Source organism: Molossus molossus, unplaced genomic scaffold (assembly GCF_014108415.1).
Source record: "Molossus molossus isolate mMolMol1 unplaced genomic scaffold, mMolMol1.p scaffold_m16_p_10, whole genome shotgun sequence".
NCBI lineage: Eukaryota > Metazoa > Chordata > Mammalia > Chiroptera > Molossidae > Molossus > Molossus molossus.
The window spans coordinates 21258173-21387689 of NW_023425345.1; the positions used below are offsets into that span (position 1 = coordinate 21258173).

General features: G+C 47.7%; 8 protein-coding genes and 2 non-coding genes across 15 annotated transcripts; 7 read left to right on the forward strand and 3 right to left on the reverse strand.

Annotated features, from left to right (window-relative positions):
- Window positions 1-6369: 6369 nt before the first annotated feature.
- Window positions 6370-11458, forward strand: LRRC23 (leucine rich repeat containing 23). Its single transcript, XM_036252600.1, has 6 exons — window positions 6370-6543; window positions 6633-6742; window positions 7630-7883; window positions 8682-8812; window positions 9467-9603; window positions 11157-11458. Exons 1-6 carry the CDS (start codon window positions 6418-6420, stop codon window positions 11428-11430), a joined length of 1032 nt encoding a protein of 343 aa, XP_036108493.1. The 5' UTR covers window positions 6370-6417; the 3' UTR covers window positions 11431-11458.
- A 1011-nt stretch (window positions 11459-12469) lies between these two features.
- Window positions 12470-20825, forward strand: ENO2 (enolase 2). The gene is made up of 12 exons (XM_036251423.1): window positions 12470-12823; window positions 13906-14005; window positions 14799-14894; window positions 15046-15104; window positions 15410-15479; window positions 15920-16053; window positions 16279-16501; window positions 17655-17852; window positions 18825-19026; window positions 19294-19402; window positions 19559-19617; window positions 19911-20825. Exons 2-12 carry the CDS (start codon window positions 13921-13923, stop codon window positions 19978-19980), a joined length of 1305 nt encoding a protein of 434 aa, XP_036107316.1. The 5' UTR covers window positions 12470-12823; window positions 13906-13920; the 3' UTR covers window positions 19981-20825.
- A 3912-nt stretch (window positions 20826-24737) lies between these two features.
- ATN1 (atrophin 1) lies at window positions 24738-38187 on the forward strand. Of its 2 annotated transcripts, none has more exons than XM_036252538.1 (10): window positions 24738-25151; window positions 30398-30590; window positions 30738-30875; window positions 31021-31134; window positions 32076-34087; window positions 34314-34536; window positions 35116-35812; window positions 36788-36931; window positions 37269-37449; window positions 37629-38187. In XM_036252538.1, the coding sequence occupies exons 2-10, from the start codon at window positions 30564-30566 to the stop codon at window positions 37660-37662; spliced, it is 3570 nt and encodes a 1189-aa protein (XP_036108431.1). In that variant the 5' UTR covers window positions 24738-25151; window positions 30398-30563; the 3' UTR covers window positions 37663-38187. The 2 variants fall into 2 exon arrangements, with proteins under 2 accessions (XP_036108431.1, XP_036108433.1); XM_036252540.1 differs by having other exon boundaries at window positions 25036-25151; window positions 32079-34087; window positions 37629-38186.
- An 892-nt stretch (window positions 38188-39079) lies between these two features.
- On the forward strand, window positions 39080-39142 carry LOC118624843. The gene has a single exon (XR_004958507.1). It is a non-coding gene; the product is annotated as a U7 small nuclear RNA (small nuclear RNA).
- Window positions 39092-41527, forward strand: CUNH12orf57 (chromosome unknown C12orf57 homolog). 2 transcript variants are annotated; one of them, XM_036251337.1, is made up of 4 exons: window positions 39092-39193; window positions 39335-39477; window positions 39772-39948; window positions 41335-41527. In XM_036251337.1, the coding sequence occupies exons 2-4, from the start codon at window positions 39426-39428 to the stop codon at window positions 41484-41486; spliced, it is 381 nt and encodes a 126-aa protein (XP_036107230.1). In that variant the 5' UTR covers window positions 39092-39193; window positions 39335-39425; the 3' UTR covers window positions 41487-41527. The 2 variants fall into 2 exon arrangements, with proteins under 2 accessions (XP_036107230.1, XP_036107231.1); XM_036251338.1 differs by having other exon boundaries at window positions 39092-39189.
- Window positions 41528-41906: 379 nt separating this feature from the next.
- On the forward strand, window positions 41907-57069 carry PTPN6 (protein tyrosine phosphatase non-receptor type 6). Of its 2 annotated transcripts, none has more exons than XM_036251335.1 (15): window positions 41907-42232; window positions 47762-47884; window positions 48105-48299; window positions 50686-50875; window positions 51034-51150; window positions 51257-51370; window positions 51528-51624; window positions 52017-52096; window positions 52293-52442; window positions 53484-53615; window positions 53738-53892; window positions 55773-55840; window positions 55946-56097; window positions 56196-56287; window positions 56574-57069. In XM_036251335.1, the coding sequence occupies exons 1-15, from the start codon at window positions 42219-42221 to the stop codon at window positions 56686-56688; spliced, it is 1794 nt and encodes a 597-aa protein (XP_036107228.1). In that variant the 5' UTR covers window positions 41907-42218; the 3' UTR covers window positions 56689-57069. The 2 variants fall into 2 exon arrangements, with proteins under 2 accessions (XP_036107228.1, XP_036107229.1); XM_036251336.1 differs by lacking the exon at window positions 41907-42232 and adding an exon at window positions 47475-47673.
- Window positions 57070-62011: 4942 nt separating this feature from the next.
- Window positions 62012-66998, reverse strand: PHB2 (prohibitin 2). Its single transcript, XM_036252955.1, has 10 exons — window positions 66665-66998; window positions 66426-66510; window positions 66064-66143; window positions 64980-65164; window positions 64537-64666; window positions 64339-64442; window positions 63838-63915; window positions 63388-63464; window positions 62550-62555; window positions 62012-62353 (listed from the first exon to the last, which is right to left on the reverse strand). The coding sequence occupies exons 1-10, from the start codon at window positions 66789-66791 to the stop codon at window positions 62326-62328; spliced, it is 900 nt and encodes a 299-aa protein (XP_036108848.1). The 5' UTR covers window positions 66792-66998; the 3' UTR covers window positions 62012-62325.
- On the reverse strand, window positions 64009-64271 carry LOC118624908. Its single transcript, XR_004958561.1, has one exon. It is a non-coding gene; the product is annotated as a small nucleolar RNA U89 (small nucleolar RNA).
- A 43-nt stretch (window positions 66999-67041) lies between the features above and the next one.
- EMG1 (EMG1 N1-specific pseudouridine methyltransferase) lies at window positions 67042-74509 on the forward strand. Of its 2 annotated transcripts, XM_036251614.1 has the most exons (6): window positions 67044-67354; window positions 72686-72787; window positions 72899-73040; window positions 73363-73421; window positions 73499-73648; window positions 74240-74509. In XM_036251614.1, exons 1-6 carry the CDS (start codon window positions 67178-67180, stop codon window positions 74351-74353), a joined length of 744 nt encoding a protein of 247 aa, XP_036107507.1. In that variant the 5' UTR covers window positions 67044-67177; the 3' UTR covers window positions 74354-74509. The 2 variants fall into 2 exon arrangements, with proteins under 2 accessions (XP_036107508.1, XP_036107507.1); XM_036251615.1 differs by lacking the exon at window positions 73499-73648 and having other exon boundaries at window positions 67042-67354; window positions 74240-74466.
- A 279-nt stretch (window positions 74510-74788) lies between these two features.
- On the reverse strand, window positions 74789-120433 carry LPCAT3 (lysophosphatidylcholine acyltransferase 3). Of its 2 annotated transcripts, none has more exons than XR_004958304.1 (13): window positions 120167-120433; window positions 81670-81777; window positions 81053-81159; window positions 80152-80245; window positions 79948-79985; window positions 79351-79529; window positions 77697-77805; window positions 76895-76981; window positions 76639-76805; window positions 75863-76010; window positions 75626-75784; window positions 75382-75533; window positions 74789-75141 (listed from the first exon to the last, which is right to left on the reverse strand). XR_004958304.1 is itself a non-coding variant. In XM_036251613.1 (13 exons), exons 1-12 carry the CDS (start codon window positions 120315-120317, stop codon window positions 75397-75399), a joined length of 1464 nt encoding a protein of 487 aa, XP_036107506.1. In that variant the 5' UTR covers window positions 120318-120432; the 3' UTR covers window positions 74789-75141; window positions 75382-75396. The 2 variants fall into 2 exon arrangements, 1 of the variants encoding a protein (XP_036107506.1); XM_036251613.1 differs by having other exon boundaries at window positions 75382-75513; window positions 120167-120432.
- Window positions 120434-129517: the final 9084 nt, after the last annotated feature.

The window sequence follows — 129517 nt, forward strand, 5'->3', positions numbered from 1 at the left end:
ATAGATCAATGAAAAATATAGCTCAGAAAACTGTATATAAATAATAATAAAGATGGCATTTCAAATCAATAGGGGAAGGATGGGATTAATTAACAAATGGTGTTGAGAAAATCAGCTCCCTTTCTGGCAAAATGTTAAATCCTTACCTCACACTATACATAAAAATTATTTGAGATAAATTTAAGACTAAAAACCATACAATGAAATATTGTTCAGCAATTAAGAGATGAAGTACTGATATGGGCTACAATGTGGATGAACCCTGAAAACATGCCAAGTGAAAGAAATCAGTCATAAAGGACCACATGTTGTATGATTTCATTTATATAAAGTATAAAAAATAGGCAAATCTATAGAGACAGAAAGGGGACTAGTGGTTGCCAGAGGCAGGAGTGGAAGGGGGATTGGGATATGATGGCTAAGGGGTAGAGGGCTTCTTTTTAGGGTAATGAATATGTGCTAAATTTAATTACGATTACGGTGATGGTTGCACAATGCTGAACGTACTAAAAGCCATTGAATTGTACGTTTTAAATGGGTGAATTTTATGGTATGTTAGTTATATGTTAATAAAGCTTTTTAAAAATAGTTCTGTTAGGGAGAAAAAAGGGAAGAATGAGAATCAGATAGGCAAGTGGCAGTTTCTTTCTTCTTCTTCTTTTTTTTATTAATCCTCACCTGAGGACACTTTTGCATTTATTTTTAGATAGAACAGGAGGGAGGAAGGGAGGAAAAGAGAGAGGGAAACATCCACGTGAGAGAGACACATCGAGTGGTTGCCACCCACACGACCCCAACCGGGACCATGGACAAACTGCAACCAAGGTTCATGTCCTTAGCGGGAATCGAACCCGTGACTCTGGTCTACGGGCCAACACTCTAAACCCTGAGCCAAACCAGTCGGGACAGGCAAGCGGCAGTTTCTGCCACAATTAATGTCCAAATCAAAAAGAGCTACAAGCCCTGGCCGGTTTGGCTCAGCGGTTAGAGCGTCAGCCTGCGGTCCAGAGAGACCCGGGTTCGGTTCCCACTAAGGTGCACGTACCTTGGTGGCAGTTTGTCCCCGGCCCTGGTTGGGTTGTGCGGGTGGCGGCCACTCGATATGTCTCTTTCATGTCGATGTTTCTCTCTCTCTCTCTTCCTCTCTCTCCCTCCCACTCTTCTGAACAAAAAATGGAAAAATGTCCTTGGGTAAGGATAAAAAATGTCCTCGATTAAGGATTAAAAAAAAAACAAACCTACAAATCAATTAAAAAAATTAATGACATAGCAGGAACATGTAAAAGGATATGACAAGGCAATATGTAAAATAAATACAAACAAACACAAATACACGGACAAACAAAAAGAAACAATCTCCCCAACAGTAAAAAATACATATTAAAATAATGACATACCGCCCTGGCCAGTTTGGCTCAGCGGTTAGATCGTGGGCCCGCGGACCAGAATGTCCCGGGCTGGGTTCCTGCTAAGGGCATGTACCTCGGTTGCAGTTTATACCCAGCCCCAGCTGGGGTCATGTGAGTGGCAACCAGTTGATGTGTCTCCCTCATATTGATGTTTCTCTCTCTCTTCCCCTCTCTCTCCCTCCTGCTCTGAGATAAATGCAAAAAAAAATGTCATCGGGTGAGGATAAAATAATAATAATAATAATGACATATCGCCCTGGCTGGTTTGGCTCAGCAGTTAGAGTGTCAGCCCATAGACCAGAGAGACTCGGTTTGGTTCCCACTAAGGGCACATACCTTGGTTGCAGTTTGTCCCCGGCCCTGGTTGGGGTTGTGTGAGTGGCAGCCAGTCTACGCGTCTCTCTCATGTTGATGTTTCTCTCTCTCTTCCTCCCTCTCTCCCTTCTTCTCTATCTGAAGATACATGCAGAAATGTCCTTGGGTGAGGATAAAAAATAAAAATAAAACAAAACAATGACATACCTATTTTTCAACCTGTTATGATTGGCAAAGTTAATTACACACCCTCTGAACCAGAAATTGCACCTTCTAAGACTATCTCACAGAGACATGTTACTCAGTGTGGTCTGTGGACAAGCAGCACTGGCATCACTTGCTGGGTTCGAATCTACATTTTAATCTGAACTTCAGGCAATTCCTATGCACACTACAATTAGAAAAGTACTGCCCTGGCCGGTTTGGCTCAGCGGTTAGAGCGTCGGCCTGTGGTCCGGAGAGACCCGGGTTCAGTTCACGCTAAGGACATGTACTTCAGTTGCAGTTTGTCCCCAGCCCTGGTTGGTCGTGCGGGTGGCAGCCACTCGATGTGTCCCTTCACATCGATGTTTCTCTCTCTCTCTCTCTCCCTCCCACTCTATCTGTACAAAAAATGGAAAAATATCCTCGGGTGAGGATTAAAAAAAAAAAGAAAGAAAAAAGAAAAGTACTGCTACAGAGTACTTATGCAGAAGAGTAAGGACATGTCTATGAGGATTTTTGTTGCAACACTGTTTATAATGTGGACAATTTTTAAAGTTAATATCCATCAATAGGAAACAGTTTAATAATTACCATATATACACATAATGGACATAATGAACAGTATATATGATTGATACCACTTTTGTTTCCTTTTAAAATTTTTCTCCTCACCTGAGGATATTTTTCCATTTATCTTCAAATAGAGTGGGAGGGAGGAAGGGAAAGGGGGAGGGAGAGAGAAACATTGATGTAAGAGTCATCGACCAGCTGCCTCCCACCTGACCCCAACCAGGGCCAGGGACGAACTGAAACCTAGGTACGTACCCTTGACTGGAATCAAACCCATGACTCATTGGTCCATGGGCCGACGCTCTAATCACTGAGCAAAACCGGCCAGGGCACACTTCTGTTTCTTAAAAATGTTTATTAATAAATTAACTCTTAAAAAATGAGAGTGGTACTGAGGGAGGTTATGGACTTTTTTTTTTTTTTTTAATCCTTACTCGAGGACATTTTTCTGTTTTTTGTTCAGGTAGAGTGGGAGGGAGAAAGAGGAACAGAGAGAGAGAGAGAAACATTGACATGAAATCGACACATAGAGTGGCTGCCACCTGCACGACCAACCAGGGCCGGGGACAAACTGCAACCAAGGTACGTGCCCTTAGCGGTAACCGAACCCGGGACTCTCAGGACCGCAGGCTGACGTTAAAACCGCTGAGCCAAACCGGCCAGGGCAGTCATGGACTTTTATGTTCTCCTTCTACACTTCTCTATTATTTGATTTTCATTTTAATTAAGCATTACTTTTAAAATCAAAGAAGGTTCGCCCTGGCCGGTTTGTCCCCAACCCTGGTTGGTTGTGCAGGTGGCAGCCACTTGATGTGTCCCTTTCACATCGACATTTTTCTCTCTCTCCCCCTCCCACTCTATCTGAACAATAAAATGAAAAATGTCCTCGAATGAGGATAAATAAATAAAAATAAAATCAAAGAAGGTTCTATTTAGGCCAGCTACTAGGGGAAGGACGCCATCAAGGAGCATAAAGTATCTAGTTCTCATTACACAGTGCAGATTTAGCTCTTGTCAACGAAACTCGAAATAACACCTCCAGTGGTGCCTCACAGTTTACAGGATAAAATCTTCATTCCTTAGTGTGCTCCAGCTCTGTTTGCTGTTCCTACTTCACCCCTAAGTGCACCTACTGTTCCAGCCAGCATAACTACCTGCTTTCTTTGCACAACCATTGAGCTTTTTTTTTTCCTATCCTTACCCGAGGACATTTTTTCGTTTTTGTTCAGATAGAGTGGGAGGGAGAGAGAGGAAGAGAGAAAGAGAGAGAGAAACATCGACGTAAAAGGGACACATCGAGTGGTTGCCACCCGCACGACCCAACCAGGGCCGAGGACAAACTGCAACCGAGGTACATGCCCTTAGCAGGAACCAAACCCGGGTCTCCCTGGACCGCAGGCCAACACTCTAACCACTGAGCCAAACCAGCCAGGGCACCACTGAGCTCTTTATACATATGTACTATAAAATTATCCCCTGGTGCCTGACCGGTGTGGCTCAGTGGTTGAGCATTGACTCATGCACCAAGAAAATTGCCAGTTTGATTCCCGCTCAGGACACATGCCCAGGTTGTGGCCCAGTGGGGGGCATGCAGGAGGTGGTTCTCTCTCAGAGATTTCTCTCTCTATATATATATAAAATTAATAAAGAAAAAAATTAAAAACAAACAAACAAAAAACAGATTTGTCTGTTAACTATATTGCCCAAACTGGACAGGGTAGGAGGTAGTATTTCCTGATTTCTAGCCCACCACATCTTTCATTAGACCACTTTATAATGTATAATTTCACAATTAATCACATAATATTGTATCTTGTTGCCTAATTATTTTATTTATATTAGATTCCACAAGATTTGTAATCTCCTTTCCTTGGGCAGGAATTGTGTTATAAATATTAACCTCCTCTCCTGGCCGGTCTTGCTCAGTGGTTAGACGCCAAGGGCATGTACCTCGGTTGCAGTTTGTCCCTGGCCCTGGTTGGGGTCGTGTGGGTGGCAACCACTCTCTCACATAGATGTTTCTCTCTCTCTCTTCCTCCCTCTCTCCTTCTCGCTAATAAAAAGAAAAAGAAAAAGAAAAATTAACCTCCTTGGGTCTTTCCTCTTCTTTCAAGTATCTATCTCACAGGACTGGTGCGGAGATTAAATATCACTTGTAAAAGCATCTCACACAATGTCTGGCAGAAAATATTTGTTGCATCTCAACCTCTCTCCTTTCATCTCCTTCAGTAAGTCACACAGACCTGAATGGCTGGGTTTGGCTGTATCAGTTCTGGTTGATTATTTATGTAACAATAGTGTCTGAGGAGTATTTTAGTGGGCACATGTTGGATTTTCTCCCCAAAAGGTTTGCATCAAACCAGTTCAGAATGGGGAGGAGTGAAATGCCCCCAAATTGGGTTTAGCAGTCTGTACAGCTCTTTAGAGTAGATTAGTCTCGTGCTCAATCCCTGGCCGTTGGTATAAAGTTAAGCCTATTTTACAGAAGAGAAAGTGGAGTCTTAGGTAAGTTGCCAGTAAACTGCGGACCTGTCAGGACTTCAACTCAGGTCTTAAGATACCTTGGTCCTGGCTTCTTCCACTCCACTACCTGAAAATAAGGGATGGACGCGACCCTAGGGGGGAGGTGGGGAGCGGGAACAAAAACACTTACCTTGGTATTTTTGCCCCTCTGCTCCCGCCTTTTGCTTCCGCGGATGAGTTTTTTTGAATTCACAGTACCTCGCACTGAGGAGGTCCGGTCCCTTTAAGGTCTCAGGTGACGTAATGGGCAGCCCCGCCTCCTCTCCCTACCTTGGCAGTTCTAAGCCCCGCCCGCTGCTTTACGCCCTCAGCCAATTAACGCCCATCATCCGGGTTCCTGGGTTTGAGACAGTGGGTTCGTAACCTGTCAGCTACTGACCCTGCTCTTCTCTCAACGGATATCAACTGCGCACGTCCAGAGCCCCGCCTCTCCGTTGCCATAACAATAGTACACAACGTTTCCTTTCCTTTCCCCCCTCTTCCAAAACAATCTTTCACTCTCGGGGCCAAGACCCTCTCCAGAATTGCTTGTAATTGGGCAGAACCAGAGGCTGCGCCCTTCTGGAAGGAGGATTGGGTGGGAGGACTGGAGTCTGTGTCAGGCTGGTGTCCCCGAGGGGACAGGGAAATGGGGCTAAGCAGGGTGGGAGAGTTAGAAGGAATGAGTGGAGCAGGAGTTAGGGATGAAGGAGAAGGGGTCGGGAAGGGAGACTAGAAGAGGAGGTAGCTTTTTTTTTTAAGGTGGATATAGCTTAATTTATTTTTTTTATTTTTATTTTTTTTTATCCTCACCCGAGGATATTTTTCCATTTTTTGTACAGATAGAGCGGGAGGGAGAGAGAGGAAGGGAGAGAGAGAGAGAAACATCGACGTGAAGGGACACATCGAGTGGCTGCCACCTGCACGACCAACCAGGGCCGGGGACAAACTGCAACCGAAGTACGTGCCCTTAGCGGGAACCGAACCCGGGTCTCTCCAGACCGCAGGCCGACGCTCTAACCGCTGAGCCAAACTAGCCAGGGCGATATAGCTTAATTTAAAATGGAGGTGGGAAGAACTGGGAGAGGGGAGTCCAGGAGGCAGGGAGACCGAGCTGTTGGAGGAGAGTTGGAACCACTGTGAAGGGCAGAGAAGGTCTCAGGGGTCTGAAAAGGCATCCTGAAAAGAGAGGGGTCCTTGGTGGGAAATATGAAGAGGAGGTTAGGAGTCAAAATGAGATGGTCAAAGGGATGAGGATAGAAGCATATTTGGGAAGAGCTCAGGGTGATGGGAGGAGTGATACCTCCCCATCAATGGAGGTGAGGGAGCTGAGGGGTGGCAGACACAGAGGAGACCTTCTTTCTCAGGAGGAGGACCCAGCTTAATCAGACACCAGAGCCCTCAACAGGGAAGAAAGATGTCGGATGAAGAGGATCTGGAAGATTTTGAGCCAGACCAAGATGATCTGGAAAGAGAAGATGATGAGAAGGAGACAGAGGAGTGGGACGAAGACAGGAAAGAGGAGGAAGACTTCTTAGAGGAAGTGAGAGCATGGAAACGGAAACGGAGAGGTCCTAGGGCTAAGGATGGGTTGGTCTGGAAAGGGATGCTTGACTCCGCTTTCTCCTGCAGTGGATGCCCACACCCCTCATGGAGGACATGATGAAGGAAGGGCTTTCTTTGCTCTGTAAGACTGGCAATGGATTGGCCCATGCTTATGTCAAGCTGGAGGTTAAAGAGAGGTGCGTTTATGGGGGGGGGGGGCAGAAGAAGACAGGTTTGTAGGACCCAATCTCCTTTCTCACCCTCATTCCTGAGTGTTTTGGCTGAGAGTTTGAATCTCTCATCCTGGGCCAGTGGAAGGGAAGGATGGAATTTACTTTTCAGGAGCCCTGAGACTCTGCATCAGGGCTGGCCCGGGGATTGGGAACTGTGAGAGGGTATGTGGGGAGTCCTTCAGAGTTTAAGTTCTTAGCCCTTCACAGACACAATGGCCTTGCTCACTACCTTCTCTTCCTCTCACCCCTCCAATATGTCACCCATTCTCCCCATTATAAGGCAGCTCCATGTTGCCCTCTGCTTGAGCACCTCTGCCAATTCTTGCTGGATTCTTCTTTTTTGTTGTTGTTGTTGTTGTTCAGATATAGTGGGAGGGAGAGAAAGGAAGAGAGAGAGAGAGAGACAGCGACGTGAAAGGGACACATCAAGTGGCTGCCACCCACATGACCCAACCAGGGCTGGGGACAAACTGCAACCAAGGTACATGCCCTTAGCGGGAACCAAACCCCAGTCTCTCTGGACTGCAGGCCGATGCTCTAACCGCTGAGCCAAACCGGCCAGGGCTCTTCTTCTTTTTTTTAATCCTCATTTTTCCATTTGTCTTCAGATAGAGCGGGAGGGAAGAAGGGAAAGAGAGAGAGAGAGAGAGAGAGAGAGAGAGAGAGAGATCGATTGGTTGTCACCCGCACGGCCCCAACCAGGACCTGGGATGAACCACAATCGAGGTACATGCCTTTGGCCGGAACCGAACCCGGTTCTCTTTAGTCCGCGGGCCAACGCTCTAACTGCTGAGCCAAACCAGCCAGGGCATGGATTGTCAACCTTAACTGTGGCCTCTACTATCTCCTAGAGAGCTGACAGACATCTACTTGCTACGTTCCTACATCCATCTGCGCTATGTGGATGTTTCTGAGAACCATCTGACAGACTTGTCCCCACTCAATTACCTCACCCACCTGCTCTGGCTCAAGGCTGATGGCAACCGGCTGCGGAGTGCCCAGCTGAATGAACTGCCCTACCTGCAGGTTGCCAGTTTTGCCTATAACCAGATCACTGACACTGAGGGCATCTCTCATCCTCGACTGGGCACCCTGAATCTCAAAGGTGGGTCTTAGGATGGGTTACACAGATTTTTTTCCTTCTTGGCCTGGGGCCAACAGAAGTGGGCAGTGTGGTCCTTGGCTGTGCCACACAGCAATTTGCATTCACTCATTCATTCAGACACATTATGATTCATTATGGCACTTCTATGTACTGGAGATAAAACAAAGTAAGTACCTATTCTCATGTAGCTTACAATCTAGATGGGGAAGACAGATAATAAACACAATAAGTAAATTCATACAGTTAGTTAAAAGGAGATGTATGCTATGGAAAAAACATATCAGGGTAAAAGGAATGGGGGGGGGGTGGGCACAAGTGGCAATTTCAAACAGGTTGGTTAGGACAAGCATCACTAAAAAGCTGACATTGGAGCCCTGGTCAGGTGGCTCAGTTGGTTGGAGTGTTGTCCTGTGTACCAAAATGTTGAAGGTTTGATTCCCAGTCAGGGCATGTACCTAGGTTGCAGGTTCGATCACTGGTCGGGGCAAGTATGAGAGGCAACTGATGGGTGTTTCTCTCATTGATGTTTCTTTCTCTTTCTCCCTTCCTCTTTCTCTAAAGTCAAGGAAGGAGAGGAAGTTAGCCATGTGGATTGCTGGGTGGATAAGTCCTTCAGGCCCTGGACCACCAGACCACTTGCTCCAGGGCCCTTGAGATGTTAAGTCTGGACCTGTCTCTTCCCATATCCACCTGGCATTAGAGGGAGAGAAAAATGCAGAGGCTTCCAAAATTCAGGCTCTGCTGCTGAACATTTTTGAGTGGCCCTTTGAGTTCTTGATATACCCTCCTGCTCCTCAGGGAACAACATCCACATGGTGACAGGTCTGGACCCCCAAAAGCTAATCAGTCTGCACACACTGGAGCTTCGAGGGAACCAACTGGAAAGCACACTGGGAATCAACCTTCCTAAGCTGAAGAACCTCTTCCTGGTAGCTCACTGGGTCAGAAGGTGGTTGGTGCAGGGAAGAGGACATTGTTGTGGGGGCCAGGATGTCTGACTTCTAATGGTCTCAGCTACTAACTTTATCAACATAATGATAAATGGTATCATTTATTGAGCCCTTACTTGATGCCAGATGCTGTGATGATGCAAAGTTAAAGCAGACAAGGTGCTAACCACCTAGCAGGGCTGATAATACACAATGGGTGGATATACAGAAACAGTGTGCTTTGACACAGGTAGCAGCATTATGTGCCATAAGTGAGGTACAGACATCAGGCTAACGAGGCCACTTAAAAGTTCAGTCATTTAGACTCTCAAGTGTCCTCATTCCAGGATGGTGCTGAAGTCATTTCTCCTCAGAAGAGGGCTTTTAGACCTGGGAGTGAGTTGAAGTATTGCCTTTTTAATCAGAGGTGGCTTTGGTGGGATGAGCAGTCAGTAGGGTGTTACTGCTGACCTTTCTCTGGACTGACAGCTTCTCCTGGATTTCTTTACTCTCGTTACTGATCTCTACCCCCCTCTACTTTTGTGCACCCCTCCCTATCTACCTTTTAGATTTCCTCTGTTGCTGCATCTTTCTCTGACTTATCTTCCTTCCCTATCCCCTCTCCCGGTGTATCTACTGTATCCTGGAGTCTAGGCCCAGAACATGTTGAAGAAAGTGGAAGGCTTAGAGAACCTAACAAATCTCACTACCCTGCATCTTCGAGACAACCAGATAGAAACTCTGAGTGGCTTCTCTGAGAAAATGAAATCATTGCAGTACATCAACCTGAGGTATGCACCCCTCCAGGTCCCACCTTGCTCCTACTCCTGACCAGGAGCAGCTTTTGACCCTGTCTTCTTTGGCCCATCCCCCAATCATACCCTACTCCCAGATTTTCACCTCATCCTCCATCCTGATCCTTATCCCTCCTCTCCTTCCTTCTGCATTCACTCCTAATTCCAACACTGAGATCTTTATAGCCTGAGACCCCCAAATCCTTATGTATTCAATACAGTTATTGAGAATGTGCTATGTGCCAGGCCTTGTGCAGTGTTTCAGGAACATCTAAAGGAATCAGATATGGTCCCTGTTCTCAAGGGACTCAGTTCATCTCTAACTCTATTTTTTTGGCTCTATCCCATATAAGTTTCCATTTTGCTTCTCCATCTTCTGGGCCCCAATTTCCCTTGCCATTTCCTGCCCCTCTTATCCTAGTCCCACCTATAAGGCCCCTTTACTTATATAAAATACAAGATACGCTCAGATTTGAGCAGAGGAGAATATTTGAAAGAAAATCTCTAGATAGAAAAGGGGATCGGGGATTTTCTTTCAGCAACTCTTGTCTAATGGAGGATTTTATGTATGTTTCATTAAGCAAAGATGTAAGGAAACTGCCTCCTTCAACAACAAGGCCTCCTTAGTCAAGACTGGCAATGGAAACAGAATCTCCAAGTAGGGAGATGAGGTTGCACCTTGAACCCCAATTCCATCCCTAGTTCATGGAGCAATGTCTTGCTAGTTAGCTCTGACACATTGGTCTGGTAGGGTGGATGGGGCTTCTGTTTTCCAGTTAACAATCTAGGCAGGGAGAGTGGATCCTTCTCAGTGGCTGTGCACTGGGAAGGTTTGGTAGTAAGTGTAGTTGAGATGCATTGTCTTCATGTCTAGGAGGGACCTCTGGGGCCAAAGTAGCTAAATCTGCAATGCACAGGACAGTCCAGCACAAAGTGCATGTAGTGCTCTTGGTGAGAGAAACGGCGTGAGGTTTAACACCTCCGCTGAGATAAAGTGGAAACATTTAAACCTGACTTTATAAAGACTTGAATCAAGAACATGAAGCTTAGGAGATAAAGCTTGCTCTTCAGGCTGGGAGGGCCCAGCCTATCCCTACCTATAGGTTCCTTCCAGTGGGGAGCACCAACATAGCACCCACCACCTTGAGCTTCAATCTCTGTTCCTCCTCCACTGGCCCAAGTCCTATCTTTTAACCTCTGATTAGGTGTCATTGACACAGAAGTCTGTCCCTGCAAGGGAGATTTCCCCCCTGCTTCCCAACTACAAGACTGGGTTGTGACCTAGCTTTGCTGTTCCAGAAGGATAAATATGACATATTGCAGAATAGAATATGTCACTTAGGGATTCCTTGAAGGGCAGAAGCAGGACAGGAGTAGAGTTGGACAGCAACTCTGCAGCAAAGCTGGTCATGCTTGGCAGGCCAATCCACAGAGGCAGTGTTTCTAAGGAAACCAGAGCCCACGGGAGATTCCCCCAGGGGCCCCAATTCTGGTAGCTGGCCTCCAAAACCTATCATTCCCCAGTGAACCCCTCATGACTGCACCCATAGGGGCAACATGGTAACCAGTCTGCGGGAGCTCACCAAGCTTCGGAACCTGCCCAAGCTTCGAGCCTTGGTGCTGCTGGACAACCCATGTGCAGATGAGAGTGACTACCGCCAGGAGGCCCTGGTGCAGATGGCACACCTGGAACGTCTGGACAAGGAATTCTTTGAGGAGGAGGATCGGGCTGAGGCCACTGAGATTCGTCAGAGGTTGAAGGAGGAGCAGGAGCAGGAGACTGATCCTGATCACGACACAGAACTGGACCAGCCATCGATGTAGCTGCAGTTCTTCTACCCTTCAAGGATAGTAAGGAAGCTGGCAGGGAGGCAGGAAGAGGAGGCAAAGGGCCTGGCACATAGGGGAGAGAGAAGTTGCTATAGGAGGAAGTGGGTGAGGAAGACATTATTCAAGGAGGAACCTTGGAGAGATCAGGGTTAGGAGTCAGGGGGTGTCTCAGGGTGAGAAGAAAGGACCAGCAGGGCTGAGGGGGAGCTAAGAAAAGGCGTAGGAGATACATCAGGAAGCCAGAAGAATAACTGAAAAGAATTGGGGTGGCAGGCAGAGATGGTGTGGAGTGGGCAGCCATGCCTGACCGAGACTGAAGAATCAGCTGGAAAGGCCAGGTCTGGGGCAAGGTGGTGGTGGTGGTAGGAATGTGGTTGGTGGTATATGAGGAATGCAGCTGGGCCTAGGAGAGAAGGCAGGAGAGAGAGATCCTGCACTAAAAATCTGAAGCTAAAAATAATAGGACACAGAGGTGAGGGGAAGAAAGGAGGACAGGGCGAGGCAGAAGGAGACTAAGGAGTGAGCCCAGGGAAGTGTAGCAGCTGGGCTCTTCAGATGGGGGCAGACGCAGCAGCGGGAATGCAGGGGCCCAGAGGGTTTACTCTGTCCTCTTCCTCCAGGGGATCAGACACAGGCCCCAACACCCAAGAAGAGTCCGTTAGCAGGGTCCACCGCGGGCACACCCTCATCCGGAGACAGAGGATGCCTTCTCTTGCCCCTGACCTGGGGATTCAGCACAGCCTGCCCCTCAGACTCTCTATGGGCAGCGGGGTGGGTGGGCCTGCGCTCTAGCAGCGGCATCCTTCAGGCAGGTCTGGTAGGAGCCCAGCCTGGATGGGCCGAGGGGATGCTGGTAGAGTTGGCTGCAGACGGGCTGCGGAGGCGGGCTGGGGTGTTACGAACAGCTCGGTTTTCGAATAAAGAGACATTTTGATACTTTTGCGTCTGACCGGGTTTGGGAGATACCGAGTCTATCACGGGATTCCCTGGCTGTGGCGGGCCTCAGGAATCAGATTACTCCGTGAGGCTGTGCCTGTTACTTTCCAGGGGTTCGGGAGGTGGGCAGAAGCGTGCGTAGGCTCTGGGAAAGGCAGGCTCTGGGTCGCCCCCAGTCCCTCCCCCATCACTTTCCCCCAGCCCTCCCCCATTACACCCCCAACGGCCCCCAATCCACACTCCTACGTGCGCCTCCGCCCGCGGCTCCTGACTCATCGGGGGCTCCGGGTCACATGCGCCCGCCCGGCCCTATCGGCGCCTCCCCCCGCCCGCCCCCCGCCCGCCGCTCGGGAGCCGCAGTCGCCGCCGCCGCCGCCGCCACTCCCGCTCTCTCTGCGCCGCTGCCACTGCCGCCACTGTCACCGCCACAGGCTGAGTCTGCTGCCCCGAGGTGAAGCCCCAGCCCGGCCCCTGCGCCCCTCCGGCCGGTGCCCTGGCCGCCGCGCCCCCGCCTAGCTCCCCTGGCCCGCGCGCATCTCTTCCCCGGGCACTGCGCACCTGCTCAGTCGCCCGCCCCTCCCCGGCACCCTCCTTCCCCGCCTTCCCGACCGGTCCTCTCGGTTTCTGGCTGTCGCCCTCTCCTCTCTTGGGCGCCAACCCTTCTCCACTCTGGCCTGCCCGCTTCGCCTCGGGTTCTGTCGACATTAAGTTCGGGGTCTCCCCCCGGCCCGTGCATTTTCATCCTGGCACGTCCTCTTGGCTTTGCATCTGGGGAGATGTCTTCCCTCACCCTTCCGCAGCATCCCCAGACTTCCTCTGGACTCCCTCTCTCCCACTCCTCCCTCACTTCGCCCCTCTTAGCTGCGCCGGGATTTGTTCAGGGGCAGCTGGAGAACCGGCCCAGCCCTGCCTCTCCCCCCGGGTCCCTCCTCCTCCTCCCTGCCCGCTGCAACCCCCTGGGACTGAGGGCCTTTCCCTGGACCCTCTCCCCAGACTTCTCTACTGTACAACTGTGGGGAGGAGGAGGGGGACCTACATTTGGGAGAGAGGTTGGGACCTTGGCTGGGGACGGGGTAAGTTGAGTGGGACGAGGGCTGTGGAGGAAAGGCTTCAGCTGTCCAGACTACCCATCCTCTTCTTGGCTCCAAGGAGAAAAGCAAGCCTGGCAGCCATTCCTTTCTGAGGAGGTCTAGGGGAACCCCACCAGCCGGCTGCCGAAGCTGCTGAGGGGCCAAGGGAACCACTGCCGGGCCCCTCGACTCTTCACTGCAGTGTCCTCCCACCTCAGTGTTGGATCTGATCTTACCCCACACTGCAGTGACCTCCCCTTCCTCACTGCATTGACCTTCGGTTCCCCAGGAGGGGTGGGGGGGGAGCCCTTCTACAGCCGGTGGTAGCGGCCTGCTCCTCCCCTGCCCCCACCCACTGCGGTAACCTCTTTCCCATCCTGCCTAGCCTCTGGCCCCTCCCACTGATCTCAGGCTCCACCCCTCTAAGCCTCTTACCTTTCTCCTTCCTTCCCTTCCACCCAAGGAGATTCCAGCCATCATGTCGATAGAGAAGATCTGGGCCCGAGAGATCTTAGACTCCCGTGGAAACCCCACGGTGGAAGTAGATCTCTACACTGCCAGAGGTACTGAGCTGGCCTGGACTGGAACACAGCCCCCCACTCCCCAGTGCTGGGTTTGCCCTGGCCTAGGATGGATTCCCAGCAGGGATGGGGTGCTGGGCCAGGCTCATAGGCTGGATTGTGGGGGTTGAATCCTGTTGTCCAGGGAAGCCAGGATAGGCAGGCCTGTGTGTTCTAGTTTAGTGTATGACACATGCCCTGCCTCTGCATGTTTGTATATGCACCTGTGTATGTGCACATGCATGCATAACTTCATTCCTCTGCGTTCCTACTGGTGCATGTGGGACCGCAGTTGGGTGGATAAGGAAGCCCTTGCTTGTGCATCTGCTTTTGTGTGTGTGTGTGTGTGTGTATCAGGGAACAGATGTGTGTGTGTGTGTTAGGGAGCAGTGTATATGTGTGTGTGTGTGTGTGTGTGTCAGGGAGCAGTGTGTGTGTGTGGGTATAATGGAGCAGATTGTGTGTGTGTGTGTGTGTGTGTTAGGGAGCAGTGTATATGTGTGTGTGTGTTTCAGGGAGCAGTGTGTGTGTTTGTGTATTAGGCAGTAGTTGTGTATTAGGGAGCTGTGTGTGTGTGTGTTAGGGAGCAGTGTGTGTGTGTGTGTGTTAGGGAGCAGTGTGTGTGTGTGTGTGTGTATTAGGAGCAGTGTGTATGTATGTGTGTCTGTGTATTAGGGAGCAGTATCAGGAGAGGGCTACATGTGGCAGGCAGGAGTTTAGAGGTGAAGAGCTAAAGGGATCCCTGGTTCTTGTAGTGTCTTTCTCTCTTCCTCCTCACTCCCTGTTCCTCTCCCAGGTCTTTTCAGGGCTGCAGTGCCCAGTGGAGCCTCCACTGGGATCTATGAGGCCCTGGAGCTAAGGGATGGGGACAAACAGCGTTACTTAGGCAAAGGTGAGGTTTTCTCTCTTTTCTAAGCTCTCCCACCCCTCAGCTACTTATATTCCTACCTCACACCAGTCTCTTCCTGCATCCCTTCCCCCATCCTTTTTCCCTTCTGGCTCTTCCTGGCCTGACCCAGCCCGGCCTCTTTGCTTCTTCCCAGGTGTCCTGAAGGCAGTGGACCACATCAACACGACCATTGCGCCAGCCCTCATCAGCTCAGTGAGGCTCACTCTTTGCTGGGGGTGGCAGGACCAGGGGCCTGGAAGGAATCCTGCGTTAGGGGAGGAGGATGAGGAAGGAGAAAGGCCCACCCCTTGGGAATCATTGTTACAAAGGGAAGGGTGGGAAGATGACCTCTTACTGCCCTCTGCTCCCATGGGGGATCAGGTCTCCTGATCCAGACAGGTTGCTGTCACAGGGCCCTCTATGGACCCTGGCCGGATGTGAGTCTGTGTGAAGGGGGGCCCCGTGTCTTAGGGCCCAGCCTCCATTCTGGCCCTGGATGATGGTGGCTCTGCCCGCAGGGTCTCTCTGTGGTGGAGCAGGAGAAGCTGGACAACCTGATGTTGGAGTTGGATGGGACAGAGAACAAATGTAAGCAGCGGCTGGAAGAAAGTGGGGAGGCTGAGGGTGGGGATGTGTGGAGCAGACAGAGAAGTGAAGGGGCCAGCACTGTGGGAGCTTCCTGAGGAAGGACTTCTTTCATCCTACCCCCAAAATCAGAGCAGAAGAAGATGAGTTTAACTGCAGTTGGGGGTGGACCGAGGAAGAACTTTTTTGCAGCATAAAGGGGAGGAAGTTGGCGTGAAATAGTCTGGTTTTGGGCTGTTTAGAAATCTGTGCAGCTCTCTGCCCTTTCCTGTCACCTTCTCCCCAGCTCCCCTGCTATTTCAGGACAGAATGGATGAGATGTTGCAGGAGAAGAGGGAGGAGGGGGGTCTCCTTACTGGCTCCTTTGAGGAGTACAGGTGGAGGCAAGGGCTAGAAGAGGAAGGGGACATTTTTGCTTAGTGCCTTCTTCTATAATCTCCCAGCCAAGTTTGGGGCCAATGCCATCCTGGGTGTGTCCCTGGCTGTGTGTAAGGCAGGGGCAGCCGAGCGGGAATTGCCTCTATATCGCCACATTGCTCAGCTCGCTGGGAACTCAGACCTCATCCTGCCTGTGCCGGTGAGCACCCTGCACCTTGCCTGTACCTCTCCCAGACATGGGGCCGGGGAGCCTGAAACCTTGTGAAGACTGATGGGAGGAAAGGGAACTGGGTCAGCCAAAGAGAAGGGTTGGGGACATGAGATTCAGGGCCTGGGAAACCGGGGGAAGTTTGGGATCTTGGGTGAACACTCCCTGGTGGAGAAAGAAAAACTCTCAGTGACTTTTCTGTCCTGTGGCACCCAGGCCTTCAATGTGATCAATGGTGGCTCTCATGCTGGGAACAAGCTGGCCATGCAGGAGTTTATGATCCTTCCGGTGGGTGCTGAGAGCTTTCGTGATGCCATGCGACTTGGGGCAGAGGTCTACCACACGCTCAAGGGGGTCATCAAGGACAAGTACGGCAAGGATGCCACAAATGTGGGCGATGAAGGCGGCTTTGCCCCCAATATCCTGGAGAACAGTGAAGGTGAGACCAGGAACCCCACTCCCAGCTCTGAGTCTCACTTCGTCCTGGGCCATTTGGAAGGGCCACGTACTTTATCAAGTCCTGAGGAGTATGGGTCCTGAGCTCCTGCTAGCTCCTAAGAGGTGCCAGTTCTTGGAGTGGTTCCGAGAGGGCCTGCCAAATCCCCATGCAGGCCTAGGAGAACAGTCCTCACTTGCCCAGCCAGGTTCCTTAGCGACTATTAGTTCTCACTGGAGCCCCCAGGAACGCTGGGAGGTGGTCTAGGACACCTGTGGGATTCAGTCCGGCCTTTAACTCCATTGGGTTCTCAGTTTGAAGAGATACACCAAACTCCAGGTAATCCATTCCAAATCTATCCCATTCTCACCCCAACTTCTTAGGCCTTGAGAATTTCTAAATTTCCTCTGCCTTGGGAGAAACTGTATAGTGAATAGGAACAATACCAGTAGTGGCTGAGTTAAGGTTTTGAGGCCAAACTCCCTGTATTTGAACCTTGACTTGAAGACTTACTGGCTGGTGATCTTTCATACTTATTTTGTCCGTGCTTCATCATTCCTATCTCTAACATGGGTATAATAACAGTATCTACTTCATAGCATCATTGTGAGGATTAAATGAGATCATATATGTGAAGTGACATAGTTAGCCCTCAATAAATCACAGCTATTTAAAAAAAAAACCACAACAGCCCTGGCCGGTTTGGCTCAGCGGTTAGAGCATTGGCCAGTGGACCAGAGAGTCCCAGGTTTGGTTCTCACTAAGGGCACGGACCTTGGTTGCAGTTTGTCCCCAGCCTCGGTTGGGGTCGTGTGGGTGGCAACCACTCGATGTGTCTCTCTCACATTGATGTTTCTTTCTCTCTCTTCCTCCCTCTCTCCCTCCCGCTCTATCTAAAGATAAATGCAAAAATGTCCTCGGGTGAGGATAAAACAACAACAACAACAAAAACACAATACACTGTTATTAACAAAAGTCCCTTCCTCTGCCTCCCTGGAAGATCCCCTGCTCTTCCCAGACCTGGGATAACCCCAACAAGAACCTTAGCCAGACTTCTCCACAGCAAGTCCTCTGCCACTGCCCTCAATGTCTTCCCTTCCCTCATTTCTCCTTGCCTGCCCTTCCTGCTAATAATCTCACTGTGTTTCTTCCCCAGCCTTGGAGCTGGTGAAAGAAGCCATTGACAAGGCTGGCTACACGGAAAAGATCGTCATTGGCATGGATGTTGCTGCCTCAGAGTTTTATCGTGATGGCAAATATGACTTGGATTTCAAGTCTCCTGCTGACCCTTCCCGATACATCACTGGGGACCAGCTGGGATCCCTCTACCAGGACTTTGTCAGGGACTATCCTGGTGAGAGCAAGGTGGGGTGTGGGAGAGGGGGTAGGGGGAAAGCAGGGGGCTGGCAATGATGTGTTGGGGCAACTCTGGACCTTACGGGATGCTGACTCAGGTGCTAGGTGGAGGTGTTCAAAGAAGAACCTGAAAACCAGGGATGGGTTGAAGAAGTCTGCAGAACCTGGGCTTTGTATGTAGTGTAAATGTGCAGGTACCTGTGATGAACCTGCTCTACCTGCTTCGGATCCTGAGTAAAGTCATGTACCCCAAAGCTGCTGGGATCATGGGGAAGGCTTTGGAAGGAACCAGGATGGTGAGAAGGTTACTGGAACTGGCAGGGAACTAGCACATTTCAGTTTTTTTTATCCTCACCCGAGGACATTTTTCCATTTTTGTTCAGATAGAGCGGGAGGGAGAGAGAGGAAGAGAGAGAGAGAGAAACATCGACGTGAAAAGGACACATCGAGTGGCTGCCACCCACACAACCAACCAGGGCCGGGGACAAACTGCAACCGAGGTACGCGCCCTTAGCGGGAACCGAACCCGGGTCTCTCTGTACTGCAGGCCGATGCTCATTCAGTATTTTTGATGGATAAAATTGTGGATGCTGAATGGAGCTAGAAGTGATGTGTGAATAGAACAGAACGTTGATGAGGAACTGATTTATCCTTCAGGTCTACCAAGAGCTTTCAATATAAATTGTAGAATGAAGGCTTTGGATCAGTAATGAGGAAGGGCTTCCTGGAAGTGAAAATATGAAAATGAAGATAGGTTGTGAGAAAGATTCTGAACCCATGTTTTTTGAAAGGTTTATGAATTAATCAAGGTAAGAATCAGGGCAGACTTATTTGGAGATCAGGGAAGCAAAGATGAGCAGGCTCAGTTAGTCGGAGGATCTGGCTATTTCAGGGGATCAAGGTGAGGGTGGTCCTGCCTCCTGCAGAGCCCCAGGGAGGATCAATAGCCCCTTCACCACTTTCTCTGCAGTGGTCTCCATTGAGGACCCCTTTGACCAGGATGATTGGGCTGCCTGGTCGAAGTTCACAGCCAATGTAGGGATACAGATTGTGGGTGATGACCTGACAGTGACCAACCCAAAGCGTATCGAGCGGGCAGTGGATGAAAAGGCCTGCAACTGTCTGCTGCTCAAGGTCAACCAGATCGGTTCAGTCACTGAAGCTATCCAAGCGTGAGTGCCTCCTGGTTCTTTCCTGCTCAGCCCGTTTCTCAGGACCCCTCTTGCAAGGGCTCTAAGCCTAATTCTGTGCACAGATGCTGAAGAGAGCAGGGAACCTGGAGTCACCTTCATAGCCCTCAGTTCTGCTCCCTCCATCACTAATTCTCTGCTCCCCTCCCAGACAGCTTCACTCCAGAAGTTTCATAACATAGACCAATGTTGGGGCTGGGAAGAGCCCAGTGTGAGGGGTTGGGGGTCAGTGCTGGTGTATGGATACAGGTGCAAGCTGGCCCAGGAGAATGGCTGGGGGGTCATGGTGAGTCATCGCTCAGGAGAGACTGAGGACACCTTCATTGCAGACCTGGTGGTGGGGCTGTGCACAGGCCAGGTGAGTGCAAGGGAGATCGTTGCGCGATTGGTGGGTTCAAGTGGGTCTCCCCTTCCAGGTGTTTGAGGGTGTCAGGGGAATTTCAAGGGAGTGTAAGTTTCCTTTCAAGGAATAAAGGAGCAGCCACTGAGCTGCTTCTCTTTCTGGATGTTTCAGATCAAGACTGGTGCCCCATGCCGTTCTGAGCGTCTGGCTAAGTACAACCAGCTCATGAGGTGAGGAAACCTGGGAATGGGAGCCCAGAGCTCAGGGTTAAAAGCTCTGCTTGCCCACTGTTCCCTCTCCAGAGAACAGTAGATATGCAGAAAAGATCTGGTTTTGAAAGATGGGTTGACTGATGGCCTGATGAATGGATCCCACAGGTCACATGGGAGAGCCAGGGAATGCCCAGGCTTGGGCCAGGACAAGGAGCCTGTGGTGTGAGGGGCTTGAGACTGGGGGCCTCCTGGAAAGAGAAGCAGGACCCTCCTGCTTCCCTAACATTTCCTTTCTGGCTCATCTCTCTCAGAATTGAGGAAGAGCTGGGGGATGAAGCTCGCTTCGCTGGACACAATTTCCGCAATCCCAGTGTGCTGTGATCCCTCTACTTGCCTGGAGACTTGGACCCTCTCCCATCCTTCTGGAACTCCTTTCTGTCCTGCTCTGTGATATTTTCACTCCAGACACCCTGGCTGACCTGCTGCGTTGCTCCTGGGCTTGGCCCACCCCTGCTGTCTCTGCTCTGCCCCTCTGGGTTTCACATTTTTCTCTTCTCCTTCCTTCCTATTCTCTCTCCTCAAAGACTGGCCATAGGACTGAAGATTATAAGGGGGTCCATGGAGGAATGCTGAGAGTCTGTGGCAGGGGCATCAGGGTTGGTTGTTGAGGTGTTTAGGGAGGGGCCATATGTCACTTGTGCTTTGTGCTGGTTCCATGTGTTTTCCATGTTGCATATGAGCCAGGCACTGCATGGTGCTGGGGGCGAGAGGGTGGTGCTGGCTGCTGGTCATGCCTGGCCTAAGGTTTTAGTGTGTTATTTATTTACTTATTTATTTATTTATCATTCATCCTGTTGATTAATTAATCATTTCCCCATAACCCCAGGGCTAAAAACTGGCCGGACTGGAGGGGACTATGTATTTCATATGGCTGTAGATTCCGAGATGGCCTGGGATGGGAAGTCTTGCTGGAATGCAAAGGGGAACGGAAAAGGGCCTTGCTGGCAGTTCCTTTGTGTGTAGCAACCCTTCACTGAAGCCTGGCTGGGGCCAGAGATGGGGCTGTGCACCTGGGGACTCTTCCCTGGAACTCTCTTCCCAGCCCTGCCTTCCCTGTTCTTTCTCCAGCTGCACCAGAGCAGTGTTTCTCTCCCCGCGTGCCATGTTCCCCAGTTGCCACCGCCTCTGTGGCATTGAAATGAACACCACCATTAAAGTCTGAATCACAGTGCATTATTGTGTCTGAGGAGTCTTACTGTAGTCCATGTGAGGGAGAGGAGTACTGCGAAGGAAGCTGGTGAAGCCGGATAGCAGAGCTGGGGCGGGCACAGAAGGAGGAAGACAAATAGAACAAATGTGGCCAAGATGATGACACTGCCTCCCCACCCTGGCCAGGTGAGGTCCACGTTGCCCTGCCTTCTCGGCAGCAAGCTTGGCCCCAGGGACCAGGAGAATTAGGAGTTCTTAATCTGGTGCAAGAATTCCTAAAATTATCAAAAATATTATATGTTCATTTTGGGGGAAAGGCATCCAAAGTGTTTTTGATTCCCACAGGGCCTTGACCAAAGAAGGGATCAGTCTGTGAACTAGAGCAGCTCCCATACTGGGCTTCTCTCAAACAAAATCCTGGCTACTTCTGGGATGGAACAGCACTGCATGGCCATCACTCCCTGCAAGGTGGGGAACCAGGGAGGGAATATTGGTACCAGAGGGTGTAGAAGGGGGTCTGAGGACAAAGTCCTCCAGTAAACTGAAGATTCAGGACCTGAAGTGCTCAACAGGCTCCCCTTCCTCCAGCTGGGTCAGCCTGCAAGTAGGGTGCCAGTGTGTGGCTGGAGACACATACACTACAACTCTTCAGCTCCCGTGGAGCCTCAACATTGGGATGGGAACTCAGGAGTCACACAGCGGAGAAGCCCTATCAGTGCTTTGGATACTAGGGGCTGCGGAGAACTGTGGCCACTAGAGGGAGTCAAGGTTCTACCGACAGGATACTGGAGCCTGGCTAAAGCGGGGTGGGAGGAATTTCAAGGTTGTTCCCTCTGCGGGCCTGCCACCCTGTTTCTACTCTGAGTTCTGGTCCTGGGTTCCCTCTGCCATCCTGTCCCACTCCAGGACAAGAAGAAGATTCCAGTTTTGCATCAGTAGGATCCATATCTCTGCCCTGTCCTTCCTGTGTCACTGACACCTCCTCCATTTTCAGTTCAAAGAATTTCTTGCACCCTCCCCTGTGTCTCTTCATTTGAGTGCGGTCATCTCATCTTGTCCTTTCTCCTGTGTCTCCTGGTGCCTTTTCTGGTTCCCTTGGGGCACACTGTAGTTTTCTTTGTGCCTCTTGGTTTTCTCTGGGGTGCATTATATTCATTTTTCTTTAGTAAGTCCTGGGCTGACCAGGCCTATTCTGGCTGGAGCCACATTTCTTAACCTCTGCCCTTTCCTCCCTCCTTACTAAGGCACCTTCTCTGGCAGCCATCCCCTCACCCTCCACCCAGGTACTGGGTGGATTGAGTTACAGCTAGCTTTGCCTGGGCTTCCCAGGCCCTTTTCTCCACTTTCCCTTTGTGCTGTTGCCTGGAGACCAGTGGGTTGTGGGGGGCTGGGGCCAGAGAGTAAGCTGGGGTGACGGATAGTAGTGGTGGTGGTGGTGTGTGTGTATGTGTGTGTGTGTGTGTGTGATGCTCCCTGAAGCTGAATTGTCAGCCTGGCCCTCAGGTAGGGGAGGAATTGGAGGGGGTAGGCTCTGGCTTTTATTCTGACTCTCCTCATCTTCTGTTTCTACCTATGCCTAAATTTTTCTTTTAGACTCAGATATGCCACCATCCTAATCCATCCCTTAGTGGTTAAAAAAGTGAGGGAGAAGAACTCAGCCTGGAAGGGGCCTCAGCCAGGGCCCTGCAGGAGATTAAACTGAGAAGTGTAGAGAGAGAGAGGAAATGCAATAGGGAGGGGGATGAGGGGGGAGGAGGAGTCTTGGAGCAAAATTGGGAGGTGGGGAGGAGCAGGAGTTATTCTAGGGTACTGGGAAGCTGGGCAGAGCATTGGGGGTGGGGGAGATAGGGAGCTGGCTTGGTCTCTTGAAGGCTCTGAGGGATAAGGAAGGTCAACAAATTCAAGAGACTAAAGAGTGGTGATTCCTTCCTAGGCCAAGGAAGCTTCTTGTTCAAGGTCTCCAGTGCTTTAGAATCTGGTTAGAGCTTTCGGGTATTCCTAGAACTTGGCTGAGCCTGGCCCAAGGAAATGTGAGGCAAAATCTACCAAGTTGCTACAGGGCCCACCTCCTTCCTTCCCAGAAGGCTGATGGAATCCTACCATTCAGGGCCCACGCTTGGCCTCTAGCTGCCCTGGGCTCACACATACCCTACTGCCACCCCAAATCTGGAGAGCTACTGAGGGCTCCGAATCCAGACTCCAGCCCCAGCTCTTCTTGTTTTCCAGCCTGCTTTCCTCCCATTCTCTGGCCTTCCCAATCTCAGCTGCCAAAAACCAACCGATGTCTTGGCGTCCTTTGTCCTGGGAGATGTTGCTGCTTGGTGTGGGGCCAGGGAGCCAGCCTAGAAGAAGACACTGGTGGTGGACTGCGGGGGTTGCTGCTGGCTTCAAGGCTGAAGGCTGGGAATGGCTGGCAGACTGACTGTCAGTGGCTGCCTGGAGAGCAGTGGAGGGAGAAGAAAGAGCCTTTGGCTTGTGATGGGGGTTGTCTCCACATTAGAATGATTGGGATTGGGGAACCAGGGAACCTGGGGATTAGGCTCAAAACTGAGCCCCTTTCCTGGGGCCCAGAGTACTATCAATGATGACTTCAGTGGAGACATCACCAGACAGAGGGTCTGAGGATGGTGTCCCCCTACTATGAATTAATCTCTTCCCTACACTGGAGTTTGCCCTCCCCTATTTCTATCATTTCCTTCTCTTGCTTTCCCTCCTGCATCAGTGACCTTCCCTCTTCCATATTGCCAGCAAAGGCCTTGTTTATCTTACACTTCCTTCCAATTTTCTTTACTCACTCCAGCCCCCTCTACACCACTCCATTCTATCTGCCTTGTCTTGCCAATCAAAATCCTCCAGGGCTCTCTTGTAAACACCCGACCACCAGAACCCAGCCATCGTTTTGTCTTCCACCCTTCTTTCCTACCCAGAACTCCAGCACCACCTAGAGAATGCATCTGGCCCCGCCTCTGTCATCTCTCCTTAAGGTTCCTCAGGCTTTCCTTTCTCCAAGCTAACATCTCTGAACTTGTCTCTCTCATCACCCCAAATTCTTATATTTCCTATTCTTTTCCCAACATCAGTCACCCTGAAACTCTACTCCCTTCCAGAAACTCCATCCTCTAATATGTCTCCATTTTTTCAATTTCTTCCCCTCCTTATAAGCCCAAACTTCCAACCCATTCTCTCTCATAATTGCCTCCCCAACCTGATCCCTATATGTCTGCCACAGAGGCTGTCACCTCAAACTTCTTTCTTCGTGTCACAAACCTCATTGCCCTGAAAGCCCTCATGTAGCTCCATGTTTCCAATCTCACCCCATTACCCCAATCTCTGCCTCATACACACAACCTCCCACCCCACCTCTGCCACAAACCCCTTTGCCCCCAAACTTCTGTTTCGGCCCTATCTACCCTTACAGCCCACAGCCCCTCCCTACCTAGCCCTTTCTGGTGCCAGGGCCCGCGGGCTCCCCACATTCCGCCTTGGCGAACCCCTCCCCGCGCCCTGGGCCCCCTCGGCCTCGGTCTCGGCCAACTCGCACAGCGCCTCCCCTTCTCCGATCCCCCTCCCTCCCCCTCGCAGCTTGCCTGGCGCTCCCTCCCTCGCGTCTCCCTCCCGGCCCCTCTCTCCCAGTTCCTCCGCGCTCCCTCCTTCTCCCTCTTCCTCCCTTCTCCCATCCCCCTCTCCCAACCTCCCTCCCTCCGCCGGCCGCTTTCGTGTGCGAGTCGCCGGACGCGCCGCCCAGCTCGCCCGCAGCCCCGCGTCGGGCCGGGGCCAGGGGCCAGGACCCATTTCTGGGGGATCGCTGGCCTCGGGGAGGGGCTAGGAGGGGGCGAGGGAGACGACCGCCCGGGAAGGGGCGGGGGCCGCGGGCGGAGGCCTCCTAGGGGGCCGGGGTAGCGCGAGTGTGGGCCGCGCGGGTCGTGCGCGGGCGGCGGGCGAGAGGCAGCAGCGCAGAGCGGCGCGGAGGGCCGGCCGGGCCGCGGGGGCGAGCGGCGCGGAGGGCCGGCCGGGCCGCGGGGGCGAGCGGAGCGGTGGGGGCGGCGGCGCGGCCCGGGCATTCCGGGCGGCCGGGGGGGAGGCGGCGGGCCTGGGGAGGGGCTGAGCGGGAGCTGGGATCGGGATTTGCTCCGGGGACCGGCGAGCGATCGGGGCCAGGTGAGGGAGAAAAGGGGGATGGGGGCCGCCCTCCGAGAGGGTCGGGGCCGCCGCCGCCGTCGTCGCGGCGGCGACTGAAGCGGGAAGAGGAGAGGGGGGCGGGGGAGCGGCCGCCGCCGCCCCCCGGAGGCGCCGGAGCCCCGAATTCCGCTCGGAGCCAGCCAGCCGTCCCGAGCTACAACCAGGTAAGATCTGATGTCGCCTGGGCCTCGGGCACGCCCGGGTTCGGGCCCGCGGCTCCCCACCCCCACCCCTCCCAATTCCCCCTCCCGCCGCCGCTGTCTCCATTTGTTATTTTCCCGAACGGGTCCCCCCACTGCGGGCACTGCCTGGCCTGAGGCTGGGGGGGTCGGAGTGGGGCCGGTCTCCGTGGGAGGGAAGGGGGCCAGGGCACTCGGAGGATCGTGTAGGCTGGGGGAGGTGGGAGGGTCTCAGGAGGAGGGCTGATGGGGCAAAAGAGGGTAGCCAGGACCCCGGGACCAAAACAGGAACACCGAGGCGGAGGGCTGGCGTCGGGGAAAACGAAGGATGCCTGTGAGGGGGCTTTGGGGCGAATGCAAAAAGGAATGGAGAGATGGCAGCGAGGTGGGGCATAAGGTCTCCAGGAAAAGCCCCAAAGGCCCAGAACCCAGGTTTCAGAGCCCGGGGTTGGGGATGGCGGGTATGCAAGGGATGTGGGAAATGAGGAAGGGGTGTGGTAGGTAGAAAGAGAGGGACTGCAGCCGATGAAGGAGGAGAATGGAACCTGGGGAAAGGGCCAAGGAGGGGTACACCTTTGAGAAGACCCCGAGGTGTTCCCGGGAAGGCAGTGCCTTTGTGATTCAGTTTTCTTTCCTCTACTTCAGGTCACCTCTGTTTAATTTCAGACATAGTTACTTCTTGGCGAGGAGCACACTGGGGTCCAGTAGTGTGGGTCATCCTAAAACTAATGGAGGGAGGAACACTGAGGGAAGTTAGGGAGAAAGGGTTTCTGGTAGGGTGGAGACAGAGGAGAGAATTGGGCCATCTTGTAGGCACACAAGACAAGTTGTCACCTCCACCTTCAAATCCCTAGAGCATCCTATTGCCCCTCTTGCTGTGGTTTCCTGGGGTGGGGGTGGGGGTCTTCATTACTGTTTGAGTTCAAAGATTTTCCTTTGTGCTTCGGTTTATTTCTACTGGGGTAGGTACTCTTAAGCTCCCTTCCCTGAGGGTGCTATAGGAGAGTAGGAGTTGCTTTGGCAACTGGAGAGAGTGGCTGGCAGTTGGACCCCTGGGATGGACTCTTGAGGGGCAGGTTCTGCCATTTTATTGCCATGGCAATGATCTGGAGGGATGACCAATAGGTGGGGGTTCAGCATGTTGACTGGACCTTAGCCTTTGGCTGTGTCATTGGGACTGTTGTCTGGGTTCTGGAGAATGTTTTTCTACTGTTACTGGTGGACAGGTTTTCCAGGGGGTCCACCCCCTTCCATCTAGCAGTCTGTTGGACACAGGTAGATACTTGACTGTACTGGTGTTTCTCCAAGTCCCTCCCCCTAGGCATGGAAATGCTCTGTTCATTATACCATCTTTTGGTAGTTCTTTCTGACTCTTATTTTTTATGGCCTTTTTGTATATAGAAGTTTTTTTGCGTCTTTGCACTGATGTTCTTCCCTTTTCTTAAGCTTTAAAAAATTTTTTTTAAAATTTATTTTAGAGCGAGAGGAAGGGAGAGGGAGAGAGAGAGAGAAACATCAATGAGAGAAAACATCGATTGGCCACCTCCTGCCTGCCCCCCACTGGTGATTTGGCCCACAACTTGGGTATGTGCCCTGACTGGGAATTGACCTGGCAACCTCTTGGTGCATGGGTCAATGCTCAATCACTGAGCTACACCAGCTGGGCCCATTTTCTTAAGCTTGAGTCTCCCTTCCCCAATCAACCTTTTCCTCTTTTGACACAGTGACCCCTTCCCTCAGCTAATCTTTTTTCTATTTCCCTGACCTTGTAGGAATGGCTGGGCTTTCAATGCCCATCTCAGGTGAGGGTGGCCCAGGGGAGAGGGCTGTGGAACAGCCTGTATAGTAGACATACTCTGGAACCGGAGTCAGGAGACCTGGCTCTAGTCCTGGCTATACTTCTGTGACCTTGGGCAAGTCACTTCTGTTTCTTTAAGCCTTAGTTTCATTGTAAAATGAAGGGGTTATATAGATAAGATGATTTCTGAGGCCCCTCTGACAATCCTGGATTCTCTGAAGGTTTAGGCCAGTCCATTGTTATCTGCTGGTCTGGGCTGCATTGTTATCTAGGAGTCACTTTGGACTGGTTTGTTAGTCTGGCAGATCTGGAATGTTGATGGGGACTGGGCCAATGATCCTGAAATTCACTCTGCAGTCCCTTCCCAGAAAAGCCTTGTGCCTCTGACATCCATTGTAATCTCTTTGACATCCTTCTCATATTTCTCCCTTAATTTCCTTTTCTATTCTTACTTTGAGATTCTTTCTCTATTTCTCACTTTTAACTTCCCCAGTCTGGTCTCTATCATTTTCCTTTTGCACTAAGGCAATGAAGGTGAATGAATGAGTTCAGTGTGTTGCCATATACATAGTAGGTGCTCTATGAATGTTAGTTACATGCCCCTGGTTCAGACACAAATACAACCCTAACTTTTTCTCACCCACTCCCCTCCTTACTCCTGGATTACCTACCCTTTAATGACTACTTTTATTTATTTTTTAATTTTTTTATCCTCACCCGAGGATATTTTTCCACTTTTTGTACAGATAGAGTGAGAGGGAGAGAGAGGAAGGGAGAGAGAGACAGAAACATCGACGTAAAGGGACACATCGAGTGGCTGCCACCCGCACGACCAACCAGGGCCGGGGACAAACTGCAACCGAGGTACGTGCCCTTAGCGGGAACCGAACCCGGGTCTCTCCGGGCCGCAGGCCGACGCTCTAACCACTGAGCCAAACCGGCCAGGGCAATGACTGCTTTTATTCTTCATAGCTACTCATTGCTTATTTGATCAGATTTTAGCTGACTTTATTATTTTATTTTTTAAAAATTATTTTTTCTTTATTGATTTTAGAGAGAATGAAAGGGAGAGGGAGAGAGAGAGAGAGAAACAACGATGAGAGAGGACACTGACTGGCTACTTCCTGCATGCCCCCACTGGGGATCTGGCCCACAACCTGGGCATGTGCCCTGACCAGGAATCGAACCAGTGACCTCCATGGGTTGACGCTCAACCACTGAGCTACACCTGCGGGTGATTTTAGTTGATTTTAAAAGTTGAGGTAGGGGGAGGGACACACTAGGATTGCTCTGGTACATTCCTGCATTTCTCTGACCTTTGGATTCCCTATCTCTAGCTGACTTGGTGAGCAGGTTTGGTGATGGGAAGGAGAGTTGGATACTCTTCTCTAGAGGGGCTGGCAAAGATATACCAGTCACAAAGTCATTGCTGTTATGCTTTTGTTAAGATTGTTTTCCACTTTTTTATTTGGGTTTTATTCTTTGGATTTTTTTGGGTTGACAGTATTTTAAAATCAATCTACATGACAAAAATGTGCTGATAGTTATAGCTGAAAAAACTTGGCTGGTTTACTGGGCAGAGCATCACTTGTATGTTCAGAAGACCTGGGGCTCTGTTTCAGTTATTTTGTTACTCTAAGTAAATTCTTTTTTTTTTTTTTTGGTATGTGCCCCTGGTGGGAACTGAACCTGGGACTCTCTGGTCCGCAGGCCAACGCTCCCACTGCTAAGCCAAACCAGCCAGGGCTGTAAATTCTTATTAAGTTCCCTGGAAAGGTTAGGCTCACCCCTCACTACCTGCCTCAGTATGGTGCAGTGGAGGTGAGTGAGAAATAATTACTTTGTGTTTCTTGGGGGGACATATGATCTAGAATGTGGACATGCCATTTACCTAGCCAGGCTTTCTAGCTCAGACCAAGCAGGTAAGCTTACTCTGTTCCCACTGAGGCCAGCAGCATTTCATCCAAGTGCTACAAAGTTAGTGGTTTTAAAGGTCGAGAACAAGAACAGAACACCCATATATATATATACATGACATTAGCGAGGGATACAAAAAGGAAGAAAACAGTAACAAGGTAACACTTTTGCTCTCAAAAGATCATATGGTCATTAGTATGGAAAGACATGACACTTAGCAAGAAAGACAAACCAGTGCAAATGAAAACAGCTGACTATATAGATATAGATAGGCCGTGAGGTGTGTGTCCCCGTCTAAGCCAAGTGAGAGGATAGGCTCAAATTTGTATTGGGTGCTCACTGATAATCACTGATTTGGTTGGTAAAACAAAAGTCCCGCCTTTTCCTCCAGCCTTTGGGAACCCAAGCACCAGGGAATGGGGGTTCTTTATGAGGCTGTCAAAAATGAAGTTCTGCACTTTGGGGATACCTAGATTTGGTTTTGGGACTGGTAGGGTTGCAGGCCTTTGCATAGTAGAATGGGACATTCTTCTACCCACTCTGATGGAAAAAAGATTCTTTTCATACCTCTGGTACTGATCTACGTCTTCTGAGGACTATCTCACCAATTTCTGATGAGAATATAGCAAAGTATAGAAAAAAGAACCTGGGCTTTGAGGTCAGGGAGAGGTGTGCTTGATTCTGGTGCTGTCAGTGGTTCCTCACTGTATATTCATCATATGAAGTTGGCAAGTCAGAATCACAGTCTTTGAGCCTCAGTTTCCTCACATGTATAATGGAAATAATGAGAACACCTACTTTTCAGAGTTGGTTGTAAATATTAAATTGTGTATATAAGGGCTTGACATAAAGAAGGTGCTCAATAAATAAATAATACTTTAGCTGTTTCTTGATATTCTTTTGTAAGGCTTTGTGTAATTTGTTTTTTTTTTTTTTTTTTTTTTTTATTGTCCTCACCCGAGGACATTTTTCCATTTTTTGTACAGACAGAGTGGGAGGGAGAGAGAGGAAGAGAGAGAGAGGGAAACATCGATGTGAAAGGGACACATCGAGTGGCTGCCACCCGCACGACCAACCAGGGCCGGGGACAAACTGCAACCAAGGTACATGCCCTTAGCGGGAACCGAACCCGGGTCTCTCCGGACCGCAGGCCGATACTCTAACCGCTGAGCCAAACCGGCCAGGGCGGCTTTGTGTAATTTGTGTGTGTACAAATATTTCCTAGGAATCTTGAAGAGTAAAATAATGTCATTTTCTGAATTGCAGTTCATAGATACATCTGAGTTTTTATTACCTTCCCCAGAGATGAAAGAGATGATATTGTAAGCAGAGGCTCCTTCACTGGTAGATACCTGGGACAGCCCATGGGGCAAGCCTCAGATGTATTGTGAAGCCTGTACTTCTGGACTGAAAGGCCTAGGGCTAGGCCACTTGCTCAGCCCCTTGACAAGCACAGGGGTAACCTCCTTAGACTCTATTCTCTGATTTAGAGATTTTGATGGTCTTTTTCTAACAGGATTCACTGAAAACAGATCCTGCAAGTTCCAGGTCCTACACTGGAAACTTGGAGATCCTGCTTCCTGTTTCCCAGGCCACAGCTGTGGGGAACTTGGGGTGAAGCAGAGAAGTTTCTGTATTCAGCTGCCCAGGCAGAGGAGAATGGGGTCTCCACAGCCTGAAGAATGAAGACACGACAGAATAAAGATTCAGTGAGTGACAGATTAAATGAGAGACATGAAAGATTGGGGGCAGGGAAACTAGGGGGAAGGGCCTGAAGAGAAAGAAAAGAAATAAGGCATATCCTAACCTTAGGTGCAGTGTAAAAAAATCTTTTTTTCTTCTTTCTTTTCCATCAGATGTCAATGAGGAGTGGACGGAAGAAAGAGGCCCCAGGGCCCCGGGAGGAACTGAGATCGAGGGGCCGGGCCTCCCCTGGAGGGGTCAGCACGTCCAGCAGTGATGGCAAAGCTGAGAAGTCTAGGCAGACAGCCAAGGTATTCTGTCCTGAGGTCCTCCCATAGGATGCCCAGGCACTGGGGCTGAGGGTACATGTGTGTGTTGTGGGGGAACTTCCTGTCTGGCAGAGGGTAATGGTGGAGGTTTGGGAGGTATAAGACAAGAATTTTCTCTTTCTAACAGAAGGCACGAGTAGAGGAAGCCTCCACCCCAAAGGTCAGCAAACAGGGCCGGAGTGAGGAGATTTCAGAGAGTGAAAGTGAGGAGACCAATGCACCAAAAAAGACCAAAACTGAGGTGGGAGACCCTTGCAACCATCCTGATCCATCTTTTGACTATCCTTTTCCCCACACTTCCTCTCATTTAGGGTTCCTATTTTAATCTTACCTGGGATATAAGAGAAAAGTCATATCCTAGTGCTTATTAAAGTGGCCTTGTCTATAATACATCAGACAGACCTTTAGGGCTTTGGCCAGACCACTAGATGACCAGGCAGGGCCAAAGAGGATTGGAAGAGTGTGGAGTCTAGCCTTTCCTTTTCTATGTCCTGATTTTCAGGAAGGGGTTGGGGAAGAGTCTTAGTGGAAGGAACAGATAAATCATAAGGAAAATGCAGAAGTGGACCTTTTAAGAACCAACGGCTCTTTTTTTTTTTTTCTCCCCTCACCCTAGGACATTTTTCCATTTTTTGTTCAGATAGAGTGGGAGGGAGAGAGAGAGAGAAACATCGATGTGAAAGGGACACATTGAGTGGTTGCCACTTGCACGACCCAACCAGGGCCGGGGACAAATTGCAACTGAGGTACGTGCCCTTAGCGGGAACCGAACCCGGGTCTCTCTGGACAGCAGGCCGATGCTCCAACTGCTGAGCCAAACCAGCCAGGGCGAACCAAGGGTTCTTAAAAGGGTAAAGGAGTTCAGAAGAGTGTGGATATGAGCTGGTAGAAGACAGGATTTTGGGTTCAGCTGTAGATAGGTAGAAGGTGCTTGAGATGGACATTTAAAGAATAGGGTCTTAAAAGGAGGGAAAAAGACTAGCTGCTAGGGAGCAGCTGAGAATGTGGGGAGATGGGTAGAATTCAGAGATGGTTGAGAAGTGGGCTTGAGTAAGAGTATTCATCCATCGTGGTACAATGGTGTGTTGGGAGGGGGAGATGATTTTGTGTAAGGGAGGCCCCAAATGTAGGGGAAGCAAGAAAGGAAAGGAAAAGGGGGAAATGGCTCTCCCTCTTCTGCAGCAGGAGCTCCCTCGGCCACAGTCCCCCTCGGATCTGGACAGTTTAGATGGGCGGAGCCTCAATGATGATGGCAGCAGTGACCCAAGGGATATAGACCAGGATAACCGAAGCACATCCCCCAGCATCTACAGCCCTGGAAGTGTGGAGAATGACTCCGATTCATCCTCTGGCCTGTCTCAGGGCCCAGCCCGCCCCTACCACCCACCTCCACTCTTTCCTCCCTCCCCTCCACCGCCAGACAGCAACCCTCGACAGCCAGAGCCTGGTTTTGAACCCCATCCTTCTGTGACACCCGCTGGATATCATGCTCCTATGGAGCCCCCCACATCTCGGATGTTCCAGGCTCCTCCTGGGGCCCCTCCCCCTCATCAACAGCTTTACCCTGGGGGTGCTGGTGGAGTTTTGTCTGGACCCCCAATGGGTCCCAAGGGGGGAGGAGCTGCCTCTTCAGTGGGAGCCCCTAGTGGGGGTAAGCAGCACCCCCCACCCACCACCCCCATTTCAATATCAAGCTCTGGGGCTGGTGGTGCTCCCTCAACAAAGCCACCTAACACTCCAGTGGGTGGTGGAAACCTACCCTCTGCTCCGCCACCAGCCACCTTCCCCCATGTGACACCAAACCTGCCTCCCCCACCTGCTCTGAGACCCCTTAACAATGCATCAGCCTCTCCTCCTGGCCTGGGGGCCCAGCCACTACCTGGGCATCTGCCCTCTCCCCATGCCATGGGGCAGAGTATGGGTGGACTTCCTCCTGGCCCAGAGAAGGGCCCCACTCTTGCTCCCTCACCCCACTCTCTGCCTCCTGCTTCCTCCTCTTCTGCCCCAGCCCCTCCAATGAGGTATCCTTATTCATCTTCTAGTAGTAGTTCTGCAGCAGCCTCCTCTTCCAGTTCTTCTTCGTCTTCCTCTGCCTCCCAGTACCCAGCTTCCCAGGCATTGCCCAGTTATCCCCACTCTTTCCCTCCCCCCACAAGCCTCTCAGTCTCTAATCAGCCACCCAAGTATACTCAGCCTTCTCTCCCATCCCAGGCTGTGTGGAGTCAGGGTCCCCCCCCACCTCCTCCCTATGGCCGCCTGTTAGCCAACAGCAATGCCCATCCAGGCCCCTTCCCTCCTTCCACTGGAGGCCAATCCACTGCCCATCCACCAGCCCCAGCACATCACCATCATCACCAGCAGCAGCAGCAGCAACAGCAGCAGCAGCAACAGCAGCAGCAGCAGCAGCATCATGGGAGCTCTGGGCCCCCTCCACCTGGGGCATATCCCCACCCTCTGGAGAGCAGTAATTCCCACCACACACACCCTTATGCCATGTCTCCCTCCCTGGGCTCTCTGAGGCCCTACCCACCAGGGCCAGCACACCTGCCCCCACCTCACAGCCAGGTGTCCTATAATCAAGCAGGCCCCAATGGTCCCCCAACCTCTTCCTCTTCTTCCAACTCCTCTTCCTCTTCTCAAGGGTCCTACCCATGTTCACATCCCTCTCCTTCCCAGGGCCCCCAAGGGGCGCCCTACCCCTTCCCACCGGTGCCTTCGGTCACCACCTCCTCAGCTACACTTTCCACAGTCATTGCCACAGTGGCTTCCTCGCCAGCAGGCTACAAAACAGCCTCCCCACCTGGGCCCCCACCGTATGGAAAGAGAGCCCCATCCCCAGGGACCTACAAGACAGCCACCCCACCAGGATACAAGCCGGGGTCACCGCCCACCTTCCGAACGGGGACCCCACCAGGATACCGAGGCGCCTCGCCGCCTGCAGGCCCAGGGACCTTCAAACCAGGCTCGCCCACCGTGGGGCCTGGGCCGCTGCCGCCAGCAGGACCCTCAGGCCTGTCATCCCTGCCACCGCCGCCTGCCGGCCCTGCCTCAGGGCCGCCCCTGAGCGCCACGCAGATCAAACAGGAGCCGGCTGAGGAGTATGAGACCCCCGAGAGCCCAGTGCCCACGGCCCGCAGCCCCTCGCCCCCTCCCAAGGTGGTAGACGTGCCCAGCCACGCCAGCCAGTCGGCCAGGTGAGTGGGGAGCGGGTGGGTCTGGGATGGGGGGCTGGGGGACGGTGCCGCGGTAACCGAGGGAGGTAGTAGGCACCGAGGGAGGAGGGACTTGCATTCTTGCGGTGCTTTTTCAAGTACTGCAGACCCTCGCCCCGCCTTTCCAGCCTGCGAGGGCTGGCTTGGGGCTCGAGTCGTCTCGGGCAGCTCGCAGGGACTGAGCGCGCGCTGCCTCCGCGCCCGGCAGGTTCAACAAACACCTGGACCGCGGCTTTAACTCGTGCGCGCGCAGCGACTTGTACTTCGTGCCGCTGGAGGGCTCCAAGCTGGCCAAGAAGCGGGCCGACCTGGTGGAGAAGGTGCGACGCGAGGCCGAGCAGCGCGCGCGCGAAGAAAAGGAGCGCGAGCGCGAGCGGGAACGCGAGAAAGAGCGCGAGCGCGAGAAGGAGCGCGAGCTGGAACGGAGCGTGGTGAGTGCGTCACCACATGCGCCTCCCGCCTTCTGGTTTTCCCTTTACGCCGTGCGGGGAGGCTCCGGAGGCGGGGTGGTCATTGCGCCACCTCTTGGAGAGGAGGAAGCACTGCAGCCCAGGAAATGGAGATCAAAGGACTCCTGCAAAAGGAATGCTTGGGTTGGGGGAAGGACAGATCAGGTCAGACTACCTGTGGGATGTAAGAAGAGCCACTATTTAGGAGAAAGGGGGTAGGGAAATCCCTGGTAGTCTGAGTTCCAATACGCTGAGGTATTTTGGTATTCAGCTGCTGAGTTAAATGAGCAGCTCTGGACTGGCCACCTTTTAAATTTATTTTTAGAGAAAGGAAGGGAGAGAGAGAAAAACATCAATATGAGAGAAATATCGATTGGTTGCTTCCCACACACGCCCGACCAGGGATCAAATTTGCAACCTGGGTGTGTGCCCTGACTGGGAATCAAACCCACAACCTTTTGGTGTGCTGGACAATGTTCCAGATAACTGAGCCACACCAGCCAGGGCTTGGCCACCTCTTTATAGAACTGTTCTGACTCCTCTTCTTCCTGTACTCCACAGAAGTTGGCTCAGGAGGGCCGTGCTCCAGTGGAGTGCCCATCTCTGGGCCCAGTGCCCCATCGCCCTCCGTTTGAGCCGGGCAGTGCTGTGGCTACAGTGCCCCCCTACCTGGGTCCTGACACTCCAGCCCTGCGCACTCTCAGTGAATATGCCCGACCCCATGTCATGTCTCCTGGCAATCGCAACCATCCATTCTATGTGCCCCTGGGGGCAGTGGACCCTGGGCTTCTGGGTTACAATGTCCCAGCCCTATACAGCAGTGACCCAGCAGCCCGGGAGAGGGAACGGGAAGCCCGAGAAAGAGACCTCCGTGACCGCCTCAAGCCTGGCTTCGAGGTGAAGCCCAGTGAGCTGGAACCCCTACACGGGGTTCCTGGGCCTGGCCTGGATCCCTTCCCCCGACATGGGGGCCTAGCTCTGCAGCCTGGACCACCTGGCCTGCACCCTTTCCCCTTTCATCCGAGCCTGGGGCCCCTGGAGAGAGAACGTCTGGCGCTGGCCGCTGGGCCAGCCCTGCGGCCTGACATGTCCTACGCAGAGCGTCTGGCAGCTGAGAGGCAGCACGCAGAAAGGGTGGCAGCCCTGGGCAACGACCCACTGGCCCGGCTGCAGATGCTCAATGTGACCCCTCATCACCACCAGCACTCTCACATCCACTCTCACCTGCACCTCCACCAGCAGGATGCCATCCATGCAGGTGAGGCTCCTACTTCTTTCCTTGGCCCCCATCAAGTGGTTGGGCTCTTCTATTCATCAAGCCAGCACTTCCCTAGTCTGGAATGAGCTCTCTTGAGTGCTGCCCTGATCTTTGCCTTCCTGTCATCCACCAGCCTGTCACTTCATACCCTAGTCTTGCCACAAAGACTATTCCCCGCCCCCCCCCAACACACACATACTGCTCTTCAGAGTCTAGCATCCCACCCGTGATAGAGGCCAAAGTTGGAAACCTTTGAAAGAGTACCACCTTTCCACTGTTACAGCTCCTTTCCCCCAACCCCTCACATACCCGTTGTCTTGCTCCTCTAGATTCAACTCTGTTGTGGCTTTTTGCCATCTTTTCTTCTCCTAGCTGTAGGCCTTTTATGTTCCTCCCCATCTCTGTGCCTTTTCTTTCTTTCTTTTTTTCTTTCTTTCTTTTTTTTGTGGTATGTGCCCCTAGCGGAAATTGGACCCAGGACTCTCCGGTCTGCAGGCCGATGCTCAACCGCTGAGCCAAAGTGGCCAAACTTTCAAAAAGAGCCTTGTAGCTGTGGTGGTGGGCGTCATATGTGATAAATGAGCTTTACTTACTGTCTCTTCACTATATTTCTCATCACTCAATCTAGCCTTACAATCATGTTATTCCAACGTCCCTTGAGCTTTCTTTTTCTTAACTTCCATTCTCTTCCTGTCTCATTTTCTGAACTTTTGTCTTCTTCCATCTCCTCTAAGCAGTCCACCTCTCTCTTTCCTTTTCCTCAGACTCCTCTGACAACTGTAATTTGTCCTCTGCCATCAGTATGTCCATACTCCAGTAGCGTCTTATGCTGTCCATTGTGCCTCCTTGTTCCACTCTGGATCTCCCTGTGTTTGATTTTCCAGCTCTCTTCCCAGGCTTGGATCCCTTCACCTACATGCATGGTTTTCCCCAAACCTGTTTTCTGGTAACACCTTCCTCTTCTCTACCCTCCAGCCTCTGCCTCGGTGCACCCTCTCATTGACCCCCTGGCCTCAGGGTCTCACCTTACCCGGATACCCTACCCAGCTGGGACCCTCCCCAACCCCCTTCTTCCTCACCCTCTGCACGAGAACGAAGTTCTTCGTCACCAGCTCTTTGGTAAGGTTGGAGGCTGGGAGTGGTGAAGGTCTAATGAGAGAAAGGCAGAAAGGAGGGGTTTGCATAGTGGGATTGGCCTAGTTGGTCTTGGGGAGGGGTGAGGAGGTGCCCAGAAGAGCTGGGAATGGGAGTAGGAGGTCTAGAGCTCTGCCTAAGAGAGGCATAGGTTTTAGTGCCAGGCCAAGAAGTTTGAATTCTAACTCCACCACTGGCATTTTGCAGGACTGGCTATTACCTAACTTTTTTAGTCTCAGTTTCCTTTGTATGTAAAGTGGTTGGCTATCTCTTGGCTCAGAGTAGGTCATCAGTCATGTGCCCCCTGCCCTCCTGCCTACAGCTGCTCCTTACCGGGACCTGCCAGCTTCCCTCTCTGCCCCGATGTCAGCAGCTCACCAGCTGCAGGCCATGCACGCACAGTCTGCTGAGCTGCAGCGCTTGGCGCTGGAGCAGCAGCAGTGGCTGCATGCCCATCACCCGCTGCACAGTGTGCCACTACCTGCCCAGGAGGACTACTACAGGTACTACCAGGCACCCCTAGGCCAGGAGTGAGGAGATGTAAGCCTAGGATGCGGTGTGGGCATGGTATAACTGGGCTCTAGGCTCCTGGGGGAGGGACCCCTTCCTCCATCCCTGAAAGGGGGTCAGGTCAGGTTCAACCTCAGTCTCTCATCTCTGTTCTGCACCCTATCTCTCCTAGTCACCTGAAAAAGGAAAGTGACAAGTCACTGTAAACCTGCAATCAAGAGAGCACCCATGGCCTGAGTGCATCTGGACCTTGGAGGTCTCCCAGCCTGCCACCCAGAGAGAGGAGGGTTGTTGCCCAGTTGCAAGGCCTCAGCAACTGGGCAGAGGGAGGGAGGAAGGGACAGATGGAAGACTGAGGCTCCTGGGGTGTGTAGAGGTGGGAAGGTGGTGGGGGCGGGGGCTGAAAGCGCACAGTATCTTGGACCAGGTCCCTCTTCCTTGTTCCCCTGCTTTCTTCCTCTCCCATGCTCAATCCCTGTGGCCACCACAGCCCCCTCCCGGACCCCATTGGTGTGATTATTTCATCTGTTAGATGTGGCTGTTTTTGCGTAGCATTGTGTGCCGCCCCTGCCCCTCCACAGTCCCGTGTGCGCGCCCCACTCTGCAATGTATGCCCCTTCCCCTCCCTGCCCCACATTAATAATTTATATATATAAATATCTATATGACGCTCTTTAAAAACATCCCAAACAAAACCAACCAAACAAAACATCCTCACTATTCCCAAGGAAGATGGCTGTGAGTCGTTATTTGCGGGATATGGGGGCGGGGGTCTCTGCGCAGACATCCCTTTACTCCTGCTCTTGAACATTTTGTTGGTTCTATACGTGCAACGTCTGTTGTTCTATGGCGTCCGTCTCCGCCCAACCTGCGGCCCTGAGCGCCGAGAGACCTGGAAAGTTGGAAGGGGTGGGCCTTCAGAAGGAATTGGATAGAGGGACCTTGGACCGTTGGAGAGGGTACCTACCACCCGAGCTACTAGTCCCCTTCCCCCAAGGCTGGCAGGCTGAAGACCTGGGACAAGCAGCCTTTGCCAAGGTCAGGTCTAGGAAATACTGACTTTTGAGACATTTGTTCTACTGGCCGGCCACAAGTCTGAATCCTTTCCATAAAATAGTTTGAGACACGGTTATGAAGCACAGGTGCAAGAGCCGTGGTTTCGGATTAAAACGATTAAGTCCCAGGAGTAACTACCCCATGGTTTGAGAAGAGCGTAGAGTAGGTGACGATTCCAAACGCCTAGAAGAGAAGACAAATTAGAGGGCATTACGCTGCAGTGCACATTCCTATACAAGGCCCTTTTAGGAAAGCGAGAGAGCTGTTTTATTTCCAAGCTTTTATTGCTGCAAATCACTTCCTCCGTTCTTAAAAACTAAAGGGTGAGACTGGCTTCCCTCAGCCAATCGGCATCGATCTCATTTGCATAAACTCGTACCAAATGTTTGCAAACTCTAGAAATGAACAATATGAATGAGTTCCTCAGAATACTGTTTTTTTCTCGTGAAAGTTACAGTGTGCTTCGTTGCTTATACAGCGATAGGGATTAGAAAAATCCGCTCTGAGCTCACCCTCACTAATATTGGAGTTCACGGATATTCCATGATCTCTCTAGAACACTTCCTGTAGTGCTTACAGCTCTTTTTGAATTTGTCTAGTAGGTCTTCCGGTTTTTACCGGAAGGCCCTTCCTATTATGCAAGTTGCGCTTAACAATAGATCTACTTAAAACTATGGGTAGGTAGGTATATTGTATTGTTTAGTTTCTTAAAGTCTTATGAGTGTACTTATACATTTTAAAGTTTGAAGAACTCTGTGTTGGTGGGCACTTTCGATTACGCTTGAGAAACTTCCGGCTCAGACTGATGCTGTGTTCTCCCAGTCTTCATCCTAGAGGGCGGGCTCCGGAGACATCCCTTTACTCCTGCTCTTGAACATTTTGTTGGTTCTATACGTGCAACGTCCGTTGTTCTATGGCGTCCGTCTCCGCCCAACCTGCGGCCCTGAGCGCCGAACAGGCCAAGGGTGAGGTGCATAGCGTCCTAGTCACCGGGTGGGCTGCCTGCGGGGGGAGGAGGAGGAGGACGGTGCTGGCGGAGGATAACAGAACGAGAAATGTGCTTGCTTTTCCGGTAAACGGGGAGCGGGTACCATCTTTCTCCCTTCTCTAAGGGGTACCCTGGAGAGAGGGAGTCGGGGCCGTGTTTGGCGGGTTACTAAGGCTTCAGTACCTGTCCTCGTCCCTTTACTGTGGCTGGGCCTGCTGGCCGTGCTCTGATATCTACCCCCGGACCCCACCCTGGGTTGCATCTGCCACAGTGGTTCTGGCCGAGGTGATCCAGGCGTTCTCGGCTCCTGAGAACGCCGTACGCATGGACGAGGCTCGGGACAACGCGTGCAACGACATGGGCAAGATGCTGCAATTCGTGCTGCCCGTGGCTACACAGATTCAGCAGGAGGTTATCAAAGCCTATGGCTTCAGCTGCGATGGGGAAGGTGGGTAGGACGGGGGTGGGGTGGGGTGGGGTGGGTCTGGGTCTGGGAGAAAGGGTGCTGGATCTGTTGGGTCCTTTCTGTTGGGTCCCTGAGCTGTCCTCTCCCTTCTCGCCACACGGAGGCAGCCACAATCTGACTAACAATATTGGCGCTGGGATCCTTGGGTCTTCTCTGAACTGTGCCAGATGAAGTCCTGTTATTTATTTGTTTATTTATTTATTTATGTCCTCACCCAGGACATTTTTGCATTTATTTTCAGATAGAGCGAGGGGAAAGAGGGAGAAACATCCATGTGAGAGAGACACATGAACTGGTTGCCACCCACACGACCCCAACCTGATGGGGACAAACTGCAACAGAGGTATGAGCCCTTAGCGAAAACTGAACCTGGGTCTCTCTAACCGCTGAGCCAAACCGGTCAGGGCTGAAGTCCTGTTTTTTTACCATTAATTATACCATTATTTGTTTTTTTGTTTGTTTTGTTTTGTTAATTCTCACCCGAGGTCATTTCCCATTGATTTTTGGACAGAGTGGAAAGGAGGGGGAGAGAGAGAAACATGAGAGAGACACATCAATTGGCTGCCTGCCCCACCACCCTGACTAGGGCGCGGGGTGGGGGGGTGGGGGAGTGGGGGAGTCAAAATTGCAACCCAGGTACTACCCTTGACAGGGAATCAAACCTGTGACCCTTCAGTCTGCGGGCCAATACTTTAACCACTGACCCAAACCGGCCAGGGCTATTATTCCATTTTAAAATGAGGAAACAGACTCTTGTAGTAAACTAAGAGCTGGACACCCTGGCCAGTTTGGCTCAGCGGTTGAGCATTGACCTGTGGACCACAGAGTCCCGGGTTCGGTTCCTGCTAGGGGCACGTACCGCAAAAAAACTAAGAGCTGGAGGTCACAGCATATCTGGACCTGAACTCAGTTCTGAAAGCTTTTAGTGAGATGTCTGCGTGTCAGCAGGCTTCTGCAGCCCCTCCAAGTTTGAGGGTTGGAAGTTCAGTTTCTTTGATGAGATCATGCTGTTCCCCAAGGGTGTATCCTGATGTAGGCCCATGGCCCACCTGTACTGTAGTTATAGATGTGGGATCTTTTGTGGGTGTTCATACTTTGGATTCCTGTAACTAAGTTGCTAAAACTGTTCCCCTGATATTGAGAAGCACACTGCTTTGGGACATTTCCATTCATTGTATCCCATCTAGTTGTGCCCAGTGTACACCAGGAAGTGGTTGATCTAAACCCCACAGCATAGAAGCCTTGCATGTGCCTTGTTTTGCAGACAGAAGGGAGCAGCCAGTGACTCATGCTCAAGCTGCCCCCTCTCCTTTTCTTGGGCACCTCCATTCCTGGGAATGTGGGTTGATGCTCGGATCCCCCTTGCAGGTGTCCTTAAGTTTGCCCGCTTGGTCAAGTCTTACGAAGCCCAGGATCCCGAGATTGCCAGCCTGTCGGGCAAGCTGAAGGCACTGTTCCTGCCGCCTATGACACTGCCGCCCCACGGGCCTGCTTCAGGTGGCAGCATAGCTGCCTCCTGAGGGTTGGTGTCCCAGAGGATAATAAACATGCCTGTGATTTAGCCTCAGTGTCAATCTTTTGTAACCTGACAACCCCACTTCCTCGCCCCCCAATTCCCTCTGCTATTCCAGTTGCTCATACCCCTGTCCAGATCCTTCCTTTGCTCTTGCTGGGCCCAATCCTGCTACAGGGCAGGGTAGGAGGGTGGACACGCCCCTCAACACTTTGGGTGGTTGGGCCTGCCCTGGCAGCACCTCTGCTGAGGAGTGGGGTTTCCTGGGCTTTTCCTGAGGCCCCTTGGTGGCTGTGGCCCAAGATGTTCCCCCATTGGTGGTTGTTCACTTGGCCAGGGTTACTTCCTGGTTCTTGCCCCACCCACCCTCCTGCTGCCTTGTCAGCTTGAGCTCCAGGTGGAGCTCCAGGTGACTCCTCCCCTCCCGGTGGAAGGAGGCCCTGGACAGGCAGGCAGGCAGGCCCTGGACTCTCCACCAACTGACGGAGAAGTAGGGCTGGAAGGAAAAGCAGGCTGCTGTGGGCGGTTTGAGGCCAGCCCCACCCCACCTGTCCCTTTTATGGGGATCATTAGTACAGGGGCTTGTTCCTGTGGTATCATTGGCCTGGTAGAATCATCGAGGAGGAAGTGGCAGAGTTCAGAGCATTCTTCACCAGGTTTGGGCCACTGCAAAGCTGCATTTTGGGCTCAGCCCCACCCCGTGGCCCTCTGTCTGTGACTCCCCCATCTCTCTGGGGAGATGCTGTCCCGTGGGTAAGTCCCCTGCTCCACTTGGGTGTTACAGTCTCCTGTTAGTTTGGAGGGAGGGGCAAGGTTCATGCTCACTCCTGACAGGTGTGTGACCATCAGTGCAATCTGTCACTGCTCCCTGCTCTGGGTCTGCATCCTGTCCCTATCCTCAAGTTTTGAGGAACTCCAGGCTCATTCATGCTCCTGCTGGAGGGGGGACTCCCTCCCTTCTCTGGCACTTTTCCCTGACAGATGTGTATTTATTCTCGCCATTGCATTTCTCTCTCCATCCTCTGATTCCCTGTTTCTGCTTCTGCTCTCTGCTTAAGTAAGACCTGTCCCCTGGGTAGCCCACATCACCTGAAACATAATGTGTCTGAAAGGCAAACCTGAGAAAGCTTGCCTTCGTTCCACTTTCTTTCACTTCTTTACTTCCCCTCCCCTGCATCCTTCATACAACAGACACATGGTGAGCATCTATTGTGTGCCAGGTACTTTTTAAGGTTCTGGCAATATTGTGGTGGACAGGATGGACATAGTCCCTGCTCTTATGGAGCTTCATTTCAGTGGGAGGCCACAGACTACACAAAGAACCCAATAAATGGGAGAATTTCAGATTCTCAGAAGTGAAAAGAAACAGCTTCATATGCTAGCAGGTGACTGGGGCTGCCGATGGCATCACTAGCAGGAGGGATCAGGGAGGGCTTCCCTGAAGAAGGTACAAGTGAGCTGAGACTTGGATGGTGCAGAAGAGCCAGCCAAACGCCCCTGGGCAGAGGGAATGATGACGGAGAGTCCTTGCTGTGGGAACAGTGACACAGGACAGTGTGCCTGAAGCAGGGTAAACTGGCGGAGAGGAAGGCAGGGCCCAGGCAGGCCTGTTGGGAGTTTGGATCTTATAGTGAAGACCTGCTTGGAGTGTTGGTGAGTTGGTGGATTGATCACCCCTTTCTTTTCCATTTGTGCTGCCTTTCCCAGTGCACACCTTGTAATTGTCAGCCCCACTGATAGGGTTCTTATCTAGTCTTCTTGTCCCTGCACCCTTCCATACTTCTGCCATGATGGTTTCCCTACCTGGTGGTTAGTAAGGCCTCTCCTGGTGCAGAATCCTTCTTTGGTTCCTCAGCCTGGCCTTGTATGACTCTGCAACAGGTCCCAGCCTCAGAGCAGCTTCGCAGCAGCCTCCCTGCTCTGCTCGCCCCCCAACCCCGCTCCAGTGGGTCCTGTGCCTGCCACCTTGGAGTGGCTTCTGCAAGAGCACCCGCCCTCCAGCTTCCACTGTGGGCCTGCCAGCACCCCCACCCCATTGAAGTCTGCTCCACCAGTACCTGTGGTCAATGTGCGGGGAAGATCAACAGGCTTTGGGGTCAAATAGCTTTGGTCTGTCCCCCTTCTCACTCATAAGCTTGTGACCTTGGACAAGTTAATGTCTTTGAGCCTTAGTTTCTGTTTTTAAAATTGGGCTAATAAGTCCTACTGAATAGGGTTGGTATGTGGATTAATTTGTAATGTAAAAGCTGTTAGCACTATTAGTACTGTGAAGCCCATTTGTCAGGTGTGGCTGAGGTGTGAGGCAGTTCAGTAACTTTCTAGAGATTATTTCACCTTGTTTGCTCTTCTAGGCTTCTAGGTGCATCACCACTGATCTCTATCTCTACCTTTATCTCCCTGCTTCCCAAGTGAATAATTTTATCTTCTGAACTCTTAGGCACAGACTTTTGTAACTCTCAGCCTCCTCGAGGCTGTTTTCCTCCCTTAAAAAGGTGGGGAAAATAATCCCTGTATCACGGGGATATGTGAGACCCAGGTGGGCTGCGTGCACAAGTGCTCTGCAGACACCAGGGCGCTTACATCAAGGTAAGGAAGATGCTGGTGTTTACTTCCCTGTTAAAGGGACAGCAGAGACTGTATGTCTTACCTTAGTGTCTGTCTTTTGGCTTGACACCCTTCAGAACACAGTCGTCCCTCGCCACTTCGCGCTTCGCCTTTCGCGGCTTCGCTCTATCACGGTTTTTCAAATACATTCATTAAAAAGTTGATCAAGACAGTGAAAATGATACAGTGCGCGCTCGGTTGTCTGAGTCAATTATACACCCCTGTATTACAATTAAAATTAAAATTGCTGTACGTATGGACTGTAGGCCTGTGTATTCAAGCACCCCAGGATCCTTCAATGCCAGGTGCAACCGCTAGAGTCTCGAATGGATTAACGATAAACGAGGGACGACTGTAACCCCTGCCTCTTCCGTGGGTCAGGAGTAGTTTCTGGGTGCCTAGCTAGGTTCTTCCTACCAAGTGAGTTTATGCCCCAGAAGGAGAATGGTCTGGGGCTGGGGTGCAGCGGGTGTTCAGTGCTGAGGAACTTTGTGTGGGGTTAGGGTGGTGTGTCCATGTGGGTACTTGTACCGGACTAGGTATGTGTGTAGATGGACATGGGTGATGAGGTGCTTGTAGTGGGACTGTGTGCATAGATGGATGATTGTGTGTGTGTGTGTGTGTGAGTGTGTGCATGTCTATATATGACAAACTGGGGGTATATGTGTAGGTCCAGGAGCTGGACTTGTGACCATGTACGTGCATAGGTATTGATGAATTTGTTTGCTGGAGGCATTGTGCTAAGCTTTAAACTTTTGGAGGTGAGCAAAACTGGTAGTGGACCCCCTTTGGTGGTGTGGACCATGCAGCCACTCTCCCTGTCCTTGCTGTGGGAGGGAGTTCATGGTCTTTCAGTGTGACTGTCCAAGACTGAGCAGGAGCCCTGGCCCAGCAGCTCAGTTGGTTAGAGCGTTGTCCCCATACACAAAGATTGTGGGTTCAATCTCCAGTTAGGGCACATAAAAGAAGCAACCAATGAATACATAATTAAGAAATCAATGTTTCTCTCTCTCTAAAAATATCAATTTAAAAAATGTAAAAAAAAGACTGAAGGGGTAGTCAGTGTTAGACCATGTAATAAACATGCCAGTCAAGTTCCCCAGAATACCAGAAAGAGGAGAAAAAAGCCCTTTTTTTGGGAGGGAGCACAGGATTGATGTTTGACATTTCAAACAATTATATAGTAGCTAGCCTAGGAAAAACAGACTTTTGTTGGGCTTTTACACTTTGTTATTTTTTCCTTATTTAAAATATTTTTTTCTTTATTATTATTATTATTTTTTAGAGAGCGAGGAAGAGAGAGACAGAAACATCAATGAGAGAGAACATCAATTGGCCGCCTCCTGCATGCCCCTAAATGGGAATTGGGCCCACAACCTGGGCATGTGCCCTGACCGGAAATCGAACTGGTGACCTCTTGGTGCATGGGTCAGTGCTCAACCACTGAGCCACACCAGCTGGGCTTTCCTTATTTTTTATTGAGGTATGGCACACATAATGTGCATGAATATTAAGCATACAGCCAGATGAACATTAGCACACACCTTTACATACACCACACAGTTAAGATGTAGAGCATTACCAGTACCCCAGAGCTTTCCTGGAAATTGTTATCTCCCAGTCAGATTATTCCTTTTTTTTTTTTATCTTCTCCTGAGGATATTTTTCCATTTGTCTTTAGACAGATTAGGAGGAAGGGAGGGAGAGAGAGAGAGACATTGATGAGAGAGAGACAGTGACTGGCTGCCTCCCACAAGACCCTGACTGGAGCCAGGGACGAACTGCAAACCAAGGTATGTGCCCTTGGCTGCAATCGAACCCGGATCTCACTGGTTTGTGGACCAATGCTCTAACCACTGAGCAAAACTGGCCAGGGCCAAATTATTCTTATAAGGGTAATACATGCCCATGCTACAACTTTCAAAAAGGTATAAGGGAGAAGCCAACGTCCCTCCCAGCCTTCTCCTTCAGCCACCCAGTCTCCCTCTCCAGTGGAAGCCATCAAATGAGTTTCTTGTATATTCTTTGTTGGGCTTCTTTCCTCTCATTTTGGTTGGGTGGTGTTTGTATTTGTATTTGGAATCGCACACAAAGAACATCATAAACTTTTAGTATTTAGGGCCTCTTAAAGTCAACCAGCCCTGAAAATATCAGCCATGGCAGGGACCTTGACTCCAGCCCCCGGGAAACAGGCCCTTGGTCAGAGTCCTGAGCTCTATCTGATTCAGACCAGACCCCCTTGGCAAGATGTGGCTCAAAGATATAGCTCAGGCATAGGGGCCTGGCAACTCTGCCCCCACCTGCTTCCCCAACTCCACCCCCCTATTCTGTTCCGGGCTCCAACTTCATGGTTAGGGCAGGGTGGGGACAAAGGCCTGAGGACGAGAAGTAGAAAAGGTGCAAGTTTGACAGGCTGCATAGGGGTCATTCTGTCCACCCCTCTGCCCAGTGACGCCTCTTCAGACGGGTATGCCAGGGAAGGAGAGGGCACCCCTCCCTTCGTAAGCATCTACAGGTCTTGGCTGTTAGGGACTCTCCCCCTCCCGCTGCAGCCCCAGTGGAAGAAGAGGCTTCCACCCTCTGTTCTTTGAAGCTCGGAAGGCTGGCATGTGGTAGCTGAGATCACTGGCTTTAGAACAAGACAGGCTGGGTTTCATTGTGACACTGCCATTTACTGACTGGATGACCTCAGGCAAGTTCCCTTCACTCCCTGAGCCTCAGGTCCCTTGTCTGTAAAATGGGATAAAGATAGTTCTTGCTTCATAGGGCTATTGTGTGGAGTAAAACAGGCTTGTGAAGGACGTTATAGCACAATGCCCGGCGTATGGTACGATTCCATTAAATGCTAGTGATCACCGTGACCGTTATTATTATTCCTCACCTGAGGATATTTTTCCATTGATTTTTTTTTTTTTTTTAGATAGAGTCAAAGGGAGGGAGGAAGAGAGAGAGAGAGAGAGAGAGAGAGAGAGAGAGAGAGAAACATCAATGTGAGAGAGACACATTAATTGGTTGCCTCCTGCACCACACCAACAGGCGGGATTGAACCCGAAACACTTTGGTCCCAGGGCAGATGCCCTAACTGCTGAGCCATACCAGCCAGGGCACTGTGACCATTACTATTAGCTTGAACCAGGGAAGGCTGTGTGGAAGCAGCTGATGGAGGAGGAAGAGTTGGAGTGTGCTTGTGTGGGTTCATATGTATGAAGCATGATTTCACCTGGAGGGTGCAAGGCACACGTGTCCGTATTTGTGGAATGCCATGCTCCTCAGGCCTTTGATGGCAGACATGTGGGAAATGGGCCCTATCCCCACCCCCACCGTCTCTGCTTCTCTTCCCCCTGCTCTAAAATGAGAAGTACAGTGAGTTCCCCCAAGGGGGCCTCGCCCCTTCCTGTCCCCGCCCTGTCGGCAGCCCTGTGCCATTGGAGTGGCAGCCCCAGAACCAGGACTGCAGGGGTGCTGAGGCCGCCTGGGCGCTGAGGGCCGCGTTTGAGGCTTAGCCCTACTGTTTTCCGCTTGCTAGGACTCCCAGGCACCACCCCGTTCCCTGCACCCCCTTCCTCTTGGGGAGCCCCCAGGATGGTGAGGTAAGGGCCTGGGACCCACGGTAGGCAGGAGGCATGGGTACCCTGGAGCCCGTGCGACCTCTCCTCACCGCCCTCCTGGGCCTCCCAGGTGGTTTCACCGAGACCTCAGTGGGCTGGATGCAGAGACCCTGCTCAAGGGCCGCGGCGTCCACGGGAGTTTCCTGGCTCGGCCCAGTCGCAAGAACCAGGGCGACTTCTCCCTCTCTGTCAGGTAGGTGGCCCTCAACTCGGCCCAGGACCACATTTTGGCAGGTTGTTCCCGGTTCTCTCATGGCAGTGCCAGCTCCCCAGCCCCAGCCCCACATGTCCTCTGTCCCTGTCTGTGTCCACCCCATCCTGCGTGTGCTCCAGACTCAGGACCTCAGCCCATCCTTCACCTATCCCCACCTCTACCCCTGCACCCACTGGCCTCACTGCCTGGTGTCCTGCAGGGTAGGGGATCAGGTGACCCATATTCGGATCCAGAACTCAGGGGATTTCTATGACCTGTATGGAGGGGAGAAGTTTGCGACACTGACGGAGCTAGTGGAGTACTACACGCAGCAGCACGGCGTCCTGCAGGACCGAGATGGCACCATCATCCACCTCAAGTACCCGCTTAACTGCTCTGACCCGACCAGTGAGAGGTGAGGGGCATAACTGTCAGTGTCTGCCCATTCCTGCTCCTTCTCAGGGCTCTGTGGCCCCCTTTCCTCCATGTGACCCTGGGGCTGTCTCCGGGGACTAACCTCCCACCCCTTTCTATCTACCCTTGAGGAAGCAAGAGGTCACCTTGTCCTTCTTCAGGGTCCCTGTCTGCTGGCAACCCAGGCCTTACTGGTGACAGAGAGGCTGCTCCTTGTGGCCAGCTTTGTTGTTAGAAAGTTCTTCTTCCTTCTATGGAACTGAATCTAACTTCCTGTAACCATTCCTTCCTCCAGGACAGGTTACTACAGTGAGAGGTGGCTATTGAGAAGGAGCACAGGGAACATGTCTATGAGGACACTTCCTGCCTCATCTTAGCAAACTAGAGGGAATGGGGCCGGGTAGGGCATCACTGTGTGATGTGGTCACATGTGTAAGGACCTAGTACCTGGGCACAGGGTAATGCTCAAGGCATTTCCCTCTGGCTCCAAAAATGTGGCCCCAGAGCTGGGCTGAACACTCCTCAGTGGTCTCGCCAAAGCCTGGGTGGGAGGTGGTGGCACCTGAACACTCAGCATCACAGGTGGCTCATTTTAGCAGCTGCAGCTCAATGACAGCTCCTGTGAAGGTGAAGGGCAGCTGAAAGACTCTAGGGTTTTTTACCCCCACACTCCTCGGGCCAAGCCAACTTGCCCTCGTACTGTACTTGTGTATTGATTGTTGAAATGATTCTGAACCTTGATTCTGTCAGTTGACAGTGTTTCTGAGATGTATGCCTCCCAACTTGCATCAGTATTTTTGTTCAAGTCACTGACTGAAACTTAGAACTGGATGAGGTGAAGTGAAGGCCCCATGTCCGTCAATATGAAGCCATTGGCCCACGTCCTAGGAGAGGAGCCTGAGCCGACGAGCTTGCCCACGGTTGCCCTCCTTCCTATTTTCTCACCCTGTTCCTACACCCCATCTGCAGTGTGCATGGGGGCTTGTCACCCAGACCCTCAAACTCCTGCCCTCTTTCTGCCCACAGCCACCCTCTGCCTTGCTGGGAGAGAATGGTGTTACCAGACTGTAGAGAAGCAGTAGCTTGGGTACTGAGCTGGGAGAAGGAAGGAGGCACTGAGCAGACACCCTTGGGAGGAGGCTGAGACCTGGGTTCACGGCACTTGGGAGAAGCAGGAGAACAGCAGAGCTGGGGCTGGGGGTGGTCGACCAGGGAAGCTGACTCTAAGAGGCCCTTTTGGTTACCCATGCCTGGATGCTCTGGGCTCACCCCTGACCCTGGAAGTTTGTGTGGGAGGCTCTTTCTCCAAACCTCTGTTCCTGCCTTGACTGTGGCCCCTCCCCCTCCACAGGAATTTGCATTTGTCCCCTTGATGGCTAGCTTTGTGCCTGTGGTCAGCCTGACATTTGCATGGAAACTTCCTCATCCTGGGGCCTGGGGGAAGAGGGTTTGACCCCTCCTCATTGCCCTGGGGCCCTGGCCTATCCCAGAGTAGTGGGATGGGGTGGCCCAGGGGTTCCTGGACAGGCCAGGCGACGTTGAAGGTTTCTGAGCTGTGGTCTTCTCTGGGTTGGAGTGAGATGCCCTCTTTCCCCCCATCCTTGCGGTTGGAAAATGCCACCCCCCCCTAAGGTCCCTGGGCTGAGGAAACCTCACAACCTCACTTCTCACTCTCTCCCCAGAAGGAGTTTTGTGTTTTTTCCATCACGTGGTTTCCTGTGGGGCTGGGCATTGTGGGGCTACAGTTTCCTCCTGGGAAGGGGGTGTGCTTAGGGGAAAGGTCCTAGTTCTGCTTTCTGCACCTTTGAGCCCCTCTGAACCCCAGCCTCCTCTTCAATGGCATCATCCTGGGCACCCCAGAGCCCCCTAAACCACTCTCCCCAGACGGTTGTCTGTCTTCCTCGCCTTCCTGGGGGAGTTCCATCATGCCTCCCTGGTGACTTCCGTCTCTCCCATCTCCATGGCTCTCTGTGGTTTGACCTTTGTCTGCATTTCTCTGGGTCTCTCCTCTTTCCCTAGCCTAGCCCTGTCTTTCATGGAGACCCTTCCTGGGTTTCTCTCTTCCAAATATTCTGGATATGGCCTGCCTTTCTGCCTTTGTCTTAAACTTCCAGAAGTGGACCTGGTTAGCACTCTTATCAGCAAGGGCCTTGGGCTAGTGTGCAATCGCCAGCCTCAGTTTCCTCATCTGTAAAATGGGGGTGGTACCTACCTCTCGGTGTTTTCGTGAGTAATGGACCTAAATATGGTGGTGGGTTTGGAAGCATCTAGCTCAGTGCCTGGCACATCGCAGGTAATCAGTTTCCCTGTCCCTCTCTGTGAGCCTCTCTGCTCAGTAACTGTCTCTCGGCCCAGGACTCATCTTCCCTGATGCTGCCTCTTTCTAGGTGGTACCATGGCCACATGTCTGGGGGGCATGCAGAGACACTGCTGCAGGCCAAGGGTGAGCCCTGGACATTTCTTGTGCGTGAGAGTCTCAGCCAGCCTGGAGATTTTGTGCTGTCTGTGCTCAGTGACCAGCCCAAAGCTGGCCCAGGCTCCCCACTCAGAGTCACCCATATCAAGGTCATGTGCGAGGTAAGACAGCCAGGCAGAGGGGGAGGCATCTTGCTGGGGTTCCCATCTGTGTTCATAGGGTGGGTGGTGGGGAGGGTCATCCAGGTTCCAGACCAAGGCAGGGGGTTGAGGGAGGGAGACTAGGGCCCTGCAGGGTGGCCTGACTTGATCTCCCTCAGGGTGGACGCTACACGGTGGGTGGTTCAGAGACCTTTGACAGCCTCACAGACTTGGTGGAGCATTTCAAGAGGACGGGGATTGAGGAGGCCTCAGGCGCCTTTGTCTACCTGCGGCAGGTGAGAGGTGGGCCTGGCTACCTCCTTCCTTCCCCTGAGCAGTCTCTCAGACTCATGAGCCTCTGAGGTCTGGAAGTCACTGACTTCTCACCCTTGCCCGCCCCAGCCATACTATGCCACGCGGGTGAATGCGGCTGACATTGAGAACCGGGTCTTGGAACTGAACAAGAAGCAGGAGTCGGAGGACACAGCCAAAGCTGGCTTCTGGGAAGAGTTCGATGTGCGTGATGGGGACCATCAGGGTGACCAACATGGGGTGCCAGACAGACCCCACTCCCTCTCTTGCTCCACCCCTGATACTGATCTGCCCCATGTTATCTTCCCCATGGACACCCCTCTTGGGGGCTGGTGCTCCACTGATCCCTCTCGCCCCTCAGAGTCTGCAGAAGCAGGAGGTGAAGAACCTGCATGAGCGGCTGGAAGGGCAGCGACCAGAAAACAAGAGCAAGAACCGTTACAAGAACATTCTCCCATGTAAGCACCCCACCACAGCCTCCGTCCCTCCCCTCCCAAGCAATATCCATCCACCCAGGAGATTCTCCTTCCCTTAACCAATCTCCGCCATCTCATAGGGTCTCTACCCCCATGTCAGGGAGGATCCACCTTCCACCCACACAGTAGAACCTCCTCTCCTTCAAAAAGCCTCTGCTCCTCCCAGCAAAGCCTCCGGCACCCACTGCCCTCACCGCTGCCCTTCCTCTGAAACCTCCACCCTCACCTGCAGACCTCTGCCCACCCACAGTGCTCCGGGAGCCTCATGGCTTCTCAGACAAGAACGGCCTGTGAGCTTAGGAAGGGTCTGCCCCAGGGGCTGGTGAGTTCCTGCTGACCCAGGCCCTTCTTGCTTTCTCTCTGCTCACTCTCAGTTGACCACAGCCGAGTGATCCTGCAGGGACGTGACAGTAACATCCCTGGGTCCGACTACATCAATGCCAACTACATCAAGGTCGGTGTTACCCACCAGTCATACAGGAGGAGAAGTTGGGCCCTGGGGATTCCCCATCTCAGAGGGGGCACCAGGTCCAGAGGTGCACGGGCAAAGCGAAAGCTGACGACCTGTGTGGGTGGGTGGGGGGCAAAGGGCGTGTTCTGGGCCAAGAGGCTCACAGTCTTGGTATGTGTCTCTCTGCACTTGCATCCAGAACCAGCTGCTAGGCCCCGACGAGAACTCTAAGACCTACATTGCCAGCCAGGGCTGCCTGGAGGCCACGGTCAATGACTTCTGGCAGATGACATGGCAGGAGAACACCCGCGTCATCGTCATGACCACCCGGGAGGTGGAGAAAGGCCGGGTAGGGCCGAGCTTCTCTCTGTCCCCTGATTCCCACACCCCAGTACTCATTGTCCACCACCAATAACCCGAAGAATTGCCAGGGCAGAAAGACACCTCAGAGGGGAAGGGTCCAACCCTTGTTGGGAAACAGGCACAGAGACAGTCTTAGGTACACCCTGACTCCCAGATCCCTGCTTCCAGCCTTGGGCTCTCCTGACCACCAGACTCAGGTTTTAAATGAGCCTTCTGCCTTAAAGTGTCTTAAAGTGAACATTCTGCACGCCCCTCCACCACCTGTTCCTATCCTCTTGTCCCTCTGCCTCATAAATCACCCTGGAATCGGCCCCTCACTCTCACGCTGCGCAAAACCCTCTGTACTGGAGTCAGAGTGCTCCCGTCCAAACCACGGACTGTATCACGTTGCTCTCTCACTAAAACCCTTCAGTGGCTCCCAGTTGCCTTCAGGACAGTCACACTCTAAGACTTGGCGCTCAAGGCCTGGTAGCTTCTCTGTAACATCCACTGCCTCCCATGGGCCAGGCTCTTTCAGGTTTCTGTGCCTTTGCACAAGCTCGTTTGCTGCTGGGAAACGACTTCCTGTCTCCACACTATCTCTGCCTGACACACTCACTTGTGAAGACCCAGTTCAAATGCTCCCTCCTCTGTGAAGCCATCTCTGATTTCCTCCATAACCTAGAGGGAGAATTAGCCTCTCCTTCCTCCTTGCTCCATGTTTTCCCTGTCCACCTGTCTCTCTGTGAGCTCCGGGAGGCACAGGGGTACAGCCGTCGTCTTACTTGTATTTGTAACTCCTGCCTTGTGTGCACAGCTTCAGGTGCAGTGTGGGTACCAGCCGGTGTGCACTGGATGACCTGTAAGGTTAGGTGGGTGGTCAGGACTCAGCACTGGAGCCTAAGACTGACTCTTGGCTAGTTCATCCATTCATGTCAGCCATGTTGACTGGGCCAGCACCGGGAATCAGGACCTAGAACAGGGCCTGGAGCACCCTGCCTGGCGCCTGCTTCTGTGCCTCATTCTCCACCTCCACCTTCCCTTCCAGAACAAATGCGTCCCGTATTGGCCAGAGAAGGACACTCAGCGCGTGTATGGACGCTACACTGTAACCAACCGTGGGGAACATGACACAGCAGAGTACAAACTCCGAACCTTACAGGTTTCCCCGCTGGACAATGTGAGTGTCCCCCACCCTTGCCCCCTCCTGGGCCCTCCTTGGACCTGTTTTCTTGTCTGATGGGGAGGGGGTTGGAGCGCTGTGTGGGAGCAGGGGGCACTGACTCTCTGTACTCGGCCCAGGAGAACCTGGTGCGGGATATCTGGCACTACCAGTATCTGAGCTGGCCTGACCATGGGGTCCCTAGTGAGCCTGGGGGCGTCCTCAGCTTCCTAGACCAGATCAATCAGCGACAAGAAAGTCTACCTCATGCAGGGCCTATCATCGTGCATTGCAGGTGAGAGTAATAATAAAGACATTAGTAGTAATTGCCCTGGCTGGTTTGGCTCAGCGGTTGGAGCGTCGACCTTTGGACCAGAGAGTCCCGGGTTCGGTTCCTGCTAGGGGCACGTACCAATAAAACAAAAAGACATTGGTAGTAATCATAAAAATTGTAGCTGGCAAGTAAATACTGCTAAGTGCTATGCTCTAGGGTAAGCAATTTACATATTAACCTTTGTACTGTCTCCCCCTTCTCCCAGCCTTTTCTGGGTTCCCTGGTGGCTCCAGATCCAGGGGTGGAACTTAGCTTGAACCAACCCACTGTCTGATCCTGTGCCTGGGGGTGGCCTTTTCAGAGGCCTCCCTGGTTGTACCATCTTGTCCAACCCTGACAATGAATGATGCAGAAACAGGCCCAGCCCCTTGTCAGGTCACCAGCTGGTCAGGGGAGTCTAGACTGGTGCTCACAACAGCCCTAGGTCCCGCTCACAACAGCCCTAGGTCCCGCTCCTCGTTTTCTTGCACTGGCCCACTCAGCCCATTTCTCCTTGGCCCCAACACCCTCCATGTGGGGGCAGTGTGGTTCCTCATCCCTTCTCTTTTACCATCTGTAGCTCTGTGAGTGAGGGGGGCTTCTTCATTGCTGCTCCTAGTCTCCCTTCCCAACCAAGTGCCCCCAACTTGGCCCTAGAGCGTGCAGAGATGGGTGATATCTTCGGGAGGAGCATAAGTATCGCTAGCTGCAGTGGAAACCCTCATGTTTATGATCAGGAGACCTCATTCCTGTGGGGAGGCAGGGGTTCAGCAAGGAGGAGCAGGATCCCATCAGGTCCGAGGGGCAGAGCCCTGCAGCCAAGCTGCCCCAGCCGGCCTGGCCTGGGTACATGGCGGCAGTGGGCACAGGGTGCAGGCCAGAGGCGGCTGGTTTAAATCCCAGCTCCTGCACTCTCTGGCTGGGTGACCTTGGACAAATTACTTTACTTCGCTGACCCTCAGGTTCCTCAACTATAATTCGGGTCTCACAGGGCTGTGGTGAGGATTAAATGAGAGCCTGTCACTGTGGATGGCATATAGTAAACCCTCAGAATGGGAGCTGCCAGGGAACGAGGGAATAGAAGCCTGCTCTGTGCTCTTCTCTTCCTGCTTCCTCCATGTGAGCTGGGCTGCGAGAGCCTCGACTCCCCACCAGCACCTGCTTTTCCTCGGGCAGGGCTGGGTGGCCTGGATCTAGAGGTGCCCCATGCTCTGCTCCCTGAGGCAGGCCCATCCCCAGGAACGGCTCTCCTGCTGCCCACCCCCCACACTCACCCAATTCTTGAAATCCCCATGTCCTTTATTTAGACATTACAGGAAGGAAGTGGGTGAGGGGGTTATTTTTTGACAATCTGGGTTTGAAATTAGCGCGAGTCAGGGCAGCAGCCTGACAGGCCCAGTGAAGGGGCAGGACTGAGGTCCATGTGGGGTCCTGAGGTTCCTGGGTTCTGTTTGCCCAAGGGCGGAGGCAGAGGGTGGGGGAGGAAGGGAGACTTCCCGCTGCACTGCTCCTCCGCCTCTCCTGTGTGCCCTGCACCCCACTGTCTGAGGGCTGCCCTTTTCCTGCCATGAGGGTCTGAAGAAAGAGGGAAATGAAGCCCTGAAGAAAGAAGCTCCAGATATAACTTTCGAAGGGAGAAGGGGAAGGCCTCCATCAGGCCGAGAGTTTGAGAGGGGGTCCGGGGAGGTAGGCAGGATGGTGGTGGGACTGGGGGTCGCGGACCTTCTGAGGTGGGCAGCTACCACTGGTCAGAAATGAGCAGTTGAGGCAGGGAGTGGGGGAAGTGGAAAGAGAGTGATAGCTGGAGCTGAGCTCTGGGGAGGTGTGGACCTGGCCTTTGATGGCACCCCTTCTCTCCCCAGCGCGGGCATTGGCCGCACAGGCACCATCATTGTCATCGACATGCTCATGGAGAGCATCACCACCAAGGGTGAGGGTTGCCTGTGGGGAATGCAGGCGGGAGGGTGGGTGAGCATCTAGCTCCTCGATGTCCACCTCCACCTGGGCCTGAGGTCCAACTGCCATCCCTTCTCAGGGCTGGACTGTGACATTGACATCCAGAAGACGATCCAGATGGTGCGGGCACAGCGCTCGGGCATGGTGCAGACGGAGGCACAGTACAAGTTCATCTACGTGGCCATTGCCCAGTTCATTGAAACCACCAAGAAGAAGCTGGAGGTCATACAGGTTCGTGCCCAGCAGGGCCTGGGGGGGCTGCGGAGGGCAGTTGGGTATCATCTAGTCCTGTTGACACCACCGCCCTCCCACCACACTTCTGTCTACAGTCCCAGAAGGGCCAGGAGTCAGAGTATGGGAACATCTCCTACCCCCCAGCCATGAAGAACGCCCATGCCCAGGCCTTTCGCACCTCCTCCAAGTGAGTGACCCCTCCCTGCCTGCCACCTCCCTGCATCCACCCCTTTCTCCTTCCCAGCTTGACCCTCCCTTTCTAGAGAGCACCAATGCTACTGTTGAGGAGACCTGGGGTCAAGGTCAGACTTGGTTCTTACTACCTGTGTTTAGTATTTCCTGAGTGCCCTCACTTTCCTGGCCTCAGTTTACTTACCTGTGAGGTAGAGTGACCCAGAGGGGCTGCTGGTGCTGGGTAACCCTGCAGTCTCCTGACTTGTGCCAACTGCTCACATTTGTCCACCCCCCTGCAGACACAGGGAGGATGTGTATGAGAACCTGCACAGTAAGAACAAGAAGGAGGAGAAGGTGAAGAAGCAGCGGTCAGCGGACAAGGACAAGAGCAAGGGCTCCCTCAAGAGGAAATGAGTTGGGCACCATCCTGAGGTGGCCATGGTATGGCCCCTCTGCCCTGCTCTGCTCCAGTGTCCTCTGGCTCTGGTGCTTACCCTGGATGGATGGCAGCCTCACTCTGCCCTTCCCAGCTGTCCCTAGACCTGCTCTTGTCCCCTCTCCCCAGGTTCCAGCCACCCCCTTTCTCCCTTACTCCCTTTTCTCTGCAGCCTTAGCCCCAATCCCTGTAGAGAAGCCTCCAGAGAACATCCACAGCCTGAACCTAGGAGCTGCCTGCTCAACTCCATTGTAATTTAAATGATTGTCTCCCTCTCCCAGACCCTGTATATAGCCCAGCAAAGCTCCAGGCCCGGCCAGACCCTTTGACATTTGTAAATAAAGCCCCTAGGATCACTGTGTGAGGGTCCCTAACTCCGTCTGGCAGGAAGGGCAGACGCGGGAGAGAGGGAGGTGGGCAGGGAGTAGTGTGTGTGTATGTGTGTGTGTGTGTGTGAATAAAAGCTCTACTTTCACACTCAGACAGACCTGGCTCTGGACTCTGCTTAAAACACTAGGAGTGTGACCACGGGCCAGCTTCCTCAGTCTCTTTCCTGGAAAGTGGATGATTCTTTTTTTTTTTTTTTCCTTTATTGATTTTTAGAGACAGAGGAAGTAAGAGGGAGAGATAGAAACATCAATGAGAGATGCCCTGGCCAGTTTGGCTCAGCGGTTGAGCGTTGGCCTGCGGACCAGAGAGTCCCGGGTTCGGTTTCTGCTAGGAGCACATACCACAAAAAAAAAAAAAAAAGAAAGAAAAAAAAAGAAACATCGATGAGAGAGAACATCCATCTGTGCCTCCTGCACGCCCCCCGCTGGGGATTGGCCCACAACCTGGGCATGTGCCCTGACTGGGAATCAAACCTGCGACCTCTTGGTGCATGGGTCGATGCTCAACTGCCAGGCTGGAGGATGATTCTAAGAGTATTGTTGTGAATATCACTGAGATAAGGCATGATGATCGCAAGGGCAACAATTGTTCATTATACGCTTGCCATGTGCCAGGCACTGTTTATTTTTATTTATGTTTCTCATAAAAGTTTATTTGAACCAAACTGACTACATATGCCAGGGAGCAAGATCTTACATGCTCCTGTCAGCACTGTTTAAAAGACTGCACATAATGCCCTAGCCGGTGTGGCTCAGTTGGTTGAGCGACATCCTATGCACTGAAAAGTCACCAGTTCGATTCCCGGTCAGGGCACATACTCAGATTGTAGATTTGATCCCCACTTGGGTTGCATACAGGAAGGAGGCAACCAATCAATGTTTCTCACATCAATGTTTTTCTCTCTCCCTTTGTCTAAAAAAAAGTTAATAAAAACATTTAAAAAAAACGACACAACAGGGTGGGGGGGGGGATGTGGAGGAGGGTGTCAATGGGGAAAAAAAGGAGAAACAACTGTAACAACAACAAAAAAAACAAGACACAGATTGATCCAGTCAGGGTATCTATCATTCTCATTTTACGGTGGGGAAAATTGAGGCACAGATAGATTCAATAACTTGCTCAAGGTCACAGGGCTATTGAGCAATGAAGCTGAGACTTTATGCCTGGCCAGAGTGGCTTGGTTGCTTGAGTGTCATCCTGTGTACCACCGAAAGGTTGCTGGCTGGTTTGATTCCTGTTCAAGGCACATACATAGGTTGTGGGTTGGATCCCTGGTCTAGGCCCCAGAACCCCCACTCCTGGGGATGCAGCTGAAGTCACTTGAGGACACAACCACACACTCTGGTAACGACTTTTAGGTCCAAAAGCTACAATACATAAAGGCCAGGAGGCGCAGGACCGCCCCAGCTCCCCCTCCCCTCTCTGGGCTCCTGGTGCTCACTGGAGGCCTGGTTCTTCTCTTCCACTGGGCCGCTGCCACCTGATGCTCCTGATTAATTTTATTTTTGTCTCCTCTCCCTTCTCTTGTCTGGAGTGGGCTATCAGTGATTCCTTCTTTGTATTATGGCTTTATCTTAACCCCCTGGGAGTTAAGCCTGTGAGAGTCACCCCCTGCTGGGCAGGCCCTGGAGTAGGCGCAGTACTGATGCAATGTTGGCTCGACTGTCATTCATTCAGCATATACTTTCTTTTTTCAGTGTGCATTGTGCTGGGGGTGTAATGATGAACAAGACAGCTCCTCTCCTTGTGGGACTTAGGAGAGTGGTAGGGGAGACAGACCGGGAGACAGTTCAGAAACATAAAATTAGTACAGACAGATATTAAGAAGGATACAAATAAAATGAGGGAGGGAGAGAGAGATCAGCTTGGGCAACACAACAATAGCTCCCTGGAGCTAACTCCCTCCAGGGGGTGGGTGGGTGGGGCCGGCATCTGTGGGCCTCAGGGCCCCTCTCCCAGCAACGCCCTGCCCTTTCTTTCCCAGCTAGAGCTGCACAAAAGAAAGGTAGGCTCCACACCCCCTAACCGCCCTTGGGCTGACTGCCCAGGGCTGGGACTTGGACCAGGCAGTGAGGTGGGTCCAGAAGCAGCTGGCCTGACTTTGGCCCCTCTGGAGAACAAAGCGCAATCCATGTCACTCTTCCCTGAAGGACAACTGCAGGGGCCGAGTCTGTGAGGCAGGAGTGCAGCTCAGTTCTTGAATTGTCTAGGTCAGTACTGATGCTCTTGGATAGCTTGGGCCTCTCGGCAGAGTAGGGCAACCCAATACTAGGGCTGAGGACAGGGAGACGCCATGCTGGGACCTGTCTGCTCTCCACAGGCAGGGATGCCCAGCATAGGGGGGCACCGGGCCTGGGCACATCCTACCCCTATCAAGCTAATCTGTTACTGACCTCAGGGATCTCTGGCTCTCCAGGTCTGTCCATGGGCAGGGTCGGAGGTCTCAGAGGGAGAAGGTAGTTGGGAGCAGGAGTGGCTGTGGAGAGAGCGGCAGGAGGAAGACAAAGGGGCCCAAAGACAGCCCCTCCCATTCTCCCTCTGGAGACCAACCAGTCTCCCTGGTCTAGGCCTGGGGGGCAGAGGTGGCAGGTAGGAGAGAAGACACAGCTCTAGAAAAGGGTGGGAGGGCTAGTGGGGTGGCTGAACCCAGAGGAGGCGCCTGGGGCTGGCGCTGGGAGGCAAGGGGTTAAGGCAGTGGGGGGGCAGCCTATGGCAGGAGGACACACCTGTACGCAGGGGCGGCAGGCGGGGCCCAGGTGAGGAGCCCGCACTGCCTGTCGGTGAAGAAGGAAGAAGGAAGAGTGGAGGCCAGGACGGCGGTTGAATTCTGGGCCTGACTCCCCTTCCTCACTTCAGCACTCACTCTCTGGGGGGCAGGTGGCCTGGTGACAGGTAAAGGCCATTGGGAGAAGGGTCCTGGGGCTGAGCTGGGGACTGCAGAGGGCGTTGAAGGCCGTGGGTTGGTGTGTGGGGGCAGGGACAAGCTATGTGGGTGGTGAGGGAAGGGGCTCAGGAGGCAGAGAACTGCTGGGCAGGGGGCTGCTGAAGCTCTGCCTGGGCCTTAGTGGATCAACAACTCAAGGTGGAGCTGGTGGCAGCTACAGGGCTCACCCGGAAGTGTCCCCAGGGACGTGGGTGGTGGGGGGAAGGGAGCCAGGATTCGGCAGCCTCTCCACAGGGAGCTTGGGCCTAGGACTGCCTGACCTGGAGGTAGGCAGGCTGGGTGGGGGCCCCCGTCTTACCCAGCAGTGTTTGGATGCTGGTTGGGAGTCTCTAATACTGCCGGGTAATGATGGAGGCCTCTGTCCCCGAGTCAGCGACATCCTTTACCTCAGGCCCCCAGCAGATGCAGTGCCCCTACTCCGGAACCTCCCCACACCCTAGAATCCCCTTCATCTTGAGTAAAGGGTGCTGCAAACAGAGTGGCTCTTGGTTGGCGAGCTGCCCAATGAAGAAACACAGTGGTTCCGACCCCTCCCCCAACCCGGAGTGATTTGTCATCTGGTGGATCCAGAATCCACAGCCGCCCGAGCTTGGGATTGGCTCCTGTACTCTCAAGAGACCTCACCTGGCCTGTGGCCAGGTCCCTGTAGCAACTGGTCAGCTCCAGCCTGGAGCTGCATTTCAGCCGGCTCTGGGTCCATCTTCCAGTACAGTGTTGGATGGTCTAATTGTGAAGCTCCTAACACTGTCTGGTAAAGATGGCCCCCGGGCTGGTTCCTTCGGCAGTGACCTTCAGGGAACCCTGAAGACTATGGAGGCCTCCTGACCAACAACCTCTGACCTTGACCCCTCTGGATGGGATTGTAAATCACGAGGGAAAGGGGAACAATGGGGAGGAGACAAAATGGCTGCCTCTAGAGCTGCAGCAGGGCTTGAAAACATCCTTGCTCTCCAGGCACCCCCACTCTCTTTCCACCTTGGGAACATGAGCCAAATAAAGTGTAGATGGGAACCTGTGGCTGACTGATTCGGGTTACTCAACCCGTTTTTTTGTCTAACTGCCGATCTCATCTTGGGCTCCCAGCTCCCGAGGAGTGGGGCTGCCACATCTGCTCCATTTTCCTGTCCCTTTCATGACATTCAACCTGCAGAGCAGGGGAAAAAAAAAATCAATCTTTTTCCTAAAATCTAAGAAGCTGAAGATGAGCCTAGTCCCTCACCCTGTATGCCCCCCCCAAACCCGCCATGCTTTGTAATTCCTGCACAGTACACGCTTTTGCCCCCAGCGCTGTCTTCCGGTTCCAAGTGCTCCTTGTCTCCCTCCCTACAAGGACAAGGGACGGCCATTGGATTGTAGTGGCATCAGGTATACCATTTCTCTGCTGTTTGAGATTCGGCGAGGGTTGTTTTGGGATGAGGTGGCTCATGTAGGGATTGAAAACAGGCACTTGTTGCATGAGCCCAAGCTATGGGAGTGAAGCTCACTCCACAGGTAGTAATTTCTTATCAGTTCCTCACACCTGGATTGCAAAATTGGCAGTGTGGGTAGCTCAGAGCATGCAACACGACCCACAGGGCCTTTGAACCGGTACGCCCCTTGACAGGCATGAGTGGTCCCCCACAGAGCGGCATGCAACCCTGTTACAAAGGGAGCAGCTGCTGTTGGGGTCATCACATTTTTGGTCTAGCTCAGCAAAGCCACAGCTGCTCATCTTAAAAATGTAGATGTTGGTAAATAAATGAGGTGACGTGGTAGAAATGGAGGCGGGGTGGAAAGTGCAGCTGGGCTTGCTGTTTCCAGCTTAGTTCCCGGTTTCTGACTCTGTTGGGCTTCCAGGGTGAAAGCAGGGCCCTGGCCAGAGTCTGAGCGACCCCTGCCGGCAAGGACGAAGAAAGACTCAGGAGAGTTACGTGGGAGCGCGCACGCATACCTCCCCCTAACCAAGCTCAGACACGTGAAGCCTTGACTTCAGCTTAAGTAATAAAAATTTATTGAGAATTCCTGGGATGGTGGTTATTGCCTCTCAATCTTGAGAGAGGAGCCAACACTGTAGGAAATCACTGAGAAATCACACACTGTCCTAACCCAGCCAACATGGAGGAGGCAAGTCATGCCCCTGAAAATGGGTCAGTCTTCATTTGAGAAGGGCTGGGAGGACAGATACAGAGGGGACCATCACATGATACTGGGGGCAGGGTAGGGGTGTGCTGGACCCCAAGTTGGCTCCTCAAACAACAGGGCAGAAACAGATTCACTTCTCTGGAGTTCTTGGTCATCGGGCTCATTTCTTAGTCTTAATGAGGCTGTCACTGCGGAAAGGATAAAGGAGACAGATGGATAACATTATTTGGGGACATAAATCTTGGCCAAATCTGTCTCAACCACCCTCCTTCCTGATTAAGGTGTGTGTGGGGAGGTGAGAAAGGTTAGGTGGTGGGGGAAAAGGCAGGTACTGGGAGATGAGCTGCAAGACCCCACCGAAACAAGGATGCATCAACAACTTACCTTCCCCTGTGGACGGACACCAGGTCACCAGATGAACAGGAAAACACAGAAAGAAAAATGCAGAGGTGATTTTCAGTTCAGGCCCCACCCAGCTCTAAACCCTCCTGTGCTCCCAAGAGAAAAAGAGACAAATGGGTTGGAAGCCAGGGATCTCAGGCTCTGGAAAGGAAGAGCCAAGTTCTCTTGGCCACTGCCATTCCACCTCTCCTTCCCTAGCACGATTCCATGCCCCAGAGCAGCAATTTTAGGGTTTCCGAGTAAGAATACCGAATATCATCTTTCACCCCTTTTCAGTAGACAAAACTTTACAATTGACGTGCTTTTTAAAAAAATGGACTTTAGAGAGGAAGGCGGGGAAGGGGGAGGGGGGGGAGAGGGGAGAGGGGGGGGAGAGGGGAGAGGGGAGAGGGGGGGGGAGAGGGGGGAGAGGGGGGAAGGGGGAGAGGGGGGAAGGGGGAGAGGGAGAAGGAGGGAGGGATGGGGAGGGGAGAGAGAGAGACATTAGTGGCTTGCAGACTGTACCCTAACCAGGGACAGAACCTGCAACCTGGGTATGTGCCCTCACCAGAACTGAACTAGCCAACTTTTGGTGTTCAGGACGACACTCCAACCAACCAAGCCACACTGGCCAGAGCTAAAGTGCTTTTCACAAGAATAATCCTACTCTCATAAAATACAATCATGAGATTTAAGTCACATTTTTCTATCTTTGGGTTCAGAGAAATGGTGTCTTTCAAGGGTCACATGAGTAAGCTAGAAACAGGCTGCAGAGCCCAAGAGACTAGACTTAGCTCTCATGTTCTCTGTGACACCCCAGCGAGTAGGTCACCTCTCTTACCGGGTGAAACTTTCATCCTGCAGGTTCAGCACAAGGTTGTCAGCGGTGAGATAGATACGATTCTGTGATGTGGCGATCTACAGGGCAGGAAACAAGGCAGATGCTTGTACTAAGCACAGAAAACCTCGACTCCTATCCATTCAATAACCACATGGAACACATGTGGGTTAGAACAGGGACCCAACGATGAGAAAGACATGGTTTCTGTCATCACACAAGGATCTAGAGCAGTAGGCAGCTGTGATTGTGTTAGCGTACCGTAACAGAAGCGTGGACGAAAGGTCAAGGGAACCCAGAGGAATTGTTTTTGATGAAGGGAAGAGTGTCAGAGAAGCCAGTTTGAGTAGAAACCTGAATGAGCATGATTTTAATTGCCTTACTTCAGTGTGCTTTACCTGAAAACACTCTCTCCAAGAAGCCCTGTGAGGGATACCAGGCTCTTCCACTTACCGTCTTGGAGATGTTCTGGGCTGCCCGGATCTTTCGCAGCTTGATGTAGCCTGGGTTTTTGCTCAGTGCTTCTCCAAGGTGAGCAGGGTGGGGTTAAGGGTTCACACATGGCCAGGTCTCAATCCCTGCCCCCATGTCTACTATTCCTGTCACTCCAGCCCTCCTCTGGGCTGTCAGATCCAAGGTTGCGCTCAGGTGGCTCGTGCTCAGTTTTACTTTGGTCCTCACCTGTGGGCCCCCCTGCAGGCAGCTGCCAGGAACTGGAGGCAGCAGCAGAAATGGAGGCAAGGCCAGCAGTGCTATTGATCTGCCTTACAGTGGGGAGCCAAGCTCAGGTACCCCACTAAGATTTCAGATCCCATTTGAAACCTCCGCACACAGAAGCCAATGACCAGAGAGCACAGAATCGCATTCGCCTTAGTCTCATCAGCCAGCCCATGAGGGAGGACAGGAAAGCAATGTGTCTGGGGGAGAGCTGAGACACCTCTAGCAGAAGGATATCATCTTGGCGGCCTCGGCCTCACCCTCAGCCTGCACGATCTTTTGCCGCTGTTCCTGCTTTGCTTTTTCCACCAAGAACTGGGCCCGCTGGGCCTCCTGCTGTGCTGTGTTGGGAGAGTCAAGAGGTCACAGATGTGAGGTGTCAGGAATCTCCCCCCCCCCTTCGGAAATCCTTGACCTACTCCTCTGGTAACTCACCCACTTGTTTGGCTTCTACAGCAGCTGTGTATTCTCGGCTAAAGCTTAGCTCTGTGATGGCTACATCATCCAAGATGAGGCTGAAGTCCTTGGCCCTCTCTGTCAGCTCCCTTCGGATCAACAGGGATACCTGAGGGCAGGGTGAGGAGGGGAAGGGAGAGGTTGTTGGAGGGGACTGGAGAATGGAAAGGAAGGTGCACTGCTGCGACCGTCTGAATACCAGATCTTCTGAAACAGGCAGAAAACTCACCAACCCTTTCTTAGTACCTATCAAGTTTGTCTTGGTTCTTTGTTTCCCAGTGGCCATTAGTGCCGCTTTTAGGTAGAAATGGAACTGGGATCACAGCCCTTTTCTAATAAGCTGCCTTTCCTAATACCCAATGCCTTGGGTCTAGGAGGAAAATGCTGACACTGTGCAGATGGTGATGGGAGCAGGGTCCAACCTGGGCCCGCTGGGTGATCAGCTGTGAGGCGTTGAACTTGGCCACCACACTCTTGAGAACCTCGTTGACAATGGACGGCAACACTCGCTCCTCGTAGTCTAGCCCTAGGCGTTGGTACATGCTGGGAAGCTCCAGGGCATTGGGTCGAGACAGCACTCGCAGGGAGATGTTCACCATCTGCAGGTCTAAGAGTGAGGTCAGCAGTGGCTGGTCAAGGCCATGGGGCCTCATCTGGCCTCTTAGCCAAGCACCCTTCCCCAAGCACTGCCTCCTCCATGTAATATCATGTAGTCTGGAACTTCCCTGGAGGGAAGAGAGTAATGAGGCCAACAAATGCATCCTTGAGACTAAATGCATCCTTGTCCACAAAGATTTGATCTCTTCTTTACCCATAACCCCTCCACCAATAAAGGCAACCTCTCCTCTTCTCCTTTTGCCCCTGTACTGTGTGCAACCTGTACTGCAGGCTCTATAACAATCATCTGTCTTCTTTACTACAGGACTCGAGAATGAGGACTGTGCTTTACAAATCCTTTATTTCCAGGACCTAAGATTTAAAGAATGTAAAGTGAGCTGCACTAAAAATGGTGCAAAAAAGCAGTGTGAATATGTCTGTGTGTGTGTGTGAGAAGGTGTCTAGGGAATCTCAAAAGCACAGCTTCTGGGTATGGTAGGATGTACCAGGTGCACCAATGAAAAGTGGGATTAAGCTTCTCCAGGACAGGGTGTACTATGGATATCATTAACAAGTCAAGCAGTTAAAAGAAAAAGAAAGCTTTAACACAAGGCTTTGATCTAGGCAGTAAATAAGACAAAGGACAAACAGTGCTCTCACTGAATCCGTTACGGGGTAGTAACAGTTAATAAAAAAGTGCAAACATACAGTGTGTCCAGAATGTATTGCTTAAACCCCAGAAGCAGGTACTTTTATTCCAGTTAAATAAAAGTTTAACCGGTTTTGCAGGTGTGAAAACCAAGGCCCAAGAGCTCTGACACAACCATTTTCCCTTAGGGGTTCTTGCCAGGCTCCCTTATTGACTTTAGGTAGCCCATCTGGTGGTGGCTTCCAAGTGTCCAAACCTACCTTTGGAGCCCGTGGGGGAGGAAATTTTTCGTGGTCTGGCCCGAATGTCATAGATGATGGGATACTGGAACCAGGGGATCCTGGAGGAGAGGGAACAGTGACTGTTATTAGGAGACTGCAGTTTTACTAGTTTTCCCTCAACACGTGTTTCTTAGCCTGTTCCTCCACGTACTAGGAGAAGTTCTCTTCTTTAGAAAGCATTTATGTGCTGCTGCAGTTATGGGCAACACCCACTGTGCTGGGAGATGGGGTCAGGAGGAGAACGAGTACAGCTGAATCCTCTTGAAAGTCCTAGTACAGCCACTGGTGGGTTGGCGTTCAAGGGTGAAGGGTCAGGGTCAATCCGCTCTGCCCGCCATTACCTGAAGTGAAGGCCCTCGGCGAGAATGGTATCCTGCTGCACGCCACCGATGCGATTAAAGAAGATGGCTCTCTGCCCGCCTTCCACTGTGGGGAGAGGGGTGCGGATCAGGCCGGGCCACGGACCGCGGGCCAGCCGCTGGTGGGGCGAGGGGCTAAGTGAGCGCGGGGACTCGGCGGGACAGGGTCGGGGGTCTGGGCGGGCCGGGAGGAGACCGGAGAGCGGGCGGAGGTTGCTCACCGGTGAACACGGACTCGCGGACCCCGTAAGCCACGGCGCCGGCCCCCAGCAGTAGCTTCAGCGCCGTGCCCATGCCCCGGGGCCCGGAGGGCAGCCGTCCCGCTAAGTCCTTCAAGTTCTGGGCCATGTCCGATCCTGAGACCGGCGGCACCGAAGGTCAGGTGGGGGTGCCGGCCCACCTCTACCCCACTCCACTTTAGAAACCGCACCCTTCACACGAGGGTCCGTGGCCCAGGTGCTCGCAGGAGAAAGGGCACCGGAAGTGCCCGCCTCCTGAGCCCTCCCCCGGCCCACGGAGGACCCGAGCTTGGCGCACAGGAATTGCGCGTTGGGAAGTCCCGCCTCCCTCTGAAACGCTGCCCTTCCGGAGAGACTGCGGCAGTACCAGACTGCCAGCCCTTGCCAGTTCCAAGCGCCCACTTTCAAAATGGAAGCCGGAAGGAAGGGTGCGATTAGGAGGAGCGTGAGGGTCTAACTGAAGGATAGTAGCACAATTTCCGGCCTGGTAGCAAGATGGCTGCGCCCAGTGGTGGGTTTCAACCTCGTGAGCGTCGCGACGGTGGGGACCGGGACCAGGACCAGGACTGGGATGTTGTGGCGCCCAAGCGGCCCCGACTTGGGGCGGGAAGCAAGATGGGAGGCCGGAGACTCATTGTGGTGCTGGAAGGGGCCAGTCTGGAGACAGTCAAGGTAATGTGGAACAAGAAAGTGGGGAGCTAGTATAGCGGTGGAATGGGTCCCCGTGGGAGGAGGCTGAGGGGCTCCAAGTGGAAGGAGACAGCAGAGAGTGGTGAAACATGCTTTTGGAGGAAGGGTGGCTTAGTCGACTGTCTTTTTTTTTAGAGAGGAAGGGAGAGAGAGAGAGAAACATCTATCAGCTGCCTCCTGCACACGCCCTACTGGGAATCGAACCTACAGCCCGCGCCTCTGCCCTGACCGGGAATCTAACGGGGGTCTCTCAGTCCATGGGAGACGCTCAGTCCACTGAGCCACACAGGCTGGGCGTCGACTGTCTTTTGGTTAAGGTACTGGGTTGGCAGTACTTGTTTTCTTTTACCCTTATTGGTTCCCAATCCAGCCATCACGTCCTTGCTTCCAATTGATTTACCAGGATTCTGTGGTATAAAGTAATCTAAAGGGAGAGGAGTTGAGTCCACTTCCGTGTCCCACATTATCGCACAAGTTACTAGGAAAGGAGAAAGGTGATTACCATAGCTTAGTTAGCCCATCTTATTGTTTGTAGGCACTTTGTGTTTTATAAAAGGTGTTTACTGTCACTTTCCATTGTATTACTACTATCCACAGAGGAGCACTGGGTCAGGTTACCATTTAATACTTTTACACCTTTATTTTCGTTGATCATTTGGCTCTTTTTCTGAGTAATCCAGCGATTCTGTCTTAAAACTTTGTGCTGTGTTCTTATTCCCTCTGACTCTCTTGTTTCTCTTATCGTTGTAGGCCCAGAAGAAATAGCAATGGTTTAGAAGTCAGACCTGGATTTTAATCTTGGTTTTACACTTATTTTAAGCGTGTGATCTTGAGAAAAATTGGTCCTCAGTTAATACTTTACAGGGAGAATGTAATGAAAGTGCTTTAGCCCTGGCCGGTTTGGCTCAGCGGTTAGAGCGTCGGCCTGCAGTCCAGAGAGTCCCGGGTTCGGTTCCCGCTAAGGGCACGTACGGTTGCAGTTTGTCCCCGGCCCTGGTTGGTCGTGCGGTGGCAGCCACTTGATGTGTCCCTGTCACATCGATGTTTCTCTCTCTCTGTCTCTTCCTCTCTGTCCCTCCCACTCTATCTGTACAAAAAATGGAAAAATGTCCTCTGGTGAGGATAAAAAAAAAAAAAAGAAAGTGCTTTAAAAGTAGTACACTTCCGCCCTGGACAGTTTGGCTCAGCGGTTGAGCATGGGCCTGCAGACCAGAGAGTCCCGGGTTCAGTTCCTGCTAGGGGCACATACCACAAAAAAAAAAAAAAAAAAAGTAGTACTTTTCCATGGTAATCTAGGGTGTGATTCTTTTTCACCATTTTTTAAAAGAGATTAAAAAATTTTTGTTTATTGATTTTAGAGAGGAAGGGAGAGAGAGAGAGAGAGAAACATTGATGAGAGAGAACATCAATTGGCTGCCTCCTGCATGGCCCCCAGTGGGGACTGGGCCCACAACCTGGGCATGTGTCCTGACTGGGAATCAAACTGGCAGCATCTTGGTGCATGGGTTAACACTCAACCACTGAGCCACACTGGCTGGGCTTTTTCACCTTTTCTCCCTCAACCACCATGGCATTTTATTAAGCTTGCAATCTAGCCCCCCTCCCCCCTTTTTGTGTTCTCCTGTAATTTATATTTCTAATCTAATTATAGGTTCTTATATTTATCCCTCACTTAATTGCTTGTTATCTTTCCAGCCTATTCATTCTGAATGTTAGTTAAACACTCCATTTTTTCCTGTGTCCCTTGGGGATGGTAGTAGTCCCTACCTTACTGGGTTGTTGGAAAGATTAAAGGAGTTAATATATATAAGGGAGTTAGAATAAATGTCTGTCACTTGGAAATAGTTATTATTTAAAAAAAAATTTTTTCTTCTTTATTGACTTTTCTTTATTTTTTTAACCCTCACCCGAGGACATTTTTGCATTTATCTTCAGATAGAGTGGAAGGGAGAGAGGAAGGAAGAGAGAGAGAGAAACATGGATGTGAGAGAGACACATCGAGTGGTTGCCATCCACTCGACCCCAACCAGGGCTGGGGACAAACTGCAACAGAGATATGTGCCCTTAGCGGGAACCGAACCTGGGTCTCTCTGGACTGCAGGCTGATGCTCTAACCGCTGAGCAAAACTGGCCAGGGCTCCATTTATTCTTTATACTCCAGCCTCACTGGCTTTCTTTAAGCCCTTTGAAAGCATGAAGTTCTTTTATACCTTAAAGCCATTGCATATAATTATTGCTAACTGGAAGCTCCTTTTACTCAGCGCTTTGTTTCATTAATTTCTACTTAATGTTCACTAATTTAACAATTATTGAGTTTATTACGCTGCTCATTCTTCAATTAATAGGTTAAATGTTACTCCCTGGCACCCTGCCAGTGTTGCTCAGTGGATTGAGCATAGTCCCATGGATTGAGAGGTCCTGGTTCGATTCCCAGTTGGAACACATGCCCAGGTTGCAGGCTCTATCCCCAGTAGGGGTGTGCAGGAGGCGGCCAGTCGATGTTCTCTCTCATCAATGTTTCTCTTTCTCTACCTCTCCCTCTAAAATCAGTAAAGGAAAAAAAAGTTTCATAAACCATCACTTACCATTACTACATGTGAAGTACTCTGATATTTTCTTTTCTGTTTCATTAAAAACTCTTGTTATAGCCCTGGCCGGTTTGGCTCAGCGGTTAGAGCGTCAGCCTGCGGTCCTGAGAGACCCGGGTTCGGTTCCCGCTAAGGGCATGTGCCTCGGTTGCAGTTTGTCCCCGGTCCTGGTCGGTTGTGCGGGTGGCAGCCACTCGATGTGTCCCTTTCACATCGATGTCCCCCCCCCCCCACTCTACCTGAACAAAAAATGGAAAAATGTCCTCGGGTGAGGATAAAAAAAACACACAAAAAACCCTTGTTATAACTTACTAATGGGTTAAAGCTGGATTCTTTTCAAGAGGTTCTTTTTCTTCTATAATGGAGAGTGTCCCATGGTCTTAGTTCTTGACCTTTGTTCTTTCTGTGTTTACCTTGTTATTTCAGTTATTCATTTAATTTCAAAGTCCACGTGCCTCTCCCCTCACTTTTTGGAGTTGTATATCCTTTTTTTTTTTTTTTTGGTACGTGCCCCTAGTGGGAACCGAACCCGGGACTCTCTGGTCTGCAGGCTGACACTCCAACCACTGAGCCCAACAGGCCAGGGCTTGAGTTATATATCTTAAGATGCTGTTAGACATACAGATGTCCTATTGATACATAAAAACTTAGCCTTTCAAACCTGTATTTGTACTTAATGTTTTTTACACTTTTTACTGACCATCTTAATGTTCCTTAGGACTCCAAATTGCAATTTACAATTATTTCTTTTAGCTGTTACAGATGGATCCAGAGATCCTTAGTATCAAACTTCTAGTAGTATATTTTCCATTATACACAGTGTTGTCAGGATAATATTCCTCAATCCTTCTCATGCTCCTGTTATTCCATACTTATTTCTGACTTTGTGCTGGATACTTGAGTATTCTGCAGTGTACAAAGCAGTTTCATATGTAATCACTGCCCTTAAGTGTTTCAGTTACCACTTTTCAGCATAATTTTCTTTCTTCATTTTTCTGCTTTAAAAAAAATTTCATTTAGACCTTTGCTCACACGTCTTAAAACTAGGAACAACTCCTCTTATTTGTTTTACTTCTGACAGAAGTATTCCTTGATTAAAGTATCTCCTGCATCTTTAGAATTTTCACATTTTTCTCATTCAGATGTGCAGCTCTTCACTCAGTACATGTTTGTTATAAGTATACTGAGGGTAATGACCATGTGTATATATATATATATTTTTTTTTTAATCCTCACCTGAGGACATTTTTACATTTATCTTCAGATAGAGTGGGAGGAGAGAGGGAGGAAGACAGAGAGAGAAACATGGATGTGAGAGAGACACATTGAGTGGTTGCCACCCACACGACCCCAACTGGGGCCAGGGACAAACTGCAACCAAGGTATGTGCCCTTAGCGGGAACTGAATCCCAGTCTCTCTGGACTGCGGGCCGACGCTCTAACTGCTGAGCCAAACTAGCCAGGGCAACCACGTATATTTTGCCCAGTATATCACAGTGCTCCTGTGATAAACAAGCATTCAGCCTTTCTTATTAACCTTACTCCACCTGGTTCCAGACTCCCTCACCAGCTTTGCCTAATAGTTACAGGTTTTATTTTATTCTTTTTTCCCTTTATTGATTTTACAGAGAGAGGAAGTGAGAGGGAGAGAGAGGTAGAAACATCAATGAGAGGGAACGTCGACTGGCTGCCTCTGGCATGCCCTCCACTGGGGATCAGGCCCACCACCTGGACATTTGTCCTGACCTGGAATCGAACCAGCAACCTCTTGGTGCATGGGTCGACGCTCAACCACTGAGCCACACTGTCCAGACTTATTTTATTCTTATTTATATATTGTAGATAGAGTGGGGTGGGGTGGGGTGGGGAGAGAAAGAGAGAGACAGACATTGGTGTCAGAGAGACACCATTGATTGGTTGCTTCCTGCATGACCCCGACTGGGGCCAGGGATTAAACCCGCAAATGAGGTACGTGCCCTTGACCAGAATCGAACCCACGATTCTTTGGTCCGCGGGCTGATGCTCTAACTGCTGAGCCATACCGGCTAAGGTAGCCACAGGTTTTATTTATTTATATTTTATCCTCACCCAAGGACATTTTCCTATTTTTTTTTTTTTTTTGGTGGTACGTGCCCCTAGCAGGAACCGAACCCGGGACTCTGGTCCTCAGGCAGATGCTCAACCGCTGAGCCAAAATGGCCAGGGCTATTTATCTTTATCTTCGGATAGAGTAGGAGGGAAGGAGAGAGAAACATTGACTTGAGAGGGATACATTGACTGGCTGCCTCCCACATGACCTGGACCCCGACCCCGACCACGGCCAGGGATGAACCGCAACCGAGATACATGCCCTTGACTGGAACCGAACCTGTGACTCTTTGGTCTGCAGGCCGACGCTCTAACCGCTGATCCAAACTGGCCAGGGCTAGCTACAGGTTTTAAAATGAAATAGTTTAAATAATATGAAATCACAGGTTGTGCCTTCTTCCCCTTTTCCTCTAAGATCGGTTATGGAGGGAGGGGTGGGTAAGTGTGGCCACACAATGAACCTCTGAAGGGCTTGCTGGGCTCTACCCACATTGCTTCTGGTTCAGGAAATCTAGAGTGAACCTGAGAATTTGATTTACAAGTTTCTAGGTGCTGCTGCTGGTTTAGAAACCACACTTTGAGAACAACTGGGCTAGGTAAAAGCAGCTTATGTTGTTCTGTCATGTTTCCTTTTCAGGCAGGGAAGACATATGAGCTACTAAACTGTGACAAGCACAAGTCTTTGTTGTTGAAGAATGGACGGGACCCTGGGGAAGTGAGACCAGACATAGCTCACCAGGTAACTCCAGGGACAGAGCTCACAACCCCTTGAGCCTTTAGATAGGAGGTGAAACAGCTGCGTGCTACTTCTCCGCAGTCTTTACTGTGCCTTGGTGTCTGCCTCCCTCAGAGTTTACTGATGCTGATGGACAGTCCCCTGAACCGAGCTGGCTTGCTGCAGGTTTATATCCATACACAGAAGAATGTGCTGATTGAAGTGAACCCTCAGACTCGAATTCCCAGAACCTTCGACCGCTTTTGTGGCCTCATGGGTGAGATGTTTAGAACTTAAATTTTAGGAGTGAAGAAGGGAGGTAGAGGGAACATGATTGATCCCAGAACAAGGACTCTTCATTACTTTCCATGTGTAGGAGTAAAGCCTGCATGGCTTTCTGGCTGAATAAAAATGGGAGAGCTAACCCATGAGTGTACACAGCTAGGCATGTGTGTGACAGTTGCTTGTTCACACGTTTTAGGAGTACAGTGTAGCTAAAAAGGGCATGTGTAGCCCACCTTACCTATGGGCTTTTCTGGTTAGATTACTGGGCAGAAATGTGGTCTACACCCAGCTCTGAATTCTTTTTTCTGCCCTAGTTCAGCTTTTACACAAACTCAGTGTTCGTGCAGCTGATGGCCCCCAGAAGCTCTTGAAGGTGAGGTATGGACATGTATTGGTTGGAGGTAGGGTTCTGAGAATGATTCTGGGACTCATTTTTCTCTTTTACTTTAGGTAATTAAGAATCCAGTGTCAGATCACTTCCCAGTTGGATGTATGAAAATTGGCACTTCTTTTTCCATCCCAGTCGTCAGTGATGTGCGAGAGTTGGTGCCCAGCAGTGACCCTATTGTTTTTGTGGTGGGGGCCTTTGCCCATGGCAAGGTAAGGTCTGGGCTTAACTCTTAGATTCTTCATAGAGTTGAAGCCTAGTAATTCTGAGAGCAGTTAGCATTTTTTTTTTATCCTCATCCGAGGACACCATTTTTGTTCAGGCAGAGTGGGAGGGAGAGAGAGGAAGAGAGAGAAATATCAACGTGAAAGGGACACATCGAGTGGCTGCCACCCACACGACTCACCCAGGGCCGGGGACAAACTGCAACCGAGGTACGTGCCCTTAGCGGAAACCGAACTGGGGTCTCTCTGTACCGCAGGCCAATGCTCTAACCGCTGAGCCAAACTGGCCAGGGCAAGCAGTTAGCATTTTGATGAAACTTGTCCTCCTCAGTGGGAAATAGAGAGTAAGAACAAAGCTGGAAGGCGAGTGTGTGTTCCCTAGCCCGCTCCAGAACATATTCTTTGAGGACTGCTGGCATATTTGTAATAGTCAAAGCTAGGACCTTCTTCATCCTTTGTACAAATTTAATATTAAATAGCACAGTGAAATATGAGCTCAGCTCAATTTTCCTCTCCTAACAAAGGACTGAACCTGTTACAGAGTGATAGAGTCGACTGACAGAACTGTTCTCTCCTCAGCTCAGTGTGGAGTATACAGAGAAGATGGTGTCCATCAGCAACTACCCCCTTTCGGCTGCTCTTACCTGCGCAAAACTCACCACAGCCTTTGAAGAAGTATGGAGGATCATTTGACAGTAGGACCTTGCTCTGAAACAGACTGTTGCCATTGCATTCCTTGACTCTTCCAATTTACTTTTGGAAGATGACCTTCCTGCACCAAGACGGGTTGGTGGAAGCTGAGGCTATACATTTGCTATTTGTTTATCTTATAAACACTGTTTTTGCAAACCTGGTTGTTCTCTGGGGATTCCTAAACTAAGTATCTAAGGGTGTAAACTGTTCTTTCGCCTCAGACTTAAGAGAAAAGTGTGAGGTTACAGTGTTTGTAGTTTGGTTCCGGGCCTTGCAGGTGGGATTTACGCTGTGATTACTGTGCTCTAAAGGAAACAGCCCTGATTGCTGTAGCCATGGCAAGCATGGAGAACTGTCTGAAAGAAAGCAGCCAGGAATGCTAACTGAAAAATTGAACAAACAGAAGTGATTTTATCTGGTACAGTTCCAAGGTAGAAAAAGTGGAGCAGGCAGGGCCTTGTGTCCCTCCCAACCCCCCCATGGGGGGAGTGGTGGTGGCACATATACAATCATAGTAAATTGGCAGAAGAAAAACAGAACAGATTCCTGGCTAGAGGGGGAGAGATAAGGCAACGTGCATGGGGGAGCCAAGAGGGGAGACATGGGCCCCTCTGCTCCTCCCACAAGAATTTCCCCTTTGGCCCAAATGAAGACTTGGCAGTCAGCAGAGGCACAGCTGGGAGTGCCATGTCTTCCCACTCCCTGGCTTCTGTGTTCTCTGTGCTCTAGGGTGAAGGAGTGTCGAAAGGGAAACAAGTTGTTTCTGCACCAGTCTTGCTGTAGGCCACCTGCAGAAGAAATTTGATTGGAAGGCTGGTCCGAGTTACTCCTTCTAGTCCCTGGTGTATAGCCATTCTAGCTTATTCCTAGCATGTTAAGTTAGCCAGTGCCCCCATACTGTGTTTCCTAGAAGCCAGGCTACCTTGAGATTCACCCCAACTTTCCAACACTATTCCTCCCACCTCCCAGTCTATTGCTCTGTTCTGTAACCTGGTAGTCTCAGTTTAGGTGCAGGGATGTTAACTTACCAGGGACATAAGTTATTATTCCATTTTCTTTAACTTCTCTTTCCTTGGCACCATTGCTTTGTGAAGATAAGGCAATATGAATAGTAGGCTCAGGAAGAAAACATGACCAAGGAAATAGACAGATTTATACACCTGTGGAGAGAGACGGGCCACTGAGGTAGCCGGAGGGCATGGTATATAATATCCCTTGATACTTGAGGTTTTAGTGGTTCCCTCCCATACTTGCAAGCAGGCCTTCACTTACCTTAAGCCATTTGTCCCATGTGAAGAGGCAGAAGGCAGTCATTGAGTAACCCATGAAGAGCCAGTGGATGGTTTGCTGCACCAAGTAGTAAAAAGGTTGTAGGACAGTAATGGAAGCGAGGTTGCTCAGGGTTGGGCTGTCTTGAATTAGGCTGGCAGCCTGGGGAGGAAGGGAAGAGGTTATCACTGTCTTTTGCCTCTTCTCATTCCCCTTTCAGCCACCACCCTTAAGGCCTACCTGTCTTTCCACGATAACAATGAGGAATTCCATCTGGAAGCAGACCAGGTATCCTGAGTGTAGGCCATGCCAGAGGGCCAAGAATAGCAATGAGAGACCCTGGGATAGTTCTTTATTCCCAAGGAACTTGAGTCGTTTGAAGAAGTAACTAGAGAAAAGAGTGGGTAAGGATGAGCCGAAGACCAGCCCTTGCATTCTCACCATCCTGCCTCTGGGTTCTCAGAGCCCTGAGGAGTACAGTGATGGTGGCTGGCTCCCACTTGGGGCCACCTGGGGTAAGGGAGGCAGTGCCATCTGATTAGCTTTAGAGACAAAAGGCAGTGAAGTTGACTCAGTTTAGAGACAGAAAGTAGACCTAAGGCTTGGCTGGGTGAACGTGGGCAAGCCACTTAAGTGACTAGTGCCTACTAAGTGCCTGATTTTGACTTGCAGTGAGCAGGGCAGACCGACTTTCTACTTGTACTTACACTCCAGTGGTGGGACAAATAAACAGATGTTTATAAACAGGACAATGGAGAACATAAAACCAGTGGCTGAACTGGGATTAAAACCCAGGACTCAAGGCACTTACACGTCTTTTGTTTTCAATGACAGGAATTTTTTGGGGGGGAGGGGTAGGAGTAGAGACACATGTTTGTAGGGGTATGTGTGAGAATGATTGTAAGTTCTACCCAAAGTGGGAAAAGACAGAAGTGACAATATATTTCTGCCCTCAAATCTGGGAAAGTGGTAGAAGGCAGAAACTCATGTCCAGACCTCCCCTCCCCGCTGCTTACCGGGACACCCAGGCATTGGTGTTGATGTTGAAAGAGGCGATGGTGCCGGTGAAGCGGGGGGTTGTTTCAAAGAGCCACACCTTCATGTTAGCGCAGGCATCCCATTTTGCCTTTCCATTTTCATCAAAGTCATTGAAGCCCAGCCCCGTCAAAATGCATACTCCTTCCTGAGGGAAGGACCGACTCAGGGTCTTGCCACTCTGCTTTCCATGTCCCCCACAGCCTGTCTACACCCTATTTCATCTTTTCTACTTACTGTGACCAGCCAACAGGTGACATATTTGTACAGCACAAACTTGCCCCAGATCAGCATGTACATGCAGCGGAACCAGAAAAGGCGGTTCTTGAGGGAAGAACGAACATGTGCATTAGGCCAGGCGAATTTTCCCAATGTCCTTCCTTTCCACGTGTATGGCTGACTACTTCATGTCCACCTGACAGTCTGCCTGACTGCCCTTATAATAGGCTATGAGAATGAGCAGGGAGCCCAGTGAACATCCATTCACCTCTTCCTTGGAGAGTCCCAGAAAAAACCTTGTCCTTAACTCTTCTTCTGAAGTACCGAGCACTTGGGACACTAAGTACCGAGGGACTTCTGTATTCATGTTCAATGTTAATTAAGGAGACCACTGACCTAGAGTGGGTATGGAACTATTGCAAGCCTTTCAGGTGGGTGGGAACAAAAGCCAGCACTACCCCCTCCCTTGGATTCTGAATTCCCTAGAAGCCCCCAATCTATCCAGAGAAGAAACAGGTTGGAGAGGACCAGAAGCTGCTATGCTGGGCAATAATACAGCAAGCTAAGAGCTGCTCCTGGGAAAGGTAAGGGGTGCTGAAAGTGCACCTGGCACAGCCCTGTGCCCACGAAGGTCGTTCAATGCTGGCTGATGAACATGTCCTGGCCCGGCTGGCACTGACACCAACTCACAGATCTAGAGCAAAACCAATATGCATTTGTTGATGGTGCTTCCCACTTCTTGGTTATCTACGGGGATCCTTGCCTGCCCATTATCTATCTTGGATGCAGTCACACTGCTGCTGCTTTAGTAGCTACTCACTTCATAGTCGTCGGTGAGGAGATAGTTTTCTGTGATGTGGGGACTGAGCAGAACGTAGCCCACCAGGTAGATAAGGCCCAGACTCAGGCGCTTGAGAGCAGGTACCGTGCTGGAAAGGAACAGTGGGGTCACAATGTGCAGAGGCCACTCTTTTCACCCTCTGACCTTAAATCATGGAGGGAGCTATCTATCTGGGATGGGATGAGCTGTTCCAATGCCCAAAGTCTATATTCAGTCTCAGAAAGACTTCTCTATGTGGTTGGACATGAGGAATGGTGAATGCAGGGAAGGAAGGGCAGTGGGGAGGGAGTAGTGTGTCCAAGTCTGTGGTGCTTCCCCCCAGGCATCCTACTGATCTCAAGGTCTGACCAGTGTTCTTAGTCTACAGCTGGACTGAAAATTCAATGCATAGATGATAACGACCAATTTTGTTATTTTTAATTTTTATCCTCACCAGAGGACATTTTTCCATTTTTTGTTCAGATAGAGTGGGAGAGGGGGTGAGAGAGAGAGAGAGAGAGAGAGAGAGAGAGAGAGAAACATCAACGTGAAAGGGACATATCGACTGGCTGCCACCCGGACTACCAACCAGGGCCGGGGCCAAACTGTAACTGAGGTACATGCCCTTAGTGGGAACTGAACCCAGGTCTCTCTGGACCGCAGGCCGACGCTCTAACCGCTAAGCCAAACCGGCCAGGGCTACTTTTTAATTTTTTAAAAATCCTCACTGTAGGATAATTTTTCCTTTCATCCTTAGATTGGGTGGGGGGCATCAACGTGAGAGAGACACATCAACTAGTTGCCTCCCACATGACCCTGACCTGGGCCGGGGATGAACCGCAACTGAGGTACATGCCCTTGACCAGAATAGAACCCGTGTCTCTGGTCTGTGAGCCAATGTTCCAGCCACTGAGCCAAACCGGCCAGGGCAGTAATGACCAATTTTGAATCTACTCCTTCCTATCCTGGTTGAACTGATACTCAAACACAGGCTGGACATGTTCTCAGTGAAGAGATTTTTCTGGTAAGTTAAGTTTTCTACGGTGATACGTTTTCTAATAAATTATTTTTTGTTAATCCTCACCCAAGGATATTTTTCCATTGATATTTTAGAGAGTGGGGAAGGGGGAGAGAGAGAGAGAGAGAGAGAAACATCAATGTAAGAGAGACATTAATTGGTTGCCTCCCACAGGTGCCCCGACCAGAGCTAGGGTTCAAACCTGCAACCTAGGTACATGCCCTTGATGGGGAATTGAACTCACAACCCTTTGGTGCACGGGCTGACATGACACTCTCACCACTGAGCAACACTGGCCAGGGCAAAAATCTTTTTTAAACTGAGAAAATGGGTTTTAAAGGCAGGGACATGACTGGTTCAGGTAAAATCCAGTGACATACAAGTGAATTTTTATGTTTGTACCACAGGGTCAGAATGGATGGCTGGAAGTGACCTAAGCTGAAAAGGGCCCACTGCCCACAGTAAGCAGGTACAGAGTGCCTGTTACGACAGTCCAGGGTCTGTGTGGCATGAGCCTGGGAGCCAGGGGTATGTGGAGAACGCAGCCAGGGCTGGTCCTCAGGAAGGTCACTTCAGAAGTGGCTTTATAGTGGGTGAGACACCTACACAGAGGTCTTGAACAAGAGGGGCACTTACCTGTTTGGTACCACCCCTGGTATGTCAGTCAGCTGTCTGTGCACCAGCTTCATGTAGTGGTTCATTGAGAACTGGGGCCCTACCAGGAAGGCCCCATAGAAGTAGGAGAAACCAGCAACTTCCAGCAGCGAAGGGACACCCCGTATGGCATATTTCTGTTGCTCAGAGGACAAGGAATTCTATGCCGAGAAGAGAATGAATGGTTCAGGATAACCTTGAATCTCCCTGCAAGAGCCAGTCTGTGTGCGCCCCTCCCTTTCTGGCCCACTGAACTGGTTCTTCAAATAGCCTTCTCTGAGGAGATGATGTGGAGAAAAGTGGTTGCTTCATGCAGAAATGAGTGTGTGTAGCAACAGTTGACTGCTGTTGCTTTTCCAAATGCCTTGCTGGCATTGATCTCGGGACTTTGTTCGAGAGCTGGATCTGGGCAAATTAGGTTTGTTGATCCTTGCTCAGTGCTATCTGAAACAGATCAACAGGCTGGGGATGAGGTGGGGCTCCGTCTCTGGCATTTGGGTTCAGTCTTTTGGTAACAATAGGCTTTCTCCTTCCCTCTGGTTTAGTTCATTAACCTCTTTGTGAAGGAATTTTTCTTACCTGATCTTTCCCTCCGTCAAAGTAGTCAACAGCCAAACCTGAGCAGAGAGAGAAGGTGTGGGTAGAGTAGAGGGGGAGGACACCAAGGATGTGACCTGTGGGCTGAGGGTAGCAGGAGTGTCGGGGGGAGAGCACAGAGTACGTTTATGGTCAGATGGGGAGGAGCCTAGGTGTAAAAGGGGAAGGAAGTGACCCATTGCTTACCAATCAGTTTCAAGGTCAGAACACAGTGAGGCATTGTCCACTTGATATCATAGTTGTCAGTGGCTGTATTATAATATCCGGCAAGAAGGTAGGCCTAGGAGAGGGAATGTATTTATTCTATTATCATTATGATTTATTTTTTTCCTGCTCTGAAATCCAATGTATTCTTTTAGTTTTCCTTTCTCCTGGTCTCATCTTTAAAGGTCTTAAGTTTCTATAAATGGAGAGAGTGAAACAGTAAAGGGAAAGAGACTTGCCTCAAGCAAAATGAAGGCTAAACTGAGAATTTAGATGCTTAGGTTCTGTAGCTCATTCTAAGTTAATATTCTTCTGCCTTGCCTTTTAAAAAAAAATCCTCACCTGAGGATATTTTTTCCATTGATCTTTAGAGCGTGTGGAAGGGATGGAGAGAGGGGGAGAGAGAGAAACATCGATGTGAGAGACACATCAATTGGTTGCGTCTTGCATGGTCCCTGACCAGGGCTGGGGATTGAACCCAGGTCCATGTCCTTGACCGGCAGTCAAACTCGTGACACTTTGGTGTGCAGGCTCGCAATCCGGCCACTGAGCCATGCTGGCCAGGGCCAGCCATGCCAATAAGTGACTCCCCTCATGGATAGCTGGGCTAATCCTGGTCAGAACCTTAATGTACAGTCCTATGCAAAGGATTAGCTGGCACCTCTTCCTTGAGGTGGGTCAAGTATTATTGTCACCTGCAGATGAAACACCTGGGGCCCATGTAAAGTGACCTGCGTGAAGTCATACCACTAAGTCTTATTGGGAGAACGGATTAGAAATTAGATCTCCCAGTTCACTGCGTTTCCTACACCAGTCTCTGTCTCGTCTCCAACCCTGAACTGCTGTCAGCTGTGACCTTGAGCTGCCAAGGAAAGATGTTTACCATCTGGAAACAAAAGGTAGTGAGAACGGCAGTGATGGTGCGGCCCATTAGTCGCAGGATGAGGAACTGAAGGATGACACATAGCAGGGAGTGGTACAGCTGGTTTCCTAGGTGCAGAAGAGAGCAAATTTTAGCCTTTTTTTCCCCCATTCCCACTCATCCTGAGACTTCTAAACACAAAGAAAATACATAAAGAAAAAAAAACTATTTTGGTATTAGGATATTTTTGTCAAAATAGCCTCATATTCTGGAGGAAGGGAGGGAAATTAATTGTATAAATAGAAGGGACTGTCAGGCAGTTACTGTATTTTTGAAGGTTTGAGCCCAGGGTTGCTCCTACGGGGATTGCTTGGATCTGTCATCCAGCTATAGCCACAGCAGAGAGAAACTGATGCCTCTCTGTTGATGAGGTCTGGCAAGGGTAACACTCAAAATGTTTTATCTGGGAAAGGATTGTCCACATTAGGAGAATTTAAGTTATGTTCTTGTCCATACAAACCTTCTCTTTGCAAGTTAACTTCCCCATCCATCAAATTCTCTCCAAGAAGTTTTGTTCAAATCTGTTCTTTCCCGAGGTCCCTCCAATCACAGCACCACTGATAACTCAGTTTACTCACCAAAGTTAAAATAAGCAATGAAGAGGCCTGTAAAGGTGTGGAAGAGGTGGATGAGGTAGCTGTCCTTGTAGAAAAGGTAATGCCGATAAAACAAAGCCAAGGGGTAACCTGAGGGGAGATAGGAAGACGGTTACATGGTTAGTGCTCTCCCAATTTTGTTTTGGAAGTTTATCTGGCATGAAACTTAGCCCAGAGAGAAAAAAAATATATGATATGGATGTTAATAGAGAAGATGATACTAATATCCCCAAGAATCAAAAGTCTCTTTGTAAATACACATTTAAAACTGAAGATAGTTTTATTTTTATTTTTAAAAATCCTCACCTGAGGGTATTTTTCCATTGTTTTTCGAATAGAGTGGAAGGAAGAGAGAGAGAAACATAAATGTGAGACACATCAATTGCTTGCCTCCCGCGTGACCCCCACCGAGGCCAGGGATCAAACCTACAACCCAGGTATGTGCCCTTGACTGGGAATCAAACCTGCGACCCTTTGGTCTGCAGGCTGATGCTCTAACCACTGAGCAAAACTGGCCAGGGCTGAACATACTTTTATATAGAGGCATACAAAACTGGGTCCTAAGGCTAGGTTTCTCTTATAGCCTATAAAATATCGCTAGGAATTTTTTCATTTTTCTTCAATAATACAAGAATTGAGGGTATCCAACTGTGCCCAGAAACATTATTTTATGCTTTTATAATCTATATAATTTTATCCCCTGTCCTGCTAGTAAAGTATTATCAGTCAGATTATTAAGAGGATAAATATAAATGATCACAAGGCTACAAACTGGTATTGCTGACTGCGTATACAGTTGCACAGCAGTTACAGGATATATGTGGATGCTCCTTGCATACTGAGGTCTGGGCATCTACTGAGTTAGAAATCCATTAGGTATAATGGAAAAATGTGTTCTAAAGCTGTGATTCTGAGTATCACAGGACCACACAGGGGCCACAACTGAACTATGGTGGATCTCCTGATGGGCCATGGACTGATTATGGATGGCCAAGGATTGCTTACTGAATAAAGAGGGTCAATAACATTAGGTATTTTTAAACTAAAATTAGTACGTTCCATGGTGTTACTACACTTGCATTCAGTGTTCTATCAAGAGGGTGATGATATGCTTGGCAACATCTTAATGTACCAGTGCTCATGTGAAGAACTGGAATCCCAACTGTGTTTTGGAAGGACAATTTACCCATCCTATCATTGCACAGTGTTCTTGAGTTGCTCATGGTTTACAGTTGCTATTATTCTTGCTTTAAAATTATAATTGCAGTTAGTTTACCACTGGCAATATAGTCCTGACTTTGGTTAACTCTGCAATGCTTAGAAGAATGTAGTGTACAAAGAAAGTGCTCAAATATTTAAGTAGTTACATGGATAATCCTTTCACATAACTGGCTTATGTCCTAGTCTTTTTCCTTCATACTTTTTTTTTTTAAAACTTATGATCATAGCCTGTGTACTTATGTAACCTAATTTTTCATATAACAATGTATCCACCATTTGATCTTCCTGATGCCAGGATTTGCTGGTGTTACTTTGACTGCTGTTTGCATAATAGGCTGGAATCTTCATCAAATTTATAGCTTCACGCAAGTAGCTAATTTTATAGATGTCTTGTGGATTACTGGCTCATTCATTCATTCATTCATTCATTCATTCAACATGTTTAATTAAATGCCTACTATATGCCAGGTCTTCTGTTTATAGATCACATAATGAGGGACAAGGTGGTATATGACGGTTTATTTTCTAACTGGCTAAGGTGAAGTGATACAGGATTACTAGCTCAAGGGAGAGGGAGACAGCTATGACCCTTTCTCAGTCAGATGAATGAGCAAAGAAATAGGATCAAGTCTCATACATATCACATATCAAATTTGGCAGGGACAGAACACCACATGAGCAGCAAGTATTGCTAAGAACCAGAGTCAGGTACTAGAAAGTATATAGAATAAGATCTGACTGCCTTAAATCCTTGGCTTTTTAATGTTTTAGGTATTGGGGTATATATGAACAGAAACAATAAATAGGGTATATCTTAATTATCTAGAGTACTCATAAATAAGTCCTGGATAGCTAAGAGTTTACCTCTTTAAAAGAGCACTAAAACCCTTAACCAATTGGAATCACCAAAACCCTGAATTGTTTGGAATCCCTGAAATTAAAAAAAAATGCAATACACATTACTTTGCTCCCTTAAAGTAAATATAATTTAATTCTTTCTTGGTGATGTGGGTCATAACTATTCTAGAGTAAAATCATGATGGCTTTATGACCTGTTGAGTGTGTAAAACTGTTTGCTCTAATTTTAGTAGGGCCTACACTGTCCTGCATTCTGAGTTCTTGTATCCATTTCTTAGGGCTTTCCTGTCCCCTTCCTTCCTTTCATGGATCAGTAGTCACTTCTTGAGCTTTCAGTGTGCCTCCCAAGAACAGTTGTTTTCCCTATGCCTAATTTACTGCAGGTCTTAGAAACCATAAACTGCCCTGGCTGGTTTGGCTCTGTGGTTGGAGCGTCAGCCTGTGGACCGAACAGTTGCAGATTTGATTCTGGTCAGGGGTATGTGCCACAGTTGTGGTTCAGTCCCTGGCCCTGATCATATGGGAGGCAACCAATCGATGTGTCTCTCTCACATCGATGTTTCTCTCTCTCACTCGCTCTCCCTCCCACTCTATCTGGAAAAATATCCTTGGGTGAGGATTTAAAAATAAATAAATAAATAAATAAATAAATAAGAAACTATAACTTTGTTTTAAATGTGTAAAAAAAAAAAGAAGACAAGAGCAAGGGTCTTGCAGCTTTCCTTATAGACTTAGTGCTTAGCCCGGTAACATCTGTTCTGGCCACTCCAGACCATTTGTGCTATTTCCCATGTTCATGTTTATTTTGGGGGAGTGGAGGTTGTTGAGTTCCACACAGGCAGGTAGAAGTATTATTGCAAACTAGTAAACACATGATAAGGAGATGGAGCAATTGGCAGAAGAATAAAAAGAATGCAGCAGGCCATTAAGGTTACCAAGAACATTAAGATCATAACAGAGAACAGCAAAGCCTGGATCGAGGCCACAAAGGGAAGAAGGAACTGTGCTAAGGAGAGTTGCTGTGACAACCAGAGCTGATTTTGAGTGTGTAAACACCAAACCTTGTTCTTGGCTGCTGCTCAGCTCAGTAGGCTTTCGAGCCTGGATGCCCAGTCACCCCTTTAAGGATGTGCTGTTTTCTTTTGGACAGTGTTGTCCCACAAAGTGTTTCTGAGCCTTAATACTTTTTTTGGGGAACCGATGCTTAATATAGTGGCTACAGTCACCTGAAAAATCTTTAAAAAACAATGAAAGTACCTCCTCCCCCTCCTCCCTACCTGTCAGTCTGATTCAGCAGGTCTGAGTGATCTAGTGTGCAGCCTGGGTGAAGAAACACTGCCTTACTAAAATCCTAGTGCAAGGCAGCAGTACTTAGGATTCTGAGCTTGATGACTGAGAGTTGCTATCTTTCCTGTAATAGCACCTAACAGGCAGAGGTTTGTTTTGTAAACCTGATCGGGAGGTTTTTAAGAACTTGTTTGGCAGTACTATAACTGTTTTTTCTTTTTGTTTGTTTAAATGAGGGCCTTCAGAAACTTATTAGTTGATAATGTCTTAACCTACCCCTTAAACCCAAGGATCCCATATCTAGAATGGGAGCATTTCAAGAGTAACACCTAGGGCGTTTAAAATGCTATGATCTTAAAGCAGACTGCTAAGATACACGGGTTCTGATTTTGTTCAGGGGTTCAGGTCGTCAAGCACATGGAGTGTATCCAGCTGTGTTCTCCAGTCAGTCACTGGACTTCTCTGAGTGCTGTTGGAGTCAGGACCTAGGATCTACCACAACCTAGTTTCTAGTGGAATTCCGTCTTCTCTGTACAGTTGTTGTGAAATTACTTATTAATCTTAGAGATTCTGAGGTTTCATTTGAAGAAAGAGAAATAAGCTGTTTTCATTAAAGTTTGGTTAATTTCTTTGCCTTTTCATCCTGCAGAGCTATTTCTGGGTTCTGTAGGGATAGGATATGATCCCATTTGATTAGTCAATAAGACTCTGGTGAAAAGAACATTGAGTATGTTTTGGCAAGTGTGAGGGAGAATATGGCATTAGGACTGCTATATGCTGGCAAAGCCAGATATTGGTACCAGTCTGCGAAGGTCCTCCCTGAAGATTGAGGGGTCCCTGTCCCACACCAGGCTCTCAGCTCAGGGTCCCAGTGCCAGGAAGAGAAGTCCCCATCACTTTTGGCTGTAAAACAAGCAGGAACTGAGGCTGAGGCTGCTGGAGTTACAGGCAGTTCCTCTTTTTTTTTTTAATTCTCACCCGAGAACATTTTTTTTCATTTATCTTCAGATAGAGCGGGAGGGAGAGGGGGAGGGAGAGAAAGAGAGAGAGAAACATCAACGTGAGAGAGACATGTCGAGTGGTTGCCACCCACACGACCCTAACCAGGGCCGGGGACAAATTGCAACCGAGGTACGTGCCCTTAGTGGGAACTGAACCCAGGACTCTCTGGTCTGCGGGCTGATGCTCTAACCGTTGAGCCAAACCAGCCAGGGCCAGGCAGTTCCTCTTAAAGGGTCTGTACTGTCCAGGCTCCAGGGGCAGGGAGGCAGCTTTAAAGGCACTAGAGACATATGGGGAAGAACTGAATTGTTTGGCATTGGGGCGAGAGCTGGAGAAGCAGCTTTTTCCTGGACAAACTTGCTGTGGGAGGCCCTGTTCCTTTGGTGAGCCCTTCCCTGGGGCAGCAGAGGCAGCCATATCTGAGACTCCGGCAACCTGGCTCACGTGGTTTGCCCCGCCATGGTGATTCTCTGAGGCCCCGCCCCACCCAACCTTTGGGCCCACCCAAGCTGTTTCCAGTGGCTTTACCATAGGATTGGCCTGTCTTGGATCCTGCTTCAGATTTTCCTAAAATCTCTCAAACAAGCAGCATCTGGTCTCAGGGAGCCCCACACTTCTAGCTAATGGCCCCAGGCCTGGCCCTAGAAACAGCCAGTCTTTGTTCACAGCTTGGCTTTGCCAGGGCACCTCCAAGCCCAGCACAAGCAGCAGCAGTCTGCAGATCACTTTGTAGCTTATGCCGAGTGGCCCTGGATAGAACATAGGCAGAGGTTGACTTTGTCCCAGAGCCAGCACACCCAGGGGACAGCTTCAGACCACATTGAAGCACCACCACCCAACCACCTCCACAGGTAACACACTCAATGAGTGGACTCGGTGGGTACCAGAGCCCTGCTGAAATAAGTCTTGCTCTGTGTGTTGGGCCCCTACACTGCTGACCCTTCAAGAGAGTCAGAGGCCAATGGTCAGTGGGCACAGCCAGTCCTTGCAGCTGATCAACTTGAGTAAATCCCTCCCATTGACATGCCAACAGCAATCCAGATCCAATGCAGCCCTGGCCGGTTTGGTTCAGCGGTTAGAGTGTCAGCCCACAGACCAAACAGTCCTGGGTTCAATTCCGGCCAAGGGCATGTACCTTGGTTGCAGTTTGTCCCGGCCCTGGTTGGGGTTGTGCGGGAGGCAACCAGTTGATGTGTCCCTCTCATGTTGATGTTTCTCTCTCTCCCCCTTTCTCCCTATCCCTCCTTCCAATTCTCTATGCAGATAAATAGAAAATTATCCTTGGGTGAGGATTAAAAAAAGACTCAATGCAACAGTAGGGTGTACAGACCACACTAGGGGTGCACCTCGAGGGCCCAGCTGGGGTGATCAGGGACACCATGCCACAGGGCATCTACAGTACAACAATAGGCCGCCCTACGAAGCCTAGGAGACATAGCAACTCTACCTAATACATAGAAACAAACATAGGGAAGAACCAAAATGAGGATACAAACATGTCGTAAGTGAAAGAACAGAACACAACTGCAGGAAAAGAACTAAACAAAATGGAGATAAACAATCAATCAGATGCAGAGTTCAAAATACTGGTTATAAGGATGCTCACGGAACTTAGTGAGGCCTTCAAGGAATTTAGTGAGACCTTCACGAAATTTAAGGAGAACTCCAAGAAACTTAGTGAGAACATCGACAACATAAAAAAGGACCAGTCAGAAATGAAGGATGCACTAACTAAAAGAATAATTTACAGGAAATCATTAGTAGAGTAGGTGATGCCAAGAAGCAAACCATTGAATTGGAATATAAGGAAGCAAAAAACACCCAATCAGAACAGCAAAAATAAAAAATAATCCAAAAAAAATGAGGACAGTGTAAGGAGCCTCTGGGACAACTTCAAGCATGCCAACATTCACATCATAGGGGTGCCAGAAGGAGAAGAGAGCATAAGAAATTGAAAACCTATTTGAAAAAATAATGACAGAAAACTTCCCTAACTTGGTGAAGGAAACAGACATACAAGTCCAGAAAACCCAGAGAGTCCCAAACAAGAGGAACCCAAAGAGGTCCACACCAACACACATCATCATCAAAATGCCAAAGGTTAAAGACAACGAGAGAATCTTAAAAGTAGCAAGAGAAAAGCAGTTCATTACTTACAAAGGAGCACCCATGAGACTGTCAGCTGATTTCTCAAAAGAAACTTTGCAGGCCAGAAAGGAATGGCAAGAGATATTCAAGGTGATGAAAAGCAATGACCTACAACCAAGATTACTCTGTCCTGTAAAGCTATCATTTAGAATCGATGGACATATCAAGAGTTTCCCAGACAAGAAAAAGCTAAAGGAGTTCATCACCACCAGACCAGTGTTATATGAAATGTTGAAGGGTCTTCTTGAAGGAGAAGAACAAAAATAAGAACAATAAAATGGCAATAAATACCTATCAATCAACAATTGAATCTACAAACAAAATGAGAAGCAGAACAGAAACAGACTCATAGATACAGAGAACTTTTTGTTGCATGCCAAATGGGAGGGGCCTAGGGGGATGGGTGACGAAGGTGAAGGAATTAAGAAGTACAAATTTGTTGTTAGACTGATGAACCTCAAAGGGAAGGGGTGAGGGAGGGCGGAATGAAATAAATCAAAGAACTTCTATGCATATATGCATTACCAATGGATACCAACAATAGTGTGGGGAAGGCAGGAGGGGGTCATTGGGGTGAAGAAGGGGGAACATCTGTAATACATTCAACAATAAGGTTTAAAACAAACAAAAAACAAAACAAAAACAGAAAATAAACTAAAAACTTAAAAATATTTACTAATTCATTAAAAAACCTATTATAATATGTTAATTTAAATATCATACTATAAATGAAAACAACTATATTTTCCAAAACAAACAAAACCATTTAATGTGAAGAATGGCATTGTTTTACATTTGTATAAATTTCTGGCCTTTCTTTACATAGAAGATAGCTGAATTCTCAAATTTGCTTCTGCATATAATCTGTTGTAATGTGCTGTTTTGGTTAAAATATATGAAGAAAATCTGGCTTTACACAGATATATAGCTGGAAAGTTAATCAGTAGCCTTTTCAGGTAAGTTTGGATATTTTGACAGTAGCTGCTGCTGCTTTTTTTTTTTTTTTTTTTTTGTAGAGCAAAATGGCTTTATTGAATATGCTTGGGGGCAGGCAGGCTGAGCTGAGAAGGGGTTAGCCGACAATAGCTTCTTAAAGGTTAGTTGCAGTGGAATGTGTAGCAACCATATCAATGAACTTTTCATACTCTTACATTAGAATCCAGTGGTCTCTCATGTGCTTTGAATGGATCTTTTACCCAGGCATGGTTTTTGTAACATCATGCACTGGTCATCTGGAAAATATTGGTTCACTGTATTAGGCAGATCTTCCAAATATTGAAAATACAACATTAGAATACAGTATTAAAAAAATCACATCTTTTAATATCACCATCACTTTTCAGCAAAAAACTCTGTACGTATTGGATCAAACTCATGGTAGCAGATACAAGTTTTCCAAAATTCTAATTTTCACTTGAGAGCTTGAATTTTATCACTGACTACAAGTACTGTCAGTTATTTTCCTTGAAGTGACAGGCTCATGTTGTACATTTTCAAGAAACTATCTGCCAAATGCTCATGTCTAAATAATCCATGTCTAAGTTTGTCATTTTTTTTCAAGTAAAGATGCTGTTCCATGAAAAAAGAGGTGTTAATTCAACATGCAACTCAAGCAGCTGCACCAATGCTCTGCCTCCAGACAGCCTTGTACTTTAGCATGCAGCAGAGTGCCTTAGGCATATTTCTCATTTTGTCAGACTATTAAAAAGATGTGTGTGGTCTGACTGGTGTGGCTCAGTGGTTGAGCGTCAGCCCATGCACCAAGAGGTTGCTGGTTCAATTGCCAGTCGGGGCACATTGCCCAGGTTGTGGGCCAAATCCCCAGTGGGGGGCATGCAGGAGGCAGCTAATCGATGTTCTCTCTCATGGATGTTTTCATCTCTCTTCCTCTCCCTTCCTCTCTCTCTAAAATCAATAAAGAAAAATTTTATATATATATGTATACACACACACACACACACACACACACACTCTCTCTCAAGGTGTGTGTACCCAAGAGCTGAAATGTAATACAATTCATAATACTGCTTCATCAAGAACATTCTTAAGTGACACTGGCTTTTTTATTTTTATTTTTGAGAGTATATGCCCTTAGCGGGAACTGAACCCCAGTCTTTCTGGCCTGTGGGCCGATGCTCTAACCGCTGAGCCAAACAGGCCAGTGTGAAACTGGCTTGTTTTTTGACTGTGAGTGCATGGCAGTGAAGAATACAGAGAGAAAAAAAGAATATAGTGACTGCTAGTGCACTTTGGTATCCTTGCCTTCATTTGTGCTAAGGCACCAGCAGCTTTAACACACTGTTGCTTTTGCACTGTCAATACAAATGTCAACACTGTGAACAAGGCAAATAACATCTTAATATTACTATGAAAATAATTTTTAGCCCATGGATCCCCTAAAGGATTCTCAGGAGTTCATGGACTCCACTTTGAGAACTGCTAACATATGGATGGATGTTTTGCCTTACTCTGCCTTCTTATAATGCCCAAGTCCAGCAGACTTTTCTTCCTCCCTAGTTTCCTCAACTGTCCTGCTGTTTTTTCATTTAATCCTTACATGAGGATATATTTTTTTAATGATTTGAGAGAGAGCGATCAATGTGCTGAGAGAAACATTGATCAGCTGTCTCCTGTATGTGCCCCAACCAGGAATCGAATCTGCAACTCAGGTGTGTGCCCTGACTTGGAATTGAACCCACAACCTTTCTGGTGTACAGGACGACACTCAATCAACTGAGCCACCTGAGTGGGCTGTATTTTCATTTTTTTTGAAAGTTTCTCTTTCATTGGTTTTGAGAAATACAGTGTCCCTGTTTCTTTTCTTTTTCTATTGAGATAATTCACATACTATAAAATTCACCATTTCCAAGTGTAGAAAAAACAAAGTGGTTTTTTGTATATTCACAAGGTTACACAACCATCCCCATGATTTAATTCCAGAATATTTTCATCTTCCCAAAAGTAACTCCATACCTGTTAGCAGTCACTCTCCATTCTCTCCTAGACCCTGGCAACTATCAATCTACTTTGTCTCTATGAATTTGCCTATACTGGGTATTTAATATACATGGAGTCATATGGTATATGGGCCTTTTATATTTGGGTCTTTCAGTTAGCATACTGTTTTCAAAGTTAACTTTGTTATATATTAATTTTTCATTCTTTTTAATAGTGGAATAATATTGCAAAGTGGACATACCACACCATCAGTTGGTGGACATTTGGGTGGTTTCTACTTTTTGGGTATTATGAATAAGGCTGCTATGAACATTTGTGTACAAGTTTTTGTGTGAACATACATCTTGACTTCACTTAGGTATATATGACTCCTTGATTCTTTTATCCTCTAAGCCAGCATTTCTGTCAGTGGTATAGACAGTTTTTGAAATTTCCCACATGTTGTGGACCAATACTTTTAAAATTTTTTATTTATTGATTTGAGAGAGAGAGAGAGAAAGGGGAGGAGGAAGGGAGCGGGAGAGGTGGTGGTGGTGGGGTGGGGACTGGCCAGGGTGGACCTACACTTTTATAAAATGAAAAGCCATGGGCTTGGATGACGTAACACCATCAAATTGCTATGGGAGTTCCTAAACGTTTACTCTCACTTTCTGTCACTGGCAAATGGTGGACAAATGCAATTTGAATAGATTGCACCAATCTACCTTTGTCCCTTTCAATGAAGGCTTTTTTCCTTGCTCAGGATGCAATCTTGGCCTTTATTATTCTTACTATACTGTTGCTTTGCAAACTACCTCTACTGTTATGTAACTTAAAACAATCTTTATCCCCAAACCAAATCTATATCTTTGATCCTAACTACTCAACTTTCAGTTCCACGTTTTCTACTTCCTGGCTGGACATTTTAAAATTGCTATCTCATACCATCTTGTACTCTATAAAACATGACTTAAATCAGCCTTATCTTGGCTTCTTTTTGTTTATTAAATGTGTTAGCATTCTCCAGGTTATACAACCACATTCAAAAGCTTGAAGTTGTCTTGCCTCTTCCCTTTCCTTGGTTCCCTCTATCCAGTCATCAGATTCTGTTGATTCTTCTTTTGCAGTGTCTCTCACAACCACCACTTTTTTTCTGTGCTACGTTTGCACTTAAGGTCCTCAAGTACCCACCTTTAAACTCTTGCAATGGCCTCCTACTTGATCTCTGCCTGCAGCCTCATACTCCCAGAAATCCTACACCAGAGTACTCTTCTTTCAACTCCTGCTTAGAAACCGCCAATGACTCACAACTGACTGACTACTCAACAGAGTACTAATTCCCAAACCTAAGATTCAAGGTCTGTCTTCTAAACTACATTCCTAGTTAAAGTTTCCATTTCTCCGCTCCAGCTAAAACTGATCTTGTTTTGCCCAAACATGTCTTTGTGTCTTTTGTCTCTGGACGTTAGCTCACACCAATGTCTTTGTGCAGAATACCTTCTGCAATCACCCCTTTACCAAGTGAAATGCTACCCATTCTTCAAAACCCAATTCAAGTGTCTCCTTTCTAAGGCTACCTCTGACCACAATGAACTCATAATCTTGAGTATTATGCCTTAAGCAAATGGCACTTAGGACAAAGACTCATTTGGCAAATCATTATATACTACAATATGTCATTCTGTACTTTTTGTTTTGTATTAAAATTTTCATGTTTACAGTCTCTTTTCCTGTAGGCGTCCTATATCTTTGGATATCCCATAGCACGATATCCTGTATATCTTTTTTGATAGATTGACCAACAGTAATTAACATGTAACAGCTGTTTGGTCTTGAGTGTCAGTTTCCTCATCTAAGAAATGGGGATATTACTAGTACCTGCCTCAGTGAATTGTTGTAAGGACTAAAGGAGATAATGCATATACAGTAATTAGCACAGTGCCAAAATATTCTAAGTTCCACAAAATTATACAAACACACATTCATATAAAGTTAGAGCAGGACTTATCTGAGAATTTCTGGGGTAAGTGGATATTGAAGCTTCTGAATCTAATCTTTATTCTGTGTGACAATCAAATGACTAAGGGATTTCTCTTTTATCTACTTTTCAAAAAAAAATTTATAGCATATTTAAAAAAATAAGGGTACTGATTATGGCTTGCCAAGAGCACTTTTTTCTAAAATGCAATGTACTATTAAGGCACTGGACAGTTAAAAGAACATGGACTTTGGAGTTAAGACAGATCTCAGTTTGAATACCCTGTTCTGTTACTTACTAGCTATCACCTCAGGTTGGTTGATTAATTAACCTTTTTGGGCCTCAGTTTCATCATTAAAAGGAAGATCTAGCTTAGGATTTGTATATTAAGCCTGGGACATATTAGATGCTCATTAATTGTGAGATTGCTTCACCTATGCTTTAACAGTGAAGTTCCCAGCAATCTCATCCAGTCACACCGCTTTAACATACCATCTGTTTGCGGATGTCTCCCAAATTTTAATTTCTAGCCTAAACCTCTTTCCTGAACTCCACACTTGTATAGCCTACTTGACTCCATTAGGAGTACATGCCTAATGGATACCTCAGCTTTAACAAGTCCCAAACTGTACAGCTGACACATGTCCTTTACTAAACCTGTTCCCACCTTAGCCTTCCCCATTTCAGCAAACAGCAACTTACCCTTCTGTTCACTCAGGGCTGAAACCCTGCAACCTTGCCATCATTCTTGACCTTCTTTCCCTCCACCCTGAACCCAATCAGTAAGCAAAGCCTGCTGTTCTACCTTCAAAATAAACCCAGAGTCTGACCACTTCTTCCCGTGTGTCCAAGTCAATACCATCTCTGGCCTGTTGTTATAGTCGCTTCCTGACTGATCTCCCTGCCTCTGCTCTTGCTTCCTTTCAGTTTATCCTTCCCACAGTATCCGGAGGAATTCTATTATAAAACTGATCTGCTCATTCCTCTGCTCAAAACCCTCAGAAGGCCTCCAATCTCATTCAACAAAAACCAAAGACCGACCAGAAGGTATAGATCTGTTTACCCCTTTCTCGTCCCACCTTTCTGAGTCATCTTACTCTCTCCCTCCACCATTCTGCCCCAGCCATAAAGCTCTCCCTTCCTGGAACATCAAGCAGGGCCAGCCTTGAAGCCTTCACATGATAGGTTCCTTGCTCAGAATGCTCTTTCCACAGATATGCTCAAGTCCCTCCTTATATCCCCTCTCACTTCAGATCTTTACTAAATAGTCACCCTGTCAGTGAGGCCTTCCCTGACCACCCTATCTGAAATCACACAGGTTCCCACAACCGCCACCACCCATACTTCCTTGTTTTTATTTTTTCCTGCTGTACTTTCCTCTCAGCACTTATTACTCTTCAACATACCATATATTTTACTTATTTATCAGTCTTTTGAAAACAGGGATTTTTGTCTATCCCCCCCCCGCCCCCATTGTGCCCCGGTGCCTAGTACAGTTCTGGTACAAAAAGGTCTCAAATCTACTTGTTGAATGGATGAAAGAATGAATAAACAAATACTCTGCATTCTAGGCAGTCAATACAATATTTATTAAGCATCCATTATATGGTCATACTACATTAGGCAAAAGGGGATATGGTAGAAATTTTAAGAGATGCTTTTTGACTCTTAAGGAGCTTTTTAGATAGAGAAGAAATATCAAACAGTGATGTTCTATAGGTGCTAACTGCATGGAATAGCCAAGGTTTTAGTGGTTAGAGAAAAGAGAAATCAATGACCAGAGCATTTAGGGTGAACAGAGAAGAGAGAAGGAAGGGTATCCTTAGGGAGGGGAATAATGTAGTAAAAGACATAGCGACAGGAAAGAGCATGGAATAGTCACCTCAAGGCTATTTTCCCCCTAGGGGTGAAACAGGAACCTGGAAAGTTTGGAAAAATAGGCAAAGCCTGAAACTGATTTAATAGGAAAAAAATCAGTAGGGTTGACTAGATGTGGGAGATGATGGAAAAGGTTTGATTAAAGATAGTTGAGCTACCACAATGGTTTTCAAACTACTTTTGCTGGAATATCCCCTAAAAGAATTTTAAAAAACCATCTCCCCTCACATTTAGATGCCATTAAACATCTGTAAGTATAGCCTGGCCGGTGTGGCTCAGTGGATTGAGAGCCGACCCATGGACTGAGAGGTCCTGGTTCAATTCCCGGTCAGGGCACATGCCCAGGTTGTGGGCTTGATCCCCAGTGCAGGGCATGCAGGAGGCAGCCGATTGATGTTTCTCTCTCACATCGATATTTCTATCTCTCTCTCCCTTTCTTTCTCTCTTAAAAAAAAAAAAAATCAATAAAAACATATTAAAAAAATTTGTAAATATAAACAATGGCAAATGATGTTTGCTTTTAAGTATATTGAAGATGTGCTTTAAGTACATATGGAAAATGTCTGCCATGTAATCCAAATGGCAAACCAATCAGTTTGATCAGACTGAGTTCTAACTTCACTTTTAAATTCAAATAAATATGTTAGTAGACCCTCATGATGACCATCTTACTTCTGAATTCTACTTCGAAGGTGGATAGATAAGGCAGAGGCTTGCCACAAGTTTGCTGCCTGAATAAAATAAGGGGCTGCTCCTCTTTGCTTTACATTTATACTATCCTGTGGAATTTTTATACCCTGGGATAACCTAATATGCCTTTTTTCCCTCTTAAGGCTGGTGAAGGGTGACTGTAAGAGAATTGGGAAAGAACCTTCTGAGCAGACAGTCTCAAGCATATCGATTTTAGAAAGAGTTACATCTAGAAGTTGAAAATCTGGAAACTGATTCCCTTATCCATGCCTTATGTATCCCCTAGAAAGTCTTTGTATATCCCTAGGGCACATGGACCCCAATGTGAAGACCACTGACCTCAAGGTTCCATGTCTCAGAGGTTAGAAGGTAGTGTCACTGACAGAGACACAGAGATTGGAGGAGAAAGCTGGCTTTGGTGGTAATGGTGCTGGTGATAGTTGAAGCCAGGAAAAAACATAAGTCACACTAGGGCAGACCATGGAAGGGCAGGCCAGGGCTGAGTCTTGGAAAATGTCTATTTAAGGGAGTGTAAGCAAAAGAAACAGATAAAACAGAAAAACGAGGAGGTAAATCAGGATAGTATACATGTAAGAAGGGAAGAAGACTATTTCAGTAGGAAAGGAGTTTAATGACATCAGATGTTACGGAACCCAAGGAGGGTGAGGAAGAGAACAGCAGCACTGACCTTCAAAGGGAAGTCATCAGTAATTGAAATAGCAGAGCGTGATGAATACGGAGACCAGGAGATGAAGGGCAGCCTACAAGGGAGCACGTGGATAGAGGAAATGTAGGCTGGGTATGAAGACTACTTGTTCAAGAAGTTTGGCAGTAAACTTTTGGCCAGAGTGGGAAGTGAAAAATCCTAAGACAGAGAAGTTTGTTAAAAAACATATTATTTTTTATTAATTTTTTTTTTTTTTTACAGATGTTTCTCCTTTTTTCCCCCAGACACCCTCTTCCCTATCCCGCCCTCCACCCCTACCCCGCAAACATTGTTGTCTATGTCCATTGGTTACACATACATGCATATAAGTTCTTTGGTTTATCTCATCCCTCCTCTCACCCCTACCCCCCTCTGAAGGTTGACAGTCTGAACGTTACTGCTATCAATGTCTCTGGGTCTATTTTGTTCAAGACAGAGAAGTTTTATCCATATGTTTTATAGAAGAAAAGCAGTAGAGTGGAAAAGGACAATATTTGTGCTATAGGAAGAAGGATTTAACTTAGGGGAAAACACCCTGGGAAAACACCCTGGCTCTTCCCGAGACTGGAGGGCAAGGCAAGGAGGTTGGTATCGAAACATGAAAGGCAGATAAAGAAGTTGACAGTAAGACCCTTAATTTCCTCAGTGAAATGGGTGATGTGGGTCATCTCTTGGAAAGAATGGCAGTGTGGGGAAAAAAGAACGAGATGGGGGGCCTTGAAGGAACACACAGCCCAACCTCGGAGAATCAGTCATCAAGAGACAAGGCTCTCTTTTGCAAAAGTTATCAAAAACAAGAAGTGGGCAATTCCTCAGCTATGGAACATTCATTCTTCTTTCTGCAGAAGTCAGTATTATATCTGAACATGGCAGAGAACTGACTTTTGATTTAAAACATCACTGTTGATTTACATGTATCAAATATGAGCTGCTCAAACTGGGGCAACTGACCAAAGATGCAAGACCAAATGTGGCACATCTGCTTTACTAGATGTTTTGCAGAAAAAAATTTAAGTAATTTAACTGGTAAGTAATTTAATTATATTAAATAAATTATACAAAATGGAACACAGAGTCACCTTGTATTTTATTTTTTAATCGTCACCCAAGGATATATATTTTCATTGATTTTTAGAGAGAGAGATCAATTGAGAGAGAAACATCAATGTGAGAGAGACACATCTATTGGTTGCCTCCCACACACTCCTGACCAGGCTGGGGATTGAACCTGCAACCAAGGTACATGCCCTTGACTGGGAATTGAATCCATGATCCTTCGGTGTGCGGGCCAACATTCTAACCACTGGGCAACTGCCTAGGGCTAAGTCTCCTTGTATTTTAAAGATACAACATGTGACTTCAAGACTTTGTCTTTTTTTTTTTTAAATCCTCATCCGAGGACACTTTTCCATCTTTTGTTCAGATAGAGTGGGAGGGAGGGAGGGAGAGAAAGAGAGAAAGAGAGAGAGAGAGAGACAGACATAGATGTGAAAGGGACACATCGAGTGGCTGCCTCCTGCATGATCCAACCAGGGCGGGGGGGGGGGGGGGGGGCAAACTGCAACTGAGGTACATGCCCTTAGCGGGAACCAAACCCAGGTCTCTCTGGACCGCAGGCTGATGCTCTAACTGCTGAGCCAAACCGGCCAGGGCTTGTCTTTTAATATCTTAATAAAAGTTTTTTTAATATCTTGGGGGAAAAAAAGGTCTTTGTCTTTTAGCAGCCACTTTATGCTAAATACCCTGGAGCCCCTGAGAGTATACATTTATTTAGTCTTCCACCATGGGCTTTAGGGAGCTGTCCATGAGAAAACTTAAGCAACTCTGCTTGAAATCCACATTTGTACCCTTTCCTGTAGTCTCAGAGGAAGATGTCCCTCCCTTGTTTTTAAACATCTCCTTCTTTTTGGTCCCAGTCCTCTGAATTCTACCCATACCAGTCTTATTCTGGAACTTCCTGTTTGACTTTTCTTGCTAATTTATTTATTCTTTTCTTCTCAATAATAACAGTAACTATTATTATCATCAGAAACTAATCTTTATTGATCACTTTGTGTCATGCATTGAATTAAACACTTTACATACATTATCCCACTTAATCCTCATAACAACTATATTTAAGGTAAAAAATATTATTGTCTTCATTTTATGAATAAGTAAACAAATCAAAGTAGTTATCTAACCTGTGCTGATGAGCTAGTAATTGATGAAGCTGGATTCTAACTCTGGGTCTCATCTCTAAATCCATGCCTTAGCCACTCAGCACATTATCTCCTCTACCGTCAACCCTGCACAGGCCCTCAGTGTACCTCTCTTGCTCTCCCTACTCACCCTCGTCCCTTTGCTGCTGCTTCTAGCTACTGTCCATTTTCATGTATTCCTTTTGCAGTCAATCTCCTAGAATACTGCTCTAATTCGTCACATATTTCTTGTCTACACATTTCTTAACCTTCAATAATGTAGCCCAGGTCACCTCTGTGAACCTCACCTTGACTTCTTGTGAGAAGACCTGGTTTGGATGGTCAATGGGCTCTTTAAAGTAGAGTGACTGAAATGCATACAAACTCAAAATTCATGCTTATTGTTGGAGATAAAGAATTGAGGACAGAGAATTTCAAAAAGAGGCTATGCCTGTCATTGCTCTCAGGGATTGTTTGCTGATAAAATTAAAGCCACTATGGAATTTCTAGTTAAAAGAGAGAGTCCCACCTAGAGGTTGTAATTTTTCTAGACTATGGAATGTTACCATAGATAATGGATATTTTGCTTTGGGCATTATTGAAAGACCACACTCAGGATCTATCTGCTCTTTTAATCAAATTTCAGTTAAAACTTTCCAAGAATCACAGGTTAGAATATAAAATAGGGCTGCTTTGAACATGGATTATTTGTAGTTTATTTATTTATTTAAAAATATACTTTAATTGATTTTTTAGGAGAAAGGAAGGGAGGGAGAGAGAGAGAGAGAGAGAGAAACATCGATGTGAGAAATATTGATCGTCTGCCTCCTGCACACCCCCTACTGGGGATCGAGCCTGCAACCCCATCATGTGCCCTGACCAGGAATCAAACCAGAACCTCTCAGCGCATAGGATGATGTTCAATCCACTGAGCCACACTGGCTGGGCTATAGTTTATTTTTATCAAATATTTTCATATGATAATTTTAACTTTATTATTTCTACTTTGAAGATCTGCCACTCAGTTTTTTCTGTTCTTTCACCAAAGTGGACATTCCTTGTGCTAAAGAATTATACAGAGGAAAGGAAGACAAATACAAATAGGAATGAGGGTTAAGCCCTGTTTGACATTGTTTCAGTGATAAGTAGCTGATTAGGTACTTAATGCATAGAACTTAGTTACTGATTGCTGTCAGCTGGAGCTGACACTTAGAGATTATGGACATTTAGGTGGGGATGAATTTGTTCAGAACTGGTCCTTTGTTTCTGTTTATCAAATTAAGCCTTGTTGATTGTAAGGGCAAAATGCCAATATACCTTCCACATTCTAACAATCCTCTCTAGCTAGAGCTGAGTCATATGCTGAATAGTTCTTCACTGGATATAGAGATTCTTAGAACTGAAGAAACCTTAGAAATCACTGACTCCAAATCCTTCATTAGATAGATAAGGAACTAAGGCCCAAAGGGGATAACTGGCATTCCCAAGGTTAATAGAGCACAGCTCAAATTAGAATCCACATTACTTGATTTCCACTCTGATATTCTTGCCACATGCCTTAGCACTTGGCAGGTACCTGTGAGTGAATCAGTAATAACTAGCTGTGTGCTTTTAAAATTACAGCTGTATTATTCTTTTATTTCTCAATAACCATCTAGACTCCAGCACCTGTGTATAGACACATGCACACCCATGTTTGTTTGCTTATCTTCTTATCTAAAAGCATTTAAATGCTTCATTTTAATGTTAAATATAGGTGCTTTCCCATACTTTGTTAATCTAATCCTTGGGGACACCATGTTCCTAACTTCATGATGTGCAATAAGAATATAACAGTTCATTTCTGAAAGTTACCTCCAGGTGAGTATCTCAAAACATTTTGGCAATTGTGGTATAAGATTCAGGGAAACTGAAACAAGTGATCAAAATATCCTGAAAATAAAAGAACAAAGGGATATTTTAAAGGTAAACTAGGCCTAGCCTGTGTGGCTCAGTGGTTGAGTGTCGACCCATACACCAAGAAGTCGCCGGTTCAATTCTTGGTCGGGGCACATGCCCAGTTTGAGGGCCAGATCCCCAATGTGGGGCATGCAGGAGGTGGCCGATCGATGTTCTCTTTCATCGATGGTTTCCACCTCTCTCCCCCTCTCCCTTCCTCTCTAAACAATAAAGAAAAAAAAGATAAACGAGTGGATGTTACTTGTGAGAAAGAAAGGGTTATGAAGGTTAAGAAATATTAGTTTTATTAGTCACAACCCAACCAAACAACCTGAACCCAAACTGCCCCAAAGTCCTACCAAAAGTAATTCTTTGTCCTAGCTGGGTAGTTCAGTTGGTTAGAGTGTTGTCCCACTACGCCAAGATTTCAGGGCACATCCAAGAATCAACTGATGGCCTAGCCAGTGTGGCTCAGTGGATTGAGTATCGATGGGCCTATGGACTGAGAGGTCCAGGTTCGATTCCCAATTAGGGCACATGCCTGGGTTGTAGGCTTGATCCTCAGTAGGGGGCGTGCAGGAGGCAGCTGATCAATGTATCTCTCCCTCCCTTCCTTCCTCTATCTCTAAAAAAATCAATAAAAACATACTAAAATAATAATAATAACATAAAAATCGCCCTGGCTGGTTTGGCTCAGCGGTTAAGAGCGCTGGCCCGCAGACTGGAGAGTCCCAGGTTTGGTTCCGGTTAAGGGCATGAACCTCGGTTGGGGTTTGTCCCTGACCCTGGTTGGGGTTGTGTGGGTGCTGGCCACTTGATGTGTCTCTCTCTCTCTTCCTCCTACTCTATCTGAAGAGAAATGCAAAAAGGAAAAAAAAAAGAAAGAAAAAAAAAATGTCCTCGAGTGAAGATAAAAAATAAAAAAAAAATCAACCAACAAGTGCATAGATAAGTGGAAAAACAAATTACTGTCTCTCTCTCCCCCCCCTTTCCTCTCTCTCTAAAATCAATAAATAATTTTAAAAGGAAAACAAAAGTAATTCTTTAATTGCCCCATTTCAGCCAAGTACTCTTAGTAAGCAAGGAAGGTCTTCTTAAGCTCAGTGCTAGTGACTATTATATACACATGTTGACTGACTAATGAAACCTTTGCAAAAGCTGAAAAGTTGAGACACAAAAAAAGACTGACTGTGATGTCACCAATCCCCTTTATTGTCATGCCACAGGAACCAGACTCACAGGTTCTCACTAGCTTCTTAGCCCAGGAAAAGTTAGTCATCCATCAGTGACAAGCCTGCAGGAGTATTTCAAGTGTGATGAGATGACAAAAGGGATGTCAAGAATATTATCCTTATGTTTGAACACCTGGATTACAGTATTTTTCTATATTACTAGAATTTGTTCAAATGGTCACATAGTTATTGTGTTACTTTAGGTAAATTTTTTCCTAAAATATTCTACAGAAATTTATAGATCAAAGAATGTTAAAGCTAAAAGAGGCTAATGAGCCCTGGCCAGTTTGGCTGAGTGGTTAGAGCGTCAGTCTGTGGTTCAGAGAGACCCGGGTTCGGTTCCCACTAAGGGCGTGTACCTCGGTTGCAGTTTGTCCCTGGCCCTGGTTGGTCATGCGGGTGGCAGCCACTCGATGTGTCCCTTTCACATCGATGTTTCTCTCTCTCTCTCTTCCTCTCTCTCCCTCCCACTCTATCTGAACAAAAAATGGAAAAATGTCCTCAGGTGAAGATAAAAAAAAAAATTAATTAATTAAAAAAATAAAAGAGGCTAATGACTGGCATGTCTTCACTTTAGTGGAACAGGGACAGCAGATGTCCAAACGGACTCTGAGGTGCTGTAAGACACTAAAATGCCTTTACTATGCATAAAATGACACCCATGTTGCCTGTATTCAGTGCATTTTATCACATTTTAATTATTTTTAAGTTAGTAAACTACATGGTGGCAACTTCTAGCCAGATTATCTGATGGAGTGCAGGCGATCTCATTTTATTGCCCTTCACAGGTGTGTTTTTTACAAACTGAAGGCAAGATCCTCCACCAGCGAAAAGATTACAACTTGCTTTATTGCAGTAGTCTGGAACTGAACCTACAATATCTCCCAGATATGCCTGTAGAATATCCCTGGACTTGGATCAAGAGTAATTTAGTTTAGAAATTCAGTTCTAAAATGAAGGATAAAAAAAATCACATGATTACAACAACAGATGTAGAAAAAGCATTCAACAAAATCCAGCACCTATTTATGATAAAAACTCTCAGCAATGTGGGAATACAGGGAACATCCCTCAACATAGTAAAGGCCACATATGAAAAACCCAGAGCCAACATTATTCTTAATGGGCAAAAGCTAAAAGTGTTTCCCTTAAGATCAGAAACAAGATTGGGATGTCTGCTTTTACCACTCTTAGTCAACATAGTACTAGAAGTTCTAGCCACAACAACCAAAGAAGAAGAAAAAATAAAAGGCATCTAAATTGGAAAGGAGGAAGTAAAACTATAATTATTTACAGATGACATGATATTATACATAGAAAACCCTACAGACTCCACCAAAAGATGACTAGACTTAATAAGTAGCAGGATACAAAATTAACATCCAGAAATCAATGGTATTTTTATACACCAATAATGAACTCTCAGAAAGAGAAATTAAAAAAACAATTCCAGCCGGGCCAGTTTTGCTCAGCGGTTAGAGCATCGGCCTGCGGACCAGAAAGTCCCGGGGTTCGGTTCCCACTAAGGGCACGTACTTTGGTTGCAGTTTGTCCCCGCCCAAGTTGGGGTTGTGTGGGTGGCAACCCCTCAATGTGTCTCTCTCACGTCAATGTTTCTCTTGCTCTCTCTCTTCCCCCCTCTCCCCTTCCCATTCTGTCTGAAGATACATGCAAAAAAGTCCTCGGGTGAGGATAAAAAAAAGAAAACAAAAACAAAAAAAACAATTCCATTTACCATCACAACAACATCAAAAATAAGATAACTGTAAATAAACTTAACCAAGGAGGTAAAAGACCTGTACTTGGGAAACTATAGGACATTGAAAAAGAAAATAGAGGAAGATACAAAGTGGAAGCATATATCATGTTCATGGATTGAAAGAATGAACATCATTAAAATGTCCATACTACCCAAAGCAATCTGCAGATTCAACACAATCCCTATTAAAATACCAATGGCATATTTTACAGATCTAGAACAAATATTCCAAAAATGTATGTGGAACCAAAGAAGATCCAGAATAGCTTCAGCAATCTTGAGAAAGAACAAAGTTGGAGGGATCACAATACCAAATATCAAACTATAGTTCAAAGTCATTGTAATCAAAGCCTGTTACTGGCACAAGAACAGGCATATAGACCAATGGAACAGAAAAGACATCCCAGAAAGTAAACCACGACAATAAGGTCAATAAATATTTGACAAAGGAGCCCTGGTCGGTTTGGCTCAGCAGCTAGTGTCAGCCTGCAGACTGAATGGTCACAAGTTTAATTCCTGGTCAAGGGCACGAACCTAGGTTGCAGGTTCGATCCCTTGCCCCGGTTGGGTCATATGGGAGGAAACCAGTCAATGTGTCTCTCTCACATCGATGTTTCTCTCTCTCTCCTCCTCTTCCTTCCCTTCCACTCTGTCTAAAAATCAATGGGAAATATGCTTGGGTAAGGATTAACCAAAAAAGAAAAAAAAAAAAGCCCTGGCCGGTTTGGCTCAGCAGTTAGAGCATTGGCCCGCGGACCAAAGAGTCACGGGTTCAATTCCGGTCAACAGCACGTACCTCGGTTTCAGTTTAGTCCCTGGCCCTCGTCAGAGTTGTGGGGGAAGCAACTAGTCGATGTATCTCTCTCACGTCAATGTTTCCTTCTCTCTCTCTCCCTCCCACTTTATCTGATGATGAATGGAAGAATATCCTCTGCTGAAGATTAAAAAACAAAAAAGAATCCATACAACTCACACCAGGAAGACAAACAGTCCAATTAAAAATGGGCAAGGGATCTGCTCTGGCCAGTTTGGCTCAGTGGTTAGAGCGTTGGCCTGTGGTCCAGAGAGACCCAGGTTTGGTTCTTGCTAAGGGCATGTACCTCGGTTGCAGTTTGTCCCTAGCCCTGGTTGGGTCATGCGGGAGGCAGCCAATTGACGTGTCCCTTTCACGTTGATGTTTCTCTTTCTCTCTCTCTCTCTCTCTCTCTCTCTCTCTCTCTCTCTCTCCCCCTCCCACTCTATCTGAACAAAAAATGGAAAAATTAAAAAAAAAAAAAAAAAAAAAAAGAGGGCAAAAGACCTGAATAGACACTTCTCCAAAGAGGGCATACAGATGGCCAACAGACATGAAAAAATGCCCAACATCACTAGTCATCAGAGAGATGCAAATTAAAAGTACAATGAGGTATCACGTCACATCTGCCAGAATGGCTACCATCAATAAATCAACAAACAAGTGCTGGCGAGGATGTGGAGGAAAGGGAACCCCAGTATACTACTGGTGGGAATGCAGACTGGTGTAGCCACTGTGGCAAACAATATGGAGTTTTCTTAAAGACGGTCCCCAAGATTATATGGACTTCAGGTACTATAAATACTGGTTATTTAAAAAATGAATCAACCACCACAACAAAACTAGGCATATGCCAGAAAATTCTGTTACTCTCAGAATTCCCAGCAGAGAAACGGTTCTTTGGTTCTTTGATCCTGTTGTGAACTGATCTAGTCTAGGGCTGCCCAAGGGTTGCCCTGTCATGCCAAGTGGCTAATTAGCTGCTCTTTCCCCAACCCTCTGAAATACTTGTCCTGATCATTTCTTTCTTAAATATAGAGTTGTCAAATCTAATCTTTGTAAACACAAGCAAGGTAAGTGAGACTTCTTTTTCTCAGCAGGTATTTCAGCAAATAAAACAATAAACTCTTTCTTACCCAGCTAAGATTCTTTCTTTCTTTTTGGTATGTGCCCCTAGCGGGAACTGAACCCGGGACTCTGTGGTCCGCAGGCTGACGCTCCAACCGCTGAGCCAAACCGGCCAGGGCCCAGCTAAGATTCTAACTGGAGAAAAGATAACAGCATCATATCCTCTAATTAATTGTCTGTTGGGTTCTCTCTTCCACTGTACCTCTGTGAACATAGATGGTCCCTCTTTCTTCTTCTTTTTTTGTAATTGTACAACTCCATGGATTTTAGTATATTCACAGTGTTGTACAACCATCCTCACGATCTAGTATGAGAAAATTTCTTTGCCCTAACAAGAAACACACACCTCTTAGCAATCCATTGCCAATTCAACCCTCCTTTCATCCCCTGGCAACCATCAATCTTCTTTCTACTTTATGGATTTGTTTATTCTGGGCATTTCATATAAATGAAATCATACAATAAGTGGCCATTTGTTTCTGGCTTCTTTCACTTAGCATGTTTTAAAAGTTCATTTATGCCCTGGCTGGTTTGGCTCAGCGGTTAGAGCGTCCGCCTGCGGTCCTGAGAGACCCGGGTTCGGTTCCCGCTAAGGGCATGTACCTCGGTTGCAGTTTGTCCCCGGCCCTGGTTGGTTGTGCGGGTGGCAGCCACTCGATGTGTTCCTTTCACATCGATGTTTCTCTCTCTCTTTCTGTTCCTTTCTCTCCCCCCCACTCTACCTGAACAACAAAAAACAAACAAACAAACAAACAAAAATAAATAAATAAAAGTTCATTTATGTTGTAGCATGTATCAGTAGTTCACTCCTTTTTATGGCTGATAATATTCAATATTCAATAAAAATTTTATTTATTCATTCACCAGTTGGGGTACAATTGGGTTGTTTCCACCTTTTGGCTAATATAATAATGCTAGAAACATCTGTTATAAGTTTTTTGTGGTGAGCATATGCTTCCAATTCATTTAGGTATATTGTATAACTAGAAGTGGAATTGCTGGGTCATACTATAAATTGCTTAATTTTGAGAAACTGCCAAACTGTTTCCACAGTGGCCACACCACTTTACATTCATACCAGCAATGCATGAAGGTTTGTTTCTCCATATTCTTATCAACATTTGTTTATTTGCATCTTTCCTTGTGCTTAACTGACATCTGTGTCTTCTTCAGACAAATGTCTATTTATATCCTTTGCACATTTTAAAATTTGGCCATTTGTCTTTTTTATTGTTGAGTTATGAGAATTTTTGATATAGTCTGGATACTAGACCCTTACAAGATATATAATTTGCAATATTTTTTTTTTCATTCTGTGAGTTATCTTTTCACTTTCTTGATAGTATCCTTTGATACATAAAAGTTTTTAATATTGATGAAGTCCAATTTATTCTTGACCATCCAAGCTGGAAATGATCTACTCCTTTCTGTACTAGCATCTCAATATTACTTTAAGATTTAGGAAGAATATTCGAAAATATTTTTAAAATATATTTTAGAATAAAATGAAAATATGAATACTTTATCATTATTTTTTAATCTTCACTTGAGGATATATTTATTGATTTTCAGAGAGGGGAAGGGAAAAAGAAAGAGAAACATCAGTGTGAGAGAAAACATTGACTGCCCCCATTGGGAATCGAACTTGCTATCTAGGTATGTGCCCTGACAGGGAATTGAACCCAAAACCTTTGGTATACGGGACGACATGCCAACCAACTGAGCCACACCGGCCAAGGCTGAATACTTCAAAAATACAAAACAAGAGCCCAGCTGGTGTGGCTCAGTTGGTTAGGCATCGTCCCGTGCAATAGAAGGTTGCTGGTTTGATTCCTGGTCAGGGCACATGCCCAGGTTGGCTCCATGCCCGGTAGGAGGTGTTCAGAAGGCAATCCAGCAATGTTTCTCTTTCATCAGTGTTTCTATCTCTCTCTCCCTCTCCCTGAAATCAATAAAAACATACTTAAAAAACAAAACAAAACAAGAGGGTAAGACTTGGAGAAATTTGGAGCTTTTTGTGAGATGATGACCTGGATTCCCAAAATTATTCTCTTGGAGTAAAAATATAAATGCATCCTATCTAGGAGTTCCTATGTTTTGCTTTTGTTTCCAACTCGTTCAGAAGGGTCAATGAAGAATTAAGAAGTAGAGTCGGATTACCCTTTAGCTAAAGAACGAGGATTTCTAGTAGCCCTTATGGTTCAATGTTTTTGGCCAGTACATTTGCATTCCAGCTGTAATCTATTTTTTCCACTTCTGTCTGAGGTATATGCCATAGGAGCCTTAAAGCGTACTATCCCAGTTGGCCTTTTCTTGCTGGCTCACAAACAGAAGTTTTATATTTATGGACAGTAACCTAGACTGGTGTCCAAGTCCATCTGAGTTTAGAATTGCTATCACAGCAGAAACTGAAAACCTCAAGGGACATAAGTCATTTATTATGTCTACGTGGATGCCACTTCTCATTAGAGCATATACAAATATACAGTGATCAAAACTTTAACCTCCTGGGACCTCAGATCTATATACAATATATGCACAGGAATCCTCAACTTTTTATAAAAAGTGAATTCCTTTTTTTTTTAACTTAAATTTATTCTCTCTCAGGTCTGGAGGCTAGAAGGTGAAATCAAGGTGCTGGCAAGGTTAGTTCCTGCTGGAGGCTTTGAGGGAAAAGTGTTCCATGCCTTTTTCCTAGCTTCTGGTGACAGCTGGTGATCCTTGGCATTCTTTGGCTTGCATCATTCCAATTTCTGGCTCTTCTGTCATATAGCCTGCTCCCTATATATCTGTGCTTCTGTTTCTTCTCTTATAAGGTCTTAGATATTGGCTTTTGAACCCACCTTGGTCCAGTATGACCTCATCTTAACTACTTACATCTGCAAAGACCCCCTCTTCAAATAAGGTCACATTCTGAAGTTCTGGTAGACTTGAATTTTGAGGAACACTATGCAACCCAGTGCAGACTCCTATGAAGTTAAGGTCTTTCATGCAAAAACACTTGAAGATTATTTTTCCGTTTTAAAAAAAATCTACATGATGATGATTTAGTACAAAGAGCCATCCATATGTACTCCAAGCCCTTGGGTTTGTTTTTCTACATGGTAGCCTGATGTGGCACCACAACAGATCTGACCACACTGTTGGGCTTCAGGAGTAGGTCTAGTCCAGGTAGAGCTTGTCAAGCACAGGGGAAAGTCACCCTGCCTCTGGGGTTCTCTCCTGTTATAATGAATTATTAACTGTCTGCAAAATTACTATCTTACAATAATAATTTTATGTAGCAGATATGCTCATGTATATTTTTCTTATGAAAATGCGTTAGCAACATTACTTGTACTTAAAACATCTTTAATTGACAAAAGCTTTTTATTTTTAAACAGTCTATAGTTAGAGTGGGGCATTTAAATAATCTACTTGATGATTTCATATGAGTCAAGAACAAAACCTGGGTCTGATCATTTTTGGCCTGATCTTTTACCTACTTTTTTTTTATCGTCACCTGAGGACATTCTTGCATTTATGTTGAGATAGAGTGGGAGGGAGAGAGGGAGGTAGAAAGAGAGAGAAACATCGATGCGAGAGAGAAGCATCAAGTGGTCGCCACCCACACGGCCCCAGCTGGGGCCGGGGACAAACTGCAACTGAGGTACATGCCCTTAGTGGGAACCGAACCCAGGCGTCTCTGGTCCGTGGGCCGACGCTCTAACCGTTGAGTCAAACCTGCCAGTGTTCTTCTATCTACTTTCTGACAAACTGTCCCTATGTTATAATGCAATGACATTTCTGTCAGAACCCTCTCTTGTTAACAACTGTAATACATCATTCTTACACAGATTCCTTCATTCAAGGAGTCCAGTTTCATGAATCTTACTTACCTTCATAGCCACTGCTTGAATAGGGAGAAACTTAGATTTGAAACCAGTCTATTTTAGGCCAAAGGGAAATTCTTATACAAAAAGTATCCTTATTTTTAGTGTCTTACTTGCCCCTCGCCTTCTCATTTTGAAAATAAGGAGAAATAAATATGCACAGAACATCTTTTGAGCTACACAAATTATAGATAGGCTTTGAAGTTCTCTAGGAAGCTATTATTGTTTCACCAACAGAACTCCAAGTAGGCCCTAAATCTCCTTGCCCTTGACTTTGAGAAATGTCAAAACACACACACACACACCCTCCATAGCTTAAAAACTCTACAAGGACAGTTTGCTTACAAGAGCTCTTCCTGGCAGCCCTAACTAGTCACCCAGTTTTTGTTCAAGCTACTAGTTGCAATTTATTAACTGTATTGAGAAATGTGAGGTGATTTGTTTAGGAGAATGCTATATTGCTCAGGATGGTTGATACAAGATGGAAAAGAAAAAGATGGAACTATATGTCCAACAACCTTATGAAAAAAATGCCTCTAGATTTAACCTCATCAAAAATTTGAAACTGCCCAGACAGTGTGGCTCAGTGGTTGAGCATTAACCCATGCACCAAGAGGTCGCTGGTTCGATTCCTGGTCAGGGCACATGCTCAGGTTGTGGGCCTGATCCCCAGGGCGGGGCATGGAGGAGGCAGCCAATTGATGTTCTTGTTCATTGATGTTTCTATCTCTCTCTCCCTCTCCCTTCCTCTCTCTCTAAAATCAATAAAGAAAAAATTTTTAAAAAGAAAAAACTGTTTGAAACAAATGGTATAGGTAATGATAATTATGATAATGGTATAATAATATTATAATATTAATAGTATGATTCAGTAATAATAGTATTTGAAGAATAACAAGAGATGTTAGCAAATAGGAAAAACTAAGCCATAAAGAATCTGAGAGCATTTTGTTTATTCCAAAGATCATAAGATACAATGACATTTTAAAACGTTTAAGTTACTATGAGGACATCAAGTTTTACCAAACAGATACTTGAAGAAATACAGTCATGTGCTGCTTAATGACGGGGAAACGTTCTGAAAAATATCACTATGAGATTTCGTCACTGGACGAACATCACTTACAAAGAACCATCATGTGTGGCTCTAAACCTAGATAGTCTAACTTATTACACACCTAAGCTATATGCTATAGCCTATTACTCCTAGGCTGTAGCCCTGTACAGCATATTACTGCATAAAACAACACATGATTAAATTAAGCACAACAGAAAATGACACAGTCAAGAGACAGGGTAAACAGTAAACACAATTAACACAATGTATCAGGCAACTGCTGGCATTACACAACATACTGTTTTACAGAAAACTTTTTTTTATAAGAAAAAGTATACTCTAAAATAATAATAAAAAGTACAGTATAGTAAATGCATAAATCAGTAACACAGTTGTGTATTATCATTATCAAGTATTATGTACTGTACCTAAGTACATGTGCTATACTTTTATATGACTGGCAGTGCAGTAGGTTTGTTGATACTAGCATCACCATAAACATGTGAGTAATGTTACAATGGCTACAACATCATTAGGAACTTTTCAGCTCCATTATAATCTTATGGGCCCACCACTGTATATGCAGTCCATCTTGACCAAAATGTCATTATGTGGCGCACGACTGTTCACTAAACCAGTGATCCTCAAACTTCAGGGTAATCAGTATAACCTAGAGGGCTGTTAAAACAGATCACTGGGCCCCATCGTCAGAGTTTCTCATTCAGTAGGTCTAGGGTAGACTTGAGAATTTGCATTTTTAAGAAGTTCCTAGATGATGCTGATGCTGCTGGTCCCAAGAACACATTTGAGTCTCCTTGGAAAGGAAGGGGATGAATATTTATTGAGGGAAGGGAGAGAACAATTATTAAAAACTACCTTGGGTCAGGCTTGGTCAATAGTTTACACAGTCTATCTCATTCAGTCCTCACAGCATCCCAATGAGCAATGACATGCTTCTCAAACTTTTCCAGGCAAGAAGAGAATGAACATATCTGCACAAAGAATGCAGTTCTTTAGAAATAAGAAATTTCTTTGATGACTATTATTTTTTAAAAAATCATGTAAATTTTGCATTCTGTTTCAAAATATAGCTGCTTGCTATGAATTAAATATAATTAAAAATTGTTAATCAGCCTTGGCTGGTTTGGCTCAGCAGTTAGAGCATCGGCCTGCAGACCAATGAGTCACGGGTTCAATTCTGGTCAATGCATGTACCTCAGTTGCGGTTCATCCCCGGCCCTTGTTGGGGTCGTGCAGGAGGCAGCCAGTCTATGTGTCTCTCTCACACTGATGTTTTTTTCTCTCTCCCTCTCTTGCTCTCTCTCCCTCCTACTCTATCGGAACAAAAATGTGAATATGTCCTCAGGTGAGGATTAAAAAAAAAATTTGTTAATCAGATAAACTGTCTCTTCACCTCAATTCTTTAATAAGATTGGCCTTTGGAAACATGAGGAAATGAAAGGCTGAAATTTAGTAATTATCTACAGTGAAACAGGTAGTACAAATCTAATCCAGAATTTGCAGCTAGGCCTGCAGGTCTCCAAAGACAATGCACATTCTACCACCTTACCCTGTCTCCCCTTCTACCTGAAAGGTCTACTGAGTTTTTCTCTACTACTCCTTTATGCGTCCTTTATTGTTCTGGCCAAAATGGACTATGTGCAGTTCCTCAGATGTGTCACTTTCCTTGATCTTCACATACATGCTCATTATTCTCTGTAGCTGGAAAGTTCCCCTTTTTATTTCTACCTGACTAGAATCTTCCATACACTTTAAGGTCTAGCTGAAATACTATTTCCTTTTTAAAGACCAAATCCCATGTTTATTAAAAAAAATTTTTTTTTATTGATTTTAGAGAGGAAGGGAGAGGGAGATAGAAACATCCATGACAGAGAACATCGATTGACCACCTCCTACATGCCCCCACTGGGGATTTGGCCCACAACCTGGGCATGTGCCCTGACTGGGAATCGAACTGGCGACCTCTTGGTGCATGGGTTGATGCTCAACCACGGAGCCACACCAATGTTTCTCACATCGATGTTGCTCTCTCTTCAATCAATTAGAAAATAAAAGGCTGTTGGATTGAATACCCAAGTTAGTTCCCACGGCTGCCCAGACAAATGTAATGTCAGTGGATATGTGATTCTTCTTCTTTTTTATTAATCTTTACCTGAGGATATTTTTCCATTGATTTTTTAGATAGAATGGAAGGGAGGGAGAGAGAAAGAGAAAAACATGGATGTGAGAGAGACACATCGATTGGTTGCCTCCCGCATGACCTGCCTTGGGCTGGGGATGAACCTGCAACCGTTCATCTGAGGGCCAACACTTTAGCCGCGGAGCCAAACCAGCCAGGGCAGGTGTGTAATTATTTTTGTTAAATTAGCTTGTGCTTAAAATCTCATGGGCCTTAATTTACACGTACCTCTGCAAAAAAATGATTCTATTTGACATTAAAATTATACTGGCATTCAAAACATGAAGTTTTGTGCAATGTAAGATAATGAAGTGTAGATAATAAGTAACTGGAAAAATATATTTAAAAGAATCCCCCAAACAGGAAGCTTTAGTTTATGATGAAATTTGCGGTTATGGATTAGAATAAAGATAGTCTAAAAATGTAGATTATATCTAGACTTTTAGAGTTAAAAGAGGACGTGAAAGTCATTTAAGATCACCCCCTTATTTTTTCCACCTTTAAAAAAATTGATTGATTTTAGTGTGGAGGGAGAGAGAGAAACATCCATTTGTTGTTCTACTTATTTATACATCCATTGGTTGTGTCTTTTTTTTTTAAATCCTCACCCGAGGATATTTTTCCATTGATTTTCAGATACAGTGGGAGGGAAGGAGGGAGGGAGAGAGAGAGAGAGAGAGAGAGTGGGAGGGAAGGAGGGAGGGAGGGAGGGGGGGAGAGAGAGAGAGAGAGAGAGAGAGAGAGAGAGATTGAGACACTGATGGAGAGAGGCACATCGATTGGTTGCCTCCTGTATGACTCCAACCAGGGCCGGGGATCGAATTGCAACTGAGGTATGTGCCCTTGACTGGAATCAAACCCGCAACTTTTTGGTCCGTGGGCCGACACTAACCACTGAGCAAACTGGCCAGGGCATTGGTTGCTTCTTGTATGTGCCCTGACTGGGGACCAAACCCACAACATTGGTGTATCCAGATGATGCTCTAACCAACTAAGCTACCTGGCCAAGGTTTAATTGCCCCTTTATTTTATAGTAGAATTCTTGGACCCCGCTTTGTATTATGGTCAGAAGTCCCATTTTTTTAGTTTATGCTGTTAATGTCCATCTAGCTTAGCTTTGGGTCTCATTATATTGTCATTGCAATGCTACCTGAAGGAAGCTTTTTGCACTGAAAAATGTATTTAGTTCTGAAGGGTCGGACCTGATTTTGATCCAAAGGGAACTAAACTACAGAACCTCCTTTGATTTTAAAGGTTGCTAACCCTAGTGTTGCTAATTCTGAACCTCTGAGGAATGAATCCTTACACCCAAGTGCAATTTTTTGGGGGGGGGGGGCTTAGGGGGGCATGCTCCTGGGAGGAGAGTGTCCCAAGTGCAATTTTGATTAGGCTAACAGCCAAGCCACAGTCATGGCCAAGGCTAGAGAACACTCATACTGAGCAGGGTGGCCATCTGCTGTACTTGGCCATCTCCAGCTCTGGAAGCTGAGAGATATCTCATATGCTGATTATATCTTGGTTTAACATAGAGTGAAAAGATAAAAAGATATCAGGGCATTTATCTTTTCCACCCCACATGCTCCTCCCAATTTGCATTAGACAAAATGCAAGGATTCCAGAGTTGGGTGAAAAAGTGACTTAGGCAAGTCACTTAATCTCTGAAGACCCTGAATAAATGTCATCTATTGTTATCAACAAGGGGGTAGCAATATACTCCAGCAACATAAATTATGTTCTATTTTCTCCTATAAGCTTTTCCATGACATTTTATTCCCTCCCTGATTCAATTATGAAACCAATATGGACTCCTTAAACTGTATCTTTAGCCCAACTTCTTTCCTGAGTTTAAGACTAGGTTTCACAATTCTCAAGATACCTAGAGGTGCCCCTTACACCTAAAGCAAATCCCAAACTAGATCATTACCTGGCACTCAACACTAACCTTCCTCTTGTCCTCTCTGCATATGTGAAAGACACTATTATCTTTCCAGCTACCCAGGGGGGCGGAGTTGTTTTTTTTTTTTTTTTTAAACTACTTCTTTATCCTCCATTTAATCAGTTGCCAAATCATTTATTGACACAATGACTTATTCAACAAATATTTATTGTGTCTTTTCTGTAAGCCAGGTGCTATGTTAAACTCTGGGTATACTGTGGTAAACAAATCTTACAAGATTTCTGTCCTCATCTACAAATATATCATGACAAATTAGAACATATACTTGGAAGGAAATTTCAGTCAGTATGAGGAAGTATAACAAGGGACATACTTTTAAACGAGTGTCAGGAAAGAACTTTCAGAGGAAGTGACAATTTGAACCAAGACTTGAAAGACGAAAATGAGTCTGTCAGGTGAAGAACAAGTGAAGAGCTTTCTAGGCAGTGGGATGAGCAGGTATAAAGGGCTTAATGTCTTTTCTGAAGAACTGTAAAAAGGTCATGTGAGCCCTGGCCCGTTTGGTTCCTGCTAGGGGCACGTACCAAAAAAAAAAAAAAAAAAAGAGGCCATGTGGCTCAAAGGTTGTGAACATACTTGAGATGAGGCTGGAGCAGCAGGCAGGGCTTACCAGCCATATATGAAAGCCCTGAAGGGTTCTGAGCAGAAGAGGCACAGGACCGGACCACTCTTGCTGCTTTTGGAGAATGGACTGGAGGGGGCAAGAACAGAATTAGAGACCAGTCAGGATACTACTTGGGTGGTTCTGGTGACAGATGATCAGTGGCTGTGGTGATGGGAGAAAAGTGGATGTATTTGAGACACAATTTGGAGGTAATATTGATTGGACTTATTGACTGGGATGTGGGGAGATGATGAGGCTGATTCTTGAGTTCTGGCATGATAGTTATGTATTTGGAATTGTTTATAGAGTCTACCTTTCAAAAGATTCTGTATTCCGAAAATACCTCACATGAGATTCCTCCTTTCCCCTCTTAGTGCAACCATCTTGTTTCCAAGTTGTTATAACTATTTAGATCACGTTCCTTCTTATTAATTTCCCTACCTCTTGTCTATGTCCACTTCAAATTACCCTTCATTGTATTATCTTCCTCATACAGCTTCGGTCACATTATTCCTCTTTCAAATATTTGCAATGGTTCCCTATCTTCTACTTAAGTACAAACTCCTTACCTTGGCTTTCAAAGCTCCATAACCTACCTTTCCAGTCCTATTTCCACCACTTCACTACTGAAGTCCTACTTTAGTTAAAATGGATTACTTGCTGCTCTTTGAAAGCGTCAACACACATTATTACCTCAGTGCTTTTGTTCAAGCTATTCCTTTGGTCTTATCTCAATCTGCTGAAATCTCATTCAACTTTCAAAGTTCATTCAAGGTTCAATTTTTAAATCTCATAAAGGCTGGTAATTCTCTTAAGGCCCTCTGATACCTGCCTTTTATTGTGGTTATTAGAGTACTTATCTCACATCCATCCCCTAACCCCTTACTGAGTGTACATAATACCTGTGAGTGTATAGCTCTATTACTCATACTGCAGCACCACTGTCCTTGCCCTTGCAGGGTCAAGCTTCGCTCACTGTAGGTACATTTTATTGAATTTATTTGGAACAATTCATGTTATCATGCTTAAAAGTGATGAGACCCAAGTTGTTGAAGAGAAGATGTTTTCCACTAGCATTTGCCGGCACCAGAGCTTGTAGCAAAACTCATCTTCCACCAACCTCCCTGCAATCATACACAAGACATACCCCTTTAGTAGAGTCTTCAGGCTGTTTACAATACTCCAATGCAGCAGTCCTCGGGAGCTTACCCTTTCCTTAAAATACTCAATATTAAAAATTACAGTCTATAACTTAGGATTTTTCTTTTCTTTTTTTTTCAATCCTCACCCGAGGACATTTTTCCATTTTTTACTCAGATAGAGCGGGAAGAAGAGAGAGGAAGAGAGAGAAACATCAATGTGAAAGGTACACATCGAGCGACTGCCACCCACACGACCCAACCAGGGCCGGGGACAAACTGCAGCCAAGGTACATGCCCTTAGCGGGAACCGAACCCGGGTCTCTGTGGACCGCAGGCTGACGCTCTAACCGCTGAGCCAAACCGGCCAGGGCTATAATTTAGGATTTTTCAAACTACTTGTAATCTATTAATGGATCACAAAATCAATTAGTAGGTCATAAACAAAACTAAAAATAAAATAGAAAATAGCTAAACACAATGCCTACAGAAAGGATAAGTAGTGTTTCCTGAAACTTTTATTTAAAATACATGTTTAGCCCTGGCCGGTTTGGCTCAGCGGTTAGAGCGTTGGCCTGTGGTCCGGAGAGACCCGGGTTCGGTTCCCGCTAAGGGCACATACCTTGGTTGCAGTTTGTCCCCAGCCCTGGTTGGGTCGTGTGGGTGGCAACCACTCGATGTGTCGCTCTCACGTCGATGTTTCTCTCTCTCTCTCTCCCTCTCACTCTATCTGAACAAAATATCGAAAAATGTCCTCGGGTGAGGATAAAAAAAAATAAAAAATAAAATAAAATAAAATACATGTTTAGCCCTGGCCAGTTTGGCTCAGCGGTTGAGCGTCGGCCTGCGGACCAGAGGGTCCCAGGTTCGGTTCCCACTAGGGACACGTACCACACATATACACACAAATAATATTAATAAAAAAAAATACATGTTTAGCCCTGGCCGGTTTGGCTCAGCGGTTAGAGCATCGGCCCGTGGACCTATGAGTCGCGGGTTCGATTCCAGTCAAGGGCACATACCTCAGTTGTGGTTCATCCCTGGCCCTGGTGGGGTAGTGAGGGAGGCAACCAGTCGATGTGGCTCTATCACATCGATGTTTCTCTCTGTCTCTCTCTCCTTCCCTCCTACTCTATCTGATAATAAGTAGAAAAATATCCTCGAGTGAGGAATAAAAAAAAACAAACTTAAAATACATGTTTATCCCTAGCTGGTGTGACTCAGTTGATGCACCCGAAGGGTCAAGTTGCTGGTTCTATCCCTAGTCAAGGTGTGTACAGCTGGCAACCGACTGGTATTTTTCTCTCACATTGATAGTTCATTCTCTCTCTCTCTCCCTTTCCCTCTGCTCTCTCTAAAATCAATAAAAACATATCCTTGGGTGAGGATTTAAAAAATAAATAAAATAAAATACATGTATATACATATGTCATGATATAAAACATTTCTTACTATGGGTTTCAGTAAAAAAAGTTTGAAAGCTAGTGCTGTAATGCTCTCCAGCCCACACAAAGATCAGCACATTGAATTCAAGCAGGGAACGTAAGATGCTAAGGACATAGTAATGAGACTATCTGATTCAAAATTATTCACACCTTAAAATGTGAAGAATGTCTGATATACCTAACTCTTCTCTTTGGGTATCTGCATTTAGGTATTTTTAAGTCAAATTAATCTTGAATTAGTAGGAAGTGAGACAGAAATAATTTTGGACTATAGGCCTTCTTGGTACCTATAGCAAGGATTTCCTCTGGGTTTAGGAACCAGGAACTCCATTGCTAAAAGGTACTGGTTTCTAGATAACAGAGAAGTGAAGATGTGTAACAGATTTACAACTAGAATGCACTTTTTCTTCCATGCACATGTCAGGCTTATCAATTTATGGTTGCATGTATGTATTTAAACCTATTCCTGAAAAATGCAATCCTTTATATCTATATCCATGTGGAAGAGCTATGTCTGATATGAGGCAACATGAAGCTGCAAGCTGATCTAAAAATGAGAAATACTGTGAGTTACTGAAGGCAGTGGCACATGTAAGATAGGAAGAGGGGATGGATATGGGATAAGGTAGAATGGGCAAGAGAGCTGAGGAGGGGTAGGATACAGAGAAAACAATTTAATTTTCAGTCAGTTGTATGTCCCAATGATAGTATATAACAGAAGCCCACCAGTAGTGCACTGGTAGTATTTGACTGGCAACACAAAAAGGAAAAATTCCAAGTCCTAATTCCAGCCCTGGCTCCATTTAACAGTCTGCCCCTTATAATTTGTTGCTACTACTTGTGTTACATTCTGAATTTATAATTTAGAAACCAACAGTGAATATCCTAACTAATTTAAACACTCCTAATTGTCAATCACAATCCCAACAAATAAGTGGGTCAGAAACAAGGTAGAAGGTGTGGGAAGTTAAAGGTAGTGTGGTGCAAAGAACCCTAGATGGGAGTGCTGATAAACTGGGTTGTATCTGAGTGATACTGAAAATTATATAACCTAAAGCCACTTTTAAAATTTTTAATTCCACAAGACAGGGAAAACACGACCTTTATTTGGAAGAAATAAAGATCATCTTGGTTTGATATATAATAGGCAAATGGCAATGATATTAGCCAAGGTTGTTTAAATATGAATTAATGCTTCTCCCATTATCTAGATCAGGTTAACACTCTTAGGTGATATTATATGTCAATGTCTCAACTGACTACTGGATAAATTCCAAAGTTCTTTCTGGCATTTAAGATATTCCACAACTTGATCTCAAACTTCACACTGTTCAGTTCTCTAACCCTCTGCTCTTGTCCCAGTCATGTTTGCTTCATTCTTCCCCGCCCTTACTCTCCTAGCTAAAGTCCCATAACCTTCATAAAACCTTCCAACTACTCAAATATTTCTATATCAAATCTTGACCTTTGAATTCCTACAGAACTTTACAGAAACCTTATCAAAGGAGGCATTATTGTTTTCATTTCATAGGTAAGAAAACTGGGGTCCAGAGAGGTTAAGTAGCTTGTCCAGGGTCCCACAATTTCTAAGCAGCATGCTGCTTCCACATAGTATAAAAACCATGGAAAAAGGAGGAAGTAAAAAAGCCTATAAATCAGTTTTAACACAGCTTGTTGTGACACAAATTCAGATGCACCACATCCTTTGAACCACAGAAGTAATGAACGCTTGGGGTAGCATGGATAGTTTATAAGGGGTTGTCAATCCTGTTTCCCAAGCCCAGTATTAAAACAAAATTCCAGTGTAAATGACAGGTGGGTTAAGGAAAAACAAAAGTCATATGGTATTAAGAATAAAATTTAGAAATGGGACAGAAAAGAGATGAAAGTGTAATATAAGCTTGGAATACACAAAACAGAGACTCAGAATATGGGGCTGAGGATCCCCATAGAGCTAACATAAAATACTTAAGTTAGGGGTCCGATGCTATGATAAGAAGCACACCAGGGAGAGTTGATACAGGGAAGGGCAAAAATAGATCATACAGACAATACAATAATTAATGAACAATAATAAACGATGTGTTTGGTGTACTCACAACTGTAAACCTACTTTTGTCCAACCCTGTATTAATGACAGACAGCAGTCCACATGGCCAAAGAGTAGAACTCAAGAGAAACAAATAAGGGTAGGTCGTGGGGACACGGGGTAGATCATGGCAATAGAGAGGGTGGTGGCACCAAATGAAGGGTACAGCAGGGGTCGAAGAGAAAAGGTGAAGAGGTTCAGAGGGCACAGCACCCCCAGACTCCAGACAAGATTTGTCTTTCAGTAGCTGGTTGGTGTGTTTTAGGATTCACACCTGCACCCCACAAAGCCCTCCTGGCTGGCTCGGTGAAGAGCGGGAGGTCACGTCCCCATTCCCCGGGGACTCCGCGAGAGGGCGGAAGGAGGCACGAGGGTCCTTACCCAGGAAGATGGAGATGATGAGCCGCAGCGCCTGTTCTGACGCGCCCAGAGACGTCGCCAACTTGTTAAAGCTCAGCTCCTCCACACCCCACCGCAGCACCCTTGCCAGCTCTGTCACGGTTCCCACGTCCCCCTCAGCAGCAGACGCCATCTTAGCTCCGGGCGCCCCCCAGGGACCCCTCAGCTCCCTGAGTCCCGAATGTTGGCACGACACTGAAGCTTCACCCCCAATTCCGGCCCGGAGCCCGCCCACGGTGTGCGCATTGGCTGCACACCCGCCCAGAGGCTCCAGGCGCTTCCGATTATTGGTCGAACCTACTAGGGGGCGGGGCCTAACGCAGCAAGGTAGGCAGAGGGCGGGACGGAAGGTTTGTAATGCAAAGGTGACTCGGGCCAGAATGAACCAGGAGCTGCACGGGGGTGGGCGGGGCTTGGAATTGGAAAGTGGAGTTGTGATTGGAAAAGTCTAAAGCCCACGGCAAGGTGATTGTACAACTCGGTTCTAACTGTTTAGGGGAGGAGTCGGTGAGGGCGAATGTCCGGCCGGCTCGTGCGCTGCCTTCCCATTGGCTGAGACGGAGCAGGCGAGAGTCGGGGCGGGGGGGGCGGTGGCCCGTCCTCCGACCGCGAGGTTACTCTCGGTCGCCGGCGGGCCGAGGTTACTGGGGCATGTAACGGGGAGGGCGGGAAATTCTGCTGCAGCTTCGCGAGCGCCTCCTAACGGTATCTCGGGGCCGTTCTTAAACCGTTAGACACGCCGCCTGCACTCCTAAAGGGTCTCTGGAGAGCACAGCGCCCCGGAACACTATTTGCCTGCTCCTTTTATTTCATGCACCTCTTTCATGTGATTTCCTATATTAAAATGTTACCTTCCCCCGAGAACCGATGAAATTAAGACAGGCCGATTCAATCGTTATTTTCAGTAAAAGTTAAACTACTTATGTCACTATTTAAGTAATATAGGTTTATGATAAAAGTTCAAGCAGTAGAGGCATTTATAAAACAAAATAAAAGTGTGTGCCCCCCCCCCCCCCCGCTTCTAACCCTTATTTCCTAAAGGTTAACCACTATTCAGATTACACCATCAAAGTGTTGGCGAGGATGTGGAGAGAAGGGAGCCCTTGAGGATTGTTGGTGGGAATGCAGATTGGTGCCGCCACGTTGGAAAGCAGTATGGAGTTACCTCAGAAAATTAAAAATGTAACTGCTTTATGACCCAGTGAATCCATTTCTGGGAATATATCTGAAGAAACCTGAAACACTAATTTGAAAGGATATATGCACCTCTATGTTCATTGCAGCATTATTTACAATAGCCAAGATTTGGAAGCAGCCCAAGTGTCCATTTTACTTTTTGTGACAGCATGGATGGACCTGGAGAGCATTATGCTAAGGGAAATAAGCCAGTCAAAGAAAAACAAGTACCATATGATTTCATTCACATGTGAAATCTAATGAACAAAACAAGCAAAATAGAAAGAGATTTATAGATAAAGAACAGACTGACAACTGTCACAAGGGAAGAGGGTTGTGGAACTGGGAGAAAAAGGCGAAGGGATTAAGCAAAATAAATAAATAAATAAATAAATCCCATAAAAAACTTATAGACACAGACAATAGAATGAACAGTATGGTGATTACTGAAAAGGGGAAGTGGGTGGAGGAAGTAGAAGAGGGTATGGGGGGATAAATTGTGATGGAAGGAGACTTGACTTGGGGGTGGTGAACACACAATGCAATATACAGATGATGTATTATACAATTGTACACCTGAAACCTATATGATTTTATTAACCAATGTCACCCCAATAAATTCAATAAAAAAAAAAAGATTACACTATCAAAAATCTGTTGAGCACTTAGCATGTACCAGTGTCTCTGCTGGGCTCTGGGGAATATAATGATGAGCCCAAAGCTATGGAGTGGGGATGATGCACAGTCACACTATAGTGTTAATGCGAGTGTAATTGCATGTGAAGGTAAGTCCTTTGAAGGAAAGGAACAAGGTTCTATGAGAGTACATAACAGAGGAACATTAAAAGTTTTTTGCAATAACTGGAATTTGTGAAGCATTCTTCTATAATTACAGCTTATAGTATTTCTTTAGCATTTTGTACTTTATAAATCATTTACCCATATTATTTCACTTAATTTGACTGTGAAATAGGATATTTATTATTATGATGTCCTCTTGAAGACACAAAGGCTTGGAGAAACTAAGGAACTCCCTAAGTTCCTTTCCCAGTACGTCGTAGAGACAGAATTTAAACCTAAATCTGTAAAATTCCATCTCTTCCCTTTTGGTCAGCAAAATTTAAACTATATGAAATATTCAGAAAAGCAGAGAGTAATATAACTTCGCCCACGTTAAGAAACAAACAACAGCCCTGGCCAGTTTGGCTCAGCGGTTAGAGCATCAGCCTGCGGTCCCGAGAGACCCGGGTTCGGTTCCCGCTAAGGGCATGTACCTTGGTTGCAGTTTGTTCCTGGCCCTGGTGGCAGCCACTCGATGTGTCCCTTTCACATCGATGTTTCTCTCTCTCTCTCTCTCTCTCTTCCTCTCTCTCCCTCCCACTCTACCTGAACAAAAAATGTCCTCGGGTGAGGAAAAAAAAAAAAAAAGTAACAAACAACACATTATACAGTTGAAGGGCCTGGTATATCCCTTCTCCATGGCATTTCTTCCTTCCCTTCTCAAAGGCCACCATTTTGCTGACTTTGTATTTGTCAACCCCATGCCCACTTTTATACTTTACATACTGTCTATATCCAGAAGCAATATATAATTTCACATGCTTTTAAACATCAATTCAGAATCAGGTCTGCAGGCTGACATGCTAACCACTGAGCCAAACTGGCCAGGGCACAAAAGATACTCTTAATTGTAAGGTTTTAGGAGCTTTGTACCTGGAATTAAGGGCAAGGACTATATATATTTCTTTATTTTTATTTTCTAAAACTTTTATTTCTATTTTTTAAAAACTTATCTTTATTGTTGAATGTATGGCAAACGTGCCCCCTTTTTTCCCCATTGACCCCCTACTTCCCCAATCCCGCTTCCCCACACTATTGTTGGTGTCCATTGGTTATGTATATATAGAAGTTCTTTGGTTTATCTCATCCCGCCCTTCCTCCCTCCTTCCCTTTGAGATTCATCAGTCTAACAACCAATTTGTACTTCTTAATTCCTTCATCTTTTTCACCCAATCCCCACAGCCCCTGCCCATTGGCAAGCAACAAAAAGTTCTCTGTATCTAGGAGTCTGTTTCTGTTCTGCTTGCTCATTTTGTTTTTGTAGATTCAATTGTTGATAGATATGTATTAATTGCCATTTTATTGTTCATATTTTTGTTCTTTTCCTTCAAGAAGACCCTTCAACATTTCATATAAAACTGGTTTGGTGGTGATGAACTCCTTTAGCTTTTTCTTGTCTGGGAAACTCTTGATATGTCCATCGATTCTAAATGACAGCTTTGCAGGATAGAGTAATCTTGGTTGTAGGTGGCTGCTTTTCATCACCTTGAATATCTCTTGCCATTCCTTTCTGGCCTGCAAAGTTTCTTTTGAGAAATCACCTGACAGTCTTATGGGAGCTCCTTTGTAGGTGATGAACTGCTTTTCTCTTGCTGCTTTTAAGATTCTCTCATTGGATGGCCCAGGGAAGGGCTCACCAAAGCAACATCAGCCTCTGCCAGCAAGTCAGTCCAGGAGAAAGCCACCACTCCAGTCCTCCTCCTGAGGCTAAACAGCTCAGGTCTTCCCTGTATGTCTCTGGTGCCCCTCAAGCTGCCTCCCCTCCAAGCTTACATGGAGCACATCCAAGTTTTCAGCTACTGATGTTACAAACAAAATATTGGAGCACAGAATTGAGGAAAAGACTTAAACCAGATTTTTCTTCAGTTAGTTAAAAATATGGATCCTGAAGCAGAGGGACCACAGATTATCAAAGTGACACCTCTTCAACAAATGCTTGCTTCTTGTACTGGAGCTATACTGACATCACTAATGGTGACACCCCTGGATGTTGTTAAAATTCAACTGCAAGCCCAAAGCAATCCATTTCATAAAGGAAAATGTTTTGTATATAGTAATGGACTTATGGATCATCTATGTATCTGTGAAGAGGAAGGCAACAAAGCGTGGTATAAGAAGCCAGGATATTTCCGGGGAACATTGAAATTTAAGGATTGTGACAACCTTGTGGTGAGCAAGTCTATCGGTGCCATTTTTCCAACAGCATTTGCTTAGTTTGTGTGTCTGTGTCACATTTTGGTAATTCCCACAATATTTCAGACTCTCTCGGTATTATTATATTTGTTATGGTGGTCTGTGATCAGTGATCTTTGATATTAGGATTATAATTGTTTTGGGGTGCCATGAACCATGCCCATATGGAACAACGAACTTAACTGCTAAAAAAAAAAAAAATAATAAGATTCTCTCATTGTCTTTAACCTTTGGCATTTTGATGATGATGTGTGTTGGTGTGGACCTCTTTGGGTTCATCTTGTTTGGGACTCTCTGGGTTTTCTGGACTTGTATGTCTGTTTCCTTCACCAAGTTAGGGAAGTTTTCTGTCATTATTTTTTCAAATAGGTTTTCAATTTCTTATGCTCTCTTCTCCATCTGGCACCCCTGTGATGTGAATGTTGGCACGCTTGAAGTTGTCCCAGAGGCTCCTTACACTGTCCTCATTTTTTTGGATTCTTTTTTCTTTTTGCTGTTCTGATTGAGTGTTTTTTGCTCCTTATATTCCAATTCAATGGTTTGCTTCTTGGCTTTATCTACTCTACTATTATTCCCTATAAATTATTCTTTTTTTTTTTTTAATGAGAGAGAATGGAAAGGAGGGAAGAAGAGAGAGACAGAGACACCTATTGGTTGCCTTCTGCATGACCCCAACCAGGGCAGGTGACTGAACTGCAACCATGGTACGTGCCCTTGACTGGAATTGAACTGTGACTCTTTGGTTCATGGACCAATGCTCTAACCACGGGGCCACACCGGCCAGGGCTAAATTATTCCTTATTTCCTTCATTTCTTACTGGTCCTTTTTGATGTTGTTAATGTCACTAAGTTCCTTGGAGTTCTCCTTAAGTTTCTTGAAGGTCTCACTAAGTTTCTTTTTTATCATTTGGTACGTGCCCCTAGCAGGAACTGAACCTGGGGACTCTCTAGCCCGCACGCTGATGCTCCAACCACTGAGCCAAACCGAGGCTCACTAAGTTTCTTGAGCATTCTTGTAACCAGTGCTTTGAACTCTGCATCTGACTGATTGCTTATCTCCATTTTGTTTAGTTCTTTTCCTAGAGTTTTGTTTTTTTCTTTCATTTGGGACAGGTTTCTTTGTCTCCTTATTTTGGCTGCTTCCCTGTGATTGTTCCTATGTATTAGGTAATGTTGCTATGTCTCCTAGGCTTCATAGGTTGGCCTATTTTTTTTTTTTATCCTCACCCGAGGACACTTTTTTCATTTTTTGTTCAGATAGAGTGGGAGGGAGAGAGAGGAAGAGAGAGAGAAACATCGACATGAAAGGTACACATCGAGTGGCTGCCACCCACACAACCCAACTAGGGCCTGGGACAAACTGCAACCAAGATACGTGCCCTTAGTGGGAACCGAACCCTGGTCTCTCTGGACCACGGGCCGACGCTCTAACCGCTGAGCCAAACCGGCCAGGGCTATTTTTGTAGGTGTCCTGTAGGATCTAGTGGCACAGCCTTCCTGATCACCCCAGCTGGGCCCTTGAGGTGCACCCTTAGTGTGGACTGTACACCCTTCTGTTGTAATTGACTCTTGATTACTGTTGGCATGCCAATGGGAAGGATTTACTCAGGTTGATCAGCTGCAATAACTGGCTGTGCCCACTGACCACTGGCCTCTGACTACCTTGGAGGATCAGCTGTATAGGGGCCCAACACACAGAGCAAGACTTACTTCAGCAGGGTTCTGGTATCCACTGAGTCTGCTCATTGAGTGTGTTACTTGTGAAGGTGGTTGGGTGGTGGTGCTTTGATGTGGTCTGAAGCTGTCCAGTGGGTGTTGGCTCTGGGGCAAGGTTAGCAACTACCTGTGTTCTGTCCGGGGCCACCTGGCATAAGCTACAAAGTTATCTGCTGATGGTTGCTTCTTGTGCTGGGCTTGAATCTGTGCAGGAAAAGCCAAGTTGTGAACTGGGGCTGGCTGCTCCTAGTGCCAGGCCTGGGGCCACTTAAGGAGAGGTATGGGGCTTGCTGAGACCAGATGCTGCTTGTTGGAGAGAATTTAGGAAACTCTGAAGCAGGATCCAAGACAGGCCAATCCTATGGTTAAGCCACTGTAAACAGCTTGGGTGGGTCCAAAAGTTGGGTGGGGCAGGGCCTGAGGGAATCATCAGGGAGGGGCACACAGTGTGAGCCAGGTTGCTGGAGTCCCAGATATGGGTCTGCCGCCCCAGGGAAGGGCTCACCAAAGGCACAAAGGCCTCCGCCAGCACTGTCAGCCTGTCTGTCTTAGCGAAAGCTGCCTCTCCAGCCCTCATCACAAGGCCAAATAGCTCAGTTCTTCCCCATTTGTCTCTGGTGCCTTTCAAACTGCCTCCCCTTCAAGCTTAGAGGGAGCAAGTCCGAGTAAGTCCGTGTGTGGACCCTTTAAGAAGAATTGCTTCAGGCTCCGGCAGCCTCAGCCTTCCTCAGCCTCCAGTTCCTGCTAGTTTTACAGCCAGAAGTTACTGGACTCCTCTTCCTGGCCCTGGAACCCTGAGCTGGGCGCCTGGTGTGGGACAGGGTCCCCTCACTCCTCAGGGAGGACCTTCCCAGCTGAGATGTCCCTCTTGATTTTTATTTACCACATGTGGGTGTGGGACCAGCCCGTTTGCACCTCTGCCCTTCCTACCAGTCTCGCTGTGGCTTCTTCTTTAATTTTGTAGTTGTAGGACTTCCAAACAGCTCAATTTCAGGCAGTTATGAAGAATGGGTGTGCTGAAGTTTAGCTGTAATTTTGATGTGGTCGTGGGAGGAGGCAAGTATTGCATTTACCTATGCCACCATCTTGCCATCATCCTGTATATATTTCTTTTTTTTTTATCCTCACCCGAGGACATTTTTCCATTTTTTGTACAGATAGAGTGGGAGGGAGAGAGAGGAAGAGAGAGAGAGGGAAACATCGACGTGAAAGGGACACATCGAGTGGCTGCCACCCGCACGACCAACCAGGGCCGGGGACAAACTGCAACAGAGGTACGTGCCCTTAGCGGGAACCGAACCCGGGTCTCTCCGGACCGCAGGCGGACACTCTAACCGCTGAGCCAAACCGGCCAGGGCTGTATATATTTCTTATACCACACCCTTCAATCGCCCTTTTATATTAGACCCCCATTCTACTTCGGGACCTACAGAGGACAGGCAGATAATGTAAAAAAGTGAAGTGGGTCACATTTTTCTTTTTGTAATGATGTCTTCAACAGAACTGTTTTTCATAATAATCTGGAAGGAATATTCTTTTTTTTTTTTTTATCCTCACCCGAGGATATTTTTCCATTTTTTGTACAGATAGAGTGGGAGGGAGAGAGAGGAAGGGAGAGAGAGAGAAACATCGACATGAAGGGACACATCGAGCGGCTGCCACCCGCATGACCAACCAGGGCCGGGGACAAACTGCAACCGAAGTACGTGCCCCTAGCGGGAACCAAACCTGGGTCTCTCCGGACCGCAGGCCGACGCTCTAACCGCTGAGCCAAACTGGCCAGGGCTGGAAGGAATATTCTTTATTTCCATAAAGAAATATGTTCTCTCCAAATTTTCTTACTCCTGTGAACTTGTTTTATTTTTGGTTTCTCACTTTTGATAGATACAGGGCTATAAACATAGTTTCCTTATTTTTTTGAAACTTTTTTTTTCTTTATTGATCTTATTTATTTATTTATTTATTTATTTATTTATTCATTTATTTTTTGGTACGTGCCCCTAGCGGGAACCCAACCCGGGACTCTCTGGTCCACAGGCCAACGCTGCAACCGCTGAGCCAAACCGGCCAGGGCTCTTTTTGATTTTAGAGAGACAGGAAGGGAGAAGGAGAGAGAGATAGAAACATCAATGGGAGAGAACATCGATTAGCTGCCCCCTGCATGCCCCACACTGGAGATCTGGCCCATGACCTGGGCATGTGCCCTGATTGGGAATTGAACCGGTGACCTCTTGGTGCATGGGTTGATGCTCAACCACTGAGCCACAGCAGCCACGTCCTTTCTGATGATTTCACCTATGTAGCTGGAGACTGAAGGTGGTGGTTCCAGTCTGGCTCACACGTATCTGGCTCTCTCTGAGGAATGGCTTATGTGGGCATATCAATAATCTGTTTTCACAAGGAACCTCTTGGGAAAGAACTCACCCAAATGGAAGAAGACACCTGGCATGATGTATTCAGTTCAGTGACAAAATCTCAGGGTCAGAGTTGATGTGAGAATTCTCCCACACTAGACTGTGACTTCAGTGAGGCAAGGATTGTGTTCATTTTTAAAAAAATTTTTTTATTTTATTTTTTGGTATGTGCCCCTAGCGGGACCTGAACCCAGGACTCTTTGGTCCACAGGCCAATGCTCCAATCGCTGAGCCAAACAGGCCAGGGCTCTTTTTGATTTCAGAGAGAAGGAGTGAGAGATAGAAACATCAATGGGAGAGAACATCGATTAGCTGCCCCCTGCATGCCCCACACTGGAGATCTGGCCCACGACCTGGGCATGTGCCCTGATTGGGAATTGAACCGGTGACCTCTTGGTGCATGGGTTGATGCTCAACCACTGAGCCACAGCAGCTTCGTCCTTTCTGATGATTTCACCTATGTAGCTGGAGACTGAAGGTGGTGGTTCCAGTCTGGCTCACACGTATCTGGCTCTCTCTGAGGAATGGCTTATGTGGGCATATCAATAATCTGTTTTCACAAGGAACCTCTTGGGAAAGAACTCACCCAAATGAAAGAAGACACCTGGCATGATGTATTCAGTTCAGTGACAAAAATCTCAGGGTCAGAGTTGATGTGAGAATTCTCCCACACTAGACTGTGACTTCAGTGAGTCAAGGATTGTGTTCATTTTTTTTTTTTTTTGGTATGTGCCCCTAGTGGGAACTGAACCCGGGACTCTCTGGTCCACAGGCCGATGCTCCAACTTCTGAGCTAAACCGGCCAGGGCACAAGGTAGTTTTTTTTCTTTTTTAATCCTCACCTGAGGATATTTTTTTCCATTTTTTGTTCAGATAGAGAGATAGAGTGGGAGGAAGAGAGAAGAAGAGAGAGAGAGAGAGAGAGAGAGAGAGAGAGAGAGAGAGAGAGAAACATCGACGTGAAAGGGATACATCGAGTGGCTGCCACCACTAA

Bases quoted from the DNA above. Each gene is read 5' to 3' on its own strand.
- LRRC23 (XM_036252600.1), top strand. From the start codon at position 6,418: ATGTCGGATGAAGAGGATCTGGAAGATTTTGAGCCAGACCAAGATGAT. The intron at 8,813-9,466 runs GTAGCTCACTGG...CCTGGAGTCTAG, and splicing joins AGCTGAAGAACCTCTTCCTG to GCCCAGAACATGTTGAAGAA. The intron at 9,604-11,156 runs GTATGCACCCCT...CTGCACCCATAG, and splicing joins TTGCAGTACATCAACCTGAG to GGGCAACATGGTAACCAGTC.
- ENO2 (XM_036251423.1), top strand. From the start codon at position 13,921: ATGTCGATAGAGAAGATCTGGGCCCGAGAGATCTTAGACTCCCGTGGA. The intron at 14,006-14,798 runs GTACTGAGCTGG...TTCCTCTCCCAG, and splicing joins AGATCTCTACACTGCCAGAG to GTCTTTTCAGGGCTGCAGTG. The intron at 19,403-19,558 runs GTGAGTGCAAGG...TGGATGTTTCAG, and splicing joins TGGGGCTGTGCACAGGCCAG to ATCAAGACTGGTGCCCCATG.
- ATN1 (XM_036252538.1), top strand. From the start codon at position 30,564: ATGAAGACACGACAGAATAAAGATTCA. The intron at 30,876-31,020 runs GTATTCTGTCCT...TCTTTCTAACAG, and splicing joins AGTCTAGGCAGACAGCCAAG to AAGGCACGAGTAGAGGAAGC. The intron at 35,813-36,787 runs GTGAGGCTCCTA...TCTACCCTCCAG, and splicing joins GCAGGATGCCATCCATGCAG to CCTCTGCCTCGGTGCACCCT.
- CUNH12orf57 (XM_036251337.1), top strand. From the start codon at position 39,426: ATGGCGTCCGTCTCCGCCCAACCTGCGGCCCTGAGCGCCGAACAGGCC. The intron at 39,478-39,771 runs GTGAGGTGCATA...CATCTGCCACAG, and splicing joins GAGCGCCGAACAGGCCAAGG to TGGTTCTGGCCGAGGTGATC. The intron at 39,949-41,334 runs GTGGGTAGGACG...TCCCCCTTGCAG, and splicing joins CTTCAGCTGCGATGGGGAAG to GTGTCCTTAAGTTTGCCCGC.
- PTPN6 (XM_036251335.1), top strand. The intron at 51,151-51,256 runs GTGAGAGGTGGG...TGCCCGCCCCAG, and splicing joins CCTTTGTCTACCTGCGGCAG to CCATACTATGCCACGCGGGT. The intron at 53,893-55,772 runs GTGAGAGTAATA...TTCTCTCCCCAG, and splicing joins CCTATCATCGTGCATTGCAG to CGCGGGCATTGGCCGCACAG.
- PHB2 (XM_036252955.1), bottom strand. From the start codon at position 66,791: ATGGCCCAGAACTTGAAGGACTTAGCGGGACGGCTGCCCTCCGGGCCC. The intron at 66,511-66,664 runs GTGAGCAACCTC...CTCTCCCCACAG, and splicing joins CCGCGAGTCCGTGTTCACCG to TGGAAGGCGGGCAGAGAGCC. The intron at 64,443-64,536 runs GTGAGTTACCAG...CTCCCAACACAG, and splicing joins TGTAGAAGCCAAACAAGTGG to CACAGCAGGAGGCCCAGCGG.
- EMG1 (XM_036251614.1), top strand. From the start codon at position 67,178: ATGGCTGCGCCCAGTGGTGGGTTTCAACCTCGTGAGCGTCGCGACGGT. The intron at 67,355-72,685 runs GTAATGTGGAAC...TTTCCTTTTCAG, and splicing joins CCAGTCTGGAGACAGTCAAG to GCAGGGAAGACATATGAGCT. The intron at 73,041-73,362 runs GTGAGATGTTTA...TTTCTGCCCTAG, and splicing joins CCGCTTTTGTGGCCTCATGG to TTCAGCTTTTACACAAACTC.
- LPCAT3 (XM_036251613.1), bottom strand. From the start codon at position 120,317: ATGGCGTCTGCTGCTGAGGGGGACGTGGGAACCGTGACAGAGCTGGCA. The intron at 79,986-80,151 runs GTAAGCAATGGG...CTCTCTGCTCAG, and splicing joins TCTGACCTTGAAACTGATTG to GTTTGGCTGTTGACTACTTT. The intron at 75,785-75,862 runs GTAGGCCTTAAG...CTTCCTCCCCAG, and splicing joins TTGTTATCGTGGAAAGACAG to GCTGCCAGCCTAATTCAAGA.